This window comes from Panthera tigris, chromosome E2, assembly GCF_018350195.1.
Source record: "Panthera tigris isolate Pti1 chromosome E2, P.tigris_Pti1_mat1.1, whole genome shotgun sequence".
Taxonomy (NCBI): Eukaryota; Metazoa; Chordata; class Mammalia; order Carnivora; family Felidae; genus Panthera; species Panthera tigris.
The window spans coordinates 16,913,288-17,030,921 of NC_056674.1; the positions used below are offsets into that span (position 1 = coordinate 16,913,288).

The 117,634-nt window shown below is 38.3% G+C and overlaps 3 protein-coding genes, 1 long non-coding RNA gene and 1 pseudogene across 28 annotated transcripts; 2 read left to right on the forward strand and 3 right to left on the reverse strand.

Moving 5' to 3' along the window:
• Positions 1-8,314: 8,314 nt before the first annotated feature.
• ZNF829 (zinc finger protein 829) lies at positions 8,315-31,757 on the reverse strand. 14 transcript variants are annotated; one of them, XM_007096850.3, is made up of 5 exons: positions 31,190-31,674; positions 30,444-30,512; positions 23,772-23,898; positions 23,378-23,473; positions 8,315-11,204 (listed from the first exon to the last, which is right to left on the reverse strand). In XM_007096850.3, the coding sequence occupies exons 2-5, from the start codon at positions 30,474-30,476 to the stop codon at positions 10,225-10,227; spliced, it is 1,236 nt and encodes a 411-aa protein (XP_007096912.1). In that variant the 5' UTR covers positions 30,477-30,512; positions 31,190-31,674; the 3' UTR covers positions 8,315-10,224. The 14 variants fall into 14 exon arrangements, with proteins under 14 accessions (XP_007096912.1, XP_007096911.1, XP_042824974.1 ...); XM_007096849.3 differs by having other exon boundaries at positions 31,096-31,674; XM_042969040.1 differs by lacking the exon at positions 31,190-31,674 and adding an exon at positions 30,758-31,083.
• ZNF568 (zinc finger protein 568) lies at positions 31,508-115,541 on the forward strand. 11 transcript variants are annotated; one of them, XM_015544093.2, is made up of 7 exons: positions 31,508-31,663; positions 35,588-35,768; positions 38,191-38,249; positions 63,523-63,649; positions 63,899-63,994; positions 68,402-69,973; positions 113,545-115,541. In XM_015544093.2, exons 1-7 carry the CDS (start codon positions 31,559-31,561, stop codon positions 114,474-114,476), a joined length of 3,072 nt encoding a protein of 1,023 aa, XP_015399579.2. In that variant the 5' UTR covers positions 31,508-31,558; the 3' UTR covers positions 114,477-115,541. The 11 variants fall into 11 exon arrangements, with proteins under 11 accessions (XP_015399579.2, XP_042824849.1, XP_042824850.1 ...); XM_042968915.1 differs by lacking the exons at positions 35,588-35,768; positions 113,545-115,541 and adding an exon at positions 32,937-33,003 and having other exon boundaries at positions 68,402-70,796; XM_042968916.1 differs by lacking the exon at positions 113,545-115,541 and having other exon boundaries at positions 35,738-35,768; positions 68,402-70,796.
• On the reverse strand, positions 51,034-51,969 carry LOC102954229 (annotated as a pseudogene).
• LOC122234074 lies at positions 82,967-88,958 on the reverse strand. 2 transcript variants are annotated; one of them, XR_006211794.1, is made up of 4 exons: positions 88,868-88,958; positions 84,745-84,825; positions 83,939-84,180; positions 82,967-83,005 (listed from the first exon to the last, which is right to left on the reverse strand). It is a non-coding gene; the product is annotated as an uncharacterized LOC122234074 (long non-coding RNA). The 2 variants fall into 2 exon arrangements; XR_006211795.1 differs by lacking the exon at positions 82,967-83,005 and having other exon boundaries at positions 83,899-84,180; positions 88,868-88,956.
• On the forward strand, positions 88,826-91,208 carry LOC122234068 (3-oxo-5-alpha-steroid 4-dehydrogenase 1-like). The gene is given in 4 exon segments (XM_042969096.1): positions 88,826-89,032; positions 89,034-89,189; positions 90,186-90,331; positions 90,843-91,208. Coding segments are annotated over 3 exon segments (459 nt in total). The 3' UTR covers positions 90,282-90,331; positions 90,843-91,208.
• Positions 115,542-117,634: the final 2,093 nt, after the last annotated feature.

Here is a 117,634-nt window from a genome sequence, read left to right on the forward strand (position 1 = left end):
GCAAAAATGAACTACTGGAACCTCATCAAGATAAAAAGCTTCTGCACTGCAAAGAAAACAATCAAAACTAAAAGGCAACCAACAGAATAGGAAAAGATATTTGCAAATGACATATCAGATAAAGGGCTAGTATCCAAAATCTATAAAGAACTCACCAAACTCCACACCCGAAAAACAAATAATCCAGTGAAGAAATGGGCAGAAGACATGAATAGACACTTTTCCAAAGAAGGCATCCAGGTGTCCAACAGGCACATGAAAAGATGCTCAACGTCACTCCTCATCAGGGAAATACAAATCAAAACCACACTGAGATACCACCTCATGCTGGTCAGAGTGGCTAAAATGAACAAATCAGGAGACTATAGATGCTGGAGAGGATGTGAAGAAACAGGAACCCTCTTGCACTGTTGGTGGGAATGCAAACTGGTGCAGCCGTTCTGGAAAACAGTTCCTCTGGAAAACAGTTCCTCTGGAGGTTCCTCAAAAAATTAAATACATCTACTCTATGATCCAGCAATAGCACTGCTAGGAATTTATCCAAGGGATACAGGAGTGCTAATGCATAGGGGCACTTGTACCCCAATGTTTATAGCAGCACTTCCAACAATAGCCAAATTATGGAAAGAGCCTAAATGTCCATCAACTGATGAATGGATAAAGAAGATGTGGTTTATATATACATTGGAATACTATTTGGCAATGAGAAGGAATGAAATCTGGCCATTTGTAGCAACATGGATGGAACTGAAATAAGTCAGGCAGAGAAAGACAGATACCATATGCTTTCACTCATATGTGGGTCCTGAGAAACTTAACAGAAGACCATGGGGGAGAGGAACGGGGGGAAAAAAGTTACACAGAGGGAAGGAGACAAACCATAAGAGACTCTTAAATACTGAGAACAAACTGAGGGTTGGGATGAGCACTGGGTGTTGTATGGAAACCAATTTGACAATAAATTATATATATATATATACACACACACACACACACATACATATATAATATATAATGTATATATATATATATATATATATATATATATATATATATATATATAAAATAAGTATAAGTGCTGGAGGCCAGATTGAGGGCACAAACCCTCCGGAGATCAATTAACTATAGATTGTTTCATGGGCCAAGTAGCTGCTAATCTGATGTGGGACCCATTTGAGCTAAATTCTCACCATAAAACAAAAACCTGTCAAGTGCAGCTGCACAACATTCTGTTGTCTTATTACTATTGGTCTGGGTGCTTTCACTGGTTTATAGTTCAGAGGCCCAACCCCTCCAAAAAAGCCACACTTTCAATAAAACAAATGCTAAGACTCATATCAATTCAAGTGGGTACCCACTTAGAAAGGTCACCTCAGTCCCACATCCCAGGTGACAACACTTTGGTCCAGGAGCTTTCTCATAAAGATGACATTACCTTAAATGACATCACCCGAATCCAAGACCAAGATGATTTTACCCCTGCACTGCAAACAGCTTTGCCCAGGACATCAAAACCTTCATTCCAGTGACAGCTGTGGACTGCCTTTCCTAAGGCAATGTCCTAAGGACATTTATTGCTTTTCTTCCTTGATATTAGGAATCCAATTATCTGTCCTGAGCTCACTCTATGCTTAACTCATTATCCTAATATACTCTTTGCTCCCTGCCGAAACTTATACCCCTAGAGTCCCATTTGTAAAGGGAAATCTGGTAGAGGTCACTACTTGTGTCATTCTAAAAATTAATGGAAATTATTGCTTTCCCCAGGAGGCACTCACCTCATAGTAGTCAACTCCCTGATCCCCATGGGAGAGAACAATTCACTCCCCAGTGCCTTCTCTGCTATCCCACTTTAAGCTTTCCACCCTGACCTTCTGCCCTGCATTTCCAACCATAACTACTTGGTTACATACAAATACAAATCACTACATATACTTCACTAAATTATCAGTTCATATCCTCCAACAATATAACTGCTGGGCCTGAAACCTTGAACCAAGAAATAAACTGAGATATCACTATCAAAAATATATGTACATATATATTTGACTAGGTATATATTTTTTCTATTTCTATAATTTTGAATAGCTTGGATAGTTGATGGGGTGAAATATAATATTTTTTCTTTTGCAAATGGCTTATTTCACTTAGCATAATGTCCTTCAGGGTCATCTATGTTGTAGCATCTGTCAGGATTTCCCTCTTTCTTAAGGTTGCATAATATTCTATTGTATGCGTATGCCACATTTTCCTTATCTATTCATCGATCAATGGATACCTGAGCTCTTTTAATTCATCGAGCATCCTTACGATGGTAATTTTGAATTCTTTGGCAGTTCGTATCTCTATTTAGATTGGGCTTTTTAAAGACTTAATTGGTTCCTTCAAATCTATCATGGTATGTTTTGTTATTTTTGTTGTCGGGATTCAGCATCTGAAGAATCAGTCAACTGTCTCAGATTTTCTGGTCTCCTTTCCTACAGGCAAGACATTTTCCACATGGCCTGGCTAAAGATTCTGGAGACCTCTCAAGCCTTTTCTGAGCATGTATCCTTCCAGGGCTGGTGTGTACAATCTATTTGAATAGGTTTATTGGTTTCTACTAGGAACTTGCCCTTGTGTCTCTTCACGATATTGCAGCCTATCTGGGGCGGTTAGTAAATCATGGTCTGGTGCTCCTCCTTCTATTTGTTAGTGGTACTGTAGACTGGCACACATTGATGTCTTTATTCTCAGAAATACCCTCAACCTGTTGCTACATCCCTGTCAGTACTTGGACACAAGCAAGACAGTCCCTTAGGTAGCCCCTCCCCCCTCCAAAGTCGCTTAGAGAAACATTCTTCTCCTTTCTATCCCCAGAGAGAAGATGGGAGTTAGGGTTTTCCAATCAAATGTACCTCTCTCTGTTGAGAGAGAATGCAGAGTATCCCAAACTTCCTACCAGGCTTCTATGCCATTGGTTTTGTGATTGCCTGGAGTGAAAGAACCTCTTGACTGGCTTCTGGATTTCTCACAGTTATTTTGTTGATTTGATTTGGTTCTCCATAAGGGAAGGAGGATCTAGAGTGTCCTATTCCACCATCTTGCAAATGTTATCTCAGGTGCAGGTTTTTAAATTTTTTTTTTTAATGTTTATTTATTTTTGAGACAGAGCGCGAGTGGGGGAGGGGCAGAGAAAGAGAGGGAGACACAGAATCTGAAACAGGTCCAGGCTCTGAGCTGTCAGCACAGAGCCCAACGTGGGGCTTGAACCCAAGAACCGTGAGATCATGACCTGAGCCGAAGTCAGACGCTTAACTGACTGAGCCACCCAGGCGCCCCTCAGGTGCAAGTATTTATGTGAATGCAAGTTTCAATTAACTTGTAAGCACCAAGGGGCATGATTTCTGGATTGTGTGCTAAAAGTATGTTTAGTTTACAAGAAAGTGCCAAACTGTCTTCCAAAGTGGCTGTAAACATTCTGCATTCCCATTAGCAATGAATGAGACTTCTTGTTATCCTACATCCTAGCCAGCATTTGGTGTTACCAGTGTTTTGGATTTTAGCCATTCTCACGAGTGTGTAGTGGTATCTCATTGTTCTAATTTACAACTCTTTGGAGACAATATTGAGCATCTTTTTGTATGTTTTTCATCTGTACATTTTCTTTGGTGATGTCTGGAATTTTGCCCATTTTTAAAAATTAGGTTTTCTTATTGTTGAATTTTAAGAATTGTTTGTATATTTTGGATACTAATCCATTATCAGATAGGTCTTTCACAAATATTTTCTTCTAGTGTATGGCTTGTCTTCTCATTCTCTTAAGTGTCTTTTGCAGAGTGGAAGTTTTAAAAATTTTAATGAAGTACAGCTTACCAATCCTTTCTTTCATGGATCATGCTTTTGGTGTTGTATTAAAAAGTCATCACCAAACCTAAAGTCATCTGTATTTTCTCTTGTGTTATCTTCTATGAGTTTTATAGTTTTGCATTTTACAATTAGGACTATGATCCATTTTGAATTAATTTTTTGTGAAGGCTGTAAGGTGGGTCTAGCTTTTTTTTTTTTTTGACTGCAGATGTCCAGCAGTCAAAAAGATGTATCATTTGTTGAAAAAACTATTCCCCATTGTATTGCCTTTGCTGCTTGATCAAAGATTAGTATATTTGAATGGGTCTATTTCTGGGCTCTCTAATCCATTCCATTGATCTATTTGTCTATTCTTTCATAAATACACTATTTTTGTTTCTGTAGTTTTATTGTAAGTCTTGAAGTTCGGTATTGTCAATCCTACACTTCTATTCTTCTCCTTCAATACTGTGTTGGCTATTCTGGATATTTTGCCTCTCCACATAAATTTATAATTTTGGTCTTTGGTGAAACTATGCCACTGGACTGTGAACATCACCAGTTTTCAGACCCTCTTCCCCAATGTAGGTGGGACAGGATGGTTAGAGTGGGCTGGAGTTGGTCATTTCTCTTCAACATGGTTAGATGCTAATAAAACCCCACGAGGTTATTGGGGACATGCCTTGTTATGAATGCTCTAGGTGTATTTCAAAATAGTGACTTTCCCTTCCTCCTGCCAAAAGCACAATGGGGATTTTGCCAATCTTCACTATAAGAACTTGGTTGGCCTCCTGGTGTTAAAACTCATAAAAGTGTGGGGCTACCCTATGACTGGGACCCCTTGGAATCTTTAATTCTCAGGTATGTTCACACTGAGACTCTTGCAATTTGTCCATTATAGTTTGTTTTTCTACTGTGTTTTTTCAGTTTCTGCTAATGTGTTTCTGCTCTGGTAATTTTTTTTTTATTTTTTTTTAACATTTATTTATTTTTGAGACAGAGAGAGCATGAACAGGGGAGGGTCAGAGAAAGAGGGAGACACAGAATCCGAAACAGGCTCCAGGCTCTGAGCTGTCAGCACAGAGCCCGACGCGGGGCTTGAACTCACAGCCCTCACGGACCGCGAGATCATGACCTGAGCCGAAGTCAGACGCTTAACCGACTGAGCCACCCAGGCACCCCTCTGGTAATTTTTTTGTAGTGATGTTTTGATTCCCTTTTCATTTCATGTATTTTATAGGTATTGTCTTTGTAGATACCATGGGGATTACATATAATATCCTAAAGTTATAACAACCTATTTTAAATTGATACCAACTTCAATTGCAGACAAAAAACTCTATCCTTTTACAGGTGGTATCTTTATTACTGATAACACAAATTACACCTTTATATATCATGTAGCCATTAACACAGATTTATATTTCATGCATTTTTCCTTTAAACTTTAAAAACGAGTTGCAAACAAAAATTACAATACTGTTTTTATATTTATCCATGTATTTACATTTATCGGGTATCTTAGTATTTTTAATGGCTTCCAGGTGCTATCTTGTAGTGCCTGATATTCGGGAGATGGAAAATACTCCATCCCCAAATTCCTAGCTTATCTGTAATAAATTCCCTTTCACCTTTCATGATTTTTACCAAAAACAGAAACCCAAAACATTTTCCAAGTGTATACACTTCCCAAAGATGCTAATAACAGCAATTAGGAGCAAATAGGATTTCATGTTCAAATTAGTTTGGATCATGCTCATATAAGCCAGTTAAATGAGAGTTTTGTCTTTTTTTCCCCTAAGTGTATTGTTTTGATATGCTGCTGTGCATTATGAGATGTAGGATTATAAGGCTATAATAATTAAAATGCAGACATGGTATTTTAACTCATAAAGTCACTCATTATATCCACATTGATTTTATTATAGCATATAACATTGTTTTAATAAAAATATTTTATAAAAGATGATGCTGGGACTTGGTCAAATTCTCAATTGTTATGTTTTCTTAATGTTTATTTTATTTTATTTTTTTTTAATTTTTTTTTTCAACGTTTTTTATTTATTTTTGGGACAGAGAGAGACAGAGCATGAACGGGGGAGGGGCAGAGAGAGAGAGGGAGACACAGAATCGGAAACAGGCTCCAGGCTCCGAGCCATCAGCCCAGAGCCTGATGCGGGGCTCGAACTCACAGACCGCGAGATCGTGACCTGGCTGAAGTCGGACGCTTAACCGACTGCGCCACCCAGGCGCCCTCTTAATGTTTATTTTTGAGAGAGAGAGAGAGAGAGAGAAAGAGCACAAGCATGAGGGGAGAGAGACAAAGAGAGGGGGACAGAGGATCCAAGGTGGGTTCTGCACTGACAGCAGTGAGACCTATGTGGGGCTTGAACTCACAAACTGTGAGATCATGACCTGAGCTGAAGTCAGACGCTTAACTGACTGAGTCACACCCAGGCACTCCTGTTACGGAGTTTAGATATACAAAATCCAGAATTTCCACAGAATTATCTTTTGTTGCATTTCAAGAATCCCTCCCTACCCAAAACCTACTTGTTTTCTGGGTTTGGATAACATAGAATACTATGCTAACCAAATCAATGCTTTTTTTTAGGAAATGACTAGAGCAAGAGTTGACAAACTTTTTCTGTAATGGGCCAGATAGTAAATATTATAGGCTTTGCAAACCACTTGGTCTTATCAGAGGTACTCAATTGTTTTGTAGTGTGAAAGCAGCCAGACAATATGTGAATGTACATAGTTCTGTTTTAATGACTTTATTTATGAACACTGAAATTCAATTTCATATAATTTCATGTTATGTATTTTTTTTTTTTTAATTTTAACCACTTTAAAATGTAAAACCCATTCTTAGCTTACAGGCCATACAAAAACAGTCAGTGGTCTAGATTAATTTGCTATCCCGATTTACAGTGTGATAGTTAAGGTTTTGTCTAAGGTTTGAGTTCAGGTAATGTGTTCAGACTGTGGTGAATATTTGTATTAATAGACTGCTAGAATAAATTTGTACACTCTTAGTACTATATGACACTAAATTATATTTTTGTGATCTAATTATTTTGACATCAGGAATATGGAAGATTCACAGCAACAAATGGCAAGCTTCTTACTTCATTTGATTTAGAAATTCCTTGAATATTTGATAGATTTTGCCAATAAAATTATCTGGCCTGGTGATCTCTTTAAGTGGAGCTATTTGCCTACATTAAAACATTTTTCCCCCTGCATTTATCATTTTAGTCTATTAAGGGTTTACATCTCTTCTTAATTCTGACAAATTACATTTTCCTACAAATACCACATACTTTGTCCAGATTTCCAGACATTAGTAAATGTGATAATCTCCTAATCATGTCTATATTTAATGTATTCATCTGTCCTTCTTTTCCGCATCAGAATTACCAATGTTTTTGTCTATATGTATTTTTTGTCAAAGAATTTTATTTTCCTTGAATTATTTTTATTTTTACTAGTATCTTTTCTATATTTGAATGTAGCTTGCTGTTATTCTTGCTTTTAGTCTTGTACATTTAGTTCATTTATTAATAATCTCTTGCTATTTAAACATCAGCATGCCTAAAACCAGAAAACAGACTCTTAACTATAGAGACCAAACTAAGGGTACTGGAGGGAAGGTGGGCAGAGAGATGGATTAAATAAATGGGTGATAGGTACTAAGGAGGGCACTTGTGATGAGTACTGGGTGTTATGAGTAATGAATTACTAAATTTTACACCTGAAACTAATATTACACTGTATGTTAACTGGAATTTAAATAAAAACTTGAAAAAAAAATCAGCATGCCTATGGGCTATATATTATTTGAATATAGATTTAGCTGCTTTCAGGTTTTTCTATGTAATGTGTTCATTCTCATTCATTTAAATATATTCAGGGATTGATTTACTTCTGATTCATGTTACTTGGAAGGGTATTATCAATATTCAGATATGGTTGGCTATCATATTTTAGTTTTTCCCATTTTGAAAAAGAATGTGACCTACATATGTTCTACTTTGGAGGGAAAGTGATTGAGTAAATATTTCATGTTTTCTCTGCTTTTTTGATAAATGAATTGTTATTCTCAATATGTAAATAGTTTTTGATGGGCATAAAATTATTGTGCAGCATGAAATACAGGTGTGAATGTAGTCTTAATCATTCTTTTTCTTTCTTGACTTTTATACATTTTTTTTCCCTTTTTTAATAGTTGTTTGTTTGTTTGTTTGTTTTGAGAGAGAGTCTGCAGGGGAGGGGCAGAGAGGAAGAGAATCCCAAGCAGGCCCTGTGCTGAAAGTGCACAGACGCAGAATAGATCCCATGAACTGTGAGATCATGATCTGAGCTTAAACCAAGAGTCAGATGCTTAACTGACGGAGCCACCCAGGCACCCCCACTATTTTTTGTTGTTGTTGTTGTTTGAGAGAGAGAGAGAGAGAGAGAGAGAGAGAGAGAGCGCGCGCGCACAAGCAGGGGAGGGGGGCAGAGACAGAGAGAAAGAATCCTAAGCAGGCTCCATACTCAGCTCAGACTTGATGTGGGGCCTGACCCCAAAACCCTGGGATCATGACCTGAGATGAAATGAAGAGTCAGACGCCCAACTGACTGAGCCACCCAGGCACCCCTTTTCCTTTTTAAACTTCATGCTGAATAAAGAATAAATGTTGGTGTGAAGCTTTTCACCAGACATTACACCCACTGGTCTTTCTCATTATGAATTCTTTGATGTCAATTAAGGTGTATTACATGGTTAACATCCTTTCTACAAATGATAATAATAATGGTGAAGATATCGATACTAGTATTAAAATAGCATTTGCTAGATAGTTACTATATGTTAGTAACAATCCCACCCATTTTACATTTCTTAACTCATTTAATCCTTGCAGCAATCCAACACACACATTAGTGTGTGTGTATATGTGTATGTATATTCACACACATATAAAATTACAAAGCAGCACTAACTTTTCTACAAGTATTGAAATATTTAGGTATTTGGTTGTGTGTGCACATATTTATAAACAAATATAGTTTTAAAAAAAAGGTCTGGAAGATTAAAAGACAAATTGGTATCAGTGGTTACAATGAGGGATATGGTTTACAAGGAGAAATACTGATCAGTTATTTGATACTGAAACGTAATGTTTTTAAAGAAAACAAAACAAAATAAGATAGCACTAAATTTGTATTTAAAAGGCAATTTTTATAACTGTAAAATTTCAGTGAGCACCATTAAGTATATCAGTAGTATTTAGCAAAATGATAATCTACCATAGAAAATATTATGATACCATTAAAAATAATGATAAATAAATATTTATACTTACTGAAACAGTAGCATGATAGAAGCAGGTTATGGTACGGCACGCACATCAGATTACACTAAGAAAGCCTGGAAGGATATGTTGTAATAATATGAAAGTAGTAATTTCTGTTTGGAAGGCTTACAGATAATCTATTTATTTCCTTTGTGTGTTTTTTACAACATGAAAATATGAGTGTTACCAAAGGGAGAAAGAACAGAGCTGCCTTCAAAAACAAAGTTATAATTTTGCCAGGAATTAAAAGATAGCCTATTAACAGGACTTACAGTGTAGTATTGGTAGTACCAGATCTATAGGTCAGAGCAATAGAAAAGATGGCTCTAAAATGAAGCCAATATAAACACAAATGTATAACCAAGAAGCAGAATAAAACAATGGGGAGGAAAGAATTATTTAAGAAGTAGTTTGGGACAGAATCTTTTTTGGAGGGAAGGCAGGTATAATTTAAACCTTGAATTTACATTTTAGAATACATTTAACAAGTTATGTATAAAAGAAAATTACAAATATGTTAGAAAAACAATGTTAACAGTGTTATGGGTTAAACTATGTTGAAGCCCTAACCCCTGGCACTTGTGAATGTGATCCTACATGGAAATAAGGTCTTTGCAGATGTAATCAGTTAAGATAAGGTCATCGGGGTGTGCCCTAATCCAATAGGACTCATGTCCTGTATGAGTCTCCTCTTAAACAAGACAGAGACCGATATACATAGGGAGAATGCAATGTGAAGATGGAGGCAGAGACTGGAGTGATGCATTACACGACAAGGAATGTCAAAGATTGTTGTTATCAGAAGGCAGGAGAGGGACATGGAACAGATTCTTCTTCAAAGTCCTCAGAAGGAACCAACCTTACCAACAACTTTAATTTTGGATTTCAAAGCTCCAAAACTGTGAGAGAATACATTTATGTTGTTTTAAGTCACCCAATTTTGAGGTACTTGATATTGTTATAGTAGCTCAAAAAACTATTACACTGCTTTATTTTTTTTTCCATTACCTATTTTTAAGATCTTATTATAAAGATTATGAACAGAGCTTATCTTTCACCCAGTATGAATTCCTTCATGGCGAATAAGGTCAGAACGACTACCAAAGGCCTTTCCGCATTCCTTACAGTCAAAGGGTTTCTCACCAGTGTGAATTCTTTGATGTCTAGTAAGGTTTGAACCTTTATTAAAGGCCTTCCCACATTCATTACATTCATAAGGTTTTTCATCTGTATGGATTCTCTGATGTTGAATAAGTTCTGAGCTCTGAATAAAGGCCTTTCCACATTCCTTACATTCATAGAGTTTCTTGCCTGCATGAATTCTGTGATGGTTAGTAAGTGTTGAGGCACTACTAAAGGCCTTCCCACATTCCTTACATTCATAAGGTTTCTCACCAGTATGTATTCTCTGATGTTGAATAAGCCTTGAGTGTTGAGTAAAGGCTTTCCCACATTCTTTACATTCATAAGGTTTCTCACCAGTATGAATTCTCAGATGTGGAAAGAGCTGTGAACTCTTAGTAAAGGCTTTTCCACATACTTTACATTCATAGGGTTTCTCACCAGTGTGAATTCTCTGATGATCGTTGAGGTTTGAGCAATAATTAAAGGCTTTTCCACATTCCTTACATTCATAGGGTTTCTCACCAGTGTGAATCCTCTGATGTTGAGAAAAATATGAACTACAACTAAAAGCCTTGCCACATTCCTTACATTCATAGGGTTTTTCACCAGTATGAATCCTCTGATGTCGAGTAACAAGCGAGCCACGACTAAAGGATTTCCCACACTCTTTACATTTGTAGTTTTTTTCAGCAGAATGAGTTCTCTGATGTTGAATAAATTGTGAGTTCTGATTAAAGGCCTTTCCACATATCTTACATTCACAGGGTTTCTCTTCATTAACAGTTTTTTGATGTGGAGTGAGGAATGTGGGCTGAATAAAAGTGGGCATGTCTTCATGGGTAAATATTACTTGACTAAAATGTCTCTTCTTTAGAGATAATATCTTGGTCTCACACATGGATTCCAGATCTGAAAGAAAATAAAAATATGTATGTTCATTTATCCTATCTTGGAAAAGATTAAAACTTCAAAAAAAGATTAAGGTAAAAATAATATCTAGGAAAGTAAATGCTTAAACAACTCTCAAATACAGCTAAGCAATTTTTAAAACTGATAACGAAAGCATGGACATTAAGGAGAGCCAACAGGAAATTCAAGAGGGTGATTAGGGAAATAAATAATCTCTATCTTGAAATACTGATGTGAATCAGAATCACTTGAAACTTCTGTAAATACACCCTGTTCAGGGCCACCCTCTATTATATACAGTGATTCTAAGCATATATACATGCTCATAAGCATATATCCCTTACACAAACCATCATACTATATGTCTTGTAATTTGTGGACAGTTGTCTGTCCTGAATAAAAAGATTACTGAGGAGGGCACCTCGGTGGCTCAGTCAGTTAAGCATCCGACTTTGGCTCAAGTCATGATCTCACAGTTCATGAGTTCAAGCCCCACATCAGGCTTGCTGCTGTCAGCACCAAGCCTGCTTCGGATCCTCTGTCTCCCTCTCTCTCTATCCCTCCCCCACTCATGCTCTCTCTTCGAAAAATAAACAATTAAAAAAAAAGACTTGAGGAACAAATGTGTTGAAATGTATAAATGGGTGGAGGTGCAGTCAGAGACTGTGCAAAGGGTGTGCTGTTGCAAATTCACATTAGGGTATAGCCTACAGGAAGTCTAAGGTGCTGAATGATATAGGCAAGAATGGTAGGCAGGTGATAGAGCCTGATATATTGGGGATTCACTGAAACTAGTTAGTCTTGACCACTCATGACCACATAATCAAACCCCAATAAAAACTCAGAGCAAGGATTAAGGGAAGCTTCCTAGACTGTATGATGTACAAGGAAGGTGGCATACCTTGACTACATGGGCACAGAATTTCCTATGCTTGGTACCTCCTAGAATTTGCCCTATGTACCTTTTCAGCTGGCTGTTCACTGTCTCTTTTATATAAAATGGTAATCGTAAATACAGTGCTTTTCATGAATTTATGAGTTGTTCTAGTGAATTATCAAACCTGAGGAGTTGTATGAAACTCTAAATTTACAGTCAGCCAGGCAGAAGTATGGGTAGCCTGGGGATCCCAGTTGCAACTGGTGTCTGAACTAAGGGCAATCTTGTTGGGTACCTTGCCCCTTAACCTGTGGAATCTGATGTTAATTCCAGGTAGTGTCAGAATTTAATTGAAGTGTAAGACAGCCATTTGATATCAGAGAATTTGTGAAAGCCACAATACTGAAATAATCCTGTTCATTTCATCCCAATTTCACTCTCAGAATGCCAACAATAGGCTCATAACTCCCTCAATTAGTAATGAAAGTAAAAGTCCCTTCTGATGGGAAAATTATGCACAAGGGAAAAGACCATATTACCAAAAGTGGGCAGTCCTCAGTATATTAACCCAACCAGATCATCCTAAAGTAAACAAGACCCAATCCCTACTACACAGAAGTTCCAATCATCTTTTCAGTATGTCATACTTAAAAATGAGCAGTAAGCCATTGTTTATAAGACATTTGAGAAATGTTTTTCAACATGAAAAGGAGCCTAAAACAGAACAAAGTATCTGTGAGGGAACAATCAATGCAAGGAACAGAAGAAAAGCTCAAAACATATAATGAATAACCTCAGAGAGATAAGAGAATTAAACAGGCATAAGATGCTAAACAAAGGAACACAAAGGAACACTAACATATATACACACAAAGTTCTTAGAAATCAAAAATATAATCATGAAAAAGTATTTTTAAAAACCCCAAAATTCCTCTCTAAATTCTGTGCACAAAATTCTGGCTTCCTTTCTCAATTGACCTTGGAGAAATTACAGAGAATTTGGTTTTGTGGAACTGAGGCAAATTATGAAATATTTTAGGGAGACTGAAGACTTATACAAACTTGTGTGTGTTTGAGGATGGAGCTACTTGCCTAGATAGATGGTAACAGGAGGCAAGGAGAGGCTAGCCTGGTAGTAAAGTCTTTAAACTCTGATTTAGCCTTTCCCTGAACTTCCCTGGGACCACAGCAGCCTATGTCTTTACCACAGGAATTGATGGCAACTCTGCTCAAGTTGTTGAATAAGTAGGATAACCTAATGGCAAAGAAAAAAACCTGTGGATAGAAGAATATGGCTGATCACCTGCTCTCAGGCATATGCTCCTCTACCTCCTAAGCTATTAAAACCCCAAGAGCAGGGCACCTGGGTGGCTCAGTCAGTTGGGAGTCCAACTTCAGCTCAGGTCATGGTCTCACTGCTTGTGGGTTCAAGCCCCGTGTTGGGCTTTGCGCTTACAGCTCAGAGCCTGAAGCCTGCTTCAGATTCTGTGTCTCCCCCTCTCTCTGCCCCTCCCATGCTTGTGCTCTCTCTCTCTCTCTCTCAATAATGAATAAATGTTAACAAAAAAAAAAAAAAAAACTTAAAGAAAGAAAAAAACCCAAGAGCTGGTGGATTACAAAAGGGAAAGCATACTCTTCCGTAGATGCTGCTGCTTTGTAAATGCTGAAAGATCAAACCCTGATAAGAAGAATTACCTAGAGGAGCAGTAGCAAATAAAAGTTATCACCAGTGAACCCTTAGGTCTTAGGGCTCATCATCCTGAGCTTATCTCCACCCACTTCTTATATCTACCTAGAGGGACACAGACCTGGGTTTACCTCTTGGCCCTACCCCAGGCACACTGCCAGACAAGGTGACTGATAATCTCTTGGGAACATGGACTCACAGGTCAAAATGGCCATACAACAGAGGGTACAACTGTTGTTGAAATAAGACTACAAACTACCATGATCATCTTTGACAGATACAGAAAAAGTATAGGATGTGGCCAAGACCTATTTATGATAACTCTGAGCAAATCAGCCCTGCAAAGTAATAGCTGTAAGTTGGTAAAAGTTATGAAAGAGAGAGGGAGACACAGAACTTGAAGCAGGCTCCAGGCTCTGAGCTGTCAGCACAGAGCCCAATGTGGGGCTCAAACCCACAAACCACGAGATCATGACCTGAGCCAAAGTTGGACGCTCAACCAACTGGGCCACCCAGGCACCCCTGAAGAAACTTCAGATATGGTCCCATTAGATCAGGAAAAAGAAATGTTACCACTACCAATGTTACCAATTAAGGCAGTCCCAGCTATTATTATAAGCAAAGAAATAATAAGTATGAGGATTGGAAGTGATAAATCTAATAATATGATGATCTAACTAGAAAAACCTTAATATGATGATGATCTAACTAGAAAAATCAAGAGAATAAAAAACTGCCAGACATTAAAGATCAACTTATAAAAATTAATAGTATTTTGAGTAACATCAGCAAGATGATGGAATAATAAGTGCTAGGTTCTCCTGACCCCCATAATAAACACATCAACTCAATACCAATACATAGATAAGTTCCCTTCGTGAGAAATCAAGAAACTAAGAGAATCCTACATACTAGGCAAGTGTGAAGCCAGACATATTAAAACTAGCAGGAAAACTGGAGAAACCCTCTCTCACCATGATCCCCGTACTGGCATAGCGCCATAAAACTGGGAGGAAACCTCCAGCTTCCAACTTCTCCCTGAATACAAAAAAAAGTTGGAATGCAGTCAATGACTCAACTTTTCTAAGTGATGCCTAACTGACCATTCTGGAGCCTTGATTAGACCTGTTATACCCTAGACTCCTGAGGACTACAGAGAACAAAAGCACTGGTTTGAACTAGTATGCAGGCACTCACCACAGCTCCTTTCCCTGCTCAATACAGAGTGAATGGGAGAGAAACTTCAGCTCTCAGCTTCTCCCTGGGGAAGGTAAGAGGTGGACTGTGTGTCAAACATTCCAACTTTTCTGGGGTTTGACTAAGGTACTGGCTTCTATCTCACCAGTCTTGGAGTGCTGATGGAACCCGGCAGATTCAAGATGTCTGAGAGCCACCAAGAATTAAGAAGGTAGTTTGAACTAGTATACAAACTTATCATAGCTCCTCCTCCTGGCCTAGTGCAGAACGAATGGATAGAAAACTCTAGCTCCCACCATCTCCTTGAAGATGAGAAGAGTTGGACAATGCAACAATTTTCTAACTTCTCTGGGAGCTACCCAAGGTACTGACTTCAATCTCACCTATCTCTATCTCAGCACTATCTCAGAGTGCAGATGGGACCTGGCAAACAGTGGGCCCCTGGGACTACAGAAAACAAAGGGGCAATTTGAACTAGCATGGAAGCACCACAGCTCTTCTCCTAGTTTAATACACAGCGAGTGGGAGAAAAAACAAAGCTCCCAGTTTTCAAATGTTCCAAATTTCGGGGGATTACTTAGGGCCTGGCTTCTGTCTTGGAGCTGATGGAACCAGGCATATTCTAGACACCTGGGAGCCATTGAGAACAAAGATGGGGATTTGAACCATCTTTGCATGTAACACCTGCATGTAAACATTTGCCATAGCCCTTCCCCCATTCCAGAGCAAAGCTAGCAGGCAAAACACTCCAGCTCCCACATTTTCTCTGGAGAGGGAAAGAAACTGGACCACACATCCAATGTTCTAATTTCTTTAGATGCTACATGAGGAATTGGTGCTTGTTTCAGAGCACTGATGGGACCTGGCATACTCTAGACACCTGGGGGTCGCTAATAAAGACAGTGGTTTGGATTAGCATAAAAGTTTGAGAGGCTGACAGAAGCTCTGACTGGTGAAGGTCTTCTCTTGTGTGAGGCTAATACATAATAAATGGGACAAGTGGCATTTTTTTTTAACATGTAGATATCAACACAAAGAATCAAGGAAAATGAAGAAACAGGGAAACACAATCCAAACAGAAACAAAGCTCCAAAAAATTACCCTAATGAAATATAAGTAGAGGAATTACCTGACAAGAAATTTTAAATAAACATCATAAAAATGATCAATGAGCTCAGGAGAACAATGTATGAGGAAAGTGAGAATTCCAATGAGACAAAATATGAGAAATAATAAGAAAATCCTGGAGCTGAAGAATGTAAAAACTGAACTGAAAATTTTAATAGATGTAGTCAACAACAGACTAGAGCAAGCAGAAGAATCAGTGAACTCAAAGACACATTTTTTTGAAATTATCCAATCAAAGGAGCAGAAAGAAAAGAGAATAGAAAAGAGTAAAGAAAGCTTAAGGTTCTTATGAAACACCAAGGAATGGTCTAATATACACATTATGGGAATTCTAGAGGTAGAAGTGAGTAAGAACAAGAAAACTTACTCAAATTAGTAATGGATGAAAACTTCCCAAATCTGGGGAAGGAAACAGACATGCAGACTCAGGAAGTCAAAGTATTCCAAAAGAAATCCATACTGAGACACATTATGTCACACTGAGACATCATTATAATGTCTTTGTCAATAGTCAAAGGCAGGGGCGCTTGGGTGGCTCAGTCGGTTAAGCATCCAACTTCAGCTCAGGTCACGATCTTGCGGTCCGTGAGTTCGAGCCCCGTGTCGGGCTCTGGGCTGATGGCTCAGAGCCTGGAGCCTGCTTCCGATTCTGTGTCTCCCTCTCTCTCTGCCCCTTCCCCGTTCATGTTCTGTCTCTCTCTGTCTCAAAAATAAATAAACGTTAAAAAAAAAAAAAAATTTAAAAAAAATAGTCAAAGGCAAAAGGGGCACCTGGCTGGCTCAGTTGGAAGAGCGTACGACTCTTGATCTCAGGGTCATGAGTTGGAGTCCCATGTTATGTGTAGAGATTAAAATAAATAAAAACTTCAAAGGCAGGGGGACCTGGATGAAATTTAAGAAGACTAAAATCACACCAAGTATCTTTTCTGACTATGGTCAATGAAATTAGAAATCAACAGCAGAATGAAAACTGGAAAATTCACAAATATGTAGAAATTAAACAACACTTCTGAACAAGTGATAGGTCAACAAGAAATAGAGAAATTAGAAAATATCTTGAGAGACAAAATCAAGATGAAGAAAAAGTAGTAATGAAGAGGGGAGAGTATAGTCCTACATTAAAAAATAAGATAACAAATATATGACCTAATTTATGCCTCAAGGAACAAACTAAACCCAAAGTTGGCAGAAGGAAGAAAATGATAAAGATTAGTGGATATAAATGAAATAGAATAGAAAAACAAGAAAGACCAATGAAATAGTTGGTTTATTGAAATAAATAAATAAAATTGATAAACTTTTAGACTAAGAAAAAAGAGGAGTCTCAAATAAATAAAATCAGAAATGAAAAAGGAAACACTATAACTAATGTTACAGAAATAAAAAGGACCATAAGAGGCTTCTATGAATAATTATATACCATGAAACTGGATAACCTGGAAAAAAATGGATAAATTCCTAGATACATATAATCTACCATGACTGAATCATGAAGATACAGCAAGTCTGAATATACCCATAACTAGTAAGAACATTGGCTCACAATAAAAAAAACTTTCAGGGCACCTGGGTGGCTCAGTCAGTTAAGCGTCCAACTCTTGATTCCAGCTCAGGTCATGTCTCACAGTGGTGAGATCCAGCCCCAAGTCGGGATCCATGCTGAGCCTGGAGCCTGCTTGAGATTCTCTTTCTCCCTCTCCCTCTGCCCCTCCCCTGCTCGTGCATGCAGCACACACTCTCTCTCTTTCCCCTCTCTCTCAAAAAAAATTCTCTCAACAAAGAAAAGCCCAGGACCAGATGGCTTCATTGGTGAAGTCTACCAAACATTTAAATAATAATAATGTCAACCTAGGGAGTGGGGGAGAGGTACCAATCCTAAAACTCCTACAAAAAAAAACTGAAAAGCAGGGAACACTTCCAAACTATTTTTGTTTTTGAGAGAAAGAGAAAGTGCACGTGTGCACACACGTAGCGGAGGGGCAGAGGGAGAGAGGCAGAATCCCAAGCAAGCTCCACTCTGGGGCTCGCTCCCATGACCCTGAGATCATGACTTGACCTGAAATCAAGAGTCAGATGCTCAACCAAGTGAGCCACTAGGCTCAAAACTCATTTTATGGGGGTGCCTGGATGGCTTGGTTGGTTAAGCCTCCAACTTTGGCTCAGGTCATGATCTCACAGCTTGCGAATTTGAGCCTCACAATGGGCTCTGTGCTGACAGAGCCTGGAGCCTGCTTTGGATTGTCTCCCTCTCTCTCTCTGCCCCTCCCCTGCTCACACTCTGTCTCTCTCAAAAATAAACATTAAAAAATATTTTTTTTAAATAAAGAGGAAAAAGAAAAACATTCATTTTATGAAGCCAGCATTACCCTCATGCCAAAGCCAGACATAGAAACCATTAAAAAAAGAAAATGACAGGCCAATTCCTAATGAATATTGATGCAAAAATTCTCAAGAAAATACTAGTAAACCGAATTCAACAGCACATTAAAAGGATCATACACCATGACCAAGTGGAATTTATTCCTGGGATGTAAAGATGATCCAACATACAAAAATCAATTAATGTAATACCTGAGACTGAAGGATAAAAATCAAATGATCATCTCAACAGATGCAGAAAACTAATTTGATAAAATTCAACACCCTTTCATTAAAAAACTCTCAGCAAACTACTAGAAGGATATTACCTCAACATAATGAAGACCATATATAAAAAGTACACACCTAATATTATATTCAGTGATGAAAAACTGAATGCTTTTCCTCTAAGATCATGAAGGCAAAGATGCCCACTCTTGCCACTTCTATATCCGGCATATAGAAAACTCTATGAAGACTCCACATAAAAACTGTTAAGAATTAATAAACAAATTAGGTTTTCAGTTTGCAGTTGCAGGAAATGAGTTGCAGGAAAAATGAGCTGTGTTTCTTTAACAATATTCTGAAAAGGAAATTAGAAAAACAATACTATTTATAATAGATTAAAAGGACTAATATACTTAGGAACACACTTAACTAAGGAGGTGAGAGACTTGTACACTGAAAACTGTGAAACACTGATGGAAGAAATTAAAGATACACAAGATCAATGTTAAGATATTCTGTGTTCATGGATTGGGAAAATACTGTAAAAATGTCCATACTCCCCAAATTATCTACAGATTCAATGCAATCCCTGTAAAAATCCCAATGGCATTTTCTATAGTAATAGAACAAACCATTCAATGAGCCAAAATAATCTTTAGACAGTACAACAAAGCTGGAGGCAATACATTTCCTGATTCCAAAATAGATTATAAAGCTGCAGCAGTTAAAACAGTACGGTACTGGCACAAAGACATTCATATAGCCAACAGAACAGAATAAATTCACGTATACACAATTAATATATAACAAATGTGCAAGACTACATAACAGAGAAGGGTAAGTCTTAACAAATGATGATGGGAGAAGCACCTGCTGGCTCAGTCAGTTAAGCATATGACTCTTGGTTTTGGCTCAGGTCATGATCTCAAGGTTTCATGAGTTTGAGCCCCATGTCCAGCTCTGTGCTGACAGTGTGGAGCCTGCTTGGGATTCTCTGTCTCCCTCTCTCTCTGCCTCTCTCCCACTTATACTCTGTCTCTCTCAAAATAAGCTTAAAAAGAATGATGATGGGAAAATGGAACATCCACATGCAAAAAAAAGAAATTGGACTCTTACCTTATATCATACAGAAAAATCAACTCAAAATGTATTAAAGACTTAAATATAAGACCTGACATTGTAAAACTTCTACAAGAACACACAGGGGAAAAGTTTCATGACACCGGTCTTAGTGATGATTTCCGAATATGGCATCAAAAGCACAGGTAACAAAAGCAAAAATAGACATACAGGACTAGGACTACATCAAATTTAAAATCTTACACATAGCAAAGAATCAACAGAATGAAAAGACAATCTATGGAATGGGAGAAAACATTTGCCAACCATATATATGATAAGGGGTTAATGTCTAAAAAGGTAGGAATAAAACCTAATAACCTAATTTAAAAAATTAGTAGGGTGCCTGGGTGGCTCAGCTGGCTAAGCATCCAATTTCAGCTCAGGTCATGATCTCATGGTTCATGAGTTCGAGCCGCGCATTTGGCTATGCTCTGACAGTGCAGAGCCTGCCTGGGATTCCCTATCTCCCTCTCTGCCCACCCCTGACTTGCTCACTTTCTCTCTCTCAAGATAAATAAACTTTAAAAATTAAGTAAGTAAATAAATAAGAACGTGAATAGAAGTTTCTCCAAAGAAACCATACAAATAGCCAAGAAGTGAATGAAAGATGCTCAATATCGCTAATCATTACAGAAACATAAATCAAAACCATGATGAAACATCACCTATTACGGTTAGGACAGCTGTCATTAAAAAAAAGGGGGGGGCAAGTAACTGTTGGTGAAGATGCTAAGAAATTGGAACTCTTGTACACTACTGGTGGGAATGCAAAATAGTGTAGCCACTATGGAAAACAGTATGGAGGTTCTTCAAAAATTTAAAAATAAAACTATCATATGATCCATCAATCCCACTTCTGGGTATTTATCCAAAAGAATTGAAATCAAGATCTTGAAGAGATATTAGCACTCATGTGTTCATTGCAGCACTACTCATAATAGTCAAGATGAAAACAACCTAAATCCATAGATAGATGAGTGGATAAAGAAAATGTGGCATATATGTACAATGGAATATTATTCAGCCTTAAAAAGAAGGAAATCTTGCCATATGTGACAACATGGATGAACCTTGAAGACACTATGCTACATGAAATAAGGCAGTCACAGGACAAATACTGCATTATTTGACTTATATGAGGTATCTAAAAAGAGCAAAACTCATAGAAGCAAAGAGTAGAATGGTGGTTGCCAGGGGCTGGGCTGAGAGGGAAATGAGCAGTTGTTAATCAACAAGTATAAAGTTTTAACGATGCAAGGCAAATAAGTTCTAGAGATCTACTATATAATGCTGTGCCTATAGTTAACAATACTATACTATACACTTAAAAATCTGTTAAGAGGGTAGATCTCATGTTAAGTGATCTTATCACAATAAAATTTAAGAAGAAAGGGGTGGGGAAAGCAGTTGAAAAATTTATATCCTACAAGCAGCTTGAGGCTGCATACTGCTCCACATTCTCATCTATTCATCTTCAGACTTAAATGTTTGTCCATGTTGCAGGTGTCATAATGGTATCCTACTGCAGTTTTAATTTGCATTTCCCTGATAACTAATAAAATTAAATTCATTTTCACATGTTAAAGAAAAACTAATAGTATTTCTCTGCACCAACAATACTAATTAGAAAATTGTACACGCTCACAATAGCAATACAGCGTGTTTTAAAAATTTAGAAAGTAACTGAACAAAAAACAAAAAATTGCTAGGAACAACAGATTGCAAATGATGTGTTTGGTTAAAAGACAGCCTGAAGGTTACAGATTTATTATCCTGTAGGACAATAACTAGTTTTTATATCCCAGTTAGTGATGTTATTCCTGCATTCTTTCTTTCCATGACAATATGAACTCCATTTCTCCCAAATAATGAACTAAATAAATCCTTCAAATGTGTTTATCATATATTTATGAAAGAGTCATATTAAACTTCTGAAAAGTTGTAACTTTTTTTTTTCAGTTTATTTATTTGAGAGAGAGACGGGGAGAGGGAGAGAGCGCATACACGCACGTGCAAGCAGGGTAAGGGCAGAGGCAGAGGGAGAGAGAGAATCCCAAGCAGGTTCCACACTCAGCCTGGAGCCCAATGTGGAACTCAATCTGACAACTGTGAGATCATGACCTGAGCCAATACCAAGTCAGATACTTAACCGACTGAGTCACCTAGATGCCCTGAAAAGTTATATTTTTGAAAAGTTTTGAAAATGTTATACTCTGGAGGCACCTGGGTGGTTCTCAGTTGAGAGTCTGACTCTTGGTATTGGCTCAGGTCATGATCTCACAGTCTGTGGAGTTGAACCTTGGGTCAGGCTCCATGCTGACAGTGTAGAGCCTGCTTGGGTTCATTCTCTCTCTCTTTCTGCCCTTTCTCTGCTCATGCAGGTGTGTGTTCTCTCTCTTATTTATGTTTAAATAAACATAAAAATAAAAAAGAAAATGTTATTCTCTTAAAATTTTGAAGATCCCACTGAGATGTCCAAATGGACTTAACCGCAGGATGCAATAAAACATGTGACTTGAGAAGTATTCCTCATAGGTTAAGTCCCAGCAGTCTTCCTTTCTTGGCTGTCTCAGTAAATCCCAAGCAGCAATAAAATTCTACTTTCATTCACTTTCTCTCCACTACACCCTCCTTAGTGTGTCCTGGGCTTTTTTTGGGGCCAAATCCAGTTTGGTTCTGGTTTGTGTAAAGCTGGTACATTATAGTGATTAGGAATCTGATATTATGGTGGTATCTATATGGATAATGGACATCTGTTTCAGTTATCTGGGGATCCCTTCATTCTCTGTTGAGATGACAGAAGATCTGGATTGTTATCTTCCCTTTGAGTCTGTTTGTAATATCTTGTGCCTCCTAGAAAGGAAAAAAAATCTTGGGGGGGTGGTGGTGGCTGGGTGGCTCAGTCAGTTAAACGTTCGACTCTTGGTTTCAGTTCAGGTCATGATCCCGCACTTTGTAAGATCAAGTCCTACATCAGACTCTGTGCTGACGGTGCAGAGCCTGCTTAGGATTTTCTCTCTCTCCCTCTTTCTCTGCCTCTCCCCGGCTCACTACCTTTCTCTCAAAATAAATAAATAAACTTTAAAAAATTTTAAAAAAACCCGATTTGTGAGTTCTTTAGTTCTTCATTAATGTATCTTGTGGCTAAATTGTAAAACTAAAGTCGTATCTATAACTTTTTTGTTGTTTTTTCCTATAACATTTTTTGAGATATAACTGACATAAAAACTTTTACCTGACAAAAAAAATAAGTTTTAAATACTTTCCTATTTCCAGAAGGTATTAATAAACTTAACTGTGAAGGCTCTTAAAGGAGTTCACACCAAGACCATATGCAACCAAAAAAAATAAATAAATAAAATAAACTGCATTTTGTCAAAATTAAAAACTTTTGTGCTTCAAAGGACAAAATCAAGAGGGTGAAAACACACTCACTAAATGGGGGAAAATAGTCACAAATCATATACTGTTAAGAGACCTGTATTTAGAATATATAATTAACAGAAAACTCAATAATAAAAAGGCAAACAACCCAATTAAAACATGGATAAAATCATTACCCTACATCTCATTCACCTGAACAAAGGCCTCTCGTCAGCTCTCTTTCAACCATCCAGGGCTCTTTTCCTTGTTCCAATAAGGAAATCACAGCTGGCTTAGAATTGGAAAGTCCTGATCACAAGAAAAGACATGGGACATGGTTATGCTGTGGGTGTCCCAGAAATCAGATCCAGTCCCTTGGTGAGAAGAAAGAGATGCCACTGTAGGAAGGACCGAAAAAAGATGAAGGTGAAGCTTCAGCCCACTGGAGCTGCTCATTTCCAATTCTTCTATTCCATTCCAACTCAAACCATTCCTTAAGAAACAGGGAGCAGAAATTTAGCTGGCTACTTGAAACAAATAATTCACAATGGAGAAAGGAGACATTCCTGAGGACAGACTCTGAATTTTGGGGGATAGTTATCCTTACCCACTGAAACCAGGTTGCTGAAATTCTCCAACATCACTTCTTTGTATAAATTCATCTGACCAGAGTCCAGGCATTCCCATTCCTCCTGAGAGAAGTTTATAGAAACATCCCTGAACATCATTGATCCCTGAAACAACAAACACGCTTTCACAGTAGAAGAAGATAAGAAAAAGATGGTAGTAGGGATGGTGGTAGAGGGCTCTACAAAAAGGAACAGAGATTGTTAATCAAATTGAAGGGGCCAGAACTCTATTAGATCAGTAGAAAACATATGTCTTGTATACAGAGGGATATATCTAGGAATGTACAAGTAAAATTTTCCAATGACATGAAATAGCAAAAATACAGCTCAATGCTTGATGCCTGGCTATAGTGAAATGTACGTAAATGTGAATTCCTTCTCTTCCCATATTTTCCTTTTAAGACCTCAAATAAGGAACTGTGTGATGAATTTTAAAACACTTTAAAGTTTCAGAATCAGGGAAAAAAAGAACTTTCTAAAATTTCCAGGAAGAAAAAAACCCAGAATTTTCCAAAACTTCCAGGAAGAAAATATGGATTATAAAAAAAATTTTGAGGAATCAAAATCACAGTGGACTTTAAAAAAAAATTTTTAATGTTTATTTATTTTTGAGACAATGCAAGAAGCAGAGTACAAGCAGCAGAAGGGCAGACAGAGAGAGACACAGAATCCAAAGTGGGCTCCAGGCTCCAAGCTGTCAGCACAGAGCCCGACGCGGGGCTCGAACTCACGAGCCATGAGATTGTGACCTGAGCCAAAGTCGGACGCTTAACCGACTGAGCCACTCAGGTGCCCCAGAGTGGACTTTTAAAAAGCACCACTTGAAGTAAGAAAAAAAAGTGACTCCTTTAATATTACAAAGGAAAATGAATTCTGGCCTTGAATTCTATACCCAGTCAAAGCTAAAGTGAAGATTATATACCAAGCAAGATTAAAAACCAAGCTAGTGTGAAGATTAAGTCAACACAATTATAGATTGGCAGGAAAAGACAAAATTATCTCCTATGTAGCTTTTCATTTTAGAACTTTAAAAATGTTTATTTATTTATTTTTGAGAGAGAATGGTGGGGGGGGAGGGGGGACAGAAAGAGGAGACAGAAAGAATCCCAAGCAGGCTCCATGCTGTCATCACAGGGCCTGATGCAGAGCTCGATCTCACAAACCATGAGATCATAACCTGAGCTGAAATCAACACTCAGACACTTAACCGACTGAGCTACCCAGATGCCCCTCTCCTATGCAGCTTTTTAAAAGAAGCTGCTGGCCTATGTGCTCCATCAGAACTGCAGAGTAAATTAAGAAAAAGAAAAATACTACATTCAGAAATTACAGAACATGAAAATACATGACAAAGTCCCAAGTATAACTGTCAAAGGCAAGTCATAGGACAATATCTGGCAGCAGAACTAGAGAGCAACATCTAGGAACAGGAGGATAGAGGACTATGGGAAACATGTCTCCAAAGAAAACTAAAGAACTAATGTTAGATCACATGAAAAATATTTTTGATAGGCAACTGAAAGCAATGTTGGTAGATTTGGGGGGGAAAAATAGCAACACACATATGGAATGAGACAAATAAAGGAACAAAGCAGTTTACCCTAAGAAAACTGTAAAAGTTGTACTAAAAAGAATCTAGCCTCTAGTATACTACTTGGCCCAGATTAATAATATCTGTGAGGTGCTGATAACATGAATATCAATGATTTAAAGAAAAAATGTGTGGCACAAAAACACTCAGATCAATGGAACAGAATAGAGAACCCAGAAATGGACCCACAAACATATGGCCAACTAATCTTTGACAAAGCAGGAAAGAATATCCAATGGAATAAAGACTGTCTCTTCAGCAAATGGTGCTGGGAAAACTGGACAGCGACATGCAGAAAAATGAACCTGGACCACTTTCTTACACCATACACAAAAGTAAACTCAAAATAGGTGAAAGACCTAAACCTAAGACAGGAAGCCATCAACATCCTCGAGGAGAAAGCAGGCAAAAACCTCTTTGACCTCAGTCACAGCAGCTTCTTACTCAACATGTCTCCGGAGGCAAGGGAAACAAAAGCAAAAATGAACTACTGGGACCTCATCAAAATAAAAACCTTCTTCACAGCGAAGGAAACAACCAGCAAAACTAAAAGGCAACTGACAGAATGGGAGAAGATATTTGCAAACGACATATCAGATAAAAGGTTAACATCCAATATCTGTAGAGAGCTTATCAAACTTAACACCCAAAAAACAAATAATCCAGTGAAGAAATGGGCACAAGACATGAATAGACACTTCTCCAAAGAAGACATCCAGATGGCCAACTGACACATGAAAAAATGCTCAACATCACTCATCACCCAGGAAATACAAATCAAAACCACAATGAGATACCACCTCACACCTGTCAGAATGGCTCACATTAACAACTCAGGCAAAAACAGATGTTGGCGAGGATGCAGAGAAAGAGGATCTCTTTTGCACTGCTGGTGGGAATGCAAGCTGGTGCAGCCACTCTGGAAAACAGTATGGAGGTTCCTCAAAAAATTAAAATAGAACTACCCTATGACCCAGTGATTGCACTGCTAGGTATTTATCCAAGGGATACAGGTATGCTGTTTCGAAGGGGCACCCAATGTTTATAGCAGCACTATCAGCAATAGCCAAAGTATGGAAAGAGCCCAAATGTCCATCGACATGTACATCCATGTAATACAGCTTGAAGTCTGGGATTGTGATGCCTCCTACTAGACTATATTCTTTATAATAAAACTGTGGTCATAAATATAATACTTTGCTGACTTCTATGAATCATTCTAATCAATTACTGTACCTGAGTGAGGATCATGGGAATGTCTCAATTTGTGGTCTGCTGGGCAGAAGTGCAGTGCCTTGGGGATACCCAAGACTTGGAGCTGCTATCTGAAATAGGGCAGTCTTGTAAGACTGAGCCTCTAAACCTGTGGGGTTCTGTGTTAACTCTGGGTAATTAGTGTCAGAATTCAATTAAATTGTAGGACACTCAGTTGGTGTCCAAAAACTGGCGGTTATTGGAAAATGATACACATTTCCATCCCATAGGAGAATTTAGGTTACTTCTCCTTCATCTTAGACCAACCAAGGGGGGTCCTTTAGACTCCAGGATCCAAAATGGAATGATGAGACTGTTTAGAAGAATTTTTGTTGTGTTTTCTAGAGTTTAGAGGGCAAAGACTGTTTTGGACCAGATGTAGACCCAATGGAGGGACAATGTGTCCCCCAACAAAGCTGTAGATCACAGACTGCCCAAGTATAAGACAGGTATTATTAAGCAGCCATTTCAAGGAGATGTGTTGCCCACATCACAGGGAAGTACAATTAGAGATTTCCAGCAGGAATTTCTCCCAAAATCCCACAAAAGTACCCCATAGAAAATGAGTCAGTGCTAAACATCCATAAAAGGAAGAGACACCAAGATCAAAACAATAGCACCACTAAAGTAAGACTTTTCTCCTTACCTCCTATTCCCTACCCATTGCAACCTCATAGGAGCCAGAAACTGCCTACTGGGTGGGAGAAAAGAAATTTAGGTTAAAGAAACGAAGAAGTTTAGCGTATGCCCTTTTTCACACTGCAAGCTTCTAGCTTACAGCAAGGCTGAACTCAAAGAAAAGGCTTTAAATGAAACTTACATATTATTACATTCAACTGGAGATTGTAATTAGCAAAGTGAGACTGACCTTGTCACTGAAAACAACTTGGTAAAGGATACCAAGGAGTGATCAAATCAATTATAGGGACTGCACAAGTTTTTGACCAGGGCAACAACAACAACAAAAATTAGCACACTGAGACAGTTGAGAGTAGAAATTATGAAAAAAGAATTATTTTGCTTACTTCCTGCGGAGTCCTGCTTATTTCAAAGTTATGGTTATAAGCTGATTTGGTTTTCCAGGTACACATTCATATCATCTGCATAGTGATAATCTTATATCCTCTTTTCTAATTTTTAACCTACTTTTTTCTCTTGTTAAAGTGCTTTGGTTAATAACAAGAGAACAACGTTAAATAACACTGGTGATGGTGTATATCCTTGTCTTTTTTCTGATTTTACTAGGAATAGTTCAACTATTTCCTGATTAAACATTAGGTTAAAAAAATAAGGGTGCCTGTCTGGCTTAGTCAGTACAGCATGCAACTTTTGATCTGGGGGTTGTAGGTTCAAGCCCCACATTGGGTGTAGAAATTACTTAAAAATAAAATCTTAAAAAAAAGTTATCTTTCTATATTATTCTACCACCCTAGAGTTATTCCCATTAATAATGGGCAACAAGGGGCGCCTGGGTGGCGCAGTCGGTTAAGCGTCCGACTTCAGCCAGGTCACGATCTCGCGGTCCGTGAGTTGGAGCCCCGCGTCAGGCTCTGGGCTGACGGCTCGGAGCCTGGAGCCTGTTTCCGATTCTGTGTCTCCCTCTCTCTCTGCCCCTCCCCCGTTCATGCTCTGTCTCTCTCTGTCCCAAAAATAAAATAAACGTTGAAAAAAAAAAAAAATTAAAAAAAAAAAAAAAATAATGGGCAACAATCTTCACTAGAGAAATAGCAAGCATAATTAGAGGCTGATGGGAGAGGGTAACCTGATATTCTGGGTTTTGGCACAGGAGAATGGATTGAAAATACTCAGCCATCTTCTAAAGAAACTCAGATACAAAGGTCTTAAACTGAATAGATTTTGGGCAATGGATTCTTAACCTGATTTCCTTTGCCTCCGTACCAAACACACATATTTAAAAAATTGAGAGTAGACCCACCTAGTTCCAAATTTATACTTCAAGAAAACTCTACATACTGAGTTCTCTACTTCAGTACATCCTAATTTTCACATAAGAGAATCATAAGGTGAATGGATAGCCTTATGATTTATAGAGTTCCCCAAGATTAGAAGTGTTAAAATACAACAGAATAAACATATTTTTACTACCAGCTGGGGAAAGGATCCTAAAACTCTAGCTATGACATGCCCTCCACCCCTCCTGAGACCAGGCAAGGTTTTTTTGCTTAACAGTGCTTTGATTTGAACTATATGTAACAACTCTCAAAACCAGAAAGAGATTAAGAGACAAAAAAAAGGTAATGATAAGAAATTTCAACCTAAGTTTAATTAGAGCCTGAGAAGGGAGAAGAAAGAGATAATAAGGCAGGGGCAATCTTTGAAGGTGGCTGAGAATTTTCTTAATAAACTAATAAAAATCACCTATTCACAAATTCAAAAAATGCTACAAATTCCAAGCAGATACAAGTTTTAAAAGGCACATTTAGACACATTACACTAAAATTACAGAAAACCAAAAACTGGGAGAAAGTCTTAAAAACAGCCAGAGGAAGAAAAGCCAAAATACCTTCAAAGGAGAGAAAAGCTAGAATAATTAAGACTGTGGTATTGTGATAGAGCAAAAGAAGAAGGAGGACAAACAGTGTATGTCCCATGTACATAAGAACACTGGATATTTATATATATTTGGATATATCTCAAATGAGAACATAATGGACTAATATATGGTACTGAGAGAGCTAGAGAAGAATTCATAAGGGGGAAAAGAACCACAGGCTCCACTTTATGCCATATACAAAAGCCAGAGGTGCATTAAATGTATAAATAGGAGAGGCAAAACCTTTTTTTAAAGATTTTACACCCAACTCACAGCCCCAAGATCGAGAGCCACACGTCCCACTGACTAAGCCAGCCAGGCACCCCAGAAAGGCAAAGCTTATAGCTTTAAGCATAAATATAAAAGAATATTTGCATAACCTTGGGACAAGAAAGGATTTCTTAAAATACAAAAAGCACCAACCATAAAGAAAAAAATTGATAAATTTGACTATGTTAAAGTTAGGACTTCTTTTCATAAAACCACCTTAAAGGAAGTGTTAAAACAATCTAAATAGTAGTAAAATATAATCCACGAAGGACCCATATCCACATTATATGAAGAACTCCTATGAATCAACAAGAGATAATCCAAGAGCAAAAATAGGTAAAAGATTCTAATCAGGCAGGTCACAAAAGAAGAAACCCTAATAACCAATAAACATATGAAACAGTGTTTCATCTCATTATTAATCATGGGAGTCCAATTTCAAATCTGTGTGTGTATGTGTAAATATTTAAAGATTTCAAAGTCTGACATAACTGATCTGAAAAAAAAGGACCAGAACTCATTCATACAAAGAAATAAATATCTTTGAAAAATAGTATTCACAAAGACAATCTGACAACACAGGAGAATGACACTTTTTAGTGAAAATGTAGGACATAATATGGTAAATGAAGTATAATTTGATTTTGTAAAAATAATAAAAATTCATCAAAATATTAACTAGTTATTTGAGTGATTACATTTTATTTTTTCTTGGTAATTCTGTTGTTTTCAAAATCTCTACAGTAATCATGCTTTTATTTTAAAATCATAATATTGAATTTATAAAGAAGAAAACAACACAAGTAGAGCCATTTTCCAAATAAGTGAACGTTAAGTATTTGGTGCTGTTGGGCTTTAATACCAGGCTGGACTATCTTTTCCTCTAATAGGGAAATTACAGCGATTTATAATCAAATGGCATAACTTTATTAAACATTTAACTTTCAAAAGAAAGAAAGCAAAGAGGAAACCTCAACACACCTTGGACATTGCTTGAAGAAGTTCATTTTGCATTCTTTCCTTCTCTTCTGCACCTGGATAAGGGTAGAACTGAGAGAGGAAAAATTGTAAAACACCAGGTTTTCCTTGTTTCCCAAACTAGTCTGGTCAGAGGTCAGCCCAAGCCCCAACCCCAGCACCCAACACACAGGGAATGGAGATGAGAGGAGAATAAGGCATCCTGCCCAACCCCGGTGTGTCAGGAAAAAGCTGAGGTCACTGCTGTCAAGGGACTATAATCTGACTAAACTTCACAGAGGTTCCCCGGGGACAGAGTTCTGGAGTTACAATCTTACACATGGAAGGAGCCCCATAACCAGACACATTGCCGCCACACACTGGGCATGCTCATACTTAAATCAATGGGATACGCAGCCCACAGCCGCACACACAGAGCCCACAGGGTAACACAGTTACAATCACATTCCCATCACTGAACACATAACAGTTACTCTCGTACAGTCGCAGGGTCGCAGTCATACATCACCATAGGGACACACGCAGCAGCAACCCCACAATGATAGACAACTAATATCCGCACACAGGTCTCAGTGTCACAATCTCACAGACGATCCCACAACCTCCCCTTTTCATGCAGCTCCGCTCGCACAGACAGAAGGACCCAATTCCGTACCTGCCTCCGGTCTCCTCAACTTAGGCCTTTCGGGTCTCCCGGGGTTGCAACCTGCATAGCTGAGCCTGTTCCCCCGGGACCCACGGACCCTCACCTCATGGATCTAACGGTCCCGCCAGACGTGACGAAACGTTCGAGTTCCTGCGAGAAGAGCGACCGGCCACCAGGCCCTCTGGGAAATGTGGTCCAAAGCTGGACCCACAGCCAATTCCTCTCGGCGCCCTGCCTGGCCCCTCCCGAAACGACTGTAACTGCAATTCTCGGCGTCTAGCCGAGTCTCAGGGTTGAGAGGCACTGTAGCTTGGCAGGCTCCAGCCGGCCCGCGAGCGCGCACCTGGCCCGCGCCCCTCCCTCATACAGGAAACGCAGACTGCGTTCTGGCCGGAAGTTGAATCGGGCCGCGAAGCCTTCTGGGAGGTGTTGTTGTGCTCAGAAACGTCCGTTGGGAGGCGGGCGCGAAGGGATGGTTCAGCCTTGCCGGCGCCTGGCCCGGACCTTTCTTGTGGGTCGCTTTCACCCAGCCTCCCACATACTGCGCTGTGGATGCGCATTCGGGCGTTTCCAGCAGGTGACGCTACCGCGTCCCCGCAGCGGGGCATGGGGGAGGGGTTTGAGGTGTCTGGGCTGCTCAGTTGCTTTGCTCACGGGGCGGGGCCTCTGAGGAGGCCCTGCGCGTCTGGAGTGGCAGCGGTGCAAAGTGCTCGGGGTTGGGAGTACGCGCCTGTCTGGTGGTTGGAGTTATTGGAACAAGAAACTGTGGTGGGAGTCAGTGTGTGTGTGTGTGTGTGTGTGTGTGTGTGTGTGTGTGTGTGTGTGTGTGTGTGTGTGTGACTGTGGTGATGTGTGTGAGAGTAAGGGGGCGTGGTTGCGTGTGAGTGTAATGGAGTAATTGTGATGGGATATATGATTGTGGTGTTGTGTTTGTGGTTGTGTGTGGCGGTAGGGTGTTTGTGTGGTTCTCGGAGAAGGTCGATGGTGAGGTGTTTGTGATGTGTAGTGGTTCTTGTCTTATTTGAGTTGACTTCGGTGTAGCGTTTGTCATGGTTGGTAACTGCTTGGAAAAAAAATCTGTATAAATTTTTTTTGTATTTGGTTTTAAGCAGTCCTCCCTGCCCGTTGGCCACTCCTTAGTCTCCTTTGCTGTCTTTTTTCCCCTGGAAGTTCTTGGCGCTTTTCTGCTGCTTTCCAGTTTTCCTGTCGACCTTTTCCAGGTTCATTATCTCAACATCATATGGCTTGCTTCTTATCATATGTATAATTTAGCTATTGTTATGATAATAATGCTGCCTAACAAACTACCCCTAAACTCAGTGACGTACTACAGCAAGCATTTATTCTCATGATCACCTGTTCACAGGTTTTCTGTGTTGAGTTTACTTAGGCTGGGGTTGGCTGGACTGCAGTATGGATTTAGATCTGCTCTACATGTGTTCTTTCTGCTGCTCAGGCTAAAAGGACAGTGGTTACCATGACATGTTCTCCTCATCATGAATCACCAGAGCCCAAGACAGATCATACAAACACCCTTAAAAACCTCTGCTCCTAAGTATGCTAATAATACGTTAGTCAAAGCAAGCCACATGGCTAAGCTTAATGTCAGTTACACCCAAAATGGGAGCACAAGGCAAAGTTACATGAAGAGTTAATATGGGGGGGGGGGTTGTGAAGAATTGAGACCAAGATTCTAATCTACCACATTACAAAACATGTCTCTTTATCCTGGTGAATGCCTTTTAGTCCAAGTTCTCTTTTGTCTGATAATATTCCTTTTCAGGTTTTGTTATTGTATTACCCAGGAATTTCATTTTCCAACCCCTTCTTTTTATGTTTTTATGCTTCAGATCTCTTGTAAAGAGTATATTGCTGGGGTTTTTACTCTTTTATCCTGTGTGAATGTTGTTTTAATAGGTGAGTTTAATTCATTTGCATTTATTGGGATGGCTGATATAAATTTGTTTTTTACTTATTGCGACTTTTTTATTGTGCACATTTACCTTATTCCCCTTTCCCTCTTCAGTGCTTTGGTTTCTGTTCTTTTCCTTGAATTTTTAATATGCACACATAGCAAAATCCCAACTTAAGATTTTCAAACACTTGAACTCCAAACTACCCACTCATTTCTATGTTATTCTTGTCTAATGTATTACTTTCTTCTGACTTTAAATGCCCCAAGTTAGTAGAGTTCATTTGTTAAATACATATTTATGTGTATATATATATATATATATATATGTGTGTGTGTGTGTATGTATATATAAAAATGTGTACATATGTGTTTTTATATATATGTGTGTATGTGTATATATATTTTTAAATTTTGATAAAATAGAGATAACATAGCACATAACATAAAATTTACCATCTTAATATCCGTACCCCCATTTTAATTGCAGCATTATTTACAATAGCCAAGATAGGGAAACATTCATCGACAGATAAACAGGTACAGAAAATGTGGCATATATATACAATGGAATATTATCCAAAGAAGGAAAACCTGCCATTTGTGACCACATGGATGAACCTGGAGAACAATTACGCTATGTGAAATAAGCCAGTAGCAGGACAAGTACTACATAATTCCATTTGTATGACATATACAAAACAGATTCAAGAAGCATGAGAATAGAAAAATGGTTGCCAGAGCTTGGGAGTAGAGGGAAATGGAGAATTGTTGTTCTGTGGGTATAAAGTTTCTGTTGTGCAAGATGAATAAGTTCTAGAGATCAGTACAACATAGAACCTACATTAACAAAGCAGTATTATGAACTTTGTTAAAAGTATAGATTTCATGTTAATTATTCTTATAGAAACAAAACACAAAAGAACATGAAATTTTTAGAGGTAATAGATATGTTTAGTACTTTGGTTATGGAATTGGTACTGGATATATGCATTTGTCCAAACTCACCAGGATGTATATGTTAAATGTGTGCAATTTTTTGTGTATTATACTTCAATAAAGCTAAAAACATTTAACATTTTAATCATTTTTAAATGTTGAGTTCAATGGCATTACATTCATATTGCTATAACACTATCATCACCATCCATCCATCCATCCATAGAACTTTTCATCTTGCAAGACTTTATACCCATTAAACAATAATTCCCCATTCCTTGGATTCCCCAGTCTGAGCGACTACCATTCTACTTTCTGTCTATATGCATTTGACTTAGTACCTTATATAGTTTGGATCATACGGTATTTGTCTTTTTGTGACTGGTTTAACTTAGCATAATGTCCTCAAGATTCATGCATGTTAAAGCATGTATCAGAATTTCCTTCCTTCTTAAGGGTAAGATTCCACTGTATGTATGCACCACATTTTGTTTATCCATTCATCTGTCAGCACATTCTTTGGTTGCTTCCACCTTTTGACTATTGCAGATAATGCTGCTGTAAACATGGGTGTACAAGTCCCTGCTTTCAGGTTTTTTGGGTACATCCCCAGAAGTGAAATTTTAGGATCATATGGTAATTCTATTTTTCATTTTTTGACTGCCATACTGTTTTCCATAGTAGCTACACCATTAAAAAAGTTTTTTTAAATGTTTATTTTTGGGGGGGGGGGGAGAGACAGAGTGTGGCAGAGAGAGAGGGAGACATAGAATCTGAAGCAGGCTCCAGGCTCTGAGCTGTCAGCACAGAGCCTGATACGGGGCTTGGACCCATGAACCGTGAGATCATGACGAGCTGAAGTCAGCCGCTCAACTAACTGAGCCACCCAGGCACCCTGTGGCTACACCATTTAAAATTTTTTTTAATGTTTTTAAAATTTATTTTAGAGAGAGAGCAAGCAGGGGAGGAGAAGAGAGGAGAGGGAGACACAGAAACCAAAGCAGGCTCCAGGCTCTGAGCTGTCAGCACAAAGCCTGATGCGGGGCTCAAACCCATGAACCGTGAGATCATAACCTGAGCTGAAGTCAGACGCTTAACTGACTGGGCCACCCAGGTGCCCTGACACCATTTTAATGAACATATTTTTTTGAGCACCTATCATTAATAGCAAAAACAGATAAAATAAATCCCTGTTTTCATGGAGTTTATATGAGGGGGTACACAGACAATATGTATGATAAATAAATTATATAGTTTGTTAGTGATAATTGCTATAGGGGAAAAAATAGAAACTGTGACGGATATTAGGAGTGTCTCAAAATTATTGTAATTGAACATTACTGTTTTATTGTGTTATACAGTGCAAGGATTATTCTCTCTTGCATCTTATTATTTTACTTTTTACCTACTAAAGGCTCAAAGCAGATGATAATATTTCTTAACTTGGCCATTTTATTCATCCAATATCATTGTGATGTGAGTATATTTCTCATTTCAGATGAAGAGTATTGGAATTCTAAATTGCAACTCTTTTACCTCAGTTGCCAAGATAAATGGGAAATGGAATAGCTGCAACTCTCTTTTACTCCAAATCTAGAGTTGCTGCAAAGCTGTCTCTTTTTACTCACCTTTGTATTTGTCTCTGCACAGGGTCTGCACCTTTATGTTCACAGAAGATATTTGAAGAGCAGACACTATGTGAACATCACTGTGGTGTTTACCTTGTTTATTTATAGTCTTGGTGTTTCTCCTGAGCACTTGGTTCAACCTAGGTTGCTAAGTCTTTGGGTTTTCCTCCAGATTTCTGCTGTCTCTGGATCCAGCCTCTCTGGTCAGTGATTCCAATGAATGTGAATTATAAGCAAGGAAGTTAATTGTTTGGGGCTGTATTAGTTATCTACTATTGTGTAACAAGTTACCTTAAAATTTAGTGGCTTAAACAACAGAAAATATTTATTGTCTCACTTTCTGTGGGGAATGAGGAACAATTTATCTGGATACTTTGGCTCAGATATTTCATGAAGCCGCAGTCAAGATGTTGACAAAGCTGCAGTCTTTGGAAGACTAGATTAGAGGTGGAGGATTTGCCTCCTAGGTGGCTGGCAAGCTAGTGTTAGCTGAGGGCAGGAACCTCTCCCTATCGGTGGTTGAGTGTCTTCATGGAATGGTGGCTGGCTTCTCTCAAAGCACATGGTTCAAAAATGTACAATATAAAAACCACAATGTCTTTTATTGCTTAATTTCAGAAGTCACACACTGTCATTTCTGCAACATCCTATTGGTTAAACAGATTGACTCTATTCAGCATGGGAAGGGTGTACAAAAAAACATGAATACCATAAGGCAGTGATCATTAGGAGCCATCTTGGAGGCTGGTTACCATAGGGATCTAGTGAGAAAAAACAAGTAAATTGGATTTGTATCATAAGCCCACAGGTCCTCCCTCCACAAAGATAAGACAGATCTGTGATATAACTAAAAGGAAGCCTGGAGGACAGGTATCCATCATGGAAGGAGACCTTCTGACCTGAGACCTCTCCTGGAGGCTGGAGAGTCCTGAGATAGAGTGGACCCTGGAATTGCTGGATCTGCAGCTTATTTTAACCCTTCTGCCCTGAGTGGGCAAAGCCTGAATGACTTCTCAACCTTGAGACATCAGCAGTAGCTGTGTGACAGTGGAGCATTTTACCCAGATGATGGAAAGGAGAGGTGAGGTGGTTCAGAGATGAGCAGAGTTTAGGAGAGAAAGGCTGTACATTGAGGGGCAGAAAGAGTAAAAAGAGTTAGGAAATTCAGTACTCCTAACAAGAAAGTTCATATTGGTGATAATTGACTGTGCAGGGTAGACATTTGTTTTTTATTTATTCACTTGATTTTTTTTAAATAAGTATTTTAAATGTAATTTCTATCTCTCTTACATTTAGATTTTTTTGTAAAGGGCTGTCAAATATATAACCATAAGCAAAATTTCCTACTCTATCCTTTCTCATCCCTTGATCCCACTCCCTAGAAGCAACCATTTTGAACATTTTGGTGTTCAGTTCCACTTTCCTGAATAACATCCTCATACAGCTCATGCTTGGTTTCTCAGTTTTAGATATTTCCTGGTGACTTTTGACAATGGAGATAGGGATTTATCTCTGTTTTCTACCTAACCTCTTTCTTGTCTTCCTCATCCTACCCTTCCCCCACTCACCTTCTCCTAGTCCTTCTTTCTAATATGGTGTTATTAGAGGTTGAAGGTTGACCAGATGCCAGGATATGCATCTATTTTGGGGTGGGGGAGTGGGCTGGTCAGTTTTCCCAGCAAGAAGTCCTAGATTTTGCTTGAGGAGTATAAGCCAGAAATGCTTTGGGAAGGCAAATAAGGGTAGGAAGTGATGAGAGGGGAGAGGGAGGATACCTCATCTTTTAACATTACAACTTTCACTTTAATTCCCTTATTTTCTCTACATTGCTTCTGTTCCCATCCCTGCATTTGGTTCCCATCCCATACTCCTGGTACCTAGTGCCCCATTCCTAAGCCTTTCAAGGGTTCTGCCATGGTTTCCCCACCCTTCCCCCACCCTCACTTAAACTGCAGCTGTCTCTAGTTAATTAGATAACAGTCATCTGTCTCTAGCTTCCAAAATTTTGTTGATATCTCTTATCTGCTGAAGTCTCTGTATTCTTTATCCTTGTGAAATTCAGCTTCCTTTGTTCCTTTACTTTCATCATGGTTGGGTTTGGAAGAGGGCAGAAGTAAATGCAAATATGCACTCTTCTATGAGTTTTTTAGATTAAAATTTAAATTAAATTGTTTGAAAATATCATTAGAATCATGATGGCATTTTATTTTTTCCATCATAAGAATGTTTCACAATGCCTATAACTTGTCTCTGATGAAAGTTTTCCACGTTTTTTGCAGTGCTTCATAAACTATATAATTTTTTAATCTTTGTAGTATTTATTAGTATGTACTTGAAATAAATTTCCTAGTAAGAATAAAATAACAGGTTCCTAGGGAAAAACTATATTGTCAATAAATTCATTGGGCACCCTGTACTTAGCCTTTCATAAATTCCCATTGGACCTTGTATGATTACATTAGTCTTTCATGTACATTTCAGCATCTCTATAGCCTAGTGGTCACTAACATTTCTCAGTGCTTTGAGGATCATTATAGATGATATTATAGCCACCTGGTACTGAATATTTCTATAGTCCTTTGTCTGGAGCTCTGAAGTAAATTTGCTTTATTTCTCTTCCCTCAGCTTGGCATTCTCAGGACTCTGACCTTTTGGAGGAAGAAGACGATATGACCAGGTCTCTTGTACGTTTTAAGCATTTATTTGTTTCCTGTATTATTTTACAATGCAGTAGTAGTGGGTTACCTTAACATACCAGTATATTGGAAAAAAACTAAATTGATGAAAATTAAGGTGAGGAAAAATACAGATGGAAGATCAGAACCAGGTAAAATTTGGGATATGGCTATACAGAAACAGGCCCATACAAAGTTATTAAAGTTGAGTTCAATTTGAATATGAGTGGGAGAAACAAAAGCAAACTGTGACACAAAGTTTATTCCATAATTTGCACTGTTTATTAGGAAAAAGCTATTAAGGAAGGAAGGAAAGAGAAAGCTTTTCATTGGCACCATCATTCTTATACTTTTTTTTAATTTTTTTTTTTAATGTTCATTTATTTTTGAGACAGAGAGAGACAGAGCATGAATGGGGGAGGGGCAGAGAGAGAGGGACACACAGAATCGGAAGCAGGCTCCAGGCTCTGAGCCATCAGCCCAGAGCCTGACACGGGGCTCGAACTCATGAACGGTGAGATCGTGACCTGAGCTGAAGTCGGACGCTCAACCGACTGAGCCACCCAGGCGTCCCTCTTATACTTTTAAGCTTAGATTTTTTCAAAGTCTGTCCTCGCCAAAGATTAAAAACTAAAATTATCTGGAAGAGTAAATAGAACACATCTTTAAAATGATCCTACATATATATTTTCTTTAGTTGAGATTATTACAAATTGAGCTAAAACATACTAACATTCTATGGAAAAATCTTCTAGTTCTCTTATCTATAGCTTTCCACATTTTTTTTTTTTATTATTGACTCAGAGGATGCAGTATTCTTTGTCTTCTTGCAAAATGACTTGTTCTCCTTTGCTCTTAATTCTTTTTGTTTCCAATTCTAGAATCCCTGACACCTCTGTGGTTTAAATATTATCCACTTCGCTACCTCTTTTTCTCAGCTTATACTTTCCATCCTGAGACACACAAACACACTTCTTTTGGATGTGCGATCATGTGGTTCATGCAGTTATTTCTCCTGTTGGCAGAGTGCTTCCCTAGGCCTGTGGAGACTTAGGTTCAAATCTTGGCCCAGCAACTTACTAAGTGCATATTATGGGCAGGTTTCTTAATCTCTTTGGCTTTAATTGTTTATAAATGGGAATTATAATAATACTTATCCCATAGGAATATTGAGAGGGTTCAATGCATATAGTAAGTGCTCCATAAATGATAAGTATTGTTAATAATTGTTAGCTGTAGAAGTCCTTCCCACCTGAAAAGGCCTTGGGATATGTTGGCTGTATTCATTGATTGCCTTTTTAGTTTGACATATGAAACCAATGAGATAAAAGAGAATATGCCTGGTTTGGGTTCATACAATTAATCCTTCTCTTTGGTAAAACCCTTAAACACTGTAATAAGGCAAACAGCTTATTTTTGCCTTTATAAAAGGGAACAGCTTTTGTAATGCCGCATAAATATACTAACAATTCTTAAAAACCAATAATTAAGAAAACAGAAAATATCATGAAGAACATAAAGAGGCAGTTGGAAGAAATGAAGGTAGCCAGTAAATATTTTAAAATATTAATGTCAAAAAGAAAAAGACTGTTCAGATTTGCAGTTACATTTTTTAGGCGTATTTTGAAGTGGTGGGTAATGACCATCTTTTATAAGAAGATTCCAAATAATTAGTTCACACATTCATTTTGTCTATGTAGTAGAAATCTGGAGATCAAGCCGTTGTGGTCTGCAAGTGGGATACTCGTAGCTATCAAAAAATTCATAATAGCTCTTGTCAGATATGAAAGCCAAATGTTTTGGACTATCAAATAGAAATATACTGCCTCTGTTCCTGGGCTTGCAGTCCCAAATTCATTCTACAATACGGATATAAATCTAGTCCATGGCAATTTTTATTTATGTGTGAATAGACTACAGCTAGAAAAGCAGCTAGAAAAATTTTTCTATGACAATAATAGCTTTATTATGTGCCAGGTGTATTATGCTATAGACTTTACATAGCTTATTTCATGTAATCATTATCAGAAGCTTGTAAAGTAGATATTATTATTTTAGTTTTTACCAAGGAAGGAAGTAAAGCACAAAGGTTAAGAAGTTGGCATAACTTCATGTATGACGTGTATATTAAAGCCAGAATTCAAACCATACAACCTGACTCTAGGACCACACCATGATACTGTACAGATTGAAGCCCACTCATGAATGAAGGAATGCAATTGACTGTTCATATTATTTGTTCATTTTATATTAGTCTTTTTTCAATTTGATTTTAGGGAATTTTAAGAATGCCTGTTTTAGCATTAAGATTTATATAGATACCTTTGCCTAATCTATCACTTTTATGTTGTTTTGTATCTTTTGTTGTATAGACACTTTAAATTTGGATAGTTGCATTTAGCATATTATAAATATGGGCCATATACAATAAGAATTCAGTCAATATACAGCATCAGTATTTAATAGTCCTTTCTTTCATGAATTGCCAATTGTTGGTCTTTTCTAAGATAGCTTTTTTTTTTTTTAAGTTTATTTATTTTGAGAGACAGTGCATGCAAGCAGGGGAGGGGCAGAGAGAGAAAGAGGGAGAGAGAGAATTCCAAGCAGTCTCTGTGGTGTCAGCACAGAGCCCGACATGGGGCTCAATCCCATGAACTGTAAGATCATGACCTGAAATGAAATCAAGAGTTGGATGCTCAACCAACTGAGCCACCTAAGCACCCCATTCTAAGAAAGCTTTCATAATGTTAGGTTATAGAGATAGTCTGTTTTCAAAAGAGAACAGACCATTTTTGCATGTAGACCAGTTGTTCCAACACCATTGTTAAATAGATATTCCTTTGTGATGCCACCTTTATCGTGTACATGCTTAATTGTTTCTAGGCTCTTTATTCTCTTTCTTTATTCTATTTGTCTACATCTATACCAGTACTATACTTCTGTGTGTGGGTGTGTTTACATAGTTTTAATTACCATAATTTTAAAATAACCCTGTTACATAGGCAAGGATTTCCCCATCTCCCACCACACACCACACATATGTTGTTCATAGTCTTTTAGAAATTTCTTAGCTACTTTGGAACCCCTGTGGTTCCACTTGAATTTTATTTATTTTTTATTTTTTTTAAGTTTTTTTTTAATGTTTTATTTATTTTTGAAAGAGAGAGAGAGCAAGTGGGGGACGAACAGAGACGGGACAGAGGACCAGAAGCAGGCTCCATGCTGACAGCACAGAGCCCAATCTGCGGCTCAAACCCATAAACCCCCATGCTACCACATTTATTTACTATAATTCTATATGCCTAGTCATGTAAAAAGAGAAAAAAAATGTGAGATACAAATTGGGAAGGTGTGTGCAAAATTATGATATCTGGATGATACAGTTATGGACGTGGGCAGCTGAAGAGAAATAATAGAACTCAATCTCATATGGACACAAAATTAATTTATATAAAACCAATAGCATTCTATATATAAATCACAACCAACTCAAAAATAAAATGGAAGAGGGGCACGTAGGTGGCTCAATCAGTTAAGCATCTGACTTGGTTTCAGCTCAGGTCATGATCTCACAGTTTGTGAGTCTGAGCTCTGCATCAGGCTCTATGCTGACAGCCTGGATCCTGCTTGGGATTCTCTTTCTCTCTCTCTCTCTCTCTCTCTCTCTCAATAAATAAAATAAATAAACTAAAAATAAATAAAATGGAAGATAGTAAAAGTAGAAAAAAAACCGTAAGGAAAAAAACATGGGAGAAAAAAACTTAAAATATTAATGTGGCCTAAAAAAGGATTTCAATACATTTTTAAAGCATATGTTTTGGATAAGATCCATCAGTATTAAACCAATTTAATTTTAAATTAATCTTTAGACTTAGTAAAGATTCTAAATATTTTTCTTAGAATAAGGCAAGTCTATTCAAACTGAATCTAGAATATATTTGAAAAGTAAGGATATAAAATAGCCAAGAAGAAATATGAAAAAATGTTGTGTGTCATGCTCTAAGTTCTTAACGGAATATTTAATATTTGTGTAATCTTTTTTAAATTTTTTTTTTAACATTTATTTTTGAGATACAGAAAGAGGCAGAGCATGAGCAAGGGAGGGGCAGAGAGAGACAGGGAGACACAGAATCCGAAGCAGGCTCCAGGCTCTGAGCTGTCAGCACAGAGCCCGATGCAGGGCTTGAACCCACAAACTGCGAGATCGTGACCTGAGTTGAAGTCAGATGCTTAACCAACTGAGCCACCCAGGCGCCCTGTTCTGTAATCTTTTTAAAGTTTATTTATTGGGGCACCTGGATGGCTCAGTTGGTTGGGCATTAAAACAATAAGCATTAAAAAAATATAACTAATCAATTAATTAAAGTTTATTTACTTTGAGAGAGAGAGAGAGAGAGAATGAGCACGAGGTTGGGAGAGCAGAGAGAGAGGGAGAGAAAGAGAATCCCAAGAAGTATCCATGCTGTCAGTGCATAGCCCAACTTGGGACTTGAACTCACAAACCACGAGATCATGACCTGAGCCAAAATCAAGAGTCGCACGCTTGACTGACTGAGCCACCCCGGTATCCCTAATATTTGTGTAACTTTAGGAAAAAATAATTTTTTAGAAAAAGTTGCCAGCATCATATATACTACAGAAGTGACATGCAATTGCCTTTATGCCTTTATTGTAAACTTTGTCATTTTTTAAAAAGATTTTTCCGGGGCGCCTGGGTGGCTCAGTCAGTTAAGCGTCCGACTTCAGCTCAGGTCACGATCTCACGGTCTGGTCCGTGAGTTCGAGCCCCACCTCGGGCTCTGGAAGAGCCTGGAGCCTGCTTCTGATTCTGTGTCTCCCTCTCTCTCTGCCCCTCCCCCATTCATGCTCTGTCTCTCTCTGTCTCAAAAATAAATAAACATTAAAAAAAAAAAAAACCTTTAAAAAGATTTGTCCTATTAAGTATCTTAAAAATGGAGAGGAAAGTGCTATGGTACCAGCAAGAACTTTGGAGATGTTAAATCTTGTTCCCAGGGCTATGGGGATACCCATCTTTTTTTTTTTTTTTTTTTTTGACAGGAAAAGGAATAAAACTTAATGACACAGACTTTGTGGGATTTTTTTGTTTGTTTTTGTTTTGTTTTTTGAGGGAGAGAGAGTCTGAGAGAGAGAGTCAGGGAGGGGCAGAGGGACAGGAACAGAGAATCTTAAGCAGGCTCCACACTGGGCTCTATCTCACTGCTGTGAGATCATGACCTGAGCCGAAATCAAGAGTCAGACGCTTAACCAGACTAAACCACCCAGGTGTCCCATGACACAAACTTTGAATTTATGTTTTTTAAGGTTCAATCTCTTTGTTCCTTGCTACTAATATGGCATTTTTAACATATATATGTAGAGAGAGTTAACATCTTAGGAAAGTAGACTATTTTAAAGCACTGACTCATCTTTTTATACAGTCAGAAATTAACCCATATTTATTTCAAGGTCTTTTGTTACTTGTTTTATATGTTTTGTCAGGAGTGTGATCTTCATTTGTTTTTTTTCCTCTGTGAGATTTATGCTCATTTACTAGATTTAGTGGAAAAGATGTTTTGATGCTAATTTATTAGAACTCATGAAAAATGCATTTTCTCTTTTGTTGTTTTTTCTTATCTTTGTTATACTTTATATTCCTTAGGGATTATATATTCCTAAAACATTTATTGAATGATTACTGGGTCCCATGCTTAGTTCTGAGTGCTTCTCATTTTTTGTCTCCTTTAGTTCTTACGTCAGCCTGTTGAGGAAAATGACACTTTACAGATGAGGCAACTGAGACTCAAATTTGGCTATTGTTGAGGTCACACAATTAGTAAATTTTGAAGCCAGTAAATTTTGATGTCAGACTCTACAGCCTCACTGTTAACCAGGAAAAATGTCTAAATCGAGCTCTACTTTGAGCGCCTAGTACTTTGAAAATTTTTTCCAGTTAGGTATGTGTTAATTAGATATCTATTCTGCTTTTCTGCTTCTGTTATCATGCTTGGCATCTGTAGGTTGACTGTGTGGGTTTGGGGCTCTGCTTTGGGATGCAGGTCAACTGGTCTTGCCAGATCACTAAAGTACATGAACGAAGTCAAGTGAAGAGCTTGCCCCAGGAAACTGCTGCCCTTTCTCCTGAATGAATACATGAGGAGCAGACTTGAGGCTACCCAACAGCTCAAGTCGAGGCTGTGAATTGTCTTTTCACTTTCTTGATGATGGCCTTGAAAGCACAAAATTTTTATATTTATCTAATGTCCATTTTTTCCCCCTTTTGTTGCTTATGCTTTTGGTGTCATATCTAAAAATCCATTGCCTAATTCAAGATTACAATTAACACCCATTAACATTGTCATAATATCTCTATTTTTATTTCAGCTCCTTTAATTCTTTTTCATTTGTGCCTTTGGTTTTACTTTGTATCGTGTATACAATACATTGAGTATAGTGTTTAGATTAAATCTTCATTCTCCATCTCCATATTTGTCATCATCTTACAAAATTGAGTATAGTTTTTAGATTAGATCCATTCTCCATCCTCCATATTTGTCATCCTCTTTCAACATTTTCATCTCTTTGTTATTTTACTTTGCATCCTAGGAGAGCTTCTTAGTTCTCATGTCCATGGTCACATTGACAGCTCTGTCCTTTATACCCTCCAATATCTATTAAAAAATATTTTTCATCTCCTGGGTATTTTAATTCTGTAGTTGAATCTCTGTTATGTTGGCATTCCTTGATCTTGGAATTTCCTTTTTCATCTCATCCCTGTTTTACGTTTCAGCCAGATCTCTCCTTCAGCATAGAGCTTCCATCCTCTCTCCAAACACACCTCCATGTATTCACCAACCTGGAAGCTCCTACACCTATGTTTTCTTCTAAAAATTGTATAGTTTTAACTCTTAGCTTTAGGTCTTTGATTCACTTGGAGTTAATTTTTGTACCTGGTATGAGGTAGGGATTCAACTTCACTGTTTTGCATTTAGATAATCTGGTTGCTCCAGCACACGTGTTGAAAAGACTATTCTTTTCCCCAGTGAATTGTCTTGGCACCTTTGCCTAAAATCACTAAAATGTGAGGGTTCATTTCTGAAATCTCTGCTTTATTCACATTGATCTCATATGTCTATACTTATGCTAGTACCGTAACTGTCTTGATTATTGTAGCTTTGTATTATGTTTGAAATTGGGAAGTGTTGAGTCCTCCAGGTTTGTTTTTTTTTTCTTTTTCATGATTATTTTGACTGTTCTGTGTCCCTTGCATTTTTATAAGAATTTTATTAGGATCACCTTCGCCATTTCTGTAAAAAAAAAAAAAAAAAAAAAAAGGCAACTGGTATTTTGATAGGTACTCCATTGAATTTGTAGATCAGTTTGAGGTGTATTGTCATCTAATATTGTTTTACAATCCGTGCACATGGGGTGTTTTTCTTTTTTTTAGGTCTTTAAAATGTCTTTCAATAATATTTTATAATTTTCAGAATGTAAGTTTGACAAGTATTTGTAAAATTTGTCCTTAAGTATTTTATTCTTTTTGATGCTATTGTAAATGGGATTGTTTTCTTAATTTTATTTTTTGTTTATTTATTATTTTGAGACAAAGGGAGAGAGTGCAAGCACATGAGCAGTGGAGGGGCAGAGAGAGAGAGAGAGGGAAAGAGAGGGAGAGAGGGAGAATCCCAAGCAGGCTCCCCACTGTCAGCATGAATTCCAGTACGGGACTCGAAATGACAAAGCATGAAATCACAACCTGAGCCGAGATCAAGAGTCAGACGCTTAATTGACTGGACCACTCAGATGCCCCTTTATTTCATTTTTGGATGTTCTCTACAAGTGTCTAGAAGTATAGGTGAGGTTTTTGTGTTGATCCTATATCCTGCAAACTTGCTGAGGTTGTTTATTAGTTCTAATAGAATTGTAGTGGATTCCTTAGATTTTCTATATACAAAATTATGCCATGTGAAAATAGTTTTATTTTTTCCTGTCTAATCTGGATGCCTTTTATTTCATTTTCTTGCCTGATTACTCTGTCTAAAACATTCATCACAGGGGCGCCTGGGTGGCTCAGTCGGTTAAGCGTCCGACTTCGGCTCAGGTCATGATCTCGCGGTTCGTGAGTTTAAGCCCTGCGTTGGGCTCTGTGCTGACAGCTCAGAGCCTGGAGGCTGTTTCAGATTCTGTGTCTCCCTCTCTCTCTCTGACCCTCCCCCATTCATGCTCTGTCTCTCTCTGTCTCAAAAATAAATAAACGTTAAAAAAAAAAATTAAAAAAAATAAATAAATAAAACATTCATCACAATGTTGAATAAAAGTGTACATCCTTGTCTTGCTCCTGACCTTAACAGGAAAGCATTTAGTCTATCACCATTTATTATGTTAACTGTAGATTTTCTGTAGATGCTTTATATAGCATTGAGGAAGTTTCCCTTTTTTGCTAGTTTGTTGAGTGTTTTTATCATGAAAAGATGTTGGAGGTATTTTTTTATTTTTAATGTTTATTTATTTTTGAGAGAGAGAGCACAAGCAGGGGAGGAGCAGAGAGAGAGAGAGAGAGAGAGAGAGAGAGAGCGACAGAATCTGAAGCAGACTCCTGGCTCTGAACTATCAGCACAGAGCCCAATGCAGGACTCAAACCCACGAACTATGAGATAGTGACCTGAGACGAAGTCCGACGCTCAATGGACTGAGCCACCCTAGTGCCCCCAAATTTTGGGTTTTGTTAAGTGCTTTTTCTGCATCTGTTGAGATGATCATGTGGGTTTTGTTCTTTATTCCGTTGATACCATGTATTTCATTAATTGACTTTCAGGTGTTAAACCAATATTACATTCCTGGAATAAATCCTTCATAATCATTTTTACATATTTTTGTCTGTTTTTTTAAAAAAAAATTATGTTTATTTATTTTTGAGAGAGAGAGAGAGCATGAGTAGGAAGGGACAGAGAGAGAGGGAGACAGAGAGTCCGAAGCAGGCTCCAGGCTTTGAGCTGTCAGCACAAAGCCCGATGTAGGGCTCAAACCCACGAACTGTGAGATCATGACCTGAGCCAAAGTCGGACACTTAACTGACTGAGCCACCCAGTCACCTGTATTTGTTTTTAAAGAGCAGTTTTTGGTTCATAGCAAAGTTGTAAGTATAGAGATTTCCCATATACTCCTTGTCCCCATGCATGCACAGCCTGCATGACAGAATATTATCAATATTCTCCACCAGAATGGTTGGTACATTTATTACAATTTGTGGACCTAGATTCCCCAAACCTATAGTTTACATTGGGGTTCACTCTTGATTTTGTGCAGTTGATGGAATTAGACAGGTTTATAATGGCATGTACTCATCATTATAGTATCATACAGAGTATTTTCACTGACTTAAAAATCCTCTGTTTTCTATTCATTGCTCCTCTCTCCTCCACCAACTGCTGGCAATCAATGATCTTTTTACTGTCTCCATAGTAGTTTTGCCTGTTTCAGAACATCATATAGTTAGAATCATACAGTATATAGCCTTTTCAGATCAGCTTCCTTCACTTAGTAATATGCATTATAAGGTTCCTCCCTGTCTTTTCATGGCTTGATAGCTCATTTCTTTTTAGTGCTGAATGATATTCCATTATCTGAATATACCACTGTTTATTTATCCATTCACCTACTAAAGGACATTTTGGTTTCTTTTAAGTTTGGTAATTCTGAATAAAGCTGCTATAAACATCTGTGTTCCCGGGGCGCCTAGGTGGCTCAGTTGGTTAAGCATCCAACTCTTGATCTTAGCTCAGGTCTGACAGTGTCTACCCTTTTTTTTTTTTATTATTGTTTAATCCATTTACTACTAATGTTAACACTAAAATTGTTGGATCTATGTTTTCTATGTTCGTGTCTTTTTTGTTTCTCCTTTACTGCTTATTTTTTCCCTTAAGTAAATGTTTTCTACTATAAAATTTTAACTTTTTAAATTATTTTTGACTATTTTTCTCTGTGCTTGTTCTAGGGCCTATCATATACATTTTAACTTACAAGAATGTTCTTCAAGTTTATGCTAAATTCCAGTAAGATATAGAGACATTACTCTAGCTCTATTCTCTCTTCTGTTTTTTGGACTATTATTGTTACGTGTATTACATCCATGTTACAAACCCAATGCATTTCATATTATATCTTTTTTTTAATGTTTATTTATTTTAAGAGAAAGAGAGTGAGCAGGGTAGGGGCAGAGAGAGAGAGAATCCCAAGTCCACGCTGTCATGCTGTCAGCACAGAGCCTGACACAGAACTCGATACCATGAACTGTGAGATCATGACCTGAGCTGAAATCAAGAGTTGGATCCCACCCAGGTGTCCCATTCTAGTTTTCATCATTTGTTCATATGGGTTGGAGTTCCCAACGGGTGTCATTTGCCTTACTCCAGTATAACTTTGCTTTCAAGATTTTCTCTTTGTCTCTGGCCTTCAGCATTTTTGCTATGATTTATCTGGATGTGTGTGTGTATGTGTATGTTTTTACTTGGAGCTCATTTAGTTTCTTGGATTCATAGATTATTTTTCATCAAATTTGGATAGTGTTCAGCTATTTCTTGGCATGTTTTTTAATACCTTTATCTTTTTCTTGTCCTTTTAGTACTTTTACCATGTGTATATTGGTATACTTGATGTATATATTTGATAGTGTACTTGATGTCCCACATTTCTCTGAGGTTCTGTTTATTTTTCTTCTTACTTTCTCCTGTTTGGTCCTCAGATTGTGTAATCTTGTTTTAGTCTACAAGTTCGCTAATTCTTCATTTTGCCAATTCAGATCTTCTAAGCTTGTCTAGTGAATTTCTCACTTTGGTTATTGTACTTTTTAATTTCAGAATTTGGCTCCTTTTATAACTCTGTCTCTTTATTCATCTGTTTCTGATGAGACATTCTCACTGTACTATCCTTTTTTTTTTTTTTAAGTTTTTGTTTTAATCACCTGGTGCTCATCATGACAAGCGCACTCCTTAATTCCCATCACCCATTTTACCCATCCTCTACCTACCTTCCCTCTGGTAACCATCAGTTTGTTCTCTATAGTTAAGAGTCTATTTCTTGGTTTGCACTCTCTCTCTTTGTTTTTTCTCTTTGCTCATTTTATTCCTTAAATTCCACATATGACTGAGATCATATGGTATTTGTCTTTCTCTGACTGAATTATCTCACTTAGCATTATACTTTCTAGACCATCCATGTTATGGCAAGATTTCATTCTTTTTTATAACTGAATTACATTCCAGCATATATATATACACATATGCATATATATATATGCATATGCATATGTATATATATATACACACATGTATATATGTATGCGTATGTGTGTGTGTATACATGCTGCCATGTCTTGGCTATCATAAACAATGCTGCAATAAACATAGGGGTGCATGTATCTCTTTGTTTTTTGTTTTGTTTGTTTGTTTGTTTGTTTGTTTATTTTTAAGTAGGCTTCACACCCAGTGCAGAGACCAGTGCGGGGCTGAAACTCATGACCCTGAGATCAAGACCTGAGCTGAGATCAAGACTCAAATGCTTAACTGACTAAGCCACTCAGGTGCCCCAGAGGTGCATGTATTCCTTTGAATTAGTATTTTTGTGTTCTTTGGGTAAATACCCAATTGTGCAATTGCTGGATTGTAGGACAGTTTGATTTTTAACTTTTTGAGGAACTTCCATACTGTTTTCCAGAGTGGCCACACCAGTTTGCACTCCCACTAATAGTGTAAGAGGGTTCTCCTATCTCTACATCCTCACCAACACCAGTGGTTTCTTGTGTTGTTGATTTTAGCCATTTTGACAAGTGTGTGGTGATCTTTCTTTGTAGTCTTTTTATTGTAGTCTCCTGCCCATTTTTTAATTGGATTATTTGGTTTTGGGGTATTGAGTTTTATGTTTTTTATATATTTTATATACTAACCCTTTAACAGATATGTCATTTGCAAATATATTTTCACATTCCATGGGTTGCCTTTTAGTTCTGTTGATAGTTTCCTTTGCTGTACAGAAGCTTTTTATGTGGCTGTAGTCCCAATACTTTTATTTTTACTTTTTTTTTTGGAGGTGTAGGTGAATTTTTCTTGGGCAGTTGTCAACTTAAACAGCAACAAATGAAAATTGAAGGAAACTTCTTGTTGTCACAGCTAGACAAGTCCTCCATCATATATGATAAGGGAGGCATTTCAATTTGTGACCCCGAGCACAGAAATGCCAAATACTAATCTAATACTAATACTTCTGGATTGTCTAATCTAATACTTCTGGATTCCTACCGAAAACAAGTACATTAAGAGCGTGGAAAAGTTGCTTACTGAAAGGAAACCCCTGAAGGAGAGTAATGGAGGGAAAGTAGAAATTAAGAAGTTATGTAGAACACTTTTAAAATGTAATGAACTACATTTTCTTTTTTTTTTTTTTTAAGTATATTTCTTTTGAGAGAGACAGAGACAGTAAGAGTGGGAGAGGAGCAGAGAGAGGGAGAAAAAGAACCTCAGGCAGGCTCTGCACTGTCAGTTCAGAGCCTGATGTAGGGCTCAAATTCACGATCCATGAGATCATTACCTGGGTGGAAACCAAGAATCAGATGCTTAACTGACTGAGCCACCCAGGTGCCCAAGCATCTTTCATATCTTCATAGTAATATAAAACATAGTCACTTGCAGAACTGGTCCAGATTACTTAAATACCAAATACATTTTTAGTCCTCTACATAAGTGTTTGAATGTTATCAATGTTTATATTAAATGAACCTATTAATACTTTTCTACAGCAGTAACTGCACAGCAAGAACACCAAGACAAACACAATCAAGGAATGGAGTTTTCCCAAAGCTGCAATGTGAAAAGACGATAAACAGTTGATTCCATACACATGAATGGGTTTCTTTGCTGTAGGAAATCCAAATAGAATAAGGAATGGAGATGAGTAAAAAGGTTTCTTGTAGGGAAGAAGGATGACACCTTATATGCTTTTAGTTTTCTGCCCCTTCTGCCATATCACATTCTTCTACTACACTGTCTGATGTCCTTAAGTTTAGGTTGTCTCTATTAACATGCCTCAACTGCATGATGAGGGTGTTGTCTCTGTATGAATCTTCATTCAGTGTATCAAGTTCTGCAGTGTCCTCAAGCAGTTTTAGCCAGTGTGCAGGAAAGGTCTGGGTTAGTAAATATCTCATAGTAAAATACAGAAAAGTTAAGAGCCAGCCCGAGGTGGATTGGGTATAGACTGCATCTCTTTCTTGCTTATATCAAAAGCCTCTTGGTAAGCTCCTTGGGAATTATCGATCATTTGTTTTCAATAAACACCATATGCAACTTCAGCAAGGTACCTGAAGTAATCTCCCTTCATTTTCTGATAGAAGACCTTACTTTTTATAATTAGTAGCATAGGCTGTTAAATAGTTATCCAACAATTCTAGCACCATGGTGCAGATGGACCTAGGTTTAGACTCCACTTTCTCCCAGTAGTCCTTAATCAGCTGCAACTTCTTGTCTGAGGTGTCAGTTTTCTGGTCACTGCTCCAGATGACCCTCCACATGGACCTGCAGCCCTGACCATGTTCTCGTAGGACACTGAGAGGAGGTTGTGTTCCTTGTTGCACAGTTCAGCACCCTGCTCAGTCATGGCCTTCATGCAGATGGCTATGTCACTGTAGTGTTTGGCCTGCCCAGCCCAGCTTCACCTTCTGGATGATTTACAACTTCTCCATGGGGGCCAGGAGAGGAGAGTGAGGGCAAGTACCAACAAGATCAACAGGAGGTATGGGGAGGGCCTTCATATCTCCACCACTGGGGCACAAGTCTATTTTTGTTTTTGTTTCCTTTGCCTCAGGGACCTGTAGAGAAAAAAATTGCTACAGCTGATACCAGAGAAATTAGTGCCTGTGCTGTCTTTTAAGATTTTATGTTTTCAGGTCTCCCATTTAGATCTTTAATCCATTCTTTTTTTTTTTTTTAACGTTTTATTTATTTTTGAGAGAGAGAGAGAGAGAGAGAGAGAAAGCTAAGGAGGGGCACAGAGAGAGGGAGACACAGAATCTGAAGCAGGCTCCAGGATCTGAGCTGTCAGCACAGAGCCTGACGTGGGACTCGAACTCACGAACCGTGAGATCGTGACCTGAGCCGAAGCCAGACACTTACTGACTGAGCCACCCAGGTGCCCAATCTTTAATCCATTCTGAATTTATTTTTCTACATAATGTAAAAAACTGTTCCACTTTCATTCTTTTGATGTTGCTGTCCAGTTTTCCCAGCACCATTCATTGAGGAGACTATCTTTTTCCCATTGGATATTCTTTCCTGCTTTGTCACCAAGATTAATTGACCATATAAATGTAGGTTTTTTTCTAGATTTTCTATTCCGTTCTATTGACCTATGCCTGTTTTTGGCCATAGCATATTGTTTTGACTTCTATAGCTTTGTAATATAACTTGAAGGCTGGAATTGTAATACCTCCAGCTTTTCTTCTCTTTTTTCTTTGTTTTTAATTTTTTTTTAATTTTTTAAAGTGTATTCAGTTAGAGAGAGCGTGTGTGCAAGTGGGGGAGGGGCAGAGAGAGAAGGGTAGAGAGAATCCCAAGCAGGCTCCACACCCTCAGCTCAAAGCCTGACGTGGGGCTTGAACCCACAGACCATGAGATCATGACCTGAGCCAAAGTCCGATACTCAACTGAGCCACCCAGGTGCCCATTTGTAAGTTTTTATTTAAGTAATCTCTACACCCAGTGTGGGGCTTGGACCCACGATGCCCCCAAGATCAAGAGTTGCATGCTCTTCTGACTGAGCCAAGTAAGCATCCCTGCTTTTCTTTCTCAAGATTGCTTTTGACTATTCAGGGTCTCCTGTGGTTCCATACAAATTTTAGGATTGTTTGGTCTAGTTATGTGAAAAATGCTGATTGGTAGTTTGATAGGGATTGGATTAAATGTGTACGATGCTTTGGGTAGAATAGACATTTATGTTTTATATTTATTGTTTTTTAGCAATCTCTACACCCAACGTGGGGCTTGAATTCATGACCCCAAGATCAAGAGTCATAAGCTGTTTGGACTGTGCCAGCCAGGTGCCTGGGTAGCATAGACATTTGAACAGTATTTGTTCTTCCTGTCCATTAGCATGGAATGTCTTTGCATTTCTTTTGTCATTTTCATTTTCTTTCATTTGTATTTTATAGTTTTCAGAGTGCAGATCTTTTATCTTTTGGTTAGATTTATTCCTAGTATTTTATTATTTTTTGTGCAATTGTAAATGGGATTGTTTTCTTAATTTATCTTTTTGCTACTTCATTATTGACGTATAGAAATGCAAGATTTCTATAGATTGATTTTGTATCCTGTGGCTTTACTGAATTCATTGATCAGATCTAGCAATTTTTTTGTACAGTCTTTCAGGTTTTCTATGTAGTATCACATCATCTGCAAATAGTGCAAATTTTACTTTTTCCATACCGATTTGGATGCCTTTTATTTCCTTTTGTTGTCTGATTGTTGTGGCTTGGACTTCCAGTACCATGTTGAATAAAAGTGGTGAGAGTGGATAACCTTGTCTTGTTCCTAACCTTAGGGGAAATGTTCTCAATTTTTCCCTACTGAGGATGATATTAGCTGTGGATTTTTTGTATATGGACTTTACTATGTTAAGGTATGTTCCCTCTAAACCTACTTTGTTGAAGGTTTGTATCATGAGTGGGTGTTGTACTTTGTCAAGTGTTTTTTCTGCTCTAGTGAAATGATCATATGTTTCTTATCCTTCCTCTTATTGATGTGATGTATGACATTGATTGATTTGAGAATTTTGAACCACGGTTGCATCCCAGGAATAAATCCCACTTGATCATGATAAATTATTTTTTTTTTTTCAACGTTTTTTTTTTATTTTTTTTTATTTTTGGGACAGAGAGAGACAGAGCATGAACGGGGGAGGGGCAGAGAGAGAGGGAGACACAGAATCGGAAACAGGCTCCAGGCTCCGAGCCATCAGCCCAGAGCCTGACGCGGGGCTCGAACTCACGGACCGCGAGATCGTGACCTGGCCGAAGTCGGACGCTTAACCGACTGCGCCACCCAGGCGCCCTGATAAATTATTTTTTTAATGACGATTTTTGCATCTATGTTCATCAAAGATATTGGCTTGTAGTTCTCAGTTTTTCTGGTGTCTTTATCTGGTTTTGATATCAGGGTCATGCTGGCCTCATAGAATGAATTTGGAAATTTTCCTTTCTCTTCTAGTTTTTAGAATAGTTTGAGAAGAATAGGTATTAATTCTCCTTTAAATGTTTGCTAGAATTCACCTTTGAAGTCATGTGGTCCTGCACTTTTGTTTGTTGGGAGTTTTTTGATTACTGATTCAACTTCATTGATGGTAATTGGTCTGTTCAAATTTTCTATTTCTTCCTGTTTCAGCTTTGGTAGGTTATACATTTCTAGGGATTTATCCGTCTCTTCTAGGTTATTCAATTTGTCGGCATATAGTTTTTCATGATATTCTCTTATAATTGTATTTCTATGGTGTTTGTTGTTATTTATCCTCTCTCGTTTGTGATTTTACTTATTTGGATCCTTTCTCTTTTTTTTTTCTGTTAAATCTGGCTAGCGGTTTATTAATTTTACTGATTTTTTGCAAAGAACTAGCTCTTGGGTTCACTGATATGTTCTGGGTTTTTTTAGTATCTATATCATTTATTTCTGCTCTAATCTTTATAAATTCCTTCCTTCTTCTGGTTTAGGTTTTATTTGTTGTTCTTTTGGTAGATTCTTTAAGTGTAAGTTTAGACTGTTTCAGATTTTTCTTGCTTCTTGAAGTAGGCCTTTACTGCTATAAACTTCTTTCTTAGAAGCCACTTTTGCTGCATCCCAAAAGTTTTGAACCATTGTGTTTGTATTTTCATTTGTTTTCATGTGCTTTTTAATTTTTCTTTTATTTCCTGGTTGACCCATTCATTGTTTAGTAGCATGTTATTTGACTTCCATGTATCTGTGGTCTTTCCAGATTTTTTTCTTGTGGTAGACTTCTAGTTTCATAGCATTGTGGTCAGAAAAGATGGATGGTATGACTTTGATCTTTTTGAATCTTTTTGAAGATTGTTTTGTGTCCTAATATGTGATCTATTTGGAGAGTATTTCATATGCAGTTGGAAAGAATGTGTAGGGGTGCCTGGGTGGCTCAGCTGGTTAAGCATTTGACTCTTGGTTTTGGCCTAGGTCATGATCTCATGGTTCATGAGTTTGAGCCCTACATCAGGCTTTACACTGACAGTGCAGAACCTACGTGGGATTCTCTTTCTCTCCCTCTCTCTGCCCCTCCCACATCTCTTTCTCTCAAAATAAATAAATAAACCTTTTTTAAAAAAGAAAAGAATGTGTATTCTGGTGTTTTTAGAAAGGAATGTTCTGAATATATCTGTTAAATCCATCTGGTCCAATGTGTCATGCAGAACCATTGCTTCCTTGTTGATTTTCTGTGTAGATGATCTGTCCATTCATGTAAGTGGGGTGTTAGAGTCCCCTGTCATTATTGTATTATTATCAATTAGTACCTTTATATTTGTTATTAACTGTTTTATGTCTGGGTGCTCCCATGTTGGCTGCATAAATATTTACAATTGTTATATCTTCTTGTTGGATTGTCCCCTTTATTGTTATATAGTACCCTTTTTTGTCTTTTATTACAGTCTTTGTTTTAAAGTCTAGTTTTTGCATTATAAGTATCACTACTCTGGTTTTCTTTTTACATCCATTTGCATGATAAATATTTTTCCATCACCTTATTTCCAATATGCAAGTGTCTTTAGGTCTAAAATGAGTTTCTGGGCATCTGGTTGGCTCAATTACGTGTCTGATTTCAACTCAGGTCATGATCTCACAGTTCATGGGTTCAAGCCCTGCATCAGGCTCTATGCTGACAGCTCAGAACCTGGAGCCTGCTTCAGATTCTGTGTCTCCCTCTCTCTCTGCCCCTTCCCCACTTGTGCTCTCTCTCTCTCTCTCAAAAATAAATATTAAGAAATAAATGAATCTCTTATAGATAGCATATAGATGGGTCTTGTTTTTTTTTTTTTTTTTAATCCATTCTGTCACCTTGTGTCTTTTGATTGGAGCATTTAGTCCATTTACATTCAAAGTAATTATTGAAAGATATGTATGTATTGACATTTTATCCCTAGTTTTGTGGTTGTTTCTGAAGATTTTCTCTGGTGCTTTCTTGTCTTTCTTTCATGGTTTGCTGGGGTTTTTTACTGATACATTAGGTTTTCTTTTTTCTTTACATATTCTTTACATATTTATTAGTGGTTTTTGATTTGTGGTTACCATTAGATTTGTATATAATTTCTTCTGCATGTAGCAGTCTATATTACATTGAAGATCATTTAAGTTTGAATTCATTCTTTATTCCTCTCCTTCCCATGTTTTAGATATATGGTAGTCATATTTTACAAACTTTTATTTTGTGAGTTCCTTGACTAATTTTTTATAGAAACATTCACTTTTACTGCTTTTGTGTTTCCTATCTTCATATTGTCATTTTTGGTCTTTCCTTTCTACTCAGAGTCCCCTTTAATATTTATTTCTTCCAGGGCTTGTTTAGGAGTCATGAATTCCTTTAGTTTTTGTTTGTCTGGGAAACTCTATCTCTCCTATTCTGAATGATAGCTTTTCTGGATAGAGTATTCTTGGCTACATCCATTCAACACTTTGAATATGTCATGCCACTCCTTTCTGGCTTGGAAAGTTTCTGCTGAAAAATCCACTGATAGCTTTATGGGGTTTCCTTTCTATTTAACTATCTTCTTTTGTCTTGCTGCTTTTAATATTTTTTCTTTCTTACTATATTTTGCCAATATGATTACAATGTGTGTTGGTGTGGATCTGCTTTTGTTGATTTTGTTGGAGGTTCCCTGTACCTCCTGAATCTGGATCTCTGTTTCCTTCCCCACATTAGAAAAGTTTTCACCTATTGTTTCTTTAAATAAATTCTCTGCCCCCTTTCCTCTCTCTTCTTCTTCTGGGACTTGTATGATACAAGTGTTACTAAGTTTGATGGGGTCACTGCATTCCCTAAATGTGTTCTCAGTTTGCTTAATTCTTTTTTTCCTCTTTTGTTCAGCTTGATTACTTTCCATTATTCTATCTTCTAGGTCATCAATTTGTTCCTCTGCATTATCCAGCCTGCTGTTCATCCCACCAAGTGTGTTTCCCATTTTGTTTTCTGAGCCCTTTATGTCTGCTGTATTATTCCTTTTCTCTGTATTAATAGTCTCACTGATGGTCTCCACTCCTGGTCAGATCCAGTGAGTATTGTTACGATCATTGCTTTAAATTCTCCATCAGGCATGTTACTTATATCTGTTTGCTTAGATCTCCAGCCGTGGCCTTGTCCTGTTCTTTCATTTGGGACAAATTTCTCTGTCTTGTCTTGTCTTGTCTTCTCTTCTCTTCTCTTCTCTCAAGTCTCTGTGCCTGTTGCTGTGTGGTAGAAGGGTCAACTACATCTCTTGTTCTTGAGGGTAATGGCTTTATGAAGAAGAGGTCCTGTAGTGCCCTGCTATATAGAGTCCCCTGTTTCCTGACACTTGTTGCTTCTGGGAGTATCTCCAATGTGTGCTGCTTAGCTCTGCTGTTGTGTCCAAGCTGCTTTATCTTTCAGGCAAGTTGTCTGCAGAGGCTCTCTTTGCCTGTTATGGGCAGCGTTTGGGCCCTGGCCTGAATGTGGTGCATTTTAACTGGGTGTGCTCTGGTCTGTTTGTGAAATGAGACCTGTTGCCACTGCCATGGGAACCAAGGCCTCATAGTATTTCCAGGTCAGGAAATACAGTGTTGGCAGGGATTTGAGCTGGTCTTCTGTGGGGGAAAGACCTCCCAAACTGGGACTGAGGCAAGTGTAACTGGGAGGGGCATTTCTTCTGGAACAACAAAGGGAAAACTTGGTGTACACAAGTTAGGTATTGACTGTGGGCACTCTAACAGTTTCTGCAGGTGGCCCTGTGCTTATGCTGATGGGTGCTGGAGGGAGATGGTGTCAGCTAGTTCCTTTGTTCCCATGTGGGTCTCTCCATGAACACTGCCTTTCTGTGACACACTCCAAGATGAGCAACTAACCTCCCCACTGTGTGCCCCAGGCACTCTTCAAATCACTATTTCCACACCGTATGTCAGTGGGATGTTTGCCCTGCCTTTTCTCCAAGAATAGCTCCAATGTCCTCCAAGCTCTCGCAAGGCCAAGCTCACGAACCTTTAAAAGTCTAGGCTTTGGGGCGCCTGGGTGGCTCAGTTGGTTGTGTGTCCAATTTCAGCTCAGGTCATAATCTCATGGCTCATGTGTTTGGGCACCGCATCGGGCTCTGTGCTGACAGCTGGGAGCCTGGAGCTTGCTTCGGATTCTGTGTGTCCCTCTCTCTCTGCCCCTCCCCCACTCATATTTTCTCTCTCTCTCTCTCTCTTTCTCTCTCTCTCTCATTCTCTTTCTCTCTCAAAAATAAATAAACATTAAAAAATAAAAGTATAGGCTTCAAGCCCTGTTGGTTGCAAGAACTCATGAAATTTGGGCCCTTTAACTTCCCAAGCCAATTGCTGTGGGTGATTCATTTTCCCCATGTGCTCCCCTGTGTGCTAGTCTTGTCTCTCTCCCTTCTCCATTACTGTAGTGCCCTCCCCACTGCAGGGGATATAATCTGTTTCTCTCCCATACTGTGTCTCCTCATTTCCTACTTTTTCTTTGATGTGGCCTCTTTACTTTTAGTTGTGGAGCTTTTTCTGCCAATCTTCAGATCTATTTCTGGAGTATTTTAGGATGATTTGATATTATCTAATTGTATTCGTGGGACCATGCTAGCCTAGGGTCCTCCTACTCCACCACCATCTTCCTTTGTATCCAAAAAATATATATACCATTCTTTCTTTAATCATGATTTCCTTTAACTGTGTCTGTAATGGCTGCTCTGAAGTCTTAGTGTGTTAAACCTGACATCTGAGCCCTCTCACAGGCAGTTTCTGTTGCTTGCTTGTTTTCAGTGTGTGGATTTCCCTCTCCTGTTTCTTTTCCTGTTGTAATTTTTTGTTAAAAACTGAACATTTAATCCGTATATTGTAACAATTCCGGATACTGATTCCCATCTCTCATTTTCTAACAGTTGTTTTGATTTTTGTTTACTTATTTGTTTAGTGACTTGCCTATATTATTTTAGTGAAGTCTGTTTCCTCTGTAGTGTGACACTTTTGGGATCACATCTCAGAGGATATATAGCCTTGGGCATGTACAAAGTCATTCTAGGATGATGATGATGGTTTTAACAGGGCTCTCTTTATCCATTTCCTTTTTTTTTTTTTTTTTTAAACTATCTGCCTTGTTTGGTATCACATCTACTGACAACTGGTTGCTTTATTGTTTTTGACACTGCCTGGAACATAAATTGCTCCACCTTATGAATTCAGGCAGGGGTAGTTTTTGAGGCCAGGCTTTGAGGTTTCTTCTGACTTCTTTAATTGTCTTTTTCCTGATTGTCTCTGTGAATGACCTATGCATTACCTTGTTTTCTTAATTAAAAGGAGCTACCTGCCTCCTCGTAATTGCTTACCACCAAAATCTCCTGTTTTGGAGTATGACCTTAATCTTGAACCTTGCCCACTATTTCAAATAAATTAATTTGCTCTTTAGAGAGCTTTCAAGTTCTTTGTGCTTATGAGCTGCCTCTCCCCCTGGATAAAATTTTCAGCCACCACTCTGGGCTCTTAGTGAGATGGCAGCCTCTGGTCTTCTTGACTTGCCTGTCTTGAGTTGCTCTGTCCTAAAAGTAAACTGGGATATGGACAATTGATATTCCAGTATTTCTGGCCTGCCACTCCTTAGATAAAGGATCCACTGACCTCTTGGCCGGAAACATCAGGAACTTAGCCTCTTCAACTTGGAGTTGAATGGAGTGAGGATGCTGAGCTTCTGTCCTTCCCAATGAGATACCATATCCATAGATTGGTAGCTGAGGAGAGAAACAGCCCTATCTTCTTAGCCATACCCAACCAGATGGAACTTCTGTCAAGCTGAGCTGGAGTGAGGAGAGGGAAGGAGCATATGTGGCTTAAATGTCACACACTATCGCAGTTTTTAACAAGTTTTAGTAGATTTTCTTGAATAATGGTTCATTGCTTTATGCCCTTAGGACAATTTACAGAGACTTAAAGTCTAGAAACAAAAGCAAAAAACCTTTTCACCAGTTACATTTGTTTTACTGGCAAACATCCACAGAGTACCTCATACTGCTATCCTAAAGTAGAATTTCTCTCAAAACTTGGCACTCTTTTATTACATGTTCTTTTTGTATCCCAAGTTTAGATTATTGTATTTTATTATTTTTCTTGATTTAGGCTTGACAAGTATTTGTCTAATTTATTAAAATGATCAAGGTATCTGTTTTTGGCAAGGGAACAGATTTGTATATATGTGTAATGTGTAATATATATTATATATATATATTATAATTTTTAAGTGTAAAATTGTCTTTACATTTACTGACTCAACATACCAAATAATTTACTCCAAAGGTACTTTAATGATTATTCCCTCAGTCTTCACCTAAAATCTTAAATACTAGTTTTTGTAAGTTCATTTGGCTAGTTTGGCTAATAAATATTGGGTAGTGGCAGTAAAAATATTTTACGTCTGCTTTTGTTCATAGATTGATTAGTGAAACCATTGCACCAGAAGCTAGTTTTCTACATCTGATTTTGTCTTCAGTCTTCTTTTCTACTGCTCAATCTGACTCCTGTCTGCTTCTCCAAATCAGGATGATGTCCCCTCATCACTGGCCTTGATTTTTTTTTTCATGTTTACTTATTTTGAAAAAAGCGAGAGTAAGTGAGTGGGAAGAGGGGCAGAGAGAAAGGAGAGGCAGAATCCCAGGTCACCTGGGTAGCTCAGTCAGTTAAGCGACCAACTCTTGATTTTGGTTCAGGTCATGATCTCACAGTTCACAAGTGTGAACCCCACATCAGTCTTTGTGCTGACTGTGTGGATCCTGCTTGGGATTCTCTCTCTCTCCCTCTCTCTTTGCCCCTCCTGTACTTTCTCTCTCTCTCTCTCTCAAAATAAGTAAAATAAACTTTAAAAAAAAAAAAAGAGGAGAAAGAGAATCCCAAGCAGGCTCCATGCTAACACTGTGGAGCCTGATGTGGGGCTAGATAGAGCCCACAAACCATGAGATCATGACCTGAGCCGAAATCAAGTCAGATGCTCAACTGACTGAGCCATCCAGGCACCCCTGGCGTTTGTTTTGTTTTGTTTTTTAATATTTATTTTTGAGAGAGAGAGACCCAGCGTGAGCAGGGTAGGGGCAGAGAGAGGGGGACATAGAATCTGAAGCAGGCTCCAGGCTCCAAGCTGTCAACACAGAGCTTGACACGAGGCTCAAACCCACAAACTGTGAGATTATGACCACAGCCAAAGTCAGATGCTTAACCGACTGAGCCACCCAGGCACCCCTGATTTTTTTTTTTTAGTCATGATATTTGTCCTGTAGCTTCCCATCACTAGTGATTTCATATGCTTTCAACCTCAGCAAGAGAGGTTTCAAGTGTATGAGTTCTTGTGTGTCCAGTTGTCTGTCTTGAATCAGGAATATTTGTGGGTTTCTGAGTCTCCTACTGAGTTGGAGAAAAAATGTAGTGTATGGGTAAGAACATGGGCTTTGCTGTCACACTTATTGGCCTGAAATCCCAGCTCTCCCATGTAAGTAGCTTTATGACCCTGGGAGTTACTCATAACCCTGGTTTCTTTACTTTTTGTTTTTATTTTTATATTTTTAAAGATTTTATTTTTAATTAATCCCTACACCTAACATGGGGCTTGAATTTACAACCCTTAGATCAAGAGTTGCATGCTCTACTGACTGAGCCAGCCAGGCGCCCCTCCTTATTTTTTAAATGGATAATAATAGTACCCACTACATGGTAGTCTTGTAAGGGGAATTTAAAAGTTAATATAGCTAAAGAAGTTATTATAGTACCTGGCAAATAATAACTACTCAATAGTTGACAGCGATGATAATATTGATGGTAGTAATGATCATAGATCATAGAGACAGTTTCTTAGAAACATCACAATCTAGCCTTTGGTGATTTTCTTTTCTATTTCCCATTTTGTCTATCGATCATTTGTACTATTTCTTGAATAAATTTTCCCAAATGTGGGATATATGTGCTTTTTGTTCTCAGAGTCTTTGCAGATAAAATATTTTTCCTTATTTCCTTATTTGAATTTTGAAGTTTTTAAGTAAGGAGGAAGAGTTAGACATATGTAATCAAGTAACATTCTTTTCCAGAAATTTGTCATTTGTTTCTTGGCTTCTTTTACATCACAGTCATGGTTTTAATTCTCATCTGCTGATTGTAAATAAAACAAACAAGAAACAGGGTCGCCTTGGTGGGTCAGTTGGTTAAGCATCTGACTTCGGCTCAGGTCATGATCTCACAGTTCATGAGTTCAGGCCCCACATTGGGCTCCCTGCTGTCAGCACAGAACCCACTTTGGATCCTCACTCTCCGTCTATCTCTGCCCCTCCCCACTCATGCACATGCTCTCTCTCTCTTCCTCTAAACATAAATACACTTTTTTTAAAAACAATAAAACAAGAAACACAAACCTGAGTCCCTTTGATGCTTAACTGTTGATTCTGTCCTTGGCCCTTTACCCACTATGTATGTTCTCTACAACTATTCCTATCCTTCAGCCATGGATTCAGCTCTCAATTTTAGGTTGATGGCTAATTCTCATGTTTTGTCATACCTCTAACTGCATAGTAGACCTTTCCATCTGGAAGTTCTGTAGACATTTCAAATTTTGCACCTTCAAATTTTCATACCTCTGCTCATTCCTCCTGCCTTATTTCTCTTCTGTCCCCACTTTCTCCATGTTCCTTTTCTCACTAGATCACACAATCACTTGGACAGGTTCTAAGATAGTTACCTGTAAGTCATGTGTAGTTCTTTCAATTCTGTCACAGATTCAGTACAAATCTGTGACCACCATCTTCAGTTTCATGCATAATAGATAATGAATGCTTAAGTTTGCTGACTCAATAATTAACACCTTACAGGATATTTCTACTGTGGGTTTTTTCCCCCTCACAGTGTAATACAAAATTAGGTAAATATGAAGCCTTAATATACAGTTGTAATGAACTCTGATCCCTGGATACTAGCTACATGAGTTCTTACATATTTTGACCACTGCATCTAATTTTGATGACTTCATATTAATTAGGATTGTGCGTTTACAGGAAACAGTGACGTTTAAGGATGTGGCTGTGGACCTCACCCAGGAGGAATGGCAGCAGCTGAAACCTGCTCAGAGGAACTTGTACCGGGATGTGATGCTAGAGAACTACAGCAACCTAGTCACAGTAGGTAAGGGTAGCTTTGCAATTTTACATAGAATTCCTTCCCATTTTTGAAATGTATGAAGATTTTAACTTGCCTTTTCTTCACATGATTGTATGTATTCATCTGCAGGGTGAAGCCTAATTACTTTGTCTCACTGTGGAAATTCCTTTCTCCTTATCCTTCACAGACCCTCAAGCCCCTAAGACTCAGCCCAAGGTGTGGATAGTTGTCTCCAGCATTAACATGCAAGTCCTTTGCTATTTCCTGTAATAGGTTATCAAGTCACCAAACCAGATGTGATCTTCAAGTTGGAACAGGAAGAGGATCCATGGGTGGTAGAGGAAGAAATGCTTGGGAGGCACTGTCCAGGTCAGTAAGTAAAAAAGCAGCTCTGAATGAGAAAGCCACACAACAATTGTTCATGGGGTTGACACCATTTCACATTTTCCAAGATTTTTTTTTTTCTTTAAGTTTATTTATTCTGAGGGGGAGAGAGAGAGGGTGAGAGAATCCCAAGCAGGCTCCACACTGACAGTGCATAGCTTGATGCAGGGCTCTAACTCATGAATCATGAGATCATGACTTAGCTGAAGTCAGACATTTAACCAACTGAGCCACCCAGGTGCCCCCCTTTGGCTAATTTTATACATTTCCTGCTCCAGATGTTGAAATAGCAATTTCTCTAGAAATGCCTGCCTTCTTTAGTGGGAAATGATTTGGAGACCAAAATCCGGGCACAGTGCTTGCTCATTGCTTCTAGAGCTGGACAAAGCCAGGAAAAATACACTTTTTAGATAGAAAAAAATGTATGTGTTTATACTAATACATCCAATTCGAATTAAGGAGTATAGGGTTGTTACTTACCTTTTTTGTTTTGTTTTTGTATCTTTTATACTGAAAATATTGGCTCCTTATTGCATTAAAATATTTATTTGCTTAATCCATATATATTTCTCAACCTTGGCACTGCTGACATTTTGGCTAGATAATTCTTTGCTGTAGGGGACTATCCTATACATTGTAGGATGTTTATGTAGGGTGTAGAATGTTTAGCACCCTCTGTGGCCCTCTACTTATTAGGTGCTAGGAGCACCAATCCCCTTTCTCACCACTCCCCCAGTCATGACAGCCAAAAATGTCTCCAGACCTTCCAGATACTGCCAAATGTCTCTTGAGGCCCCAAACTGATCTCATATATATATATATATATATATATATATATATATATATATATTACATATTACATATATTACATATTATATATATTGTATATAATATTATATACAATATATATAAACAATAATACCATTATTACTAATGATTAAAAGACTACTAAATGTAGTTTAAGACTTCTTTGGTTGTATTTTTTTCTCGTTTATGATATAGTCAAACTACTGTGTTTAAAAAGTCACTTTAAAGGGACTAAGTGGCCCTAACTTGTATGTAGGTTTACTTGTTTCCATTTGTTTTCAATTTTTAAGAGTTATTTTTTCCTCTTTCTTTAGATTTAATTTTTTTAATTATGTAAAAATTTATATGATTCCAGTGTCAAAGCTATAAAACAAATCAGAGATGTCATGCTTCTTTCTATTCAGGATATATAAGTGAAAAGAAATCAATGTGCAGAACAGCATTTAGAATATGCTACTTTTTTTATAAAAAAGAGTGGCGGAGGCACGTGTGTTAGATATGTGTTACATGTATGTATGTGTATATACATATATGTTTAGTATATGTATAAATTAAAAGAATATAGGAATAACCTCAAAACTAATAAAAATGCTTACCTGTCAGGCAAGGAAGGAATCAGTGTTTCAGGGATAGGGTGGAATCTAGTCTTTTCTGAATATGCTGCTATTTGGTAATTTCCAATTATTATCAACTTGATATTAATGAAAGATGAGGTTTAGTACTCTTGCACCACCACTACCACTTCCCCTTTCCTTTTTCTCTGGATATAGATATATCACAATTTTTGGCTAACTTGATTTTCACTGCTTACTTTGTTCTTTTAGGTGATATATTGTTACTACTGAGCCAAGAAATGACTATTAATTACATATCCTTATATAAATTGCTGTCATTCCTAGGGTTACTATTTGCCCAATTTTTCTGTTTGCTTTGTTTTCTATATATTTTCTATATATTTTTTTTCTATATATTATATATATATTTTAATGAGACTCTCAAATCCTTGTTTAAGTAGGGAATCAATCAGTGTCATTAGTTTTTCTTATTTTGATGCATCAAAGGATAAAAAGGAAATTCCAAAAATTCTTGTAGCTAACAAATTTTTGATGCTTTTTGAGTAGGAGACTGTTGGATTAGAACCTAGGAGTTTTTTGTGGAGTTCCAAATGGCAATTATAGAATTCCAGTTGTGTGGGTCTTTTATTTTTAATCTTCTCATCTGCTACCTGGACGTAGATGCCAGCATTCATGAGGGACAAGCAACAGAAAAGGATTGGAGGGGCGCCTAGGTGTCTCAGTCATTAAAGTGTCTGACTTCAGCTCAGGTCATGATCTCATGGTTCGTGGGTTTGAGCCCCATGTCAGGCTTTGTGCTGACAGCTCAGAGGCTGGAGCTTGCTTCAGATTCTGTGTCTCCCTCTTTCTCGGCCCCTGCTCTGCTTGTGCTCTCTCAAAAATAAATAAACTTTATTTTATATATATATATGCATATATATATGTGCATATATATATATATATGCATATATATATGTGCACATATATATATGCATATATATATATGCATATATATGACATACTTATATATGTAATCATATATTATGTTATATTTATATTATATATGTATTATATATTTTTTATTATATATATTTGTATATATATAATATATAAGTATATATTATATATATGTAATATATATATATGTATTTTTTTTTTTTTAAGAAAAAGGATTGGAGATCTTACCATTCAACATATGCAAGTTTACATTATTCGTAGTTTTTTAGTATGAGGCTTCCTTTGCATCCGCTTTACTTGTTCCTAAGTCTAGAGCCTGTATAATTTATTTTCTCTAGGAAAAGTAAGCCTTCCTTTTCCTGATCAAGTGGTGGATACATGACCACTTCCTGTGTGGGGTGGGTAGGAGGTGGGAGGATATTGGTCACAGTTCAGTTACAGAGAAAAGAGCTCATTAGTAGCTAATTTAAGAAGGAAGGAATTTACATGAAGGTATTAAATGTCCTAGAGAACCTTAAGGAGGACTAAAGGACCAACTATAGGATAGGCTTTTTTAAAAAACAATTTTTTTAAATGTTTTTATTATTTTTGAGAGACAGAGTATAAGCGGGGGAGGGGCAGAAAGAGAGGGAGACACAGAATCCAAAGCAGACTCAGGCTCTGAGCTGTCAGCACAGAGCCCCTTGCAGGGCTCAAACTCATGAACAGTGAGGTCATGACTTTTGCAGAAGTCAGAAGCTTAATTGACTGAGCCACCCAGGTGCCCCAGAATAAGCTTTTAGGAATGAGTCTCAAAGTCCTATCAGAGAAGTCAGCTGTTAAGTGAGTTCCTTTCCCCACTTTGATCAAGAAATTGCTTTTCATGGGGCACCTGGCTGGTTCGGTCAGTGGAGCATGTGACTCTTGATCTCAGAGTTGTGAGTTTGAGCTCCATATTAGGAGTAAAGCTTACTTAAAAAAAAAAAAAAAAGAAAGAAGAAAGAAAGAAAGAAGAGAGAGAAAGAGAGAGAGAGAGAGAGAGAGAGAGAGAGAGAGAGAGAGAGAAAGAAAGAAAGAAAGGAAGGAAAGAAAGGAAGAAAGAAAAAGAAATTGCTTCTGATTGAACAAGGAAAATGCCTTGACAGCTATGAGCTTCAGAACCCTACCACTTCTGTTGTAATATCATAGGTAAAATGCCCACTTTCATTACTCTTTTAATTTATTTCTGAATTTAAATGTATAATTAATTTAAATCATATTCAGAACCCTATATGCAAGTGTTTCTAGGAAATGTAGTTCTAACTCACCCTCTGCAGGACAGAGAAACATAGTACGAGGTTGGAAAGATGTTACTTAAGTAAATCCATAATACTTGCCTCAGGGAGTGTAATTGCTCCCTAAGACTTTAAGTTAATCCTCTTCAGGCATCTTATCTCTGCTTTATGAGTACCTGAATCCTTTAATTTGTTCTCTTTTCCAGTGCTTTGTGGCCAAATTACTTTGTTACCTGACTTTTACATCTTAGTAGTACTTTAACTTCTTAGCCCTGCTATTAGTTGTCAGTTCCCTATATGCCTTTCATTTCCATTCTTTTGTTGAAATCTCTTGTTTACCTTCTTTATACTCGTTTTTTTTTTTCCTTGTGGGTTTGACCTTTAATTCTTTTACTGTCATTTTGATAGATTTTTAGGGAGAAGGGAGAAATAAACATATATATTCAATCCACTGTGTTTAACCACAAGTTTTACTTTCATCCTCTGGTCATTTTGACTCTCTATCCAGTCATTTATATATTCACCCTTTCATCTTAATTATTCTGTTCATGTTACTGATTTCTGCATTATATAAGCACACTTTTAAAATCAATCAAAGCTACTTAGGCCTATCAGTGTCAGTTTTCTCTCCATAATATTTTCTATCGGAGTTAACCCCTTAAAACTTAAAAACTAGGGACATTTGTACTTTGGATTTCTTTCATATTGGGAGACTAGAGTCAATATCAAAGACCAACTCTGTAGTAGCAAATTTCTGAAATGTTATTAATAGTATAAAGCAGAAAAATTCAAAAGTAATAATTTTTGGTCCTCCATTTTAGAAGTTTGGGAAGTTGATGAACAACAGATCAAGAAGCAACAGGAAGCACTTGTGAGGAAAGTCACATCCATCTCCAAGAAAACTCTGATTAAGGAAAATGTCATTGAATGTAAAAAAGTTACAAAAATATTTCCTTTGAACTCAGATATTATTACTTCAAGACCAAACTTCTATGAATGTGACTCATTTGATAAAGATTTGGAACATAATTTAGACTTACTTAGTTATGATAAGGACTGTATAAGAGAGGAAAATTATGAATATAATAAATACAGGAAGCCATTTTACTCTTGCTCATCCCATGTTCTAACCCCCTTTAAGTGTAATCAGTGTGGACAAGACTTCAGTCATAGATTTGACCTCATCAGACATGAGAGAATTCATGCTGGAGAGAAACCCTACGAGTGTAAGGAATGTGGAAAAGCCTTCAGCAGGAAGGAAAATCTTATTACACATCAAAAAATTCATACTGGGGAGAAACCATATAAATGTAATGAATGTGGAAAAGCTTTCATTCAGATGTCAAACCTTATTAGACACCAGAGAATTCATACAGGGGAGAAACCTTATGCATGTAAGGATTGTTGGAAAGCCTTCAGTCAGAAATCAAATCTCATTGAACATGAGAGAATTCATACTGGAGAAAAGCCCTATGAATGTAAAGAATGCGGAAAATCCTTCAGCCAGAAGCAAAATCTTATTGAACACGAGAAAATTCATACTGGGGAGAAACCTTATGCATGTAATGAATGTGGTAGAGCCTTTTCTCGAATGTCATCTGTTACTCTACACATGAGAAGTCACACAGGGGAAAAACCCTATAAATGTAATAAATGTGGAAAAGCCTTCTCTCAATGTTCAGTGTTTATTATACATATGAGAAGTCATACAGGTGAGAAACCCTATGTATGTAGTGAATGTGGGAAAGCATTCTCTCAAAGTTCATCCCTTACTGTACATATGAGAAATCATACAGCTGAGAAACCCTATGAATGTAACGAGTGTGGAAAAGCCTTCAGCAGAAAAGAAAATCTCATTACACATCAGAAAATTCACACTGGAGAGAAACCGTATGAATGTAATGAATGTGGGAAAGCTTTTATTCAGATGTCAAACCTCATTAGACACCAGAGAATTCATACTGGTGAGAAACCTTATGCATGTGCAGTATGTGGGAAAGCCTTTAGTCAGAAATCAAATCTCACTGAACATGAGAAAATTCATACTGGAGAAAAACCTTATCATTGTAATCAATGTGGAAAAGCTTTCAGTCAGAGACAAAATCTCCTCGAACATGAAAAAATTCACACTGGAGAGAAACCATTTAAATGTAATGAATGTGGTAAAGCCTTCTCTCGAATCTCATCCCTTACTCTTCATGTGAGAAGTCATACAGGAGAGAAACCTTATGAATGTAATAAATGTGGAAAAGCCTTCTCTCAATGCTCATTACTTATTATACATATGAGAAGTCATACTGGTGAGAAACCCTTTGAATGTAATGAATGTGGGAAAGCATTCTCTCAAAGAGCATCCCTTTCTATACATAAGAGAGGTCATACAGGTGAGAAACGCCGAGTGTACTAAATGAGGGAAGGCCTTTTCTTAAATTCAACTCATGCTTTACTTAACTTTTGAAATACATTGGTGTAAATTCAAAACAACCAAGATCTTTATGGAAAAATTATAAAACTTTATTGGAGGGCATAAGACTTGAATAAATAGAAATACCATGTATAGAGGTGGAAAAACTCAATATCATAAAAATGTCAGTTCTCCAAAATGAATCTATTGACCTAATATAGTACCAAACATCTAACAAGAATTTTCTAGGATCTTTACAAAATGATTCTAAAATTCATGTGAAATGGAAGTCCCTGGATTGCTGAGATGATTTTGAATAAGAACAGCAAGGACCCATCTTCTACCATATATTACACAAAAGTTATGGTCACTAAATAGTGTGTGGTATCAGAGCATGAATACATAAGCAGATTTTACAGAATAGAATGCCTAGGAATAAGTCAATGAATATATGCAAACCTGGTGTATATTATACATAACAATGAAATCATGAATCAATAGAGAAATGACAGCCAATAAAATTTGTTGGAGTATTTGGTTCTCCATATTGGGGAAAATAAAACTACATGCAATCTTACAATATATAAAGAAAACAGAATTCCAAAGGATTTGAACACTGGAATGTGAAAAGCCAAACTGAAATTCTTGGGAGGAAATACAGAATGTTGTCTATGGTTTTGAGGCAGCGAATCATTTTTTTAAAAGGCAAAAGGACCCTGCAGTTCCATTTCTGTATATTCATCATAAAGAAACAAATATGCGTAAATATATATATGTATATATATATGTGTGTGTGTATATATATATATATATATATACACACTAAATTATGGATGAGGTAATGGATAATAAAATGTGATATAGTCAAATAATGGAATAGTATACAGCAGTTAAAAGCAATAGACTAGATCTGTATTTTGTAACATGGATAGTTATGTAAAACAATGTTGAGTGGAAAAAAAATCAAAATCCTCAAATGAAACATTGTGTAATGACATTCATATAAATTGGAATTAAATCATAAAGAACAGAACTATGTTTTTATTATTATTGAAATATGTATGTATGTAAAATGGACTAGAAGGGTACATACCAAATTATTATTAGTATTTTCTCTGGCAGGGTATTGATCAAAGGGGACTTTTAGCTTTATTTGTAATTTTTATGCCTTAATAAAGATCGAGAGCATATAAATCTTAAAAATTAATGATTTGCAGTGGCAATATGGATGGCTTGTCTTAATGGTGTTTTTGTAGTTATTTCTCAGACCTTACGGCTTAGGGGAAGCCTGTGCCCATAGAAAAAAATGTTAGGATAGATCCATATGCCCTATCAGACACTGAGCTATTTTATCAAAAATATTTCCAGAAAATTAGTAATTGGAAGTGATAGTCCTATTTACTATACAATATGAAATTAGCATACTTTATCAATCTTATGTTTTTTTTTTTTACATTTTAACATTTCTAAAATTGTGATTCATTTTTTTACCAATTATGTTTTAGACTTAATTCTTTATTAAAATTTTGAAAATCAGATGGGAGTATGATAAATCAAGTATGACTTTATTTACTATTTTAGGGCACTATGGTCTACTAATGATTCCTTCTCTCAGTATATCTTGCATTATTTGGCAACAGGTTTGTTGGATTCATAGCTAACTAATTAGTAATATATTTAGAGTCAATATGGAGAAAATAACATTTTCCTGAGAATTGACTCTGTGACCAGTTTTCTTGCCCTGTAGGTTTCCATAAAACCAGGACAAACATTAATATCATAGGTAATCATTACAACATTTTGAAATGAGAAAGCCTTTTATTTTCTTGAGATGGCCATAAACAATTATGTAACATTGCTTCACTCTTAACCTACAGATTATTTTATTCCTTTCATAACCCTTGATTTATATGACCTATCTTATTTTGGTTGGAAATGGTAGTGGTCTAGACCCTGAACAGTAAAAACATAGTTCCTATAAAAGGATTTCATTCTCTATAATCTATAATAATATATGAACCACCCCTTAAGGTAAATGTTTTGTTATGCCATCTCACAATATAACTAATATATAGAAAATCATTGGTGCCTTTTTAAAAGGGAGATTAGAATAGGAGCTATTAAAAGTGAACTTTAGCATTGAATGCTTGAATATCAACTATATTTGTTCGAGGGTGATTTCACAAAAGAAAACCTCAAACTAAAGTAGTGATATACAAACATGACCGTTTCACTTTTGACTTTTATTAGCTACTTTTAAAGATTGACACTGACTTACATTTGTAAATTGCAGGGACCAATTTTCATGAAAACAACAATTTACCAAAATTTAAGTATCTAAAGGAGTATTGTCATTTCAGAGTCTCTTCTTCATTCCTTTTTTTTTTTTTTTCTTTTTTTAAGTGTTTATTTTTGAGAGACGGAGCACAAGCAGGGGAGGGGCAGAGAGAGAGGGAGACACAGAATCCGAAGCAGCTCCAGGCTCTGAACTGTCAGCACAGAGGCGGGGCTTGAACACACAAACCATGAGATCATGACCTGAGCTGAAGTTAAACTTAAGTTTAACTTAAACTTAAGTTAAACTTAAGTTAAGCTTAACTGACTGAGCCACCCAGGCACTCCCATAGTCTCTTCTTTAGTAGGTTTTATGCTAAGTCCAGTTTTGCCAGCATACCTAATTTTTGTAGACTCGTTTTTTAAAAAATAGTTTTCAAAGTTCATGTGTTATCTACATAACAAAACCTGTGTTTGATGAGTATGTGCAGAAATTAGAACCCTTGTGCATTTTTGACAGGAATGTAAAATGGTATAGCTGCTGAGGAAAACAGTTTAGCAGTTCCTCAAAAAATTACCATATGATTCTGCATTTCTCTACCTAAGTATATATCCAGAAGAATTGAAAGCAGGGGTTCAAACTGATCCTTGTACACTAGTGTTCATAGTGGCATATTCAGAATAGCCAAAAAATGGAAACAATCCAAGTGTCCAGCAATAGATGAACAGATAAACAAAATGTGGGATATACAAAAAGTGGAATATTATGCAGCCATGCAAAAGAAATTTGGATACATACTACGACATAACTGAACCTTGGAAAAGTATGATTCCCATGTACATAAGGTAACTAGAATAGGTAAATTCATATAGAAAGTATGATAGAGATTACTGGAATAAAGGAGGAAGAAATGGAGAATTATTGTTTAATGGGTACATTGGTTCTGTTTCAGATGAGAAAATTCTGGAAATAGTGAGGATTATAAAACACTATGAATATACTTAATGCCACTTAATTGTACAGGTAAAATTGTTAAAATGTTAAGTTTTATGTTATTAATGTTTTAACACATGCACATGCACAAGTTTAGAAATACCCAATTTTTTTAATGCCAACATCTGAACTATTTTAGAGTCATTCTCTATTGATAACTTTTTCTCTTGATTCTTTCTTACCTTTTGTATATTTTTGCTTATCTACTAATTTTGATTGTATACTGAACCTTGTGAATATGTTGTAGAGATTATGAATTTTGTTATAATTTTCTGGAGAATGTTGTCTTTGTCCTAAAAACAGCTACATTGGCTGGATTTAAAATCCAGCAATAGCTGAAATATCTGCTTCATTCTTTACATCTTCTAGCTATTGATTTCTATAGGCTCTTTGGAGTTTACATAAATTTGTGAAGTTCAGGCATCAGCCAAAGATTTGGACAGAATTTATAAGTAGATGTTGAATATCCTCTCTGTAGCTCCTCCTTTCTGGAATTTAACTTTATTTTTAAAGAGTTTTTAAAACAGCCTGAAACTTCATCCTCCAACTTCTCAGGACAATAATACTGTGGCTCTCTATTTGAGTTTAGCTACCCCATACCACAGAGGCTGGAAAGTTCCATTACATGATAACCTGTTTAAAAATTAATGTCTCACAGTATACTTTTCTTTTTTTCAAAGGTCAACTTCCCTTCAATTTTTTTGCCTGTTTTTGGTTGTTCCCCAATGCTTTCACATTGTGTGTGTGCATGTGTGTGTATAAAATATATATAGTCCAGAGTTGATTATCTTCTTTTTTTGCAATCCATTAAACATTTTATTTTGAATTAATATTTATGTATTTATTTTTATCTTCAAGTTGGCTAACATACAGTGTACTCTTAGCTTCAGGAGTTGATTCCAGGGATTCATCACTTAACACATAACACCCAGTGCTCATCCCAACAAGTGCCCTCCTTAATGTCCATCACCCATTTTCCCCACCCTCCCACCCCAAACCCCCATCAACTCTCAGTTTGTTCTCCCTATTTATGGTTTTCCTCCCTCTCTGTTTTTATCTTAGTTTTCCTACCCTTCCCTATGATCATCTGTTAAGTTTCTGAAATTCCACATATGAGTGAAATCATATGATATCTTTTTCTGACTTATTTCGCTTAGCATAATACCCTCCAGTTCATCCACATTGTTGCAAATGGCAAGATTTCATTCTTTTTCATCACCGAGTACTATTCTCTTGTATATATATATATACCACATCTTTTTACTCCACTCATCAGTTGATGGTCATTTGGGCTCTTTCCATAATTTGGCTATTGTTGACAGCGCTGCTATAAACATTGGGGTGCATGTGCCCCTTCAAATCAGCACTCCTGTATCCTTTGGATAAATTCCTAGTAGTGCAATTGCTGGGTCATAGAGTGATTCTATTTTTAATTTTTTGAGGAACCTCCATATTGTTTTCCAGAGTGGCTGCACCAGTTTGCATTCCCACCGACAGTACAAAAGGGTTCCCCTTTCTTCACATGCTCACCAACATCTGTTGTTTCCTGAGTCGTTAATTTTAGCAGTTTTTATTTTTTTATTTTTTTTCCAATATATGAAATTTATTGTCAGATTGGTTTCCATACAACACCCAGTGCTCATCCCAAAAGGTGCCCTCCTCAATACCCATCCCCCACCCTCCCCTCCCTCCCACCCCCCATCAACCCTCAGTTTGTTCTCAGTTTTTAACAGTCTCTTATGCTTTGGCTCTCTCCCACTCTAACCTCTTTTTTTTTTTTTTCCTTCCCCTCCCCCATGGGTTTCTGTTAAGTTTCTCAGGATCCACATAAGAGTGAAACCATATGGTATCTGTCTTTCTCTGTATGGCTTATTTCACTTAGCATCACACTCTCCAGTTCCATCCACATTGCTACAAAAGGCCATATTTCATTCTTTCTCATTGCCACGTAGTATTCCATTGTGTATATAAACCACAATTTCTTTATCCATTCATCAGTTGATGGACATTTAGGCTCTTTCCATAATTTGGCTATTGTTGAGAGTAATTTTAGCAGTTTTTAACTGCTAATTTTAACTCTGACCAGTGTGAGGTGGTATCTCAGTGTGGTTTTGATTTGTATTTCTCTAAAGATGAGTGATGTTGAGTATCTTTTCCTGTGTCTGTTTGCCATTTGGATGTGTTCTTTGGAAAAGTGTCTATTCATGTCTTCTGCCCATTTCTTCACTGGATTATTTGTTTTTAAGGTGTTGAGTTTGGTAAATTCTTTATAGATTTTTGATACTAACCCTTTATCCAATATGTCATTTGCAAATATCTTCTCCCATTCTGTCAGTTGCCTTTTAGTTTTGTTGATTGTTTCCTTTGCTGGGCAGAAGCTTTTGATTTTTTTTTTTAATTTTTGATGCTTATTTTTTGGGAGACAGAGTGTGAGCAGGGGAGGGGCAGAGAGAGAGGGAGACACAGAATCTGAAGCAGGCTCCAGGCTCCGAACTGTCAGCATAGACCCCGATGTGGGGCTCGAAGTCATGAACCGTGAGTTCATGGCCTGAGCTAAAGTTGGACGCTTAACCAACTGAGCTGCCCAGGCACCCCTGAAACTTTTGACCTTGATGAGATCCCAATACTTAATTTTTGCTTTTATTTCTCCTGCCATTGGAGCCATGTCAAGTAAGAAGTTGCTGCAGCCGAGGTCAAAGAGGTTGGTACCTGTTTTCTCCTATAGGATTTTGATGGTTTCCTGTCTCACATTTAGGTCTTTCATCCATTTTGAATTTATTTTTGTGTATGGTGTAAAAAAAGTGGTCAAGTTTCATTCTTCTGCATGTTGCTGTCCAGTTCTCCGAGCACCATTTGCTAAAGAGACTGTCTTTTTTCCATTGGATACTCTTTCCTGCTTTGTTGAAGATTAGTTGGCCATAAATTTGTGGGTCCATTTCTGGGTTCTCTATTCTATTTCATTGATCTTTGTGTTTGTTTTTGTGCCAATACCATACTGTCTTGATGATACAGGCTAAAATCCAGAATTGTGATGCCTCCAGCTTTGGTTTTCTTTTTCAACATTACTTTGGTTATTTGGGGTCTTTCGTGGTTCCATACAAATTTTAGGATTGTTTGTACTAGCTCTGTGAAGAATGCTGGTGCCATTTTGATTGGGATTGCATTGAATGTGTAGATTGCTTTGGGTAGCATTGACATTTTAACAATATTTGTTCTTCTAGTCCATGAGCATTTTCCATTTCTTTGTGACTTCTTCCATTTCTTTCATAAGCTTTCTATAGTTTTTAGCATACAGATCTTTTACCAAAGTTTATTATCTTTTATGGATTAATCTGAAATAAGGCCATTTGTCACTACAAAAAGTGGAAATAGAAGATGACATTTGAGTAGAGAACTGAAGGAAGTGAGGGAATAAGTCATGGGGAAATTTGGATAAAGAACACTTAACTATAGAGAACAGAATCTTTAAAGACCCTTCAGTGAGAGCATGCCTGATATATTCAAGTATTGATAAGGAGTAGGACTTCGGTTAGAGTAAATTAAGAAGAGAGTAGTAATTGATAAAATTTAGAAAGAGATTGAGAGCCAGATTAGGTAGTGCCTTAAAGATGAGTCTAGGAAGGAGTTTAGGTTTTGTTTTGTAATAACTGTAAGACCACTGGAAGGCTTTAAGCAAAAGATTAACACAATCTGACTTAAGTTTTAAAAGAATTGTCTTAAAAATTGTCTTATAGGACCTAATTATAATAAAGGAGCAAGTGTGGAACCAGAGATACAAATCAAGAGGCTTCAGATAAAAGTTACTTAGATCTGTGTGATAGTGGTTGATGTATTGAGAAGTAGTAAATTTCTTGAGACATTTTCAAGGTAGAGCTGTAAAGACTTGGCTGATAGGTTTGATGTGGTTCATTAGACGAAGAGAAGAATCAAAGCTATTGCCAAGATCTTTGGCCTGATCAACTTGAAAGATGTAATGTCCATCTGTTGAGATGGAAAATCTGTCGTACCAGCTGTTTTGTGGGTCTAGATGAACAAGGGGATATGCCTAGATTTCCAAGCACAGAATCCTACTAGACAGATATATGGATACGGAATCTAGAAGATAAGGATGACTAGAGATATACTTTCATGAGTTGTTAGGATATTAATTGTACTTAAAGCCAATGGACTGGATGAGAAGAGATCTAAGGACTGACCTCGGGGCGGGGGGGGGGGGGGGGGGGGGGGGGGCGGGGCGGGTGTGTGGCAGAATTCCAGCATTTAGAGATCAGAGAAGCAAAGAGGAAGCAGCATAGGTGACAAGAAAGTAGACCTAGGGAATTAGGAGAAAACCAAAAAACGGTCATATACTGGAGGCAAAGTGAATAAAAAGTGTTTTAAGAAGGGGGAAGTAATGAACTTTATCAAATTTTGCTAATTGGTCAAATAAAAAGACTGAGAAACTGATCATTCAGTTATTTAGCAGTGTTAAAGTCATTGGTGACCTTGACAAAAGTAGTTTAAGTGGCAGTAAGTAAAATTCTGAGAATGAAGAGAGGAAACAGGTAAAATGACTATAGTGATGGGAGATTTTACAATTGTTCTAAGTGACTGATCAAGCAGACAGGTTATTAAGCTTATAGATAGTTTGAATAGCACAGTTAATGAATTTTACCTACTGGGACATATCTAGCACATGCAGCTGGCAACTTTCAAAATATACATTCTTTCCAAGCAAACCTGGAGCATTTATGGAAGTTGATAATAAAGTATCAATTTCATTGATGCAGAATTTAAGAAACAAAACAAAGGGGAAAAAAAAAAAACCCAGACACTTAAATACAGAGAACAAACTGGTAGTTGCCAGAGGAAAGGGGGAGGGGGGGGTGAAATAAAGGGGATTAAGAGTACAGTTACCGCGATGAGTGTGGGGGGCCAGGCCCCGGTGCCAGGCTGAGACCGGGTCGAGCAATGTTCCCTGTTGACTCAAGCCAACCCGGTGGTTCCCCCTCCCATTCCCCCACTTTCAAGGGCATACGAAAGCCTTGTCAAGGCTGAGAAAGTTCCTGAAGCCTGTGGTCTGCAGGTGTTGGCAGTAATGCTACCTCCCTTTTTCTACCCCGAGTCAGATAGAAACAAACATGGGAACTGTGTTTTGCTAGCAATCTATCAACAAGGTCTTGTGACCCGTTCAGAAAGTTCACAAGGTACACAGAACTAAATGTTTTGGCTGGCAGTGATCATGTGAAACCTGTTTATTCTTAGAATGACCTGATCCATAAGAGTCTTATATTATAAAAGATTGTGTACAGCAACAATAAAGCCGTCACTTGGGCCATCAGCCCAGGGGAGCCTCCTGTTCCCAAACTTTCTCTCTTCTCTCTTTTTTTCTTGCATTCCCCTACCCTCAGGACCCTGACCTCGGTGTGACCGCGCCGGTCGCGACAGATGAGCACTGAGTAAGGTATAGAATTGGTGAATCTTATTGCACACTTGAAACTAATGTAACACTGTATGTTAATTAGACTTCAATGAAAAAAAAAGCAAGTATCAACCAAATACCAGTAGATGATATCTTAAACTGCACTCATCACATTGCAGTTAAACCACACATCAGTTACAAAATGCATAGGTACTCTCAGTGATCAGAAAACAGGAAAGTTATCAAAGACTACTGGGGTCATTTTAAAAGACACAGGAATCATCTTCAAAGGACTCTTACTGACCAAACATAACACAGTGTTTTTTAATACTTACTTGTTTTTGAGAGAGGAAGAGACAGAGACAGGGAGAGAGGAAGACAGAGGATCCAATGCAGGCTCTGCACTGTCAGCGCAGAGCCCGATGTGGGACTTGAACCCATGAACCATGAGATCATAACCTGAGCTGAGATCAACCTTAACCAACAGAGCTATCCAGGGCCCCAAAGATAAGACAATTTTAACAAGAAAAAGACTAACAACTACAGATGATTGAAATATAGCAATTTGTGAAAATCCATAAGATCAACTGTCTGCAAGAAATCAAAACTCATTTTTGGGGGGGGCACGTGGGTGGCACAGTTGGTTGAGCATTGACTTCAGCTTGGGTCATGATCTCACCATTTTTTAATTCAAGCCCCACATCAGGCTCACTTGTCAGTGTGGAGCCCACTTCAGATCCTATGTCTGCCTCTCGCTGACCCTCCCCTGCTTCTGTGCTCTCTCAAAAAGGAATAAACATTAAAAAAACCTTTATATATATATATATATATATATATATATATATATATATATATATATATATATAGTTGGTACTTTCAAAATATATATATATATTTTATATATATTTATATATATATATATATATATAAAACCTTTATATATATATATAGTTGGTACTTTCAAAATATATATATATATATAGTTGGTACTATATATATATTATATAATATATATATAGTACCAACTTCTTATATGAAAAGCATGATAATTAGGGGCGCCTGGGTTGCTCAGTTGGTGGAGCATCTGACTCTTGATTTTGGCTCAGGTCATGATCCCAGGGTCATGAGATCTAGCCCCATATTCTCTCTTTCTCTCCCTCTGCCCCTTTCCCCTGCTTGTACTCTCTCTTAAAAAAATAAAAAAAAACATAATTAAAGAGAATTAAAATTTTATTTTGCTTTCTCCATATGAATTGTATTTCATAGTACCAAATAGTCCTAGTAAAGGTATAAAATAGCTAAATAATTTATAAAGAAAAGTTCTATACAGAATAGTTCTAGTTAACAATTGTAAGAAGAATGCTAGAATTAGAAAAATCGACATTTTACAACCTCAATGAAGTAACTGATTCAAGCGGTAAGTATCAATGAATACCAAAACCCTAAATAAAGGGTGATTGAGAAATGGGTAGTTTTAGGATACTAACGTGTCACCCTATATAAAATACAACTTTATTTTTTTTAAGTTATTAGAATATCACCCTGATGATTTTTTTAAACTTTATTTATTTTGAGAGAAAGAGCATGAGCAGGGGAGGAGCAGAGAGAGAGGGAGACAGAGAATTACAAGCAGGCTCCATGCTGTCAGTGCACAGCCTGACGTGGGGCTTGATTCCACAAACCATGAGATCATGAACTGAGCTGAAATCAAGAGCTGGCCGCTAAACCGACTGAGCCACCCAGGCACCCCTAAAATATAACTTTAAAGTGGAAAGATCAGGGGCGCCTGGGTGGGTCAGTTGGTTAGGCATCAGACTTCAGCTTAGGTCATGATCCCCCCAGTTGTGGGTTGGAGCCCCACACTGGGCTCTGTGCTGACAGCTCAGAGCCTGGAGCCTGCTTTGGATTCTCTGTCTCTGTCTCTCCCTACCCCTGCCCCAGTCGCACTGTGTGTGTATCTCTCAAAAATAAATAAACATTAAAAAGTTTTTTTAATTTTAAGTGGAAAGATCAGTTTCATCACTGGTCAATCTCAGCCTCAAAGTAGGACAACTAAATATTATGTGCTAATTGATGTTATACAGCATAAAGACAGAGCCAATAATTTTTAAAATCTAATCAAATGTTTAATTTCATTTACTAACAATACACATAAAATGTAGAGAAAAAGATCAGTAATGTGAAACAGAAGCAATCAGGCAAGTTGCATTTTCTTCAGGACAACTAACCTGTTTGATTAATTAAAGCAATGGTGTGAAAACAAAGGAATATTCTAGATTAAGAGAGACTTCAGAGACAACAGTCAATGCATGGACCCTCTTTGGATTCTTTTCTGATGAAAACAATGGCAAAAAAGACATCTGGGAGTGTAGTTGTAACACTGCATTTTTCTGATAACTAATGATGTGGAATATCTTTTTGTATATTATAGGCCATTTAGGTATCTTCATTTGTGAAGTGCCTATTGTATATTGTCCACATATTTACCGGCTTGTATGTCTTTATTAATTTGTGGATATATGTTCTGGATATATATTCTTTGCCAGAGATATGAATTATTTCTCCCACTAGCTTGACTTTTTACTTTTTTAAAGGTATCGCTTAATGAATAGAATTTCTTAAATCTTAGGGACAGCTAATTTATCAGTGTTTTTTTCTTTTATGGTCAGTGTTTCTTGTATCAATTTTAAAAATCCTTGCCATACCACGGGGCACCTGGGTGGCTCAGTTGGTTGAGCACTCAACTTTGGCTCAGGTCATGATCTTGTGGTCTGTGAGTTCCAGCCCCACATGAGCTGTCAGCACAGAGCCTGGGCCCTGCTTCAGATTCTGTGTCTCCCTGTCTCTCTGCCCCTCTCCCCCCACTCTCTGTGTCTCTCTCAAAAATAAATAAACATTAAATTTTAAAAAAATCCTTGCCGTACCAATATCATAAAGACATTTCCCTATGTTTTCTTCCAGAAACTTTGTTTTACCTTGTACATATAGGTCTGCTATTGGTTTTGAATTATTATGTATAATTTGAACTAAGGATCAAGGTTCATTTTTTTCCTCACATAGATATCCAGTTGACTTAGCACTATGCAATGAAAAGACCATTATTTAACTATTGAAATTCAGTGGCTTCTTTGTCATAAACCTGGTGTCTAAAAATGTTCAGTCCATTTTTGGACTTTCTATTCTGTCCTATTATCTACTTACTTATCTTTGCACCAAACTACAGATTTGTTTACTGTGACTTTATATTATTTATTTATTTTTTTATTAAAAAAATTTTTTTTAATGTTTGAGAGAGACAGAGAGAGACAGAGTGAGTAGGGGAGGGGCAGAGAGAGAGAGAGACATAGAGTCTGAAGCAAGGACCAGACTCTAAGCTGTCAGTACAGGGCCTGATGCAGGGCTTGAACTTCAGGAAACTGTGAGATCATGACCTGAGCCGAAGTTGGACACTTAACTGACTGAGCAACCCAGACTTCCCCAACTGTGACTTTAACACAAGTCTTGATATCTGGAAATGTAAATCCTTCAGCTTCTTCACATTTCCTTAGTGATACAGATCCTTTGCATTTCTGCATATATTTTGGAATTGGCCTGACATTTTCCACAGAAAATTGTGCTGAAATTTTTGGGGGGATTACATTTAATTTATTTATTAATTTACATGAAAATTGAACAATCTTAGAATCTTAGAATCTTAATCTTAGAATCCATGAATATGGTAAATCTTAGAATCCATGAATATGGTAAATCTAGGCCGCCATTCATTCCAGTACACTTGGAGACAACAGGCCAGTGAAGAAAGAAGGAACAGTTTAATCGGGAGCTGGAAAATTTGTTTTTTTTATTTGGCAAAAAGATGAGATCTAACCTTCAACAATACTCAAAGATAAAGCCATATAGATGAAGGATTTTAATGTTAAAACTTAAAACACTGGTAAAAAATATATATATATATAGTTGAATACCTTTTAGACATTGAGGTAAGAAAATATTTCTTAAAATAAAACACACAAATTGTTGATTAAAAATTAAACAATTTATATATTTGGCCATTGTAAGTGTTCAGTCACCATCAAATGAAATTTTAAAACAAAAAAAAGTTATAAATTAGGAAAAGACATATGCCATACACATAACTAATAAAGAATTGATATCAAGAATATATATACTTTGGGGGATCCTGGGTGGCTCAGTCAGTTGGGTGTCCGACTTTGGCTCAGGTCATGATCTCATGGTTTGTGACTTCAGGCCCTGCATCTGGCTCTGTGCTGATGGCGTGGAGCCTGGAGCCTGCTTCGGATTCTGTATTTCCTTCTCTCTCTGCCCCTTCCCCATTTGCACTCTCTTTCTCTCTTAAAAAAATAAACATTAAAAATTTAAAAAAAGAATATATATATTTCAAACATTTCTAAAATCAGTAAGAAAAGCAAGGAGCCACTGAGTGGCTCAGTCATTTGAGCATCTGACTCTTGATTTTGGCTGAGGTCATGATGTCATGGTTCATGGGATCAAGTCCCTCGTCGGACTCTGTACTGATAGCACAGAGCCTGCTTGGGGTTTTCTCTCTCCCTCTCTCTCTGCCCCTTCCCCACTCACATGCACTCTCTTTCAAAATAAATACATAAACTTTAAAAAATATATAAATAAAAATAAAATCAGTAATAAAAGTAAAACAACCCAATAGGAATATTGACAGGAAACATAAACAAGCATTTCAAAAAAGAAAGTATGAGATCAATAAATATATGAAGAGAGATTCAATGTAATTAAGGATAGGAGAAATGCAAGTTCAAAAGCACAGCAAAATATCATTTTACATTCTCCCAATTAGGAAATTTAGAGTCTAACAATAATGTATCAGTCAAGGCCTTTCAAGAAATAGATATCACTCAAATTGGGTAAGTTGAGTAGCGATTATTAAAGGAACTATTTATAAAAATGTGGACAGTAATAGAGAAACCACAATATCCTGAGACAGAGATCCATTATTACCCTAAGCGTGAGAGGAGTCAGGGGAAGAGACTACCAGAACCCCAAAATAGAGAGGGCTATGTGGAAGGGAGGCTTGTCAGGAGCTGAGACTTTTAGCTGAGGGACATAGTCAATACCACACTTCTACAAAGACAAAAAGGAGGTGGGGAGATAAATGCCTCATTCACTCTCCTCTCTCTCTCTCTCTCTCTCTCTCTGTCTCTCTCTCTGATCTCCTGGTAGGCAGATGGATGCAACTAGAAACTACAAAAAACAAGGTACAAATTAGGAAAGTATATTTGTTATATACATACCTGACATTGATGAAATCCATACAGGTCAGCCTCTGGGGCATAGAGTAGGGTGAAAAGGGTACAGAATTGATGGGGAGGGGCAAATAGAAGCTATTCAATACAAATACCAAGTGTTGGAGAGGATGCGTGTTCCCAAGTTCAGTTGTTAATTACTTGTAGGAACTTAAATGAGTAGGCCATCTTGTAAAGTATTTCATTTTATCTTCTGTGGTTGAACATTTACATGCCCAGGAACTCCATTCCTAGGAATACACCCAAGATAAGCTCTTACACATGAACACCAGGAGACATATACAAGAATGTACATTGTTGCACTGCTCTCAACAGCCAAAACACAGAAATAACCCAGATGCCCATCAACTGGAGAAAGTGCTTTGTTCTCACAATGGAATTAATTATATAGCAGTCAAAATGAATGGCAATGTCACACAACAGTACAGAAAATCTTATGATAATGTTAGAAAAGATTCCAAAGATTACATATAACTGACCTTTTTATAAAGTAAAAAATAATTTGATAAAAATCTACTTTTTAGCAAAACATATAAATGCAGTAAAACTACATAGAAGCAAAGCAAGGGACTAATGAACACAGGATTCAGGATGATATTTGCTCCATTTGGAGAGGAAGGGGTAAGGGTGAGGTTATATATAATAACGTATAGGTTATTATCAAAGTTAAAGATAATATGCTGGGTGGTGGGTTCATGAGTACTATAACATTATTTAAAATAAATAACTTTGTTGATCAGTTTAGGACAAATTATGATGTTATGACAAATGACTCCAAAAGCCTAGGGACTTACAACAACAAGGAATTATTTCTCATATCCATGTCCATTATAAGTTGGCAGCTGTTCTGTTCCATACCACCTTTATTCCAGGACCTAGGTTGAAGAAGCAGCACTTAGATAGAACATAAAAGTCTTGTGGCAGAGGGAAAAAAGAGATGGTGAAACCATTCAACAGCTCTTAAAGCTTCTGCTTTGAACTGGCTATGTCACTTTTATACATTGCCATGCCTGATATCAATGGATAGGAAATATAATCTTGATATTATTTTATAATATCAAAATCTAGTACACTAACCAGCTAAGTAACCTAAAGTAGAAGTGCTGTTATTTATATAACTTATACGCACCTGTGGGGCACCTGGCTGGCTCAGTCAGTGGAGTATCCAACTCCTGATCTTGGCTTTGTGAGTTCAAGCCCCACGTTGGGTGCAGAGATTACTTAAAATAAAATCTTTAAAAAAAAAAAAAAGCCAAAACCCTATGTGCACCTGAGGTAAAAGAATCAAACAAAACCCAGCAAAACCAAAGATAAAGTTAGGAGGCATGGATCAGGTATCTATATTTCTTTTCAATAGAATTGCATTACATATAATTCTCAAGTCCAAATGATGTCCTAAAACTTGACTTAATGATCTCAAAAAGAAGCAGCTCTGAAAAAAAAAAAAAAACAAGCATAATCACATACTTCCTAAGCCTATGATTAAGATATAATATCTGTAAAGTCAGAAGTTTCAGATGAAATTCTGATGCAAGAGTACTGTTAGTTGTCCTATGATTTTCAAAGGATAAATTGGAAGTCTCCATTTCTATATGGACTATACCCCAAGAATTACTAGGAAGGGTTTGCAGGGTTTTGCTAAAGTAAGAAGAATGGGTACATGCTTTATTTAATCATGTTATATCAAACTTTCCCTTTGCATTGAATGTATTGGGTCTCAAAGTTTGCCTAAAAGCAACCTAGATTTTGGTTGGCTTGTGAGAAAATTTGATTATTTTGAGGCCTGTAGACCAGGGGAAATGGGCCAGATCTCTAATCAGAAAGAATCCCATGTCTTTCCTAAAAATTGCCACTGGGCCTAGTGAAAAGTCCTTTCACGACGAGTTAAATGAGGACTGAGTATGCTGAACCACGTTAAAATGTGGAGGGCAGAGTCCAAGATCCTTGGTGTAGAAGACTATTTCCAGTTCAGACGTGTGAGAATGAAGAAGACAAAACAGAAGGAAGAGAGGAAATGAAGGAAGGGGCAGTGCTATTTTAAGACCAAAATAAACTTTCAGGACTTATGAAGCCTTCAGCACACTTAAAATCAAATGCAATAAAAAGCGCAGCCTACATCAAAATTATTTTTATATATCTACATAAAACACTATTGAGAATTAAACTGGCCAAATTGAATTTTAGAGACACTGGATTATAAATGTTAATTTTCCTATTGTAGTTCTCATATCTTAAAGCCTATACGTAAGTCTGAAATATTTGTAGGCCCTTGATTAGTCCACAGGTGTCAGGCTGTTTGCCCATCATTACTTTTTCCCTTTTCTCTACCCTGACTCATGTCTCTAAAACTTTCCCACCCATTTATTTAATGACTGAAGGGTTTTTTCTTTCTCTTTTTTATTTTTATTTATTTTTAATTTATTTTAATGTTTATTCATTTTTGAGAGAGACAGAGTGTGAGTGGGGGAGGGGCAGAGAGAGAGGAAGACACAGAACCTGAAGCAGGCTCCAGGCTCTGAGCTGTCAACGCAGAGCCCAACACGGGGCTCGAACCCACGAACTGTGAGATCATGACCTGTGCTGAAGTTGGACACTTAACCGACTGAGCCACCCAGGCGCCCCTCTCTTTCCCTTTTTAAAAATTAGAGTATAATTTACATATGGTAAAATATAAAAATCTTAAGTATACATCATATGGATATAATTGTGTATTTACTATCCAGATCAAGAAATAGAATATTTCCATCCCCTCAGAAAGTTCCCAGGGATTCTTCCCAGACAATAACCATCCTCTTCTGAGATAATCATTCTTCTGACTTCCATTTCCATAGATTAGTTTTGCTTATTTCAAAACTTTATATAAGTGGAATTAGACATTGTCTTTGGTATCTGGCTTCATTTGCTTAGATACTTAACAGACTTAATTGCTTAACCAACTGTGTGATCAATCCATCCATGAATCTGTGAATTCATGGATAAATCCATCCATGACTCCATCCATGTGGCAGCAGTTTCTTTTTATTGCTGAGTAAGCATACCATAATTTGTTTATCCAATCACCTGTTGATGAATAATTGGGTTGTTTCAGGTTTGGGACTATTACAAATAAAGCTGCCATGAACATTTGTATACAAGTCTTTCTATAGATCTACGTTTTCATTTGTCTTGGATACATACCTAGCAGTGGATTGGGTGGATCCTATAGAATGTATATGTTTATGAAAGTTCTTAATTTTTGCCACTGTTAATTCAGTGTCAGTAGTTTCATTTTTCTTAGCTTGGCAAGCCATGGAAAGTTAGCCACTGATGTGTACCAATAACTTTGTATACCAACACATACAGATTAACATCAGCTGCACTGGCAGCTGCTTGGGTCAGAGTGCCAGCATCAAAGCCAAGGCAAAGCTTCAGCAGCTGTTTCTGGAGCATAACTAATGACTGTTTTAGTGTTCCCAAATAACCAGCTGCTATATCTCCTCTAACTAAATTTAACAACTGAAAGCATCATGAGCAACCATTTTATGTAATGCTCCCAATATAGTCTCTGTTAAATGAGCTTGGTAGAGAGCTATGCTATGACTGGTGCCCACTCCAAAGTTGTTTCTTACCATTGATGATCCCTCTGCATGTATTAGAGAGGCTTAAGTAACATACAAATTTGTGGTATTAGCCTCAACCATTGTGAAATTTTACTTTCTTGTTCCATGTTGGATAATAACTTTCTAAGATGTGGTGGTCTAATGTGCAAGTGTGATCTCTGCTACGTCTGGGAGTTGCTTGAAGGGACAAATATTGAGAGGGTAGAGAGTAAACCGTAAGTGTTATCTAAAATGTGGGGCACTGGAACTGACCTGATCTTTATATTTAATTTTTTTTTACATTTATTTATTTTTCAAAAGACAGAACATGAGCAGGGGAGGGGCAGAGAGAGAGGGAGTCACAGAATCTGAGGCAGGCTCCAGCCTCTGAGCTGTCAGCACTGAGCCTTACATGGGACTTGAATTCACAAACCGCAAGATCATGACCTGAGCTGAACTCCAGTGCTTAACCCACTGAGCCACACAGGCACCCTGGAACTGATCTGATCGTTAAATCAAAATGATAAAGTGAAGGTAGTTACAAATGATAGACGAGTTTGCAGCCAGTAAGGCATGTCCCACAGGATGACTAATGCCCTCATGTTAGAGGTGGAAGAGGGGCACCTCTGAATAAAAGATATTATCTTTTGCAGTTTCTTAGACACTGGTCTGATCTTTACTATATGGCCAAGATGGGACAAACAAGTGCTACAGGAGGGAGATTACAGCCAGCTTCGAATTTTTTTAAAATGATTTATTTTGAGAGACTGGGGGGGGGGGGGGGGGGCGGGGGCAGAGGATCCAAAGTAGGGTCCATGCTGACAGCAGTGAGCCTGATGTGGGGCTTGAACTCACAAACTGTGAGACATGACCTGACCCCAAGTCGGATGTTCAACCCACTGAGCCACCCAGGTGCCCCAGCCTTGAAATTTTCATTAAGGATGTAAATACGATCTTATTTTCTTGGGAGTCTTTGGTCATATTAATTACAATACTGAAAGCCACATAGCTATTTCTTCAAAGACCAGGTAAATATCCCATCACATCATTTGTTTTTTAGAGTAGTATTTCTCAAATTGTGGTTAAATACAAAGGTTTTTTTTCTTTCTTTCTTTTTTAAAATCTGCAATCTGGCCTGCCCTCCGGACCGCAAGGGGCGGAGGTGGGGCTCGATGCCTGGCGTCTGCTGCCTGCACTGGCCTCAGGTAACCGCAGCCCCCACCCCCGGCCCCTCGCCCCGCTCTATAAGTGGCCCGCCGCGGACACTGGGCCATGGGCGCGCCCGCTGTCCCCCGCGATGGAGCCGGCCGAGGGGTGCCACCTGGACGCGTTCGCCTACCTGGAGGGCGCGCTGGGCTTGCTGGGCTCGGTGCAGCTGATGCGCTGGGCGTACGGGCGCTGTGCGTCCCCGCGCCCCACCTACCAGCTGCCGCAGCGCCTGCGCCACGCGCCCAACCGCAGCCTCCTGGCCACTTTACTCCTCCACTACGCGCAACGGTGCTTGTTTTTTCCCGTTTCTGATCTGAGGAGAAAAGCCGATGCTCCTATACGCATGTACGCTGGCGTTCGTGTTGTGTATCTATAACGGCTATTTGCAAAGCAGATACTTGAGTCAGTATGCGGTGTATGCTGATGACTGGGTCACTGATCCCCGATTTCTAGTAGGTTTCTGCTTGTGGTTAATAGGCATGCTGATAAACATCCATTCAGACCATATCCTGAGGAATCTCCGGAAACCAGGGGAGACAATATAAAATACCAAGGGGAGCCACTCTCTTTACCTTTTACTCTCCCGAGCACAGGAGTATCACCAGTGGTTCCTTGAAAATTTGAAGATTATCCAAAATTCAGGAAAATTATAATCCCATTTTTATTGTAAGTTTATTGTCAGCGGGATGGTCTTTGACTTGAAGCATTTTAGTGATGTGTCTCTAGGGACTACATAAATGAATTACTCTTCTGTCATTTTCCTGCTACTTCATCTTTTTCAAGATTTGCTCTAGGAGTGTTTTCCTGATAAATATGTAAGCTGCCTAATACCAAGCTAATAACGGGCTGCACACCGGGTCGAGAATCTGCAACTCTGGGTCATTACAGGTGACCATTTCTCTGATTTTGGAGTCTCCTCTTTTGGCTGTGTACAGCTAAGTGTGCACAAGATCAGGATTACAAGCCATTTCTGATGGCCTCTGTGGACTGAAACGTGTCACCGCCCCTTGTACTACCCATTCCAACCATCAGTTCAAGGCCAAAGGTGATGTTGCCCCCTCCCCTGATAAAGGCAGGGCTGTCTCCGTTGTCCCTCTCACCCCAATGGGTCAATAAGGCCAGGGGCACCTGCAGTGTGGTCACAGCCCCAGGGAAATGCCCAGGCTCTCACTGTGGGTGCTCTGCAGCAGAGAACTTGGGGGCAGAGAAAGGAGACACAAGGGGCCCAGCTGAGGCCCAGACAAGAGGCCTCTGGCACCTGTGGCAGCCTGGCTCCCCAGGTGACTCCACTCAGAGCAGGGTGCTGGGTGCCTTCATGTAAGGGGTAAGGTGCTCTGTCCTCCACTGAGAGGACTTCTTGGAGGCCCTGGTGGGAGCAGGGAGCCCCTTATGCTGATCACCACAAGGCATCAGTAGTCTGTGGTTAAGATGATTTTTCTTCCTTCCAGGTAGAACTAGCAAGTTGTAAGGCACTTTTTTCTCAGTACCCTCAGTATTCCAAAACAATATCTGGAAACAGAATGTCTTACTCTAGATGCACTTGAGAGGTCCACGGAGATAAATCACAGGAATAAAATTCACCACGTATTGCCAGGTATGTAAAAGAAATCTCCAACTAGAAGGCTGTTAAATCTCTGGGCTGCTCTGTGAAGCTCTGATGGGACACGTGGTGGAGGTCCCCTCCTGGCCAGGGACAGCACTGCCTCGGTGGCCACCACAACTGCAGAGCCAGTAACTGCAGGAGCAGGGGAAGAAAGGAGGAGACTGTTCACTCTGATCTGCTGACCTGTAGGTCCAGAGCACGAGCAGCCCCTGGCTCCCTGTGGGCTCTGCGCAGCCCCTTCCTGGCTGACCTTCCTAGCCACGGTGTCCCTCTCTCACGCGGTTTTATGTAGAAGCCATGTGCTCATTGTTAGTGATTTGTAGAGTCTCGTTTGGTTTCAGAATTGCACAGCAAACGCTCCCGATGCAGCTATGCTTCATTTTAACTGGGAACAGAACGTTTTTGAAAAGAAATTTTGTTATTCAATGAACTTCATTCCTTTTTCTGACCCTTTTCCAATTACTTGAAAACACAAAGCAATAAATATTTTGGATCTCCTCAGGAAAACTCAAAAGTCTGAACAAGTCACGATGGATTTGGGCTGCTGTGTTCTGGAAAGAGCACCCAGCTGGGAGAAGGATGCCAGTCTGAGAGCTGGAGAAGCTCACTGTGATTTTTACTCCTTTATATGAACCGCCTGCATGAAGGAACGCTTGGGTTAACTCAGGCTTTGATGTGTGGTTACTGCTTTCACCCACCCACACTGGGTGGACGGTTAATAGGAACAAATCCTCTTCTATCTTGTCTCCCTGCCCTCCCTCCATTTCCTAAAAACTGTCACTTAGCAAATTGTCATCAATTACTGTGTTAATCATAATGAGATTAATAAATTTACTTCAAGTCCAAAAAATAAAATCTGCAATCTGTTACGAACCCAGACTTTTGGAAAATATAATAAATATAAATTGCTTGAAAAAGGAAAAAAGACATACAAAACACAAGCTCCAAGATATCAGCCTTTTATTTGGAATTTTCGCATCTATGATCACAAATGTTAAAATAATTAAACAAGGATGCCATTAGACTGAGATAGTTCTAATGCCTTGGTAGCTTACCAAAGCAAATCAAAACCTAACCCAAAATCAATGCACCCCTATCAGAGAAAATAAAATTTAAGAACAACCTATAACAAACAGCCACGTTAGTTTTACCAAACAGGGCAACTGCTTATGCTATGTCTAACCAGATAATTTCCTTGCTGTGTTTCAGTGTCTTCTCTTTTTTCTTTTTAATGTTTATTTAATTTTGAGAGAGAGAGACAGAGAATGAGTGGGGAAGCAGCAGAGAGAGAGGGAGACATAGAATCTGAAGCAGGCTCCAGGCTCTGAGCTGTTAGCACAGAGCCCGATTCAGGGTTTGAACCCATGAACTGTGAGATCATGACCTGAGCCGAAGTTGGACGTTTAACCAACTGAGCCACCCAGGCGCTCCTCAGTGTCTTTTCTATAAAAAGACCTCTCCACTAGCTCCTGTTGGTAGAGTACTCCTAACACTTTCAGTCTGATGCTGCCTAATGGAAACTCACGTACACTCAAACTCTTGAAAATTTAGTGCCTCAGTTTATCTTTTAACCCAAGTGAAACTAATCAATACTTTTCTTTTGGCCTGTCTATTTAGAGAGTATTCTCTAAAACTAATTAGAGAGTATTCGATCTTTTTCTGGCATCTGAATAAAGTGAAAAATCATTATTCAAAAAGTAGTTAAAACTCAGCTATAGCCATCTGGAACCTTTTAACAGTACAGTTTAAAGACATATTTACATTTAATATGGCTATTCTGTTCAGGCTTTCTACTTCTTAGCAGAAATTAGTAATTTCAATTTCACTGCAAAATCTACAATGACCTCTACTGTGGTTATGGAGTTGCTCATAACAGCCTCAAAATTCTTTTAAATTCTATATCTATGGTTTAACCTTTCTCCTTTCTAATGTTCTTCTTCTAATTTGTTTCATTTTGTTATCATTTATCAATATTGTGTCTCGTGTATCTTTTAGAACCAAACTCTACATTTTAAAAATCTGACCAACTTTTTTGTTTTCTAGTTCATCAATTTCAGAATCTATACTTACTCATTTTATATTTAACAAAATTGAATAAGTAATGTTTCATAAGGACAAGATAATGGCGAAAATATAAGGGAATACTTTTAATGTTTGTTTATTTTTGAGAGCGAGAGAGAGAGAGAGAGAGAGGGAGACATAGAATCCGAAGCAGGCTCCAGGCTCTGTGCTGACAGCTGTCAGCAGAGATCCCGATGCAGGGCGGAACCCATGAACAGCGAGCTTATGACCTGAGCGGAAGTCAGACGCCTCACCATTTGAGCCACCCAGGCGCCCCATAAGGGGATACTTTTAAAAGAAAAAAATTACAATTACACATCCTAACAATTAACTACTGTTAACAAATGTTAGTGTAACTTTCCAAAGACTTAGGACCCAAGTGCATTTCTACCTGTATTTATGTACTTATAACAAGTTTGAAAACACTAATATATGGCATATAGAGTTCAGTACTAGTATTCCATGACTTCTACTCCGGACTTACGCTTATCCTCCTTCAACCTCCTGGTGGCCCTTCTCTGCCCCCACCCGCCCCGTCCTGAGTTCAAGACTGCCACCTTTCATTCAAGGTCTCCTCCGCCACATTCCCAAACCCGTTAGGCCGGGACTACATTTCCCAGACGTCCCGAGGATCCGCAGCTCCCGGTGCCCCTGAGGCCCCGCCGGAATTGGGTTGAAGAGCCCGGACACCTGGCTTCTGGGTAACGGCCGTACTGACGGAGGGAGGAGTGCGCTTTCTGGTGGTGCCCGGGACGGGGGAATGAATTCTCAGCCGAAACTTGAGCACTTAAACGCACCTGAGCACTCTACCAGGAGGGATCGTGGGACGGGCTGAACCCACATCCGGGAGGATTCCTAGTTAGTGGCGTGTCGGGGAGTCGTCCACTCAGGATCCCGCTCTCAGAGCACGGCTCCTTGTGGAGAGTACTCTGGGCTGTCTGCTTCCCGGCTTTTAACTACAGTTCTTAAGAGACCTCTGGTCATTTCCCAGTTTGGAGCGAGGAGTGCTGCAGACGGGTTAACTTTGGGGACTGACCCTTCCCCTGGCTGGGGGGCTACATTTCCCAGAAGCCTCCTCGGTCCACAGCCCTTCCCCCACCCAACAGCAGCCACCTTATTGCTGCTTGGACCTGTCGGTGCGCCGAGGTCCTTAGAAGATGCTAGGCGAGGCTGGACTGTCAGTACTGGCCTTCACTGAAGGCTAGGAACACGACGCGACACTGGGCGAAGACTGTTGTGCCGGCCAGGCTCCAGCTGAATTTTTCCTCTCCTGGACTACAATTTTCCTGGGGGCTCCGCGGCATATTCCACTTCCGGCCGAAGTTGGCTTGGCCGGTGGTGAGTTGGCGGGAGTTCGGGTGTAAAGGGTCGGGGCGTTGCGGGCCGGCTGTGTCACCAGTTTGGGGCGGATTCTACCAGACTGGAATGTGAGGACCCCGGAAAAGTGGATGCTGAGGGGCTCCGGGGCGGGGCCAGGGTGTGTCTGGAGTCTAACAAACGGGTGGCCGTTGGGCATTTCTAGGCTGTGTCCTCCCGCTTGAAAAGTAAAGACGTAGCGGAGGTTGGGGAGTGTCGAGGCCTCTAGTCTTCACTCGGGGGAGGGAGGTATCAGCAGCGCATCGGCACGGGGTGTGGGAGTGGTATCATGCTGGCTCTGAAGCTGGCTGGCGGTTTCTCGAGGTCAGAGGTGTCGCTGCTGTGTGACCTTCTGCCTGGACGGAAAGTCTGTGCGATATTCTCCCGAAGTGGTTTGTGAGCCCGACCTCCTTTGCTCGGCGACCAGTGCCCGTGGAGCAGTGGTTAGTACATTAAGCGAGGCTTTCTAAGGCCCAGTGGGAGAGCCCCACGTGGCCGGCTGCCTCTCGGACTCTGTCTACGGAGTCTGGAAGAGCTCAGTCTCCTGTGGAGGAAGGAGGCCACAGTCTGGGGTTCTCTCCCAGGACTCCCGTCTGGGCCCCTAAGGTCGCCTGCTTTCTGTGATGATAAGAGTGGGGATGGGGTTACAGCCTTCTTTGGCTTTGGGCTCACTCTCCGTGCCTGGAGTGGGGCCAGGGTTTGCTCTGATTTGGCCTCGTCTGGGCTCCAGAAAGGGTCTGTTGTCTCATAGTTTATTAACCACTGTCCATCTTTTTCATTTTCTAGGAGTCCAGAAGAGGAGAGAAAAGCCGCTGTACATCACAAGGCATGGCAGAGGTAAGTTGTATTTGGCACTCTCTTCTTGGAAAGGGCTTCTTGGTTTACAGAACAATATCCTATTTCAGGATTCTGTCCAAAAAATTTACAGTAGTGATTTGAAAAAAAAAAGGGTAAGCAAGAAGGAAACCAAATTTATGGAGCAGTTTTCCTAAACCAGGTAAGAGTCTAACCCAGGACTGTCTGTTTTGCATACATTGTCTCATCCATCTAGAATTTCCATTTCCCTGGATTTTATCCATTCACAGAATAGTTGTGACAGATGTGCCTCTCTGCTTTGGCAGAGAAGTTAAAGAACAGAATGAGGTTACTCACTTCAGTCTCACTAATTTCTTTGTTGTCCGCTTCAGGGTCACATGCTTCCAAATTTCTAACAGCCTGAAGTCCTGCCTGCCTGCATCAGCTGTATGTACTTTTTTCTCCAAGATAGAAATAACCTAATTGCTCTCTTTCTAATGATTAAAGTAAAATAGGGTTCTTAAAAACATTTCAAAACTTGAGAACATTTCAGAAAGTTTGTCAACCATGGTCCCATCATGTAGAGATAGGATTAATATTTTCAAATTTGGGGGGCGCCTGGGTGTCTCAGTCGGTTAAGCGGCCGACTTCGGCTCAGGTCATGATCTCGTGGTCTGTGAGTTCAAGCCCCGCGTTGGGCTCTGTGCTGACAGCTCAGAGCCTGGAGCCTGTTTCAGATTCTGTGTGTCCCTCTCTCTGACCCTCCCCCGTTCATGCTCTGTCTCTCTCTGTCTCAAAAATAAATAAACGTTAAAAAAAAAAAAATTTAAAAAAAATTTTTTCAAATTTTGTCTGTACAAAAGTGTAGGCTTGTAATTTTGTTTTCAGAATGGGATCATGCTAGTGACAAAAGCAACTAACTTAACTGATTGTTAAGCCATTTATAGTTTGAAGTTTTTTACATGTGTTGTCTTGTTGAATCCACATTAACAACTCCATGAGATATTCTGTAATGCATTTTTTTTTCCCCTTCACATTTTAAATTCTCTGAATTTGGACTGGTTTCACAATTCCTGGCCAGTCATAGTTTCACTGGTGGAATTTTTTTTCTTTCCTGGTGTATAAAATAATGGTGGCTTTACAACCAGTGGCATCTCAGAATTGATGAAATATGGAATTACTCTAAGTTGACAGATGAGGAAATAGATTCTATTAAGTCACTTCAAATTACACATTTAATAAATTATACAACTGGGATCCCTCTACTTTTACCCACTTGTCAAAGGTCATTATCTTCTTTGGTTTATGTTGAATATATGTTGAGTATATTCTGTGTCATTTATAAGTTGTTTTAGAAGTTTTTTCACAGTTAATCTATTCTGTATGTGTTTTAGATTCAGAGTTTTCAAAAAATGTTTTCTTCTTTTATGTCATGGCCTTCCCTAATACAAATATAGAAAAGTCATTCATATTTTTCTAAAGTACTTCGTCTTTTGCCCAATTTAATCTTTTTTTTTTAAGTTTATTTATTTATTTTGAGAGCTTGAGCAGGGGAGGGGCAGAGAGAGAGAGAGAGGGAGAGGGAATCCCAAGTAGGCTCTGTGCTGTTAGCACAGAGCCCAACGGAGGGCTCAAACTCACAAATTGAGAGATCATGACCTGAGCCAAAATCAGGAGTTGGACACTTAACTGACTGACCATCCAGGCACCACCACCCCCCAAACTATTTAATGTATAAGCATCTGGTGTGAGATATGACCAGCAAATGTTGGTTGTAAAATTTCTAATATGGAGTGTTTATTTAAATTTTGTCTAGAAATAACCTAATAACCTAATTCCTCTCTTTCTGTGGCTTTGGAGTAGTCAGTTTTAAAGAATGGCAGTATTTGTAGTATATTCAGGTTTTTTCTTTGGATGTGTCTGAGTGTGGCTTTTCATTCTGGCCAATCAGTTCTCAAGGATTCCTTTCTCTTGAGAGACTAATAAGATACGCTTTATTTTTTTTTTAATGTTTTTAAATATTATTTAGAGAGAGACCGTGTAAGTGGGGGAGCGGCAGAGAGAGGGAGAGAAAAAATCCCAAGCAGGCTCTACACTGCCAGCGAGAGCCCGACATGGGGCTTAATCCCACGAACCCTGAGATCATGACCTGAGCTGATATTAAGAGTCCGACACTTAACTCACTGAGCCATCCAGGTGCCCCTAAATACTCTTTCTCTTCTGGATTAATCTGTTTCTTCCTTTCTCTGACTTTTCTTCTGAATTCTGTGAGAATTTGGTGAGTTTGTCTTCCCCTTTTCATCCTGGCCAGAACCCTCCTCAGATTCTCAGAGGAGAAACTACATCCTCCCTATCCATTCTTAGCACATTTTGGTAAGGAAGGAACTCCAGCTCCCCTTGCGTTACAACCCTGGACATCTGTCCATTTCTCCCTTCATTTCCTCCTCAGAGTGGTGGATTGTCCTTTCTCTGTATTAATGAGAAGCTATGCACTGTTAAAAAGAGTAGAGTCTTATCCTGTTTTTGCACTTTACTAGCTTTGTGACCATGGGCTTCCTCATAACATCCTGTATATAAAGTGGTCATTATAAAAGGTTTGGAGAATGTGATAGTAATGGAAATTCAACTGAATTTGCACTGAAACTGGCAACCTGGAGTTCTCCCAACTCCTACCTCCTGGTCCCAAATCCCATTGCTTCTGTTTCCTGTTTCTTGTTGTCATGCCTTATAACCTCACACCACTGTCTGCATCCCAGATCAGACTTTTGTGTAGGGGGAATAGTGCATTGTCCTCCTAATTGGACCACGTGGCTCTACTTTTACTCCTTGCCAATAAAATAGTCCAGGCATGTCATTTCCTTTATTCAGTAAATCCCTATTGCTTTCAGGACAAAGCTATACTTTTATACATTTCATTACACATTTACTGTAAAGCACATTCTATGTTTATTGGAGCACCAATCCTAGTATTGGAGAAGGCGGTTTAATCTTGGCAGGGATGATCTGTCATCTAAGACCTTTCTGTCGTGGGCCCTTTGGATTTCTCCAGTATCACTTCTGTCTACCCCTTTCCCAGAATACCTCACCAGTTATCCCAGTGAACTGTCTTCTCTTCAGACATACAGGCTATATTCCTTTCTCTACAGCTTACCCTGTTGACTCTACTTGGAATGCTGTTCAGGGGTGCCTGGGTGACTCAGTTGTTAAGTGTCCAACTCTTGATTTTGGCTCCAGTCATATCTCACAGTCATGAGCTCAAGCTGCACTTTGGGCTCTGCAGCTGGGAGTGGAGCCTGCTTAAGATGCTTAAGATTCTCCCTACCCCCACCTCCCCTGCTCACTTGTTCACTCTTTCTCTTGCTCTCTCCTCGAGAAAAAAAGAAAAGAAAAGGAATGCTGTTCAGTTTGTTTTTGCTTGTTGGAATCCTCTGTTTCCACCACCACCCCCGCCCCGCCCCGGGCCCCAATTAATCTTCTATATGTTACATGAAACTTTCACATACCCTTTAACCTAAGTAAGTCACTATTTCATTTTCCATAGCAAGATTCATCTACTTGTAATTAGATGTAATTTATCCTGCTTAGAAGCCCCTCAGCTATGAGAACAAGTCAAAATGTCTCATGATCTGATCCTTCTTAACTTCGTTAGTCTGTTCCCTTTGTCACTCGACTCTAGCTATTCCCATAATGCACAGTGCTATCTCTTGCCTCTATGGCACAAGAAACACAAGAGGGGACATATCCCATACCACCACTTTCTCTGGATTCTGTGAAGCCTGCTTCAGTCTCTTGATTATGCTTGGTAACTGAGTGACTGTGCTGACATTCCCCTATGCTGCGTCTGTTGTAGTTCTTTCCATGCTGTATTGTAATTGACATTTTAAAACTGATTTTATTAAATATTGAGTGTAGAAATTGTATAATGTATGACAAATATCTGAACACCCATATTTAAAAAGTAGAATGTTAATTATTAAAAACCCCCATGAGTCATCCCAGTCCAGTCTCTATAGGTAACTTCTGAATTTTGTTTTTCATTCCCTTACTTTTCTTTACAATTAAACATATGTGTTTGTTTTTATTTTAAATTTGATATAAATAAAATTATACAGTTTGGAATCTTATGTGATTTCATTACCTGTCTCTTAGTGTATATTCAGGAGATTCATTTATGTTGTGAATTTACTGTGTAGCCATCCATTGTATAAATACATTTTTTTCTTTTATATTACAAACATTACTCCTGTGAACGTTTTTGAACTTGTCTCTTGTGTCATGTGCAAGAATTTCTCTGGGCATATAACTAAGAGTAGAACTCTTAGTAGACCCTTCTCAATTGTTTTTCAGTGTTTATACCTGTTTTTAAACCCTGTTACCTCATATTCTCACCACTACTTGATATTGTTAGACTTTTAAGTTTTTACCTATTTGGTGGGTATGAATTGATACATTATTCTGATTTTAAACTTGCATATTTGGGCACTAAATAAGGTTGAACCCCCTCCCCCCTGCCCCCGGCCCTTTTATGGTTTCTCTTTTCTGAAGTTTTATTTTGCGTCGTTTTCTAATGCTTCCATTCAGTTTTGTGTTTCCAGTTTTTTGTTCCTTTTGGTGCATTGTAGGTTATTTCTTAAATATTGTAGATTGACATTGTCATCCTTTATCAGTTATGTGTGCTATACATACTTTCAATATGTGGCTTCTAACATTAAGTGGCAGTAGAAATTCTCAATTGTAATGCCATCATATTTAACACTGTTTTCCTTTCGTTTACTAACTTATTTATGTCTTGTTTATGAAATCTCTTTTCCTTGGGGCGCCTGGGTGGCTCAGTTGGTTAAGCGTCCGACTTCAGCTAAGGTCATGATCTCACGGTTCATGAGTTTGAGCCCCACATAGGGCTCTGTGTTGACATCTCAGAGCCTGGAGCCAGTTTCAGATTCTGTGTCTCCCTCTCTCTCTGTCCCTCTGCCACTTGCTCTCTTGTCTCTCTTTCAAAAATAAACATTAAAAAATTAACAAAAAAAGAAAGAAATCTCTTTTCTTCTGTGAGTAAAGGTACTCTCCCATGTTTTCTATGAATGATATTGTTTTGCCTTTTGTGTTTCAGTCTTTAATTCAATTGGGATTGATTTTAGGATATGGTATATGGTAGGGGTCCAGTTTCACTTTTTCCATTTGGATAACTAACATCCCAACATCATTTATTTGAAAGGCCATCACAGAGGATTAGGCAAACTGCACAGTCTCAGGGAACAGGCCCTACAAGGTTGCCCTCACTTCAGACCTTAGCTCTAAGGTTGAGAGTCCCTAGGACCACCCTCATTTCAGACCAGCTGGCTGTAAATTCAGGGTTTCTCACAACCATCCTCAGGTTCAATAATTCACTAGAAAGATTCCTAGAACTCCCTGAAAGTTACCATATTCATAGGCACATTTATTACAGGGAAAGAATACGTTAAAATCAGCCCAAGGGATAAGATGAATAGGGTAGAATCTGGGAGGGTTCCAGACTTGAAGTTTACCTTCCCAGTATCAGTATGTGGCAATATGCAGAGTATGGCCAACCAGGAAAGTTCACCCAAGCTTCAGTATCCAGAGTTTTTATGTGCTTAGAGATTGAGCTAATACCACATGGCCCAAGCTCTGAATACATGGTTGGTCTTTAAGGCATAGCCAGCCCCACCCTGAGCCATCTCATCAGCATAATCTTACACTGTGGTCTAAGGGGCCCACCATAAATAACAAAGACACCCTTGTCACTTGGCAAATTCCAAGTGTTTAGAAGTTATATCCCATGAGCCAAAGGCAACACCTCTCTTTGGAGGCCAAATTTCTTTCTTTCTTTTTAAATTTTATTTATTTATTTATTTATTTATTTATTTATTTATTTGAGAGAGAACTCATGCACAAGTGGGGGAAAGGCAGAGAGAAAGGGAGTGTAGAGCTGATAGGGGACCACATCTAACCACTGATCATGAGGAGATCATGACCTGAGCCAAAATCAAGGGTCACATGCTGCTTAACTGACTGAACTACTCGGGTGCCCCGGAGGCCAAATTTACTATAGTCATCTTTTCCCCTCTGTACTTCATTGGCAGTTCTGTCAAAATTGAGTTTCCATGTATATGAATTGGCTGTTCTGTCCTTTCTGGCCCACTGCTCTGTTTGTCTTTCCCTAGTGTTTTCTTTCTCTGCACCAAAACCATATTGTCTTAATTAAGACAGCTTTATAGTAATGTTTGATATTTATTAAGTCATGTTCCTCTACAATAGTTTTGTTTGCTGGGAGTCTAAGCGATTTTTTGGCCTTTGGCTTCTTCATATAAATTTTAGAATTGGCTGATTAAGTTTTATAGAAATCCAGTTGTGATAGGGGTACCTTGATAACTCAGTTGGTTAAGTGTCCGACTCTTGGTTTTGGCTCAGGTCATGATCTCACAGTTCATGAGTTCGAGCCCTGGATTGGGTTCCGTACTGCCAGTACAGAGCCTGTTTGGGATTCTCTCTCTCCTTCTCTCTCTGCCCCACCCCTCTCACTCAAAATAAATAAATAAACCTAAAAAAAAAATTCCAGTTGGGATATCAATTTGTACTGCATTGACTCTGATCAGTTTGGGGAAGATTGCTGTTTAACTTTTTTTAATGTTTTTGTTTTGAGGGAGAAAGAGAGAAACAGTGTGAGTGGCGGAGGGCCAGAGAGAGAGAGGGAGATACAGAATCCAAAGCAGGCTCCAGGCTTTGAGCTGACAGCACAGAGCCCGACACAGGGCTGGAACCCACGAGCTATGAGATCATGACCTGAGCTGAAGTTGGAAGCTTAACTGACTGAGCCACCCAAATGCCCCTAGTTTTGTTTAGTGGTTAACTTAGAAATTTTGGGCACATATTGGGGTGCCTGGGTGACTTAGGAAATCATCTGACATAAAGATGTTGTTTAGTTGTTTTTTTTTTTTTTTTAACTTTTTCCCTAAAGTTTTTTATTTAGAGAACGAGCATGCGTATGTGGGCGAGGGGCAGAGAAAGAGGCAGAGAATCCCAAGCAGGGCTCAATCTCACAAATTGTGAGATCATGGCCTGAGCTGCAGATTAAGAATTGGACACTTATGCAACTGAGCCACCCAGACGCCCCTTATTTTTTAAATTTTAAGTAGGCCCACACCCAACATGGGTCTTGAACTCAGGGCCCTGAGATCAAGAGTCAACAAGCTCTACCAACTAAGCCAGTCAGGTACCACAAGATGTTCTTTAGACACTGGTAAGTTAAGATATGTTAAAATTTATTATTTTTTAATTTCTTTTTTATTTTTTTATTAAAAAAATTTTTTTAATGTTCATTTGAGAGAGACAGAGAACAAGCAGGGGAGGGGCAGAGAGAGAGGGAGACACAGAATCCAAAGCAGGCTCCAGGCTCTGAGCTGTCAGCACAGAGCCCGACACGGGGCTGCAACCCACGAGCTGTGAGATCATGACCTGAGCTGAAGTCGGGATCTTAACCTACTGAGTCACCCAGGCGCCCCTAGTTTTCTTTAGTGATTACCATAGAAATTTTAACATATTGGGGTGCTTGGGTGGCTTAGTTGGTTAAGCATCTGACATAAAGATGCTGAATAGTATAAGGAACTAGGCTCTTCCAACTAATTAAATTATTTATATTGTCAAATGTTTTAATTCTATCCCCCCTTTTTTAAATTTTTTATTTTTTTTGAGTGAGCAAGCATGCAAGGGAGAAGGGTAGAGGGAGGGAGAGAGAGAGAGAAAGAATCCTAAGCAGCTCAGTGTGGAGCCAGACATAGGGCTTGATCCCATGATGCTGGGATCATGACCTGAGCCGAAATCAAGAGTCAAATGCTCAACCGACTGAACCACCCAGGCGCCCCTACCCTTTGTTTAACCCCTACAACGTTTTTCTTATTTTCTATATTTGAATGTTAGTTTAGGTTGTCCACATGTTTGCCACTTTGTTTGTTCACTGTTTTTATGTCTTAAAACTTCTACCTTGGAATCACTTTCCTTCAGATGGAAGTACATATTTTAATGAATTTCTGGAAGGTTTGGTTTTTGGTTTTTTGAAAATGTTTTGATTTGCTCCCATTGTGAAAGATAATTTTCTTTCAGGTGAGATAGTCTGCTGTCTTCTGGTTTATATTGTTGCTATTGAATAATCATTTGGTAATAAGACTGCTGTTCTTGGTAGATAATCTTTTATCTCAAATTGTTTCTTACATATTCTCTTTGTTTTTAATGCTCTGCAGTTTTGATATAATTGTCTGGGGTTCCTTTTTATTCTCCTTGAGACTCTTTGGGCTTCTGAATAATGCTTGCATTTGCCAGTTTTGAAAATTTCTTAGCCTTAAGAAATTTGTTGTTGTTGTTTTAAGTAAGCTCTATGCCCAACGTGAGGCTTGAATTTACAACCCCGAGATCAAGGGTTGCATTCTCTACCAACTAAGCCACCCAGGTGCCCCCTTTAGGTCTTCAATTACTGCCTTTTCTCAGTACTTTCTACTTTTTCCTTCTACAACTCTGGTTAGATACCTATTAAACCTCTCACTTATCTTCTTGGCATATCTTATACTTTCCCACGTTGTCTTTCTTGATAGCATTCTCCACAATCTCTTTTCATATCTTTTAGTCCAGTAATTTTCTTTTCAGAGATATTTATTCTAGCCATAATATGACTTAATTTTAAATATTAGGGGTTTTTTTTTTGTTCCAGAAGTACTTTTTCCTTTTAAATCTACCTGTCATTTTGTGGTTTTGTTTCTCACTATCCTACCTCCTTTCTGTAATATACCTGTCATCTATGTAATATATGAATCTTTGCAGGTGTGATATTTTCCCCCTAACATTTTTATGTTTGTAATGGAAATTTACAACAATTGCATGACTGATTTTCCTGACTCTCTGATCCTGGAAATAGCCCTCTTTACATGTTTTCTTTTTATTTAGTTTTGTATTTAGGTGAAATTCACATAACATACAATTATCCATTTTATAGTATACAGTTTAGTGGTACTTAGTGTATTCACAGTGTTATGCTGTTTTATTATTTTTGACATTTGGGTCATTTTCCTTGGAATTCTACTTAGGGATTCTGAAGGCCTGGTTGAAGATTGTTCTCTAGGCCAGGTCTGTGTTTGCTTCTGCCAAGAGCACTGCCAAACCAAAGCCACCTTAAAGTAGGTTTATAGATGGTATGTTTTATAGAGTCACCTTAGTAATGTGCATGTGAGCCACACAGCTGTGGGAAGGCTGACTTGTGGTTATAGTTCCTCGGGAAAATGTTTTTTCTTTTCTTTTCTCTTCTTTTCTTTTCTTTCCTTTCCTTTCCTTTTCTTCTGTTTTCTTTTTTTTTCTTTTCTTTTCTTTTCTTTTCTTTTCTTTTCTTTTCTTTTCTTTTCTTTTCTTTTCTTTCTTTTCCTTTCTTTTCTATGTCAGGATCCAAGTCAGGCCATTTTCTTTGCAGTACTCAAGAATGGGAGTGTTGCTTCTACTTTTTCTTATTTTGAGGGCATGGTCCTAGAGTTCCCAGGACTTTGCAGTGCAGAACCTTTTAGACTTCCATCTTGACCAGCGATAGGCTTGGTCTTGTCTCCCCCCATTCTTTGAGTGTCAAAGCTCATGGTCATCTGGGCTCAGCAGAGGTTCTCTGGTAAAATAAGTGTCAGTGGCTCAGCACACTCCTCTTGGTTCCCAGTTTGACTTGATTTTAGCTTCTGAAGATTACTTTCCTTCTTTACCAGATCATCACTGCATCCCAAAATGTTTTCAATATTCAGAACATTATTTTTCACCTGGTAATTTGATCATGATAACCAGTCTTCCACAGAGCTTGATGTCCTGTGATTGTCTCCTTTTTTCTGTTTTTCCTCCCTGATTCTGAGCTCTTAAAGGCAGGTGCTGGGTCTAAATCATCATGTCCCCAAGTGCCCCCACTGAGCCAGAGTCATGGAGGATTTTGACATTTTTGGATAATGGAGTCTTGTTTATAGAACTGCTGCTTTCCTCCCTTTCCCTTCTACCTCTGATTTCCCTTCACAGAGTGTTGTGCTTTGTAGTGACAAACAGAGCAGACTAAGCATTTTCTGCTCCCCAGAGTGGAGAGCCCAGTTCAGGATTTTTTTTAAAGGATCTTCAGAAATCCCTGGCTGCATCTGTAACAGTCAGAAGTGGAAGACCATCAGTTTCAGAGTTGGAGAAATCTAAATCTAGATTCAAAAGCCAGCGATGCTACCACTAACTGCAAATTTGAGTAAATGACTTTACTTCTCTGAGCTAAAGTTTCCTTTGAATTAGGATTTGTGGGCCTCTCGTAAGGATTCATACATATAAGCACCATAAACTTAAAGTGCTTAATATGCAGTAATTGTACTTGAGATGATGGGAACACTATCAGCAATAAGGCTAGGGGTAGCAGTGAGAAAGGGTAATGTCAGGCAGGAACGCCATGGTGATCTTGGTTGGGAACCAGAATGTGTTGGCCACAAAGATTCTGAGAATTGTGGTTTCTTGTAAAGCCATTGCAACTTGCATCCAGGTGGTTGAGCTCTGCCAAGACTACTAAGGACCTGCTGATCCTGGTGGGTTGTCTGACTCAGCATTGGTGATTCTGGGCAAGGTCTTTGTGAAAAGAAGTTTCAGTTGGGGTTCTAAGAGCCCTAGTTCTGGGATGTGGGAACAAAGCTAAAGAGGTACCTAATACACTGAGCCTGTTAGGCCAGGGAGAGGCTGGAGATTTCTGTTGCAGAAACTGTTATCCAGGGTTGGGACTGTCCAAATATTCAGTGCTCCTGGGCCTGGGGGCTCCATCCTGTCTTTGGGATGCACCCATGATTGAGGAGCTCAGTGTCTTCCAGGTTGTAGAACAAAGATCTGCCTGGGGCATGTCAGAACAGGCCCTTCTGAGTTCATATCTGCTGGGAAAGCTGTTTCCTCTAAACACATTATGTACAGTTGGATTCTCTGGGGTTCTGGAAGGCAAGGTTTTGTTATTCTTCCTCAAATCAAGAAAGGCAGACTTTGTATGTGTGTGTGTGAGAGAGAGAGAAAGAGAGAAGAGCTGTCACTAGCAGGAAGATTAGAACAGGAGAGGGGAGGAAAATTTATTCTCTGTCTTTGAGGACTCTGAAGTCAGTCTCGTGACTCAAGACCGCTTTTGCTTCTTCCTCCGTTGCCTTAAGTTATGCATTTCTGTAGGATCAACCTGAGAAACAAATGATCTGTTTTTACAACCCTAAAGCTATTATTTATGTGAATTGCTGTTTCTCCCCTCCTTCATTGAATGCATTTTCATTTTAAAAGATTTGAGCAGTGGATTTCTTTTTCCTGAAACTTAGTGCTTTCCTGAGCCCCTCCAAAGAACTTACTTGTTATCCATTCCAGTGAGTGATGCTACCAAAGGCTGCTGTCCCATAAGTGTTCCTCTGTTTTACAGGTGTTTCAATATTCATTCAGCAAACCACTTAGCATTCCTTATGTGCATACCCTTTCACCAGGAATACTGATGGAGTAGAAATCCTTGCTGAAAATATTATACCTTCCTTGTTAAAGTGGGCTTTTCATGAAGTGGTTAAGTAGGAACCCATGTTGCAAACTCGATTTTCTAATTAGACAAGAAGGTAATTGATGTTGATTTGTTACAGTATCTTCCCAAATCTGTAACTCTCTGAGATTTAATTTTAAGACTGGGGTTATGATAGAGATATGATAGATTGAGTGTATGGAGTTACGTGATATTCCAAGAAGTCTGTGCCATGTAGACACCAATAAGTCAGTCCATTTTGAACTTACGTAGCGTATGCTTATCTTGGGTTGTTTCATTCTGAGTCTGGATCTTCCTCCATTAGTTCTGGCAGATCAGGAACAAGGAAAGTATAGGAACAGTACAACCAGATGTATAAATTATTGAGAAGTAAAGACTCATACTGCAAAAGAACTTTAGAGAACTTATGCAGCCTAGTACCCCAGAGTGAGAACATTGAATGTATAAGATGGGTTGTCATATAGCCAGTAAAAATGATGTCTATTTTAGAATTTTTCATGACATGGAAAAGTGATTAGGTTTTAATATTCTGGCATTTTTATGAACGTGAGTTTTTAAGAAATTATTAAATCACCAAGTTATATTCAAATCCTACTTTCAGAAATATACATTTTTAAAATTTTATTTATTTTGAGAGAGTGCAGGGGAGGGGCAGAGAAAGAGGGAGAGAAAGAATCCCAAGCAGGCTTCACGCTGTCAGTGCAGAGCCCCACGTGGGACTGGAACTCACGAATCATGAGATCATGACCTGAGCCAAAATCAAGAGTCGGACACTTAACTGACCTAAATTGAGTGCTTAACCAGGTGCTCCAGGAAATAGAAATTTTATAAAATATTTTTGAATGATTCAGACTTTTAAGAAGTATTTCTTTATTGGGAGAAGGAGAATACTGGGGAAGGAGATAGTCACAAGTGTCGTGTGGTGAACACAGTGTGCCGTGTATTTGTATGTGTATATAGTTTAATTGGGAAACACCAGTCATATGAACTTTGGTTATTCCCAAACCTGGGGAGATAATGGAAGGAGATAGTGTCAAGAGGTTACTTATGTAGTTACAGTCATGGTCAAGCATGATGTGTGCACCAAGAATGCTGTATGCTCTGATCACTCTTGTTTCCACACTGAACCACCTGTATTAAAGGGCCCAGCACAGCCTGTTACCTTACTAATGTTGTCACCTTACTAAATTTCTTTTTCCATTTTTTTAATTCCATTGTAAATATTTTGTCCATTATTTTCACAAATAGTGTATTTATCTGTGGTTTTAGGGCTTCAAGTTTAAAGATGTGGCCATTTACTTCTCTCAAAAGGAGTGGGAATGCTTGCACCCTTCTCAGAAGGGTTTGTACCGAGATGTAATGTTGGAGAATTATAACAACCTGATCTCACTGGGTAAGTTTTTGAGCCCCCTAAAATTCAGAATTGGACTTCTGGAATTTTATGTTCACTTAAGAATTTCTCATGAGTGCTTTTCACATTGCCTGGCTGAATTGATGCTTCTTGCTTCACAAGGAAAGGATTATCCCATATGAAGTTAGAAATTGGCTGCTCCGTTGGACAACTTTTATCTTTTTTGTACCTGTGACTTATACCCCTTTTGTTGACTCTTAACCTATTTACTCTTCCTTGAAAATCATGGACTGATTTTAATTCCGGTACACGCCTAACATAACTTTGTCGTCCCCCCACCCTGCCCCGACCTTTTTTTTTTGAGCAGGACTTTCTGATTCTAAGCCAAATGTGATCTCCTTATTGGAGCAGGGGAAGGAGCCCTGGATGGTTAACAGTAAGGAAACAAAAGAATGGTGCCCAGGTGAGTAATAGTGACTCCTATTGGGAAGACTGTGGCAGGTGGTCACCTAGGGAGCCTATGAGAAGGCATCACATCTCAGCTATTAGTAGGAAAGCTCACTGAAAAGGCCTGAGATCTGGAGAAGGAAGGATGTTTCAGCACAAAGCCTCAAATTTTCACTCCAGTTATCACTGTTGCTACCCTTCCTCATATTTGCCTCTGATTAAAGTGTACTGTTCAGTGGTTTTTTAGTATATTCAGAGTTTGCATCTGTGACAACAGTCTAATTTTAGAACCTTTCATCACCCCAAAATGAAACCCCATACCCATAAGCAATCAATCCCCACACCCAGCCCTCACCCTTTATTTCTGTAAGGTTGGTTGTGATATCCCTCTTTTATTCCTGATATCAGTATTAGTCTTTCTTTTTTTCTAGCTAAAAGTTTGCCAGTTTTGTTGATCTTTTTCAAAGAACCAGCTTAAAGTTATGTTGATTTCCCTATTTTTCTTCTTTTGTTTTGTTCATTTCCATTCTAATCGTTATTATTATCTTCCTTCTGGTATCTTTGGGTTTACTTGACTCTGTCTAGTTCCAAAATCTGATTTGAGATATTTCTTGTTTTTTGTTTTTTTAATATAGGCATATAAGCTGCAAATTTCCCTTTAGGATCTGTTTTAACTGTATCCCATAAGTTTTGGTATATTAAGTTTTCCTTTCACCCAACTTGAAAGTATTTTCTAATTTCTCTTGTGATTTCTTCTTTGACCCTTTGGTTATTTAAAAGTGTGTTTTCTGTTTCCTTGTTGATCTTCTGGCTAGTTGAGCTATCCATTATTGAAAGTAGAGCACTGAAGTCCTCAATTTGTTGAATTGTCTGTTTTTTTCTTCAGTTCTGTTTTTGCTTCATGTATTTTGGGCCTCTGTTATTAGACATACATACTTATAACTGTTACCATTTCTTTTTAGCTTTTTATTTCAAAATAATTTAAGACTCAGAAGGAATTACAAAAATACCACAGAGAGTTCCCTTGTACCCTTCACCCAGCTTTCCCTAATGATAACATCTTACCTAATCTTAGTACACTGTCAAAACCAGGAAATTGATGTTGGCACAATAGTAGTAACAAAACTATAGATAGACCTAATTCAGAATTCACTGATGTTCACATATACTCATTTTTTAATTTTAATTTTTATTATTCTTTTAGGTTACTGTGATTTTATGATGTGTATATTTATATAACCACTACCACAATTGGGATACAGAAACCTCAGCATTTTAAATATTTTTAAAAACATTTTTTAATGTTTATTTATTTTTGAGAGAGAGAGAGAGAGAGAGACAGCATGAGCGGGGGAGGGGCAGAGAGAGAGAGGGAGACACAGAATCTGAAACAGGCTCCAGGCTCTGAGCTGTGAGCACAGAACCCAACATGGGGCTCGAACTCAGGAACGAAGAGATCATGACCTAGGCTGAAGTCAGATGCTCAACCAACTGAGCCACCCAGGCACCCCTAAATATTTTTTATAAAACATTTTGAAGCAATGCTATAATGTTTAGGTGAAAAAAGCATGGTACCTAACTTTTAGAGTCAGTGCTATTTCGGTTGTATAAAAAGGATTCTAGAAAACAATGGAAGGAACTAAAAGATAACAATGAATAACCTAGGAAGTAGCTAGGGTTAGGAAGGATTGTCTTATTAATAGGCCCCTTCTGGAAATAGTGTGTTTGGTAGAGAGGGGCCAAGTGTGATTATAGTTTAACACTTGGGGCTCTTTCTGGGCATTTCCTTGAATCATAAACCTTGAATTAATGGGCAGTGTTCAGACAAGGAAGAGCCAGTCTTACCAGGAGCCTGGACTTAAGGGCTGATTTAAATTCTTAATCACTGATAACGCTATAAGTTTTCTTTTTTAGAAACTTGGCCTGTGCAATGGCCAGAGAAATGAATGTCTTTTTAGGGGAGATGGTTATAGGTAAGTCACTGCTGTGAGAGAAGATTTGGGGCAATATTATCAGACTGGTAAGACTTTTCAGATTGTGACACATGATATGAAGCTGGAAGGATGAGTAGTAGAATCCAGGAGGTGTGGTGGGAATGCTATACCAGGTAGAGGAATCTCTTCATTGAAGGCACCAAGGAGAGAAAGCCTTGGGTGGGTGTCCTGGAAGACCTGAATGGAGGTCTACGTCATGCAGGGCTTTCTCACCAAGTCTAGGAGTTTAGAGTTTTTTCCTTGAGGACACTTGGCAGCCATTGGAGGTTGTAAACAAGATAGGGACATGATTGGACTGGATGTCCTTTAGGGATTGAATCAGAGGGTTCGTGAGTAAAAATGGTAAAACTTGCTAGGAGGCTGTTGGGAAGTCAAGATGATTTTGCATTGTGCTAGGATGAGACCATGGAGTAGGGAAAATGGAGAGATTAAAGATCAATGTAGGGGAATGATTCTGTAGTATGAAGAGTGATTGTGCAGGGTAGGAACAATGGGAGCATCCTTGATGGATATTACTTTTTGATTTGAACGTTCCTTTAAGGTCCAAATTTTTTATTCCAACCCATGCTTTTTACAGTTTTCCCTTTCTACCAGATTGTTTTTATAAAATATTTAAAATAACAGCATCTTCTGACACCTGATGTCTGGAACTTTCCATACAGCATAAAATGCCAACATTATTTTACCAGTCTATATAGACCTTAGTTTTAGTGCCCTTCTCTGAAGGACAGCCTTATAGCATTCCCCAGCGTAAGTGGTATTTTCATTCGATTGCAGATATAGACCATACATTAATCACAGAACAATTTTTTCTTACCAGTTGTTCTAGGTTTATCTCTCTAGATTTCCCAACTGTTTGTCTTTTCTGCAACTTGCTTTTGGCTGGTCCAACTACCCTGGACCTTAGCAAGAGCAAAGGGACTATCCCAAGCAACAGGGTGCCTGTACACAGCTCTGACAACTTACCCGAGCATCTCCCTTTGTCTCAGCCTCCTTGGTTTCCGAGTAGCTAAGTAACGGTCCAGTGTCATACAACTAGCAAATTGTGGGACTAGCATTCACAACCAGGCAGTCTGACTCTGTGTTCTTTGTCACAACACATTACGACTTCATATAAATGGTTGCCATAGTATCCTCAGTTTCCATTAGAATTTTTTCAGAATTACATGAAAGATTTTCATTGTTGTGTAAAGCTATCAGTCTTGTAGGGTACTGGTATAAGACATGTACAGATACACTAATGATGCTGGCTTGTTTGTGCCTTACCGCCATGTACTTGGGAAGTGCTGTAGAGAAGGCAGTGAAGCTGGGAAGGAGCAGAGGCCAGAAGACATTCCCCGCATCTGTTAAATAAAACATGAAGTGATTACTCTCATTCTCACTCTTCTAATGTCATTATCTGCAGCATGTTTCCCTTTATTTCCACTGGAGTATCCTTTAGTATTTAGTTAACATTAATTGAACTATGTGCTAGGGATTGATTATATAATGGTGAGTGAAATATGTATTATGCTGGTTCTAGGCCACCTTGGGAGAAATTATCCCGGTAGATAAACCGATGAACTAATGTGCAATTCCAGAATTGAGGAAAAGATTATGAAGGCAAAGAACAGGGTACTTGACAGAAAATAAAGATATTTACAATGAAAGAAACTGGCCATGAAGGAAATCTGGAGCAGAGCATTCATTGGAGATGAGCATTTCCTAAAAGTCTAAGATGAGAATGTAATTGGTATGATATAGGGGTCCAGTGGAGGCCAGTAGAGTAGGTACTGGTGAGTGAACGGGAGATCATCTTAAAATGACAGTGAATAGGGAAGTAGGGTCCAGATAATGCAGAGTTCTGCGGGTCTGGTAAGGAATTTTGTATTTTATTGTAAGCACAGATGGGGTGTACTGTATTTAAACTGTACTGTATACAAACACACTTTGAGTTGCCTCTGAATCACTGAGAGAGATTAATAAAAATGCCAGTGGTCTTTCATTCATCAAAGAGTATTTACTCTGTGCAGATACAGTGAAGGGCAGACAGACAGTACAGAAGTAAACAAAGTATAATATCTGTGGAGTTTAGAGGTATATATACTGATGTCTGCAAGGTGGATGGATGGAGAGATAGAAGGATATGTGATAAGGCAAGTAGAGCCAGATATTTATTGTAGAATCTAAGTTTTGGGGATATGGGAGTTCACTGTCCCAATTCTTTTAATTTTTCTTTATATTTGAAAGTTCTCATGATAATGTTGGAGAAATAGATAAAATGGCATGTGATGATAAGTACATTGCAAAAAATAAGTAGAGTGATGAGGGACCTGATTTGTAAAGAGTGGTCTCAAGTTTGAGTAGAGGTCAAAATGGAGTAATTGAACAAGCCATATTAATATCTTAGGGAAAATATTTGCAGACAGAGATTCTGAAGGAGGGGTGTGCTTCACAGGTTTGAAGACCATCCCGTTGGTCAGGGAGTGGAGCAAAGTGTGCTAAAGAGAGGAGACCAGCAATGAGGTCAGACAGAGGTAGTGCAAGACAGGTTCAGGGAAGGTTTTGTAGACCTCATAAGAACTTTGACTTTTGCTCTGCTCAACAGGGAAATCCAGTGGAGAATTTTAGGCAGAAGAAAGGCCTGATCTAACTTACTTAACAAGAACACTTTGGCTACTATATGGGATATAGGACAGCAACAGTGGAAGTAGGGAGACCTACACTTAGAGAAGTGTATTAGCTTTGGTGAGAAGATGGCTTTGGACAAGGTGGTAGAGATGCTGATGGAAGGAGTCAAAACCTGGATATATTTTGAAGCTAGAGATGAGAGGACTTGCTGTTAGATATAATGTCCTATGCCTTTAGATTTCTCATTTAGTTGGTCTTAGGCAATTCCTGAATGTCATATTTGTAATGATCCTTTGCTAATTCTGATTTTCGCCAGGGGTGAAGAACTACTTCTTCACAAATTCCCCTCATTTTCTCTATTCTCATCCCCTCCCCCCAATCTGGGGTGTTTTGTTTTGTTTTGTTTTTTTAGTTTCACTGCTGTGTTTCACTATTTAAATTATTCACTATTTTTAGTTTGTCATTTCTACCTTAGAACTTTCATGTCTCCTGCCACATGAAAATGCATCCTATTTTCTTTCTTGTTATCTTACAGATTGGGAGTCCAGAGGAGAAACCAATAATTTATTTCCAAAGACAGACAGTTATGAAATTAAATCATTGCAACTGAAGATAAAAAGAGTTGAAAGCTCTCACCTTGAGTGCACTAGGGTCAGAGATGACAGAGAAATGAAATGCCACTTGGAGAAACAACAGGAGGGACATTTCAGACAAGCCATAATAACCTCTGGAGAAGAGTCTGCTTCTGTTCAGTGCACAGTTCATGGAGTACTACAGACAATTTATACTAGAGCAAAAACCAATGAATGCAAGGGATGTAAGGAAGCTGTCAGGTGCCAGTCACACCATAGTCAACATGAAAGAAGTCCTAATAAGGAAAAAGACTCTAAATGTGGAGAATGTGGAAAAGCCTTTAATAGTAGGTCAGACTTAATGAAGCATCAGAGAATTCATGAAAGCAAAAAAAGTAAAGAAAGTAAGAAATGTGCCTACATCCATGGCTCTGAAGTTACTAAACCTCAGAGAATTAATACTGGTGAGAAATCTCATAAATGTAAAGAATGTGGGAAAGCCTTTCATTCTGGCTCACAACTTCGTAAACATCAAAAGATCCACATAGGTGAGAAACCCTATAAATGTAAGGAGTGTAGGAAGGCCTTTCCATCTACTTCACAACTTAATTTACATCAGAGAATTCATACAGATGAGAAATACTATGAATGTAAAGAATGTGGGAAAGCCTTTACCCGACCCTCACACCTCCTTCGACATCAGAGAATCCATACTGGTGAGAAACCCCACAAATGTAAGGAATGTGGGAAAGCTTTTCGTTATGACACGCAACTTAGTCTTCATCAGATAACTCATACTGGTGAAAGACGCTATGAATGTAAGGAATGTGGGAAGGTATATAGTTGTGCCTCACAACTGAGTCTACATCAAAGAATTCATACTGGTGAGAAACCTCATAAATGTAAGGAATGTGGGAAAGCTTTTATCTCTGATTCACATCTTCTTCGACATCAGAGTGTTCATACTGGTGAGAAACCGTATAAATGTAAGCAGTGTGGGAAAGCCTTTCGTCGTGGCTCAGAACTTACTCGACATCAGAGAGCTCACACTGGTGAGAAACCTTATAAATGTGAGGAATGTAAAATGGCCTTTACTTGTAGCACAGAACTTATTCGACATCAGAAAGTTCACACGGGTGAGAGACCCCATAAATGTAAGGAATGTGGGAAGGCTTTTATTCGAAAGTCAGAACTTACTCATCACGAGAGAAGTCATAGTGGTGAAAAGCCCTATAAGTGTAAGGAATGTGGGAAGGCCTTTGGTCGTGGCTCAGAACTTAATCGACACCAGAAAATTCATACTGGTGAGAAACCTTACAAATGTAAGCAATGTGGGAAGGCCTTTATTCGTGGCTCACACCTTAGTAAACATCAAAGAATTCATACAGGACAGAGGAGTGAATGAAGACATGTGGGAAGGCTCAAAATTTTATTGATATCTGCAAAGTCCTACTAGTTAAACACAAACCTACCGCCTGATTTTAAGGGATGTGGGAAAGCATTTGAGGATAACTTAATATCAGAGTTCATACTGTGGATACAAGGCCTTTTTTTGAGGGCCAGAATTTATTTGACATGTTACTGCTATTTGATAAATGTTAGTGGTTGGGAGGGTTCTATTTATGTTTCAAAATTTATTGGACCATCAGTGTTCAATTAATGTAAAAGTGATAAAACTTCATGGATGTGAGGAAAGTGGGAAGGCTTTGGAAGGCAGTTAATGTGTCAGTGACAGTCTCACAGACATTTCTCAGCATCAGGATCATTTTTACCCTGTGGGAAATCAGAGGATTCTTAATATAAATGTCATATATATAGGAGACAAATTTGCTTTAGCTTAAGTTACTCATCTGGTAATTCATGCTTGGGAAAGGCTATAATAATGTTAAAAATGCAGCAGGTTATTCTATCCCACTCAAATCTTGTTAAATATTTGCAAGCTTAACCTCTAAAAATAACCTGAACTGAATCATAGTGGGACAGGACTTAACCAGTGCTCAGTCTTTACTTGCCTTCACCATTTTAACTCATTTCTTATGGGCAAATGACTTAACTAGGTCTAAATTTTCTCACTTAAAAATTAGCAATATTAGCACCATCTTGTTAGCATTGTCAAGATTAAATAATTACATGATATCCCGTAGAATACTGTGTGGCTCATATCGAAAGTGTGTTAAATAAGAGCTGCTTTTATTACTTTATTTTTATACTTGTGGATGGAGATCGTATGAGAGGAAGACCTTATGTGTGCAGTGAATATAGGAACATCTAACGTCATCTTTTTATTGAATGTCAGGTAATTCCTTCTGGAGAAAAATTAAAAACTGAAGTTTTCATTCTCCTTGCCTTCTTGCTTCACTAGGGGAAAGGAAATCAAGGCAAATTACAATTAGAAATGAATGACAGAGTGGGGCGCCTGGGTGGCTCAGTCGGTTGAGCGTCCGACTTCGGCTCAGGTCATGATCTCACGGTCTGTGGGTTCGAGCCCCGCGTTGGGCTCTGTGCTGACAGCTCAGAGCCTGGAGCCTATTTCCGATTCTGCGTCTCCCTCTCTGTCTGACCCTCCCCCGTTCATGCTCTGTCTCTCTCTGTCTCAAAAGTAAATAAACGTTAAAAAAAATTAAAAAAAAAAAAAAGAAATGAATGACAGAGGGACAACTACGCATTAACATTTGTAGGATGAAACAAAGCTATACCCAGGAAAATAACTTCTTTCAATATGGGTAGAAAATGGGAGATGATTAATGGCCAGGATTCATTGTCAGTACTTGGTGCACTGCCTGTTCTAATAGGTCCCCTGTAAACACACGTAGAAATCAGAGGAATGAGGGAGTGAATAAATATTCATCTCTGGTGTGTAGAAAAGCTCTAACAAAGTAAGTGCAAAGCAAAACAAACCAAAAACCTTGAAAACTTTTGAAATGGTAAAGTAAAAAACCCTCAAGCATCATGAATGAGAGGATATGTAACTACAAAAATGGAATTATAAAGAAATAAGGCAATACAGTTGTGGCAGACACTGTTGGTTACCTACCCATTGGTGTTAGCCATTTTCCCTTTGCCAGGACTGCCCATCTGAAGTCTAGCTCTTGCTGTCCTAGTTTGCTTAATAATTGGACATATATATAACAGTCCTGGCCATAGAAGATCTGAGCAAAAGTTATACGTAGCCTTTATGTTAAATTTTCTTTCCTAACAAAGTAGGAGGAAATGGTCCTCTTATACCCAGGATGCATGTCTATATGTGTAATACCTGGAACTGTGGCCATTTTGCTACCACATGAGTAAGAGGCCGAGATTGGCACAGGGGATAGATTGGAATTACCTGCATCCTTGACATTGTTGAGCTGATGAAACAATGTGGAACTGCCCTGTTCCTGGACTTTGAGTAAAATGAGAAACTTCATGCATATCAGTTTTAAGTTTATACTCACTTTTTTATGATCTATCAGAGTCCTAGAAAAAAATATTTTCGTATGTATATACACATATTTATTCACCTTTAATTTAGTAAATTGGGGAAATGTTTATATTCGGCTTCTTTTTATGGTATATCTGAAATTGTAGTAAAGCATTATTTTCTTAAATATTTTTTAGACATGTATATACATATATTCTACTTTGAATTAGTAAGACATGGGAAATTTTTTTTTTTACATTCAGCATTTTATAGTGTGTGTTTATGTTCATCTTTTTAAAGCATGTCTGAAATCCTGAAAGATATTTTCCTGAATAAAGAATCAATAAACTGATTCCTCTCATATCAGAATATCTAACAGATAAAATCTTCTAAGTGTTCAAGGTACAAAGAGTCACAGCTGTGAGGCTAGCATAACGCTTTTAAGAAATTTGGAGGGGTGCCTGGGTTGCTCAGTTGGTTAGGCATCCAGCTTCGGGTCAGGTCATGATCTCATGGTTTGGAGTTCAAGCCCCGAGTTGGGCTCTGTGCTGACAGCTCGGAGCCTGGGACCTGCTTCAGATTCTGTGTCTCTCTCTGTCCCTCCCCTGATCACACTCTGTCTCTCAAAAATAAATAAACATTAAAAAAAAATTTTTTTTGGAAAAGGATAACATTCAAATCAAATCACCCAAAAAAATAATCCATTGTACTTATGGTATGTGAATATTAAAATAAGTTAAATCTAGCAGCCTATTAAAGAAAATAGGGTTGTTGGGGAGTTTTTTTGTCCAGAATATGATTCATGACTTGATCTGTCCAGTTAATTTTTAAGTAATGTATCAATGTAGTGTTTACACGTTGAAAACTATTAGAGCATATGCATATTCAGCTGCTGTGAAGTCGCTGCAGTTATCCACTTAATCAGACCTCATGGGCTGTAGACACATTTGGAATAATCCCTAGTGGATTCCACTTACGTCTTGCACTTTAGAAAATAATACTTCAAATAAGTTTAATGCAAACATGTATTATATGGTAAATCAATTATAGCTAAATGTCAGCCCATTGGAGGAGAATTTATAATAAAAATCCAAGCATTTTTTATTTTTTTGAGTATGCTCTATGCCCAATGTAGGCTTGAATTCCAGACCCTAAGATCAAGA

What these genes read in the sequence shown, in the direction of transcription:
- ZNF829 (XM_042969040.1), bottom strand. Translation starts at nt 30,787, where the DNA reads ATGTGTCTGGTTATGGGGCTCCTTCCATGT. An exon ending in TTCTTCAAGCAATGTCCAAG is followed by an intron (nt 23,899 to 30,443) that starts GTGTGTTGAGGT and finishes TTGTTGTTTCAG; the next exon opens with GGATCAATGATGTTCAGGGA. An exon ending in CAGCAACCTGGTTTCAGTGG is followed by an intron (nt 23,474 to 23,771) that starts GTAAGGATAACT and finishes TCTTGTGATCAG; the next exon opens with GACTTTCCAATTCTAAGCCA.
- ZNF568 (XM_015544093.2), top strand. Translation starts at nt 31,559, where the DNA reads ATGGTTCAGCCTTGCCGGCGCCTGGCCCGGACCTTTCTTGTGGGTCGC. An exon ending in GCTTGGGAGGCACTGTCCAG is followed by an intron (nt 63,995 to 68,401) that starts GTCAGTAAGTAA and finishes CCTCCATTTTAG; the next exon opens with AAGTTTGGGAAGTTGATGAA. An exon ending in AGGTCATACAGGTGAGAAAC is followed by an intron (nt 69,974 to 113,544) that starts GCCGAGTGTACT and finishes CTGGTGAGAAAT; the next exon opens with CTCATAAATGTAAAGAATGT.